General features: G+C 40.5%; 8 protein-coding genes and 1 non-coding gene across 13 annotated transcripts; 5 read left to right on the top strand and 4 right to left on the bottom strand.

Annotated features, from left to right (window-relative positions):
* The first annotated feature begins 3638 nt into the window (after nucleotides 1-3638).
* LOC125310552 (protein shisa-5-like) lies at nucleotides 3639-9169 on the top strand. Of its 2 annotated transcripts, none has more exons than XM_048268081.1 (4): nucleotides 3639-3968; nucleotides 6616-6764; nucleotides 7037-7264; nucleotides 7470-9169. In XM_048268081.1, the coding sequence occupies exons 2-4, from the start codon at nucleotides 6629-6631 to the stop codon at nucleotides 7535-7537; spliced, it is 432 nt and encodes a 143-aa protein (XP_048124038.1). In that variant the 5' UTR covers nucleotides 3639-3968; nucleotides 6616-6628; the 3' UTR covers nucleotides 7538-9169. The 2 variants fall into 2 exon arrangements, with proteins under 2 accessions (XP_048124038.1, XP_048124029.1); XM_048268072.1 differs by having other exon boundaries at nucleotides 3639-4107.
* Nucleotides 9170-14335: 5166 nt separating this feature from the next.
* On the top strand, nucleotides 14336-22769 carry aldh3a2b (aldehyde dehydrogenase 3 family, member A2b). The gene is made up of 11 exons (XM_048237926.1): nucleotides 14336-14497; nucleotides 15382-15549; nucleotides 16000-16231; nucleotides 17435-17520; nucleotides 18374-18582; nucleotides 18957-19074; nucleotides 19997-20138; nucleotides 20396-20562; nucleotides 20855-20954; nucleotides 21213-21451; nucleotides 21789-22769. The coding sequence occupies exons 2-11, from the start codon at nucleotides 15388-15390 to the stop codon at nucleotides 21801-21803; spliced, it is 1470 nt and encodes a 489-aa protein (XP_048093883.1). The 5' UTR covers nucleotides 14336-14497; nucleotides 15382-15387; the 3' UTR covers nucleotides 21804-22769.
* Nucleotides 22770-38375: 15606 nt separating this feature from the next.
* Nucleotides 38376-44196, top strand: ca4c (carbonic anhydrase IV c). Its single transcript, XM_048237564.1, has 7 exons — nucleotides 38376-38408; nucleotides 38652-38816; nucleotides 41567-41712; nucleotides 42306-42398; nucleotides 42483-42549; nucleotides 42960-43123; nucleotides 43448-44196. Exons 2-7 carry the CDS (start codon nucleotides 38672-38674, stop codon nucleotides 43664-43666), a joined length of 834 nt encoding a protein of 277 aa, XP_048093521.1. The 5' UTR covers nucleotides 38376-38408; nucleotides 38652-38671; the 3' UTR covers nucleotides 43667-44196.
* Nucleotides 44197-44226: 30 nt separating this feature from the next.
* Nucleotides 44227-50667, bottom strand: asl (argininosuccinate lyase). The gene is made up of 16 exons (XM_048235136.1): nucleotides 50354-50667; nucleotides 50020-50214; nucleotides 49137-49220; nucleotides 48508-48564; nucleotides 48276-48373; nucleotides 47901-47978; nucleotides 47328-47405; nucleotides 47003-47055; nucleotides 46791-46853; nucleotides 46558-46672; nucleotides 46229-46313; nucleotides 45734-45793; nucleotides 45368-45451; nucleotides 45128-45208; nucleotides 44927-45033; nucleotides 44227-44735 (listed from the first exon to the last, which is right to left on the bottom strand). Exons 1-16 carry the CDS (start codon nucleotides 50384-50386, stop codon nucleotides 44591-44593), a joined length of 1416 nt encoding a protein of 471 aa, XP_048091093.1. The 5' UTR covers nucleotides 50387-50667; the 3' UTR covers nucleotides 44227-44590.
* Nucleotides 50668-52485: 1818 nt separating this feature from the next.
* On the top strand, nucleotides 52486-58343 carry tpst1l (tyrosylprotein sulfotransferase 1, like). 3 transcript variants are annotated; one of them, XM_048238164.1, is made up of 6 exons: nucleotides 52486-52639; nucleotides 53986-54023; nucleotides 54311-55210; nucleotides 56682-56883; nucleotides 57230-57306; nucleotides 57851-58343. In XM_048238164.1, the coding sequence occupies exons 3-5, from the start codon at nucleotides 54363-54365 to the stop codon at nucleotides 57263-57265; spliced, it is 1086 nt and encodes a 361-aa protein (XP_048094121.1). In that variant the 5' UTR covers nucleotides 52486-52639; nucleotides 53986-54023; nucleotides 54311-54362; the 3' UTR covers nucleotides 57266-57306; nucleotides 57851-58343. The 3 variants fall into 3 exon arrangements, with proteins under 3 accessions (XP_048094121.1, XP_048094120.1, XP_048094122.1); XM_048238165.1 differs by lacking the exon at nucleotides 52486-52639 and adding an exon at nucleotides 52696-52794; XM_048238163.1 differs by having other exon boundaries at nucleotides 53986-55210.
* Nucleotides 58344-58936: 593 nt separating this feature from the next.
* Nucleotides 58937-59008, bottom strand: trnaw-cca. The gene has a single exon. It is a non-coding gene; the product is annotated as a tRNA-Trp (tRNA).
* Nucleotides 59009-65923: 6915 nt separating this feature from the next.
* On the top strand, nucleotides 65924-76133 carry zgc:152891 (uncharacterized protein LOC767741 homolog). 2 transcript variants are annotated; one of them, XM_048237089.1, is made up of 15 exons: nucleotides 65924-65964; nucleotides 66381-66563; nucleotides 66695-66899; nucleotides 67332-67413; nucleotides 69074-69163; nucleotides 70494-70609; nucleotides 70742-70914; nucleotides 71336-71479; nucleotides 71682-71885; nucleotides 72525-72611; nucleotides 72828-72997; nucleotides 73463-73584; nucleotides 74028-74128; nucleotides 75085-75255; nucleotides 75751-76133. In XM_048237089.1, exons 2-15 carry the CDS (start codon nucleotides 66420-66422, stop codon nucleotides 75928-75930), a joined length of 1989 nt encoding a protein of 662 aa, XP_048093046.1. In that variant the 5' UTR covers nucleotides 65924-65964; nucleotides 66381-66419; the 3' UTR covers nucleotides 75931-76133. The 2 variants fall into 2 exon arrangements, with proteins under 2 accessions (XP_048093046.1, XP_048093043.1); XM_048237086.1 differs by having other exon boundaries at nucleotides 65935-66563.
* Nucleotides 76134-77511: 1378 nt separating this feature from the next.
* LOC125290926 (trafficking protein particle complex subunit 14-like) lies at nucleotides 77512-86696 on the bottom strand. Its single transcript, XM_048237373.1, has 11 exons — nucleotides 86104-86696; nucleotides 85331-85426; nucleotides 85054-85183; nucleotides 82021-82107; nucleotides 81729-81849; nucleotides 81390-81534; nucleotides 81097-81179; nucleotides 80784-80935; nucleotides 80417-80553; nucleotides 78635-78828; nucleotides 77512-77836 (listed from the first exon to the last, which is right to left on the bottom strand). The coding sequence occupies exons 1-11, from the start codon at nucleotides 86581-86583 to the stop codon at nucleotides 77680-77682; spliced, it is 1782 nt and encodes a 593-aa protein (XP_048093330.1). The 5' UTR covers nucleotides 86584-86696; the 3' UTR covers nucleotides 77512-77679.
* A 13580-nt stretch (nucleotides 86697-100276) lies between these two features.
* On the bottom strand, nucleotides 100277-122593 carry st6gal1 (ST6 beta-galactosamide alpha-2,6-sialyltranferase 1). The gene is made up of 9 exons (XM_048237773.1): nucleotides 122172-122593; nucleotides 121882-121946; nucleotides 107386-107592; nucleotides 106703-107077; nucleotides 106107-106371; nucleotides 104273-104370; nucleotides 103650-103751; nucleotides 103135-103309; nucleotides 100277-101753 (listed from the first exon to the last, which is right to left on the bottom strand). Exons 2-9 carry the CDS (start codon nucleotides 121891-121893, stop codon nucleotides 101485-101487), a joined length of 1503 nt encoding a protein of 500 aa, XP_048093730.1. The 5' UTR covers nucleotides 121894-121946; nucleotides 122172-122593; the 3' UTR covers nucleotides 100277-101484.
* Between the last annotated feature and the right edge of the window lie 4907 nt (nucleotides 122594-127500).

The raw sequence follows: 127500 nt of genomic DNA, 5'->3' as shown, positions 1-127500 counted from the left end.
TGTCTTTGTATTATTTTCAGCACTTGAAATGACTTCACAGCCTGAAAAAATATATTATCTGTGAAGCAACGTTTGGGAATTATCATGAAAAGTATTCTTTATAGCCAGCCCAAACGTTATAGGTCAGGTGGAAGACCATTACAAGTTTGTACGGCATGCTCATTGATTTTCCACAAGGACCTAGATTTGGGGAAAGGTGCAGTGACATTAAGGTAACTTGTTTTAGTAAGCATTTGGTATCAATTATTATAGTATTCTTTACATACAATATTTTATTAATGTGCCAATAGTTGAGCTGTCCACATATTCTAATCAAAGAAGATTTTAAGGTTTAAATAAGGGAAGGTTGAGTTTTTCAGTCATTTTCATTGGATTAAAATGGTATGTGTGGTGTAGCTAGAAGGTACATGAAAATCTATGTGGAAGTAGCTCAGTGTAAGTGGCAATGTTGTACCATAGATAAATAAAGTCAAAATTCTTATTTTACCTCAGAGACACGAATGAAAATGCATAGGTATACAATGTAACCAAATAAGTGTATTTATCTATGAATTAAACATGGTACATCATTCACACTTTGTAAATGGAATTACTTTAAACTGAGTTATTCACATTTTGATTTTCATGTTCTTACTAGCTACCCCTCATACCATTTTAGTCCTATGAACATTACCGGAAAATGCAATCACACCTCGTTTCATCTTTAATACCTTATGTGCATTTATTGCGGAGACCTCAAATATTGGCTCAACATTAATAAAGTATTGCATTTGCAGACAAAATACTGATTGATGCCATGTGGGTACATGGCATAGTTTACAAGACCCTGAATCATCACCATATAAGTTGGGGCCTTATATAAAACTAATGGACATGCAGTACAAATGTCTTGTAATGGTCCAGACATACTGAGAACATGTCCATCTTCCATCATACTAAATTTGGGCAGGCTAGGAATATTACTTTTTAGGATATTAATGCCCAAACATGGCCTCCAAGATGAGGCATTTCTGAGAGTGTAAACATGATAACAAATCAAGAATAAAAAAAGTATGAAAACATTCGAATTTAACAAAAATATTTCATGGTCTCAGTTTTGGGACCTAAAAATGATGTAGACAAACTTTGACCAAATCTGAGATGGTGCAGCAACCATTTTCCTGGATTCTGATTTGACACGGAGTGACCCATCTGTCAGTTGTGTTTATCTCACGGACAATATGTAGGCTAATGCTTGAGATCCCTGCATTGATAGAACAGCTTGTGTCTCTGTGAACCTCACAGACAGAAGGAATGCATTCAGAGCACAAGAGTTCAATCATCAGATTTTCACTCATTACTCACAGCCAATTGTAAATGTGTGTGGATTAGTTATGACAATGAAGTGTGCCAGGAAAGAACAAACCCTGTTTTACCAGGTTTCTATCTTTGCATGTAAATGAAGTGTTTGAACTGATGTTATGAAGTATGAACTGATGTGTATGAAATGATGTTATAATATTCAATATCCCATCACTTTATGTGATGGGCTGCTGGCTAGTTACATAGGTGAAAATATTTTTTTCTACAACCCCAAAACAGAAAAAGAAAAGGGACATTGTGTAAAATAAAAACAGAATGTGCTAACAAGTCTCATAAGCCCCGTATTTAGCAGCAAAAAGGATATAAACAACATAACAAATGTTGAAAATAAAAATGTGGACTATTTCATGGAAAATATATGTTAATTTTGAATTTGATGCCAGCAACATTTCAAAAAAGGTTGGGACAGGAGCATGTTGACCACTGTGCTGCTTCATCTCTTCATTTAACAAAATTCGGGAAATGTTTAGGAACTGAGGAGACCAGTTTTAGAATGAAATGTTGTCCCATTACTCCTTCTTAGTCATGTTTTTTATTCCATTATGCACCTAATTTGACAAATCTGGACTGCAGATGAGCCATTTTAGCACCTGGACTCTTCATCTATGGAGAAATACTGTTTAAATATGTGCAGAATTCATTTTGGCATTGTTTTCCTGAAATATTCAAGGTCTTCCCTGGAAAAGACATTGCCTGGATGGCAGTATTTAGTTGCCATTTGTATACAAAACCTGTATACATACTTTAGAATGTATTGTGTTTTGCCAAATGTTCAAGATGCCCATGCTGTAGGCACTAATGCTCCTCCACATCGTCATAGATGTTGGGTTTTGAACTGAGCACTAAACCAAGTTGGTTAGGTTTGATACTTGGATAGGCCCTCTCGTGTTTATCCCAGATGAGTCCATGATGTCCACATTTTGAATGGTCTAACCACAGGACCTTTTTCCATGTTACCTCAGTCCATTTTAAACAAGCTTAGGCCCAGATAAGACGGTGGTATTTTCTGTATCATGTCTCAAAGCATTTTGAGCAGTCACTGTCCAACAAACTGTAAATAAAACTTAATATAGCCTATTTGGTTTAGAAATCATGTTTCAAATTTTAACTGTGGATGGCTCTCTTATAGAGAGTGTCTGAGTATAAATATCTTAGGCTCTCTTTTAAGTTCCATATTAACTGCCTCGCCTCCAAGCTCTGCCAAAAGTTGGGCTTTCTATACAGAAACAAGTCCAGCTTTCAGTAGGAAGCTTAGGAAGCTTAGGAAGAGAGTTGTTGAGGCTGTATTTTTATCAGTTTTAGACTATGGTGATCCACTCCATTCCACTATTAGATTCATCACCGGTGATAGCTATAATACACACCACTGCACTCTCTACAGTGAGGTTGGTTGGCCTTCTCTTTCTTTGAGGCGCAGTTACTGGCACTTGTTTGTGATCCACTCCATTCGCAGTTACTGGCACTTCCAGGCGCAGTTACTGGCACTTGTGGTGATCCACTCCATTCCACTATTAGATTCATCACCGGTGATAGCTATAATACACACCACTGCACTCTCTACAGTGAGGTTGGTTGGCCTTCTCTTTCTTTGAGGAACAGTTACTGGCACTTGTTTGTTTTTAAAGCAATTAGTGGTAAGCTACCGCCTCCCTGTTGCAATGGAATCTTGGTTCTTACCAAACCAGATCCAACAACTGGCTCACTCTTAGGGTCCCTGATGCACACACTGAGCTTGGCAAAGCTGCATTTGTTTTCGATGCCCCTAGTACCTGGAACACTCTGCAAGAAACACTAAAATTAGAGGTACTCCCCTCTGCAACTGTTTTTAAGCAATTGGTGTCAAATCCCTGCTCATCAAATTGTAACTGTTTTTAGTTATGTGTATATATGTGTGTATGTGTGTGTATATATATACATATATATGAAATGATATTTTTACATTTTAAATGTTTTTATCTGTTCTTTATTGTTTTTTAGTCGTCATTGTGAATGAGGGAAAGCTCAATGCCCTATAAATAAAGGTTTGAATGAATGAATGAAATCGTCTCCTTAATGGTCAGTGCAAGTGCTTCATTGGGCGCCAGATGAGATTTCCTGCTGTCAATATGCAGTTATTCATGCATATTTGTCCAATTTATTCCTATTTTTGACATGCTTAACAAAGTAACCACCTGTAGGCTTACGAAAACGCAGTGGATTTGCATCAGAATACCTTTGTGATGCGATGTTTCGCGTGAAGCCTCAGTTACCTGGCTACCTGTGATTTGTAGGCTAAGTGAGAATCCGTATACCGTCAGCATAGTTAAAACCCTGTGGCTAAAAATCGCGCACGCTAGGCTGGATCTACTGCCTAAGGACGTACAAGGTAAATCTATTCGACAAGATATTCGGTACGGTAGCTCTACAGCTGCAACTGGCATAACCAGCCCCTCCTCGCGCTGGTGTCGTGAAGTCACGCCGGTCACGCTGATGCCAATGGGGAAACTGCCTTGCCTACTGCTGGATCGAAGTCGGAGTACCTGACATTTTCCAGTGCCAACCGTATGCCATCTAGGAATATACAGCCTGGGTAGCCTATGCTTCGTTCAAGACCGATGTTTTGAAGAGTATGTACCAGTCATGGTTTAAAATATGAAGTGCTCTCATAAAATAGCTTTAGTGTAGCCTTTTCGAGGTGTTCGACAATGACGTCGTATCTGTTTGTGCTGGTGTTGTATGGTGGGACACTGTTACAGGTGACAGATGGTAAGTTGATAGGCGCTTTTTGGCTAATTAAGGTTATGTTTTATCTGAAAGCGAAGGTTGTTAAGGGGGACGAAATGGTCCATGCCCCATTTCATCACTGGTGTGTTTTATTTTGGCTGATTTTATAGGTATGTCTGAGATAGTTTAGGGACCACTGTATGGTTCATTGTTCATTGTAAATTTCAAATATCCCCACTCTTCCCCCCACATTTCGAAATGTGCTTAGATTATGACTGTCGACATTTAAATTAGACATTTCATTTTAATGAGCTGAAGAAAATGCTGTTGTAGAAGACAGTGTGGTGTTTCTTATTTAGCTTCTTTGACATTTCATCATGACAAGTATTTAATAGCATTCTTTGTTGTTTCTTTAGCTGTCAATTGTAAGAGGCACTATAATGCCTTTGGAAAGATGGAAGGGCCTAATGTATGTGACTTTGGACAGTCCTGCTGTGGCACCTTCCTTTCCTTCCCTGCTCCAGTTGGTGTCCAGTGGCATCATTCAATTTCAGTGAAGATGTCCAGGACGCCTGTCCCAAGTATGAGCCCAGGTTACACTAATGGGTGGGAATGAGAGGGGACGTGTTAGACTGCACTAGAGTGCCTCTTCATCAGAATACAACACTATAGGATGATGGTAGGGGAATGCATGGACTAGCCCATATGCAGTATGCATAGATATCGATGCAGTGCCATGTGCTAAGCCTAGGCCTACTGACTGTTGAATAATTGGTTCTTCATATAGATACATATAGCAGTTATAGTTTTAGTTTTATAAATATAGCAGTTATGTTCTTAGCTGTCACAGCTAAGCTGTATAGCTGGGAAAATGTGCTACTGAGCATGAACTCCAGTGCCACGCAGTCTGGCCAGAGGTCTTCAATTTGGTGTTATTAGTGTTTAAGACTAATTAGATAAAAGCACTCTGTATCTGTAGCTGAAATTGCCCTTTTCTCAGAGTATAGTTGCTTGTACACTGGTTATGCCCAATTCAATTCCTCATGATCACCTTAAGAAGTTAAGGAAACCACTGTAATGAAAGAGTGCTGAGAGTCTAAGAGGAAACAAAACTGAGGGCAGAAATGGAATTTCATGCTAGTGTCGACATTAGCATTTTTAGACCAACCTTTTGTCTCAGTCAAGTATTACACAGTTAGCAAAACCTTACACTGAAGGAGTAAAACATCAGCCTAGATCTACAGAACTGTGAGCACATTGTCAGCCGGAAAGTTTTTGCAAAACACTACACCCGGTGATTTTTATTTTTATTTGACATGTCTTCATTGCCATTTCAAGGCACTGCTTTCCAAATTACCACACCCATGGACCAAATGATCAATTGTGTAAAGACAAGTAACTACTTAGCTGTAATGTCAACAATCAATCTTAAGCACTGTAAAAGGCAACAGAGCCCCTGTTTTCAACAGAAATGGAAGGCAATTCCATTGAGAGGAAGAGGAGTGAGAAGGGAAGTCTGTAGAGAGATAGGGACAGGAAGAGATAGAGGTAGACCTGGAGGCGTATTTGAACAAAGATGGAGTTCAAATGCATCAGACGCGATTTGAGCAACATTTGTAGTAAAAAATAGGTTGAGTCATGGGACTAAATTTATACAGTCTATGAAAGGGGGCCTTTTTTCTTTTCTTTCTGTCTTTCACATTTTTTTTGTCTCCACAAATGTTTTCACCACACTTTCACTGCAGTATATTAGAATGTTCTGCTCTGATTCCCTGTGCCACAATGCAGCATTCGTAAATGGATATACTGTATCATGTATTAAGTGATTTCACAATGTGGAGGGAAAACGAAGTCCTCAATTAACAGGTCTGGTCTTGTTTGTTGTCTTTCGTCAAACGCAAGTTTCCATTACATCCTAAGATAATATGTCAGCAATATTTTGACTGAAGTGTTTCATTTGCAAAAGATCTGAGGTGTTGATGTGGTGTTTTGCTAACTGTGTATAGTGCTTTGACAAAACTGCCCTTTCTTTCAAAATGGTGCTATTGAAGAAAAACTGTAATAGAAAACCACAGCCATTTTTCACCATGCTTTTTTTTACCTTTAAACCAGCATCATACAGTCTAAGCAGTCTGCTCATTAATAATGTTAGAATAAGCTAGTCTACTCCCACTTGATTGTGTGCACCTCATCTGTAATTTCATTTATTCCTGATATGATTTTTCATATCAACATTATGTTGCCCAAGAAAGTCCAAGGCATATATCAGTAATGCTTCTGGGCTGAAATTCTTTGAGTCTCTTTGGGAGACCAGAGACACCAGAGATGACATAGAGCTTTTCAATGCCCAGTGTTTACTTGTGTTTCAGTTCAAGGCTTGAGTACCGTCTTTTCGGGAATCCTAGCAATGAACCATTTCAAACTCAGGGCCTCTTTAAGACCCATTCTTCTCTGGCTTGGTGTCTGTTCACTCGTGTGTGTTTAAGAGAGGAATGTCTATTGCCGAACCTAATATCAGGTTTTAACATGAAACATTTTTCTTTCCCCAAGTAATTATTCAGTTATGTGGGCTCCTGAGGTCATCCCGATGTTCCTGATTGTTACTGTCGTTGTCGTCGGCGTCATTTTCATCGGTCTCATTGTCTTCTGCTGTGTGTGCCCCTGCTGCTGCCTCTATCAGATGTGTCGGAAGCCCCGCCGTAAGTCCCACCTGGAAAGCAGAGCCACGTCTGATCTGGCTGGCACACAGACTACTTTACTAACACCTAAGGGCAAATTACAGTAACAACAGTTGCCTCACAGAAATCACACAAAAAAAAATGTGTGCCCTTGATTCAGTGCAGCATTTATATTCAACCCTGACTTTTTAGAAAGACTTTTTAGTTATTCACACACAATGGTTAACCAAAACACCATGGTTAAACCATAAAAAAAACAGCATCGCATTGACTAACTATCTCTTTTTGTACAGCGGTGGTGACTTCTAATACTCATACAACGGTGGTGGTCAACAACCCAGTCGCGCCCCAGGCACAGCGCCCTGCCCCTGTCCCTGCCCAGCAGTATCCAGGGTACCAACCCGTGCCTATGCAGCCCTGGTCTGGAGCTCCTGCTGGGTACGGGGGGCACCCTGTGCCATCTGCACCCATGCTGGAGCACCCCTACGGGCCTGGACCCCCACCCCCCTACCAGGAGAGTGGTAAGTGGAGACATAAGATCTGTTGAACAAGGGGTAGCAATTATGCTGCTTAAATGGTTTGTGCTGTTGTTGTTATTGCTGTTGTATAAGTATAAGTTTAAGTATGTATATATACTCTTTTAATACCGTGTAGGGAAATGTAAAATTTTGTTAGTCAGTAAGTTCCACTGTGCTGGTTGTCAGAGAGTTATGTCTGTCCCAACAGCTGTCACAGGAGGTCCTGTAAACCACAACCAGAAAGCTTTCACACCAGGTCCACCATCTTACTGCTAAATGCTCACCTTTCTGTCAAGACACTGACAGAAACTATTCATCAATACCTAGGGCTCTTATTACAAAAAAGTTCCAAGATGGTTACTCAGTTTTCAGTTACAGAAAGTACTTCAGTTACGGAATGGAGTGTATTTTCAAAGATAATGGTCATATTGGTCATATTGTTCAGAATCACTTCATGATTCAGTAATGGCTGTATGGAATTACAGATAAACTGGACACTGTTTGAAGCAATTATGTGATGTTTTGCTATATTTTAGCATTTAACAACCAGCAACGAGGAGGGAAGAGGAACACTTATGATGAGCACTAATTTTATTAATGTGAAAATGATTGTGGGTTTGGCTAATGTATCTAGCTCTCTCCTGAAATGATTTTAAAAAATGTCATGTGGAATGTAATTTCTCAGTAATGTGTTCAAAAATGTGTGGGTTGATCTGTGAAAAATGTGTATGTTTTTTAATCGTTGTATTGCTTTATGGTGTTCTGGGCTGTGAAGATTGTTGCTTATTATATTATTTGTTTGAATACCCTTTATATTCTGTGACTCTTTATCCTGTGTTGAAGAATTTGGTTCCAAAGCAGTATATCCTCCATTTTAATGAATTTTCAAAAATCCTTGTTTTTATTATTATTGTTTTTTGTTTTCCAGGTAATATATTTGGAACTATTGAGTTGTTTTTACTCAATCAAAATAACACAACAGCAATTTTATTGATATTACCTGAAATAAACGATTAAATAACATGACCTATATTAATATTCCTAAAAATGGAGATGTTGCATTTGGAACCAAACTCTTAATTTAATCACCCTTTAATTCTATGCATCTTTAAGTGCCAAAAGGAATGTGCTTTTGAACCCAGACTCTTGCAGGGATGTGGGTTACATGACGTTTGTGACGTTTGCTGTGAGCACCCTGAGGAATAAAAATATGTGTATCCAGGTCTCTCTCGCTGTTGCCAATAAAATCTGTGAAGAAAAAAATAGGCAGTCTTGTAGTTTTAATTGTCGTGTGAACCCATATTATTTGACAGTTTTGATTGTGTTTAAATATATAGTTTGTATATGTGAAATCTGGTAACTACACACCCATCGGCCACATATGTTTTGTTAAATAGAGCATTGAATCTTATTTCCATGTTACTTCTTACTACAATCTATAGTCACATTTTCAAAATATATAAACAGTAAGAACAACATTCATCTGGCGTTGCTTAAATTTTTTTCACAAAGATTAACCAATACCCAAAAGATTGTGGGTTTTCATTGTCATATACTTGCACACAGCATGTCAGAAACGAAAGCCTAGTTTGAAATCTTATATATAAATATAAAGCCCCTACTTCTGCAACAACAGCAGTTCAAAAGCTATGATAGACCTTTTAAGCACAGCTGAATGAGCTGATCATTGAAACATTGATAGGCCTATAGCTATACTCCAAGTTGTGTAAAATTGGTAGACCAAGCACAACCCTTGACCAGCCACAACGTATTCATATTTCAATTCTATACACAGTAAAAAAGAGGGTCTGTTTACTGCATTTGTATTTTGTTTACACATAAGCCATATATGTTTGAAATTGTGTTGACCAGCATTTCATGTTGCCAATAAAGCTTTTGTTGCAGCAATTCTGTCACTCTGTTCTGCTGTACATTCTATGAAGCAAGACTCTGTCACTCTTTTATAGAATGTTATCAAAAAGGCATTTTCAACCCTCAATCAAAAACTGATGAGTTATAACTGTAAAAGGAAAAATTTGTATTGTGGACAATTTACAGGTGCTTGTAAAACTGAAATGTGGAAAGCAGTGCAGGTTTGTAATCCCCTCGATTGTTACTACTTTGAACATTGTTGTGCTATGTGTTCTAGAAAACATGCAAGCACTTTTTTTTTTTTTTTTTTTTTTAATGTTTGATGTTGAGTCAGACATTTAGACCTACAGGTCATCCATCATCTCTTGGCTGAAAAGCTGAAAAGGATTCTCAATCCACCAGGGGGCAGCACATGTATTGAAACCATCGGAACCCTCACCCTATGAGTAATCTGCATTTTTCCCACTATTTGGGACATTTTTCTGTTGTTCTTAGTTTGAGATAAATGTTGCTGGAAGCCAGCCAGACTTCACAGTTCCACCTCTTTTGGAGGAGACAAATGTGATAAATGTCCACTTAGTCATCATAACTTTGCCTGCATAACATGAGGTTAGGTGCCTATGGCAGATTTCCAGGTCACCACACTTTTCAGCAAGGCTGTAATTATAATATATATATTTACATATTCAAAATAATATAACTGTAAATTATATGTTAAATGGTTAACCCTTTGCAGACTGTGCCAAACATTCCATTTTTTCATACTCGATGGCCTTATGGCACAAAAAGGCTTCTTGTATGATTATGCTACATGACCAAGATACAATATACCCACCACTCTAATCAGGAGAAATAGCCCTTTCAAATGGTATAAAATATAATTAATAAGTTTGAGGAGAACATACATAATTTTTAAAAAATATCTTTGAAATTCAACCCCAAAAAACACGAAAATATCAGTTTGTCAAGATTAATCTAATTTTTCTCCCAATTTCTATTGTAGATAGAGAAAAACATAGAGTGTATGGGAGATTCACAATTTTGTCCTCTACTCAGTGATAAAACAGAATCAATGTGTCACCTTTGTGTTCAAAAGTTATGATAAATTTATTAGACCTTTGCAGACGGCACGAAACATTCCGCTTTTTCATACTTGATGCCCTTTGTGAGACAAAAAGGCTTATTGTGTGGCCATGCTACATGACAGAGATAAGATATACCCACCATTGTAATCAGGAGAACTAGCCCTTTAAAATGGTACATATCATAGTTAATAAGTTTGAGGGTAACACACATTGTTTTAAACAAAACCTTCAAAATTCAACATCAAAAAACGTGAAAATATCAATTTGTCAAGATGAATCTTTCTTTTCACCTAATGTCTGTTGTAGATATAGTGTGCAAAGGATAGCCACTGTTGTGTTCTCCTCAGTGAAAAAAAAAAAAACAGAATCAATTTATCACCTTTTGGTTCAGAAGTTATGATTAATTTACTCATAACAGTAACAAGTAGAATTTTTAAAGAGTAGAATGTTTTCATTTCCCGGTTTGGCATCTGACCTAAAAATACAGATATAATGGTCATGTAAAAAAATATAACAAAGATCAACAAATCTTACATGGTGAACAAAACATCAATTCATACTAACATTCACACACATATATATAAACAATTAAAACGTTAGAAGAATACATTTAACAACCATACAGCATATAATTCGATACAATATATAATTATCCATATCATTTGCCCCACACATAAGGTGATACACTAACGCCACATTCACACCAGATCCGTGGTGTGTGCATTGTCACAGCTGTGGCATGGTTGTGTGTGTGTGTGTGTGAGTGTGTGTGTGCATGCATCAGTGTGTCCATCTAAGCCTAGCAGACGATGGGGTGTAAATGCTATTGGAATTGGTGTCTCTGTCTGTGTTGGAAGGATAGGCAAAGTGTATGCTTTCTACCTGACATGGGACTTGACCAAACTCAAAATAAAGAAATTGTCAGATAAGAAATATCGAAATTTAATTACAAATCTAACCAAACTATTATCACTATAGTCCCTCTCATTATTGTTATAAGCAACACTCTTATCACAACCAGAAATGTGCTTGCGCCCAGATGGACGCACACACACACACAAACATGCTTACCCAGCTCAGGATGATGGAAGATTATCTCCTCCTGTAGCACATAATTGTCTTCTTCTTCATCCAGAAGCTACCCATCCATGTCCCATGTCCATGCCATCGTGGTCCTTGGGGTCATATTGGCCATCAGCAGTCGGCTGCTTTCACCCCCTACTTCTCTCCCTCCATCTAAAATAACAAATCACAGGTCTGATAGTGAATAGGTTGTTTAGTTTTATTTTACATTACTTCCACATTATCTTAATCACCACCAACCATGACTCTTTTCACTAAAAGTATTATTGTCACTGGAGGACTCCAATATTGCTTGGAGAGGTAACATTAGTCTCAGAGCTCACTACAGTAAGTGTTATTGCCTTGGCTAAACCATACATAGCATACCAGCTTACAAGTAAAAATTGATTTATTAACATGAGTCAGGAGATATGACAGAAAACATCTAAACAGCATATGCATACACATACACACCGTGCATAGGCTACTGCAGTTCAAGTAAAGACAAAACACCCCCTTAGAAAATAATGTGTTGACGAGTAGGCTTTGGGTGTATGAGCTCCCCATCATAGTTAGCCACCCAAAAACCTCATAATCGTAGCAGCCAACCTTACAGCCTAAAAAGCTAAACAATACTAAAACACATTTATAACAAATCTTCAGTCATGTATTCATGAAAACAGCAGTCAATGAATAAAATCCTTACGTTACACCATCGGTGATCAACACAGTCTTCACGTCGGTAACGTAACATTAACGTTGTCATTCATGTCAGATGTTTCTATCTAAGTAAGCTAAGCAACTTGGCTACAAACAACTGTAAATTGTGCTATACACTTTACGAAGGAATGAAAGGTTTATTTGACAATAAAATACCGATTAGGTCTACTTGACATAAAGTTGGCAGTCATGAAGCACGGGAGTGAACTTTATCGCGACTACGCGTCAAGGACATGTTGCAGCCTCTCCTGATGCTAACGTTACCTAACTTAGCTAGTTTTCTATCAGATGACAAGCAAGCAACATCGTTCAAAATAGAACAAATCGTTAAAGTTTCAGTCTTAGTAGGTCTGTAATCTTGGTTGACATATAGTAGCCCCCCAAAAATGACTGAAAATGATGAGTTTACTAAAGATTACTGTGTGCTAAAATACCAGCTGTCATCAGCTGAAGTGAACACACACACGCATTATGTTACGGCCATGCATACAAGGTGTAATTACCAGCAAAAATAACTTTTAAAAAACGATTTTGAAGTAATAACATGGATAACAAGTAATAATAACATAAAAAGACTTGTTTTTACCTCAGATGATCCAGTAGTTTCTCCTTTAGACGACGTCAAGATCAACGATGCATAGTGCTTCCTGCTGTTTTTCCTCTAGTGGAGGAAGACGTCAACTCTTGATTTTTCCTTCACGTAGTAAAAGAAATTCGCGCCACAGCAAAGGGTTAAATAACTGATGGACAAAGAGTAACCTGATTAGAGAGAATTGCCAGGAAAACATTGATTTTCCTTGCACAAAGATCCTCTCTTCAGCCATCATTTACTGTATGTGAAAGTTGTAGAATACCAAGAAATTATGAAGTACCAATTGATAAAAAGCAGATGCCTTCTCTCTCCACCCAGGTGCCCTTCGACTCCTCATAGATATTAAAAAAGACTTCCCCACGAATATTAGAGGTTGTTTAATTGCCCAATCACTAATTATGAAGTGTTTTTGCTAAAAAGGTTTTAAAAAATTGTGCAGAACTATTTACAGCTGTGTTCTGAAAAGTGCTGCTAACCTGAATGGTGTGTGTGTGTGTGTGTGTGTGTGTGTGTGTGTGTGTGTGTGTGTGTGTGTGTGTGTGCATGGTAAAACATAATGGCTTTCCTTACCTAAAATGTTTAGTAAATAGAAATCTGTTTAGTAAATCCGTTTTTTTCTTTTGTTTACATACTTGCCTAAAATGTTACTTCATTTTGATGTGGAAAAGTAAACAATCAAGTAAACTATACTTGTCGTGTTTATTAAACACACAGTCTTCTTTCCTTGTAATGACCTAGTTAGGTGAAATAGGAATTCTAGAGAGTAAGCATTTGTGGTACAATTTGCAATTAGGCTATACTATTCCAGATTTGTTTGTCATTTCAAGACAATCGGTTTGCATGCTTTTTAAAAATAAGATTAACTAACGGGTTAGGTTAACTTACTGCACAGTGTTTGTTAAATGTTTCATGTTTACTTCAAAAGACAAAATCAACAAAAGACAAAAACTGAGTTAATACTAACTAACCATTTTAAGTAAGGATAGCTGTTAGGTTTTACAGTGTGTGTGTGTGTGTGTGTGTGTGTGTGTGTGAGTGCTTGTGTAGTCTGTGAATGGGAGACCTATCGCCAAAGGACTCATCCCCTTTCTAACTTCGGAGGGATCAACACCCAGGTGCTAATGACGTGTCATCACTGCTGCTCTCACCCCTGCCCCTCAGTAAGCAAACACCCCCAAGCCTGTGGCTCATCTGAGACGAGAGACCATTCCATTTCCTGTCAGTTGAGCAGATTCGTTTTATTGCAGCCAACTCGAGCTGAGCTCCCTCCTCTGTTCTCAGAGTTCAGAGAGGGACATGCATGCCAACAAGAAAGGGGCCAAAGTTGTCTCAGCTCAGATAAAGGTTTCCATCTTGTGAAATATATTACCTAAATAGTACAAGAAATGTAATCTGGGCCTATAGGTCTACTTTTTCCCATTATCCATAAGGGCTATTGAGTACTGATAGCCTACTAAACATATTAATGAACAACATAGGCCTTCTGAGTTTATTGATGTAGAAACCTCATTCACATAAATCAGTAAATAGCAAATAGCCTAAGTTATAGTCTACATCAAATCACAAATGAAACATTTCTTAACACACACAAATGCAGGTTTAATAGCCTAGGGAGTTACGAATCAATAAAAGATTAGAACGTGTTTGAAGCCTTTTACAATCGCAGATGCTTTTTTGACTGACGTGTACATTGACCAATTAAAAGGCGCCTCTCGAACAAACATGGCTGATCTGTTGAGTGAGTGGACAACGATACGAGCCCTGCCTTGTCTTGTTCTCTGACTTCACTGCGTAACGGAACTTCAAGGTTCCGTCTTGTTTTGCTGCTTACAGCAACAGCCTTAGCTCAAGCTTTTGGGCTCACGGGGCTTGTCTCGGGAAATCTGCTGTTTATAATATTATACGGTAAGCACAAATTGCATGGCTTATTCTTCATAGAACAGAAGCATATTTCAATGGTGAGCGTAACACTAATCTTCCATCAGTCAGTTGGAGGCTAAAAGCCTTTTGTTGGTTATTAAGCGAAAGGTCGTAGCCTACTTGTCCATAAAGTTACCGCTTAATATTTGTAATGTAGCCTAATGGTAGCCTAATGGTTTAGGCTACTGTAACTGTCGCGATTCGACGTTACGGCGGTCACATTGTCAACTTCTACATTCCACTTTAAATTGAACAGGTTGTCAAATTTTTCAAACGCACTGGTCATAGAAACCCATTGTTTACTTTGAAAATGAATAAGGTTAATTAGATTACCTACACGACATGTTGGCATAGCAAGCAGCTTTTCTGCTGGACCTAGGCCTACTTATTTGCACCATCACCATGACACTCACTCTCATAGAGCACCATGCATACAGAATTACAGGCTCAGTCCCTGCTCTGTCACTGCAAGCGCCTCATGCTTAATCCTTAACCACACTATGTGGATGTTTGATTTAGTTTTACTCTACTCTACTGAGACCTTGAATTTCCCCTTGGGGATCAATAAAGTATCTATCTATCTTTTGTTCCATTCTGCAGTTGTGGAGAGGCGTTTTAAAAACCTACCCCATGCCTAAATTAAAACTCCAAAGCCAGTGCTCTAACAACCACGTGAATAGTTTGTTTCAGTATTGCCTCAATGAAGGATGACAAAACCACTTAGTTCCGTAAAATCTTCCTCTTTTGTTTTAAGCTGTGGATAGCCTGGATTAAAGAGCAATGCATGCTCATTCAGTGGAATGCATGAGACAGTGAACATAACATGGTCTTGTTGTTGAATGGCTTATTTTATTCCATGATTGCTATAGACCAGAATGTCCAAACAACAGCTGGCAGTGGAGCGAGCCAGGAAGGCCTTCCGCACTGGCAGGTCAAAACCTCTGGAGTACCGCATTATGCAGCTAAAAAACCTCGCGAGGTTGTTTGAGGAGAGAAAGAAGGACATTGCTGAAGCTCTCAAGAAAGATCTCAAAAAGGTTATATGGCATTTTGGATTAAGTCAATATTGGGAGTATACACACACTCTCTCTCTCACACTCTCTCTCTCACACACACACACACACACACACGCGCGCACACTCACACTCATATTGGGAGTATACACACACTCTCTCTCTCTCACTCTCTATCACACACACACACACACACACACGCGCGCACACTCACACTCATATTGGGAGTATACACACACTCTCTCTCTCTCACTCTATCACACACACACACACACACACACACACACACACACATATTTGGAGTATACGCACACTCTCTCTCTCTCTCACACACACACACACACACTCACTCATTCACACAGTCTATTTCAGAAAAAGACTTCAAGATAGAAAAGAGAATAAAATGGGTGAAGAAAGAAACACTACTTAATAGTCTTAATTCTCATACGAGACTGTTGCTTGTCGCCCTGGCAGAGTGAACATGGCATCCCGCTGTACGAAACCCTGGGTCTGGAGGGGGAGATCAATTTGGCAGTCAAGAAACTGAAGGAATGGGCAGCCCCGCGTCCCGTCAACAAGAACCTGCTCACAATTTCGGATGAGGTGTATATCCACCCCGAGCCCCTGGGGGTCGTACTCATCATTGGGGCATGGAACTATCCGTGGGCAGTCACCATACAGCCTCTTATAGGAGCCATCGCAGCAGGTACACACACACACACGCGCACGCACACACACACACACACACACTGTGCAACCACACAAACACACTCTGACAAGAAAATCCGCGTGAATATCTTTGTCTCCTCCTTGATATAACATGTTAATACACATTTACTATACTGTAACACCAGGATGATGATAGTGGCATTACAGGAAAATGACATTTGCTTACAATTTGCTTGTCAATTTACAAAGCAGATTGCGGTGCATTTCACAGTGATCAGATACATCCATTATCAAGGAGTGAATTGGCTGGTTTGACATGAAGATTAATGCTAGATTCCAAGGTCCTGCCAGTCCATTCTACTCCATTCTATTCTGTCCTTTATCAGCAAAGTTTACGTAATATCCCTCTGTGTTCTATATGAGGTCAAAGTTCACTCCACCTCTTCGGTGCTATGTAGTGCCACCCTTTTGATTCAACACAGCAGTGCACTTCAGTCACCATCGGTCACACACCATGTGTGTAACGCTTCTTAACAAATAGGCCAAAGAGCAAGCCTTAACCTGTGTACAGACTTAGTAGATTGGGCTTTTGAGCAACAGTGTATTCAGGGTTAAAGAATCAGCAATGCAGATATACTGTCCTGCTGTGGTACCCCGCATAATGACCATCAAAAAGCTGTCTTTGAATTACTTAACCCTGTGAGAAAGCCCCTCTAAACTCCCATGTCTTCAGGGAGTAGTTAGCTCTGATGTTAGCATTTCTAAAAGCAGAACAAGAGGCTTACATTCTTCATTGTTTACTGAGTGAAAGCAGTGAGTCAGACTGCATTCAGGCAGCAGATAGCAAACTGAATTAGGCTGCTAGGTTGTAGCCTCCAGTTGTTGAAGAGTTTAAACAATGTGTGCTTGAGCTCTCACTATTAACTGTGCTTGTCAAACATTTAAGTACTAGAGTATGGAGATGTTTCAACAATCAGCATAGCTGTTAGCATTTATCCAACCCTTTGGAAAGCACTGGATATATTTAAAAAGCTATAGTTAGATCTTTGAGTAATATGTTAATTACCGGTATTGTTGCCTAGCAGCCATCTAAAACATATTAAATGCTGTGGGGAGCTACCACTTACCTCATGTTTAGGCTACTTAGACCAACTGCCTTTTGTATACACTAAACATCGTAGCCTGCTATTTGATAGATGCTGAATCATCATGAATACTTGTTTTTTGTTGTGCTTTTCAGGTAATGCTGCTGTGATAAAGCCCTCAGAAGTCAGTGCCCACACGGCTAAACTCATGGAAGATCTATTACCTGTTTATATAGATAAGGTAATACACATATGTACACATACATTCATCAATACTGTATGTAAACCAACCTGGTCTCATTCGCTGACCTAACCAGGAGCAAACTGGTCAGCGGGGTGCTAAAGAGAGACGTTTAGACATTGTTTACCACAGTTAGGTCTGGTCAAACTAGATCATAACCTACATTCGCTAATGAAACCAGGTTGATGTAAACATATGTTACCATAAATCTTACAAGCATAGTTTTAGCTATTCCCATGGTCATGGAATTTATGGAATATCATGGAATTTTGTTGTAGCAGTTTACAAGTAAATTTTAAATGTACCTGGAAAAATATAGTAACACAAATATATTTCCACACAAATTGTGTATATCTAGCTATAAGTATATATATTTAGTATATATAGTATATATACTCTTTTGATCCCGTAAGGGCAATTTGGTCTCTGCATTTATCCCAATCCGTGAATTAGTGAAACATGCACAGCACACAGTGTACACACATTGAGGTGAAGCACACACTAATCCCGGCGCAGTGAGCTGCCTGCATCAACAGCGGCACTCGGGGAGCAGTGAGGGGTTAGGTGCCTTGCTCAAGGGCACTTCAGCCGTGCCTACTGGTCGGGGTTCGAACCGGCAACCCTCCGGTTACAGGTCCGAAGTGCTAACCAGTAGGCCACGGCTGTTAGCTATTAGCTTTACTCCTTGCTTGAGTAGCTCAACTTTGTTTATTCAATGCCCATTTATTCATCTCCCGCTCTAAAAAATTCTGGACATTCTGGACTCTACTCTGCGTTGAGTGGAAGATGACAATGCTAGACTGGATCTGGTCCGTTTATCCTCATCGTTGTCATCTATGTGGTTGTTTTGCAGGAGCTGTATCCCGTGGTGACCGGAGGTGTCCCAGAGACTCAGGAGCTGCTGAAGCAGCGCTTTGACCACGTCTTCTACACCGGCAACTGCGCTGTGGGGAAGATTGTGATGGAGGCCGCCTCTAAGCACCTCACCCCCGTCACCCTCGAGCTCGGCGGGAAGAGCCCCTGCTACATCGACAAAAACTGCGACCTTACCATCGCCTGCCGGTGAGAGAGAGAGAGAGAGAGAGAGAGAGAGAGCTATAAATGCTGCCTGAAGGGGCCAAATTGACTTAGTGGGGGCACTAATTCTGCTGTTTGATCTGCTGTATTTCTCTTCCTCCTCTACTGGGTAGTCTATTTTTTTGTGCAATAATAGTGAAACGAGTTATATTTAATAACTATTATTATTATTATTAGTAGTAGTACTAGTAGAAGTAGAAGTAGTAGTATTGTTGTTGATGTTATTGTTGTTATTATTATGTTGTTATTACTGTGTTATCTGTAGGGACAGCTGTACCTGTAGTGTAGTAGTGGAAATATTTTAGGAAAGGGCAGTATTAGCTACCGTATGTCTGAACTGCATTATCTTTGTGATGTAGCCGTATTGCGTGGGGAAAGTACACCAACTGTGGGCAGACGTGCATCGCTCCCGACTACGTCCTGTGTGACCCCAGCATCCAGGACAAGGTCATAGAGGAGATCAAGAAGAGTGTGAAGGTAAGGTCTGTCACATAGCAACCAGGCTACACGAGTCCGCTATCCAAGGGCTAGTTCGATAATTCAACTAGTAAAAATAGTTTTAGAAGACTGGTCTAATTAAGGCACAGCTATCACGTCTGGTGTAGCCAGTGCCACTGATTATAGTGGAAGTTAATCGTTGCAGCAGATTCTCCACAAATGCTTATTTGGCTGGGGTTGCCTGCCTGTAAGTTATGAGATGTTTATAGGGATCTCATTTAGAAGCTTTTGATATTTATCAGCCATGCCACGGACAGTCTTGCCCTGTTGACAGTCTGCATGACAGTTGACAATCATCCCTTGGATTCAATGCATGTTGTGTGTGTGCGTTGCGTTACCTGTTGATTTTCATTTCAGTGCCCATTTTAAGTACAGCTCACACATTTTTTTGGGGAAATCACTGAAAGTCAGGATATTCCGCACATGCAACGCAAGCAGTATGTCCCAGGGTTTACTACTACATATTTAAAGCAACACCAAAGAACTTTCCCTCTGTGCGGTTACTTTGTTTATCCAGCACCGAAATAGCGATGTTCACAGAGAAGGTAGAATATTTTGCATGACTTATAAAGTCACGATGTATTGCGACATCAGATGCAAGTCAAATTTGTAGTTTCTTATGTCTCATTCCATCCGAACTACAGATCCGCTGATGAACCACTGAAATGATTTTGCAAATTGCCGTTCATTATTTTGAACCACTGAAACGATTTTGGAAACATTATTTTAAGGTACAAAAAACTCTTTGGTGTTGCTTTAAGATTGTTTAATGAGACATACATTGTTATGAGTTTCATTCTCATGTCTGTGTGTGCGTGATGCATGTGTGTGGTTGTGTTTTGGGGCTGGGATTTTTATGTGCAGGTCAGATTCAACAGCATCAACCTTTTTCCCTTTTCAGGAGTTCTATACAGAAAACCCCAAGACTTGTCCAGACTATGGCCGCATCATCAACCAGCGGCATTTCAAGCGAGTGCTGGCGATGACAGAGGACAGCACAGTAGCTCTGGGAGGAGACAATGATGAGTCTGAATGCTACATAGGTCTGCTTTAAGATAAATACACTTTAAATTACACTGCATTTCGTTGTCTTTGTACTTGTACTTTGCACAATGACTATAAAGTTGAATCTAATCTAATTGCAGATGTTGTATAAAGGCTGCTTCCACTCTTCCTTTGCATAAAAACATTGAACAGTGATAAATAAAAGTTAATACCTGCACTTTGAGTTGCAACAAATGAAAATGTCTAAATGACTTAAAGACAGACTGTTTCATGCTCTTCACTTGCTGTCTTTCAGCCCCCACCGTTCTGAAGGACGTGAAGCCAGAATCCAAGGTCATGCAGGAGGAGATCTTTGGACCCTTGCTGCCCATCCTGACGGTGGGAAGTGTGGACGAGGCCATCGACTTCATCAATGACCGGGAGAAGCCCCTTGCTCTCTATGTGTTCACCCAGGACAAGAAGGTGTGTGGCCTTAATGGCCGCAGATGCAATGCATGTTCCTATATATCTGTGATGAGTTTGTGTGTGTGTGTGTGTGTGTTGTATGTGCATGTTTTCTTGTAGGTTTTTTAGATCTGTGTGGTTTTGTCTTTGTCTTTAACTGAATGTTTTAAATTTAAGACATTTCTTGTTTCTGAATAATTTATTGTACACCAAGGTTGACGTGTATTTACATGACAATATTTAGAATGATTAGAAGTTAGAGTGATTGTGTGATTATAAAAATAAGTAAATGTATTTTCTTTTTCCCTAGCTGATCAAACGCATGGTAGACGAGACCTCCAGTGGTGGTTTCCTTGCCAATGACTGTCTCGTTCACTTCTCTGTCAATGATTTGCCATTTGGTGGTGTGGGTGAGTCTCATATTCACTTGATATGGTGTTAACTTAATAGATTAATTGTGTTTACCATCAGAATTAGTAACAGTTACAGTAACAGTTACAGTATATTCAGTAGCCTTTCAAGGCAAGCATACACGGAAAATTTGAAAACAGTTGTGGAATATCAACTGTTATAATGTGAGATCTTGTGTAAACAGAAAAAAACAGGAAGCACATCTGAACCTTTGAGCCGGATTCTGTAAGAAAGGTGTGCTCTGTCGCCCCCTGCAGGTAACAGTGGGATCGGCGCCTACCATGGCAAGCACAGCTTTGACCAGCTGAGTCACTTGAGGGGTTGTCTCATCAAGCAGCTGAAAATGGAGGGGATGAACAATATGCGCTACCCACCCCACACAGAAGACAAGCTGGGCTGGGCACGCTTCTTCATCCTCAGGCACGAAGCCGTGGTCAAGACCTTTAAGTTTGCCGCGCTGGCTGTGCTGGTGGTCGTCGCTGCCTTCGTGATCCAGGTAAGGACTGAAAAACAGGAGAATAGGACAATTTTTTTATAGGGAATTAAACATACTTCTACAAAGTATTTTTACATTTTTCAACCCTAAAGAGAATAACATGACATTTTTCCTAACTTTTTTCCAACTAGCATTGTTTAAGCATGTACTCTGCAGTATGTGCTAAGACTACATTTTGATACTCCCTGGTTAATGCCTGGTATCATTCTGTAAGATTGATTGATTGACATTCTGAAAAGAAATTGTAGATTTAAAATATGCCTATACATTCACCATGGATTGATAGGTGAACTGGTGCATGGCCATTTTTGTTCTGACCAGCATTTTGTATTTACAGAGATTCTTAGACTGATTCAGCAACCAAGAACACGATCAAGAGTGACTGATATCTTCTTCATCTACCAAGTAAACACTGCTTCTAGTGGCCATCCATCATACTAAACTATGATAACTGCACTGGCCTTAATCTTTGAAGTGACTGAAAGAGGTGGTCATATTAACCATATATGCAAAGCTGCTTGTAGAGTATTACTTTGTAATGATTACACATTAATCATTACAGTTATATAATTGATTTTATATGATTTTAAATTGGATTCAAAGCACTTTAATTTGTGTTATTTTAAGTCAGCAAGTCATTCAGCCTTTTAAAAATGCCTTTGTGTTCTGTTAGAGTAGACTTCTCTAAATGAAGGAAACTTAAATGTTGCAATATTGTCACTGATGTACCATCTTTCTTTATTTTAATATCGCCTCCACTCAATACTTGGCCTTATGTTTGGTCTGTTGCATTCCTAATAATGGGTTACAATGAATCCCATTAAACCTAAATATGGGCAGACAGTATGCTAAAGCAGCTATTCAGTGCATTGAAGTACCTCATAAGGGATTTAAGAAGGTTTTTGCTCAGATCTGTTCACACAGAGGAAGTATTTTAAACAGTAATTGGCGAAGTAGTGTCCAAGGAAGACAGATGGTAGAATGTGAAGGATTAGAGATGAGTGCTGAAGTTATAGTTCTGTTTTTGTATTTACTATGGTCCAATATTGCACCTGCGTTTAGCCATGACCAATTGAGTTATACATGACCAATTCATATTCACATTGAAGTAAATGTGAGTATGTAGGTAATGTACTTTTCTATTCAATGTTTCTACTTTTTGGCATTTTTTATGAGAATATTGTGAAATATTAATTAAGCCTTTACATATCAACTCTCAGTGTAAACAGATCTACACATGGAAATGTCATGATGAGATTGTATCTATTACAAAATATTTGTTTGTTTATTTGCAAATGAATAAATAATATTTGCGAGAGGTAACTTTTCTGTCTTTTTTTTTCTGGCACTAAAAAGTCAACTAAAGCTAAAAACTAAATGTTAACAGGTAATTTATTCCTACATGTTCATGCTGTAGCATTTGGTTTGCTCACTGACTCCAAACCCCCCACCTCCCCTCACGCCACCCATCTTCTTAGGGGGCGCATGGGGGTGTACGCAAGGATCCTGTTTGACTGCTGCCTGTGCAGTAGATTCCTGCACAATCCCTGCAAAGCACTCTATGACCCTGGCAAGAGATCTCGACAAACACACTTTTCACTTGCTTCTCTTTATTAAGCACATTTGGAACATGAACTTGTGAATTAAGTGTTTTCAGTAGACTGTTTGGCTAATAGTTGCACTAAAATACCAATATAATCTGGGTGGTTGTAATGTAATACCAATATAATTTGGGAAATGTACAGTATGATTTCTACCATAGGTCAGTTACACTGATAACCTAAACAAAAGATTTAAGTTAGCATAATTTAGATTTTTGGAGTGAGTCATTCTGAGGAATTTACGTTTATGTCAATGGCATTTGGCAGACACTTTTGTCTCAAAGCAATTTATGAACACTACATTGGCTGAATAATTAACAGTTTCAAATAAAGTTGAAGATTAAGCATAATAATAATAGCACTAATAACAATATCAATAATAATATCAAATATCAAAAATGTAAAAATACAAACCACACTGTAAGAGAATGAATTGATTGCAAGGTGAACCGATAAGTCTTTAAAATATTTCTTGAAATGATCACAAGAATGTGAAAGTGGAACATTATAGGTAACTCATTCCACCAATGAAGAAATCCCTGAGGAAAAGTCTTGACTTTGACGTCTTAACGGCAATGGATGGTCGACACCGCAGACGCTCATCAGAGGACCGCAGGGTGAGAGGGGACGTAGAGCTGGATCATGGAATTCAAAGAGCAAGGTGCAGAGTGTCCTGGAGTGAGGGATCTGAATTTAATTCTGACTGCAATAGGAGGCCAATGAGGAGTTATAGGTGACTTCTTTGGCTGATTAAAGCTGCAGTAGGCAAGATTTTTTTGATCATATTCATTGAAACTGACACTATACTGATTAACAACATAAATCAGCCGGCACTTCTAGTTCCACCTAGAGCAGGGGTGTCAAACTCAAATTCACAGGGGGCCAAAATTAAGAACTGGGAGTATGTCGCGGGCCAAGCTCAACATTTATTGAATAACCGATGTTTTTATTGAATTAAAACTGTATACACACAAGAAAAAATAGAATGCAGGCATTTCTGAATATAGCCTAATAGAAAAAATATATTGAATATCTGAATAGAAAAAATATATTGGCCTATTTTTTTTAGAGGTGAACTATAAAAATTGTAAATAACATTTAACAATTATCAAAATTGTAATTGTAACTATTAACAGTTAACAAACTCTCCCTCTGAGAATGGCCGTGCGCGATATCCTGTGCAACAGTAAAACTCGCTTTTACAGCAGCATTACTTTGTGACTTGGCTTGTCTGCCTTGAAAGCAGACTTGCTTTCAATTCTCCCACTTTCTGTAGCTTAAGCTTCGCATCCAGATCTTTGTATTTGTCTTCATGTTTAGTTTCGTAGTGCCGTTTTATGTTGTACTCTTTAGTGACAGCTACGGTGAATCCACATACCAAGCAAACGGATTTGTCCTTGAACTAGATGTACCGCATAGCGGTACAAAATATGACCGCCGCTCAGTCCTGTACATCCGTTCCGCGAAAATAAATCACACTTCAATTTGTCTCCATATTTTACTCCATCCCCACTCTTGAAACTTTTGTGTATGCTTGTTTGGCATGCCTGAGGTGTGTGTGTCTTGCTGCACAGAAAGTAGCCTACTGGTGCTGAAAAGGTGAATAGATTGTAGAATAGCCAAAGAAGATGTAGCATTGTTATAAAACCTTTAAAATCTCTAAACAATCACAAGTAGGGCAGTTCATCACAGTTCATCCATTGCAACTGGATTGATAAAGGTCACTTACACCTGTAGGCATAATGTTATTTATTTATTTATTTATTTATTTTTTATGTATTTATAAACAAAAACATCTCTGTCAGTTCCATGCCGTTTTCAACAGCTATCAAAAACAAAGGTCATTTTGGATGGATGGATTTTTTGTGAATGTTTCTTCTTCTACATAAGATTTTAGTCATCTTTAGTTCATGTAATACTTTATTGTCAATGAACAAATTAAGTAACAGTAGTCTGAAACGTTATTGTTAATGCACAAATTAAGTAACAGTAGCCTAGTCTGAAACGAAAATACTGTTTTACATCTAACCAGTGGTGCAAATAACTGACATGTCCAAATGGGCCTTGATGAAATCGTCCGCTAGACTGTTCATACACATTTAACGGGCCAAAGTTGAAGAGCTTTTGTCCGTTATTGTTCGGTAAAATATAGGCTGATTCATGTTCCCTTGCATTGTGTAACTGAGGTCCATGGCTAGTCTGGCTTTCATCAGACCAAGCTCAGTCTTTTAAGAAATCAAAAAAATAAATAGCGGGCAGATCAGGCTGGGTTCACCCAGCCTAGTCCATAGGCACCGATATTGTTTAATTTTTCGATTGAGATATACACGCTCTGGCTATTCTAAATGCAAAATGCATCAGGGAGTTATGACAAAAGCGGTCACTAACAAACTAGATCCCTAATAGAAAGCTGTTAGCTTCCCTAAGCTACAGGTAGGATTATAAGGTAGGCCTATTTACAGCATAAATTGTCAATATGCTATGCTGGCGACACAAAATAAAATCTCCTTTGGAAACCAATGGTTTACGCCTCAGTATCAAGCGGACTTAAACTGTCATATCGTGGCGAAAAGTTGTAATAACATTCACGCAGCTCCATGAGTCAAGGAAAGCGCGAATGAAGTAGCCACTTCTAAATGGGACCCACTACACAGTAGCTTAAGGTGTGTTGCTAAAGCAGCCATAATGAAATGAAGGTGTCATTGTTTGGATACTTCACACACACGTGCTTTTTAATTTCACAGACTACAACTACCAAGCTGGAATCAAAGCACATCGATTCCCCTCTCTCTCACACCCTGCACGCACTTAAAACAAAATAAACAGGCGTCTCAGTCTCAGGCATGTATAGGCAAAACTGTATCAGACCGGTGTAACGTTGGTAAATCTTCCATTGCACAGAATGATTTTTGTAGCACGTGCAATAAATGACAGTCGAAAGATACAAACAGTGCTGCTATCAATTTGCTTGGTATAACCGCATTTATAGTTTTCTACAAATGCAATCAATCAAATGCCTCCATCACTCAAACAAAGCTAACGGTAACATTACCTAGGTCCTTATTGATATTACAAGATTAACGTGCCTTGCAGTAAAAACCAAGCATGTCCGATAAACATCCTCAGATTTATTTTACGGCTTCAAGAAGAAATGGGAATTACACTTCATGTGAACATCGTCCTATCCTTATTAGATGTTCGCTGCGGTAAATTACAGTCCTTGTAGGAAGCGTCCATTGTTTTTCCAACCCACTTTTAACTTCCAACAAAATTACGTCTCACTGCAACGATGCGCCATCTAGTGGACAAACGACTACTTATCGCCAATACTGAAAATGCAGCCATGATGATGATGATGAATATTTATTTTGGCTTTCTTTTTTAATCCTACTGAATTTGTAATTATGTATCGGCCGTTCTAATACCGATAGTATGTGGGTGCCTGTGTGTGTGCATGTGTATATGTGTGCACCGCCATTCCTGAGCCAATGAGTGTACAGTCACTAAATGTACACATAACCTAATTTTTTTAGACCCCCCCCATGGATGAAATTCTACGAAACTTGGCATACCCCAGACCCCCAGAGAATGCCAGGTCAATCATACACATACAATTTGGTGCAGTTCTGAACATCTTAACTGAAGATAGGGGCGATTAAAGCAGAATAATATTGCATTTTCATTTTTTACCGGGGGGTGGGGGTGCAAATCACAATTGAGTGATTATGAGCCAGGTTGATGTGGACCATAAAAGATTCTTCATCCTCAGTGCCACGGTTCAGGTAGTTATTTAGGAAAAACTGCGGTGGTCCCCGGGGACGAAATTTAATTTTTCCGTAAAAGTCTAGTGGGGCTACATACCCACCAAATTTCATGTACCCCGGTGGTTCGGTGTCCCGGGTATCAATGACCAAAAATTCAGGGAGTAGATGACGGGAAAAATTCTTGAATTGTGTGCATGTGTGCGTGTACAAATTTATGTTTATGTGTGTGGGTGTGTGTGTGTGTGTGGATGTGCGTGCTTGTGTGTTTGCCTGCGTATGTGTGTTTGTGCATGTGCATGCATGCGTACATATGTCTACTGTGTGAGTATGTGTCATACGTCTGATTACTGTAAATGTATGTGTGTGTGTGTGTATCTGTTTATGTGTGCACATGGAATGGGTTAACATGACCCCTGGAGGCAAACATACGGAAAAAATTGGTCATCCTAGGCCCTACAGTTCTCAAGATATTCACAGAGAACTGTGTCTGCCCTACCCTCCTTTTGGGGGGTCCAGTCCAGCGGGGGCTACAGATCAAAACGAGGAATGACGGTTCCATGCTATCCATGTGGGGTACATGCCCACCAAGTTTTGTGTACCCCGGTCTTTCAGTGTCCCGGGAATCCTTGTTGGTGTATGTCACTAAATGTACACATAAATTATTTTATTGTAAGGGCCCCCATGAACGAAAGTACACAAAACTTGGCATGCATTCGAGGGTGTCATGATGATCCTACACTTTTAATATCGTGCAGTTTTGACCTTGTCAGCCAGAGATATTGTGATGAAAACACCTAATTTTTTGCTTTTTTAATTTTTTTTTAACTAGGTGGCGCTATACATGAAATAAGTGGTAATGGGATGGGTTGACATGCCCCTTAAGACCAACATACATAAAAAAAGGTGGACCTCCTAGGCCCTACGGTTCTCGAGATATTCACAGAAAACTGTCTCCGCCACCTACAGGCCAGTTGGTGTATAGTAACATAAATTAATTTATTGTGTGCCCCCCCCATGAACGGAATTCCACACAACTTGGCGTGCATACAGAGGGTGTCATAATGATCCTACACTTACAATTTCGTGCAGTTTTGACTATGTTAGGTCACAGATACCTTCAATTACAACACCTCATTTTTACTTTTTTGTGTTTAACTAGGTGGCGCTATACATGACATGAGTGGTTATGGAATAGGTTGACATGGCCCCTTGAGATCAACATACAAAAAAAAAATGGTCCTCCTAAACCCTACGGTTTTCAAGATATTCACAGAAAACTGTGTCTGCCCTACCCTCCTTTCGGGGGTCCAGTCCAGCAGGGGGCTACAGATCAAAACGAAAAACGATGGTTCCATGCTGGGGGTTACATGCCCACCAAGTTTCGTGTACCCCGGTCTTTCAGTGTCCCGGGAATCATTGACGGAAATTTGGGCATGTGAAAAAGAAAAAAAAAAAAAAAAAATCTGACTAAACCTATATGACCGCTTCGCTGCGCGGCGGTCATAATAATATGAACATATAATCGTTTTCCCACCTATCTTGAAAGCTCCGATTATCAATCTTTCGTTGATAGTTTGTCTGGTTGCAAGGATACGTGTTTTGTTTATGAACAGAAAAGGCGGCATTAACGATGCAACGCATTTTGGGATTTGAAGTGTTATCGGTGTATGATACACTATATGTACAGTATGTAGCAACTTGATGGGCTGCGTTGCCCTGGGCTGCGCTCATGCGCTGAATAGAATAGCGTGCTAGGCCAGCTCTAACGTGGATGCGCCTTTCTTTTACTGTCTATGGGATGCGCTGAAGAGAATACTGTCGGGCCAGCTCAGATATGGATGCGCTGTATAAACTACGTGGCGGGCCACTTCTAATACAGATTGAATAATGACCTCGCGGGCCACAAATGCCCCGCGGGCCTGAGTTTGACATCCCTGACCTAGAGCCTGTTATTTGTTTTGCAAAAATCCACAGCTCCCGGTTCTTCTGGTCCAATCAGAGCAGGGCTGCGTGAGATCTGACTGTCAATCACAGTCTGGTGCAGTCTGGTGCGCACTGACGAGCACAAACTCGATGAGAGGGTACTCGGTAGTAGGGGAGGGGCATGACAGTTGTAAACATTCAACATTTTGGCTAAGTCCTCTCAATCTGTCAGACTTGCCAACAGAGCTTTTAAAAAAGCTTGAATTTCCCCTTGGGGATCAATAAACTATCTTGAATTTCCCCTTGGGGATCAATAAAGTATCTATCTATCTATCTAAAAACCAGATCTGCTGCTGCATTCTGAATCATGAGTAATGGTCTCACAAGCAGGTAGACCACAATGCATTGCAATTGTCCAGTTTCAAAAGATTCAGGCCACAAGACCTGCACAGGTCTGCACATTGTGTGGCATATTCTGTCAGGTAAGGTCTGTTCTTTTTAATTTACTACTATGATACTTTCCTAAAAGATTTGAAATAATAGTCAAATATAGTTGTCAGAGTGTACATTTAACAGTATTGACTGCATTTTTTTAGTTTTTCTATAGTTTTTTTTTATATTACCTTGTCTACTCTCTTATATGTCCATATTTATTTTATGCTGGTCTCTAGCCCTTATTCTTGCACTGTTGCACTGTTGGACTTTTTGCACCATCACCATGACACTCACTCTCACAGAGCACCTTATCTTACTATGCACAGGGAATCACAGGCTCAGTCCCTGCCTCAGTCATTGCAAGCGCCTCATTTTTAAGAAATCTTTTATACCATCATCTATTATTTTGCTAAATCAATATAATCTAGTTTTATGATTAACTGATTAGTTTATATTATTTACTGCTTTTTATTGACATCAACCTCTTTTGCACATTTCCATGTCTCCATATGTTGTACCTGCTGTGTAGACTTGCTTGTGTGTGCTATGTTGTAGCCTACCTGCTTTTGAAGTCTTGTTTGTGCTTTGTGTGTGTTTGCATTATGTTGTTGTACCTGCTGTGTAGTCTTTGTTTGTGTATGCTTTATGTTGTACCTGTTGTGTAGACTTGTGTGTGTTACATGTTTGTGGGGCCAAAGACGAATTTCCACAGTAGTGGACAATAACGACTTCTCTTCTATGCTTAATCACCCCTAAGCACACTATGTGGATACTGTTTTAGACTTGATTTGGTGTTATTTAGTATAATTTGTATTTTAGTATATTCTTTAACTTCTACTGTCCTTATTGCTTAGATGGGTTTTTTATATTATATACTTTTATGATTTTTTCTGCTGTTAGTGCATGTTGTGTGTGATGTCTGTATACTGAGACCTTGAATTTCCCCTTGGGGATCAATAAAGTATCTATCTATCTATCTACCTACAACCCCAAAACAGAAAAAGTTGGGACATTGTGTAAAATGTTATTAAAAACAGAATGTAATAATCTGCAAATCTCTTAAACTCATATTTAGTTGCAAAAAGGACACAGACAATATATAAAACGTTGAAAATGAGAAATTTGACTATTTCATGGAAAATATATGTTAATTTTGAATTTGATGCCAGCAACATGTTTCAAAAAAAGTTGGGACGGGGGGTAACAAAATGCTGAAAAAGTTGTGTAATGATAAAGAAAAACAAAAGGAGGAATGTTTCACAACTAATTAGGGTAACTATGGCAACACGATTGGGTATGAAAAAGAGCATCCAAGAGAGGCAGGGTCTCTTAGAAGTAAAGATGTAGGGGTATTTATCACTCTGTGTAAACCTGTGTGCACAAATGATGAAACAATGTCATTTTAATGCTTCTTAACATGAAATTGTGACGTATTTAGGGAGTTCATCATCTAGAGGACATAATATTATTAAAACATTCAGAGAATCCAGAGAAATCTTTGCAAACAAGGGAAATAGCTGAAAAACAAATTGGATGGCCGTGGTCTTTTGGACCTCAGATGGCACTGCATCAACACCAGACCTGTTTCAGACCTGTCATTGTATTAGCTCAAGACAATCTTTGATAACCATTGTCTATGTGCCCAGTTTGATACTTAATTCCAAAACTACAGCCAAAATTGTAACAGCTAAAATTGTATTGAGACATGATACAGAAAATACCACCCTCTTACTGTATCTGGGCCTGAGCTTGTTTAAAATGCACTGAGGTAACGTGGGAAAAGGTCCTGTGGTTAGACCAATCAAAGTTTGCCTTTCGTTTTGGAAATCATGGACTCATCTGGGCTAAAGAGGAGGGGGCCTATCCAAGTATCCAACCTATCCAACTTGTTTTAGTGCTCAGTTCGAAACCCAACATCTATGACGGTGTGGAGGAGCATTAGTGCCAACAGCATGGGCATCTTGCACATTTGGCAAAGCACAATCAATTCTGAATGATGTATACAGGTTTTGATCAACATATACTGCCATCTAGGCAATGTCTTTTCCAGAGATGACCTTGAATATTTTTAAGGAAAACAATGCCAAAATGAATTCTGCACATACTTAAATAGTATGTCTCCATAGAGGAAAAGTCCAGGTGCTAAGATGGCATGTCTGCAGTCCAGATTTGTCAAATTAGGTGCATAATGGAATGAAAAACATGACTAAGAATGTCCCATACTGTTGAGCAACTGAAATCCTATATCGGGGAGTAATGGGACAACATTTCATACTTCATAACTGTAGCAAATGGTCTTCTCAGTTCCTAAACATTTACAAAATTGTGTTAATTGAAGAGGTAAAGCAGCACAGTGGTAAACATGCTCCCGTCCCAACTTTTTTGGAACATGTTGCTGGCATCAAATTCAATATGAACATATACTTTCCATGAAATAGTCATTTTTCATTTTCAACATTTGATATGTTGTCTATGTCCGTTTTGCTGCTAAATATGGGCTTACAAGACTTCTATATTATGACATTCTGTTTTTATTTACATTTTACACAACGTCCCAACTTTTTCTGTTTTGGGGTTGTATTAGAATACTGATGCAATGTTGGACATGGGGTGTCTTTCTGGAGAATTTTGACATGTGCAGGTGGGTAGATGCAGTTGGTGAATGCTGGTAAATGGAACATGATCAGGGTAACCATTATGGAGAGGTCCATAGAAGAAAACTTAAGAGACCTACTTATGTAATATTGCTGTGCTCTCAATGTGAAACCAAAATCTTGGTCAAGTAGCAGTGATTAGTACACCTCTAGATGCCACACAGCTGAACATTATTGCCCAACTGTGTTGTACATCTAAGTCATCCCTACTGAACGCAGTTATGTAGGTCTACTGCTATCCACTACTGTCCATTGTTCAGTTGTGAGAGGTAACCCCAAATCAGGAAAAGTTGGGACGTTGTGTATAGTGCAAATAAAACCAGAATGTGATGATCTGCAAATCACGTAAACTCATATATCGCTATAAAAAGAACACAGCTAGCATATAAAATGTTGAAAATTACATAATTGACTATTTCATGGAAAATATATGTTACTTTTGAATTTGATAAAAAGGTCAAAAAGATCACCGCTCATCTGTTGAGGTCAGGCCCGTCGCTAGAAGGCAAGCAAACCAAGCAATTGCTTGGGGCCCTGAGCTGGCCAGGGGCCCCAAGACAACGACTGGTTAAGAACTAGATGTACCGCAGAGCGGTACAAAATATGACCGTCGCCCAGTCCAGCACATTTTTTCCACAAAAAGAAATCACGCTGAAAGGCCTATATGATTCTAACTGTCTCACTAAATTGCATTATCCACACTCAATTCTCACTGGTATCTGCTAGACAACAAGTACCAAAACATGATTAGTTCATAGATTTCACATGTAAAATTCATTTTATACAACCCCACCTCCATCTTGCCTGTTCATAATTCTGAGAAATTCTTGATTGTTTGTGTTATGTTTATGTTATGTGTGTGGGTGTGTGTGTGTGTGTGTGTGTGTGTGTGTGTGTGTGTGTGTGTGTGTGTGTGTGTGTGCGTGTGCCTGTGTATGTGCCTGTGCATGCAAGCGTACATATGTCTACTGTGTGAGTATGTGTCATACGTATGATTACTGTGAATGTATGTGTGAGTGTGTGTGTGTATCTGTTTGTGCACATGTGTGCACATTAAATGGGTTAACATGACCCCTGGAGGCAAACATACGGAAAACAATGGTCATCCTAGGCCCTACAGTTCTCAAGATATTCACAGAGAACTGTGTCTGTCCTACCCTCCTTTTGGGTGGTCCAGTCCAGCGGGGGGGCTACAGATCAAAACGAAAAATGACGGTTCCATGCTATCCATGTGGGGGTACATGCCCACCAAGTTTTGTGTACCCGGTCTTTCAGTGTCCCGGAATCCTTGTTGGTGTATCGTCACTAAATGTACACATAAATTATTTTATTGTAAGGCCCCCCATGAACGAAAGTACACGAAACTTGGCATGCATTCGGAGGGTGTCATAATGATCCTACACTTTTAATTTCGTGCAGTTTTGACCTTGTCAGCCAGAGATATTGTGATGAAAACACCTAATTTTTTTTGCTTTTTAATTTTTTAACTAGGTGGCGCTATACATGAAATAAGTGGTAATGGGATGGGTTGACATGCCCCTTAAGACCAACATACAAAAAAAAAGGTGGACCTCCTAGGCCCCTACGGTTCTCGAGATATTCACAGAAAACTGTCTCCGGCCACCTACAGGCCAGTTGGTGTATAGTAACATAAATTAATTTATTGTGTGCCCCCCATGAACGGAATTCCACAAAACTTGGCGTGCATACAGAGGGTGTCATAATGATCCTACACTTCCAATTTCGTGCAGTTTTGACTATGTTAGGTCACAGATACCTTCAATTACAACACCTCATTTTTACTTTTTTGTGTTTAACTAGGTGGCTTATACATGAAATGAGTGGTTTATGGAATGGGTTGACATGGCCCCTTGAGATCAACATACAAAAAAATGGTCCTCCTAAACCCTACGGTTTTCGAGATATTCACAGAAAACTGTGTCTGCCCTACCCTCCTTTTTTGGTCCAGTCCAGCGAGGGGCTACAGATCAAAACGAAAAGCGATGGTTCCATGCTATCCATGTGGGGTTACATGCCCACCAAGTTTCCTGTACCCCGGTCTTTCAGTGTCCCGGAATCATTGACGGAAATTTGGGCATGCGAAAAAAAAAAGAAAAAGAAAAAATCTGACTAAACCTGCGCCATAATAATAAAATGCAACGACAAACTGTGAGTGCCCCTTTGATAGTCAATGCAGTGAAGTACAACGACACTGTTACCGGCAATACCGGGATCCCCCTCAAGGGGGCCCCTCTCAGTAGTCGCTGACAGCAGCCAGCCAGCCAGGTTTGTGATCTCTGCTGCCGCGAAAATATAAAACAGGCAGTCATAATGAAGCGGAGTTATGCGTGTGGAAGCCAGAAAAGAAAGAAGAGAAAGGAAGAGGATGACAAGAAAAAACAAGATAGTGGTAAGTGATAAATTACACTGGATAAAATAGCTCTACTTGTAATGGTGTAATGTCGCAGCAGGAAGGCTAGCCTAGCAAAAAATGTTTATGTTAACTACCTGCCTGAGGCCCATGCTGCTTGTAACAAACTAGAACAGTTAGCGCAACTTTTTTTTCCGAACGGACAGAATATATATGGTTACATACAGTATGTTTATTAACGGGGATAAGGAAGACGCAGATCTGTTCCAATATCACTGTTTATCGTATTTGTAGAGTAAAGTTTTGATGAAAGTGGCATAGCTTCTCTGCTATACTAACTATTCGACCGTGATGATCTATTTACCAAATGGGGGTTAGGAAAACCACACGATAAATTCCGTGCATCAAAGCAGACTGGACGCCAGCTCTTTACTGTCTTTAAAGCACCAGGTGCATCTGTCTAATTCTCAAAGAGCAGAATGCTTAAATGCTATGTTAAGCTACAAGTAGGCCTAGGTTAATGTATAACATTAGCTTGGGATGTTTTTACAATAAGCATTGGTACTTGTGAAAGCAGCTGCATCCCTTCTAAATATCAAAATATGGAAATGCTAACATCTTTTCTTTCTCCCTCAAGGTGCTTTGCTTAAATTTCTCAGCCCTCAGGCTCTTCCTAAGGATACCTCCACTGATGAAGGTAGAGTGAATATCTCTCACTGAGCTGTTAATGACCTTTTCCAATATAACAGTGAAATGGTCAAACGTACTTCACAGGTAATTTCAGATTTATTTTTTTTCAATTATCTTCCCAGGTACACCATCAACTTCATCCTCCATTCATGATGAAGAAGCTGACACTGGATTTTATGGTATGGTGGTGTTTTTGCAAATGTTCAAAACTAAGTAGCTGGAACCAATAAAAGCTACTAGCTAAGTAACTCAATAAAAAGTAAAGAAAAATCCGCACACTCAAGTCTTTGCAAACAAGGTTTTTTACTCTATGCGCAAGCTTTCGGTTAGATGACCTTCTTCAGGCAGAGTAAAAACACATTAAGTGAAACAGTGCATGAGGTTACATATAATCATTGATTCATGACACCTGTGTCAGTTTCAGTGCATTCTAGGAATTGTAGTCTTTTACAAAGTCATGACATCCAAAAAAGCATCATGGGAAATGCAGTCCATAGATAGACTATGAAGCTTATCTAAAAACAGGAAACAAGAAACAAATCAATGCAATGTACACATCAGGCTTCAGCCGTCATAAAAACAAAGCATAAAAAACATTTCATTGTTTATAGGAATACACTCTGATATCAATCCTCATTTAGGCCCAAAGGTTGTAATGTCTCCAAAGTATGGATCCAAAAAACCTCTCGTTGGCAGAGCTTTCTGTCAACATCACCCCTCTATGTAAAAATACTTGCTCTATACCTTAGAATCTAAGGGAGGAGAGAGGATGTGAACAATCATTAAAATTGCAAGCGACTGGATAATTTTCATCTCTCCTTCTAATTGAACTTTTGTGTTCACTTATTTTTTGTTTAAGTGGACGGGTAGTTTTACCAATGTACATTTTATCGCATGGACATTTTAACAAATAAATTACATTTTTTGTATTACATGTAATAACTCCCTTGATTTTAAATGTCTTTCCAGTTAGAGGATGTTTAAATGAATTTGTTTTCTTTGAGTTATGACATTGGGCACAATTCCCGCAGGGATAGTTCCCAGGTTTGACTGGGGCTAGCAGTGCCTGTTTAGGGGGAGGCAAAATAGAGGCTTTAACAAGTTTGTTGCGTAGGTTAAGGCCTCTTTAATGAACAAAAAGATGTGGATCCTGAAAGGTTTTGGACAGGGCTGGATCTGTGGCTAAAATGTGCCAATGTTTTTGAATGGTTTTTTTAATGATGTGAGCCTGAGGAGTATAGGTAGTGATAGAAGAAACTGAGAAGTGCCTTTCCTTTTTAATACTTTTTTTCAAAAGGTCAGCTCTAGACTTAGAGAGTGCAACATCATACGCTTCATCAACACACTGAGCTGTATAGCCTCTTTCTAGGAAGCACTGTTTCATTTCTACTGCTTTCTCTTTAAAATCTTCATCAGAGTTTCTTTTTTATACAGTGTAGTAGTAAGGCTACCATTACTTAGCTCAATCCACATGTCTAGAAAAAAAACTCAGTCACCAAAGATTTTATAGCAACACTATGCAAACATTTGTGACCACTCAATTTAATTTCCATGGTCATTGAGGACAAATTAACAGCTGTTTGAGTAGCTAGCATTAGCTAGGTTATTGTAGATGGAAATTCTATACTGCAGCTTTATGCATCTTGGAGTTCATCATCCAACCTTGTGTGGTGAATGTGTCAGTTAGCTACCTAGAAGATCCAACAGTCAGAATCTGTCTCTATATTTTTTCACCACAACTACACTTCTCTCCCTCCCTTCTTCTTCCCCCCCCCCTCTCTACCTCTCAGGTGCACTCCTCTCATCCTGAGCAGTTTGTGTAGTGCTGTGCCACAGTCATGAGGACCTCTCTCCACTTCTCCACTGTTCTGTCCCTTCTTTCATGCTGCACAGGTAAGGAAAGAGGTCTGGGAAATGTGCTTTGCTAAACTTAGTTTGCTTGTTAGTAGCCTACAAGTTTAATTACTTTCATATTTGTTCATATTTTCAGTAAACATAGCTAATAGCTAATACTGAATACTTTACAGCATGCTACTGAAAAATAGGGACCTATATTACGTTCTATATTACGTCTTTGGACCTAATTATGTCTTTGTATGTATAAGGGCAGCCGTGACCCACTGGTTAGCACTCTGGACTTGTAACCGGAGGGTTGCCGGTTCGAGCCCCGACCAGTGGGCCGCGGCTGAAGTGCCCTTGAGCAAGGCACCTAACCCCTCACTGCTCCCCGGCAGGCAGCTCACTCGCCCGGGATTAGTGTGTGCTTCACCTCACTGTGTGTTCACTGTGTGCTGTTCGTGTTTCACTAATTCACCGATTGGGTTAAATGCAGAGACCAAATTTCCCTCACGGGATCAAAAAAGTATATATACTTATACTTATATGTTTCTTTGCTTGAACTATCGATTATTATTAGTATAGGCATGGATCGAAAAAACAACTTGTTGGACAAAAATATATACACATACATAAGCAGCTAGCAACATATAATGTGAAAATTGTTGCTGAGGTTATGGTATATTTTGTCCTTTTCCTCTTGTCAGTGGTATTCAGTGTTGAATAAACAGTCAAGCTGTTAATGGTCTATTAATGTTTCTTAGATCATTAAGCTGAGAGTTTAGACTCTACAACAGGCCTTTGTTAAAACTCACCTTTACCTGAAAGGCTTAATAGGTCTCTTTGTCAAAAAAGGGTGTCAAGGTTGTCATCAAATGAATTGACGCTCTGTTTATTTACGAATCAGGTGTCCAAAATGACCCTTATTGTCTCTTACAGTATAGTCATTGTGTAGGGCTACGAACCAGTGTGCTTACACTACATGCACTCGAGATTGAACAACAGCTTGAGCAAAAAACAAAAAATAAAAAAAAACAACCACTTTTATTAATTTAGCTGGTTCTTTCATCCAAAGTGACGACTTACAAATGGGTTTGACATTCAAGCTACAAAGAAAAGAAGAGTGGAAGTCAAAAACAAACAAATAGATCAATAAACAAACCTCCTCATACAGCTGGGGAAGACACCAACTTATGAATGGAGGGGCCTGGTGATGGTAATAGGGGGCCTATGACTGGGAGGGTGTGGTGTTCCTATACTGTGTTGCTACGTCAGTGACACCTCATTGTAAGGTCAAGTGGAAATGTTGCCGACGGCAAGATTATCAGGCCGTGTCTCAAAAGGCCTGAAGAATAAATAAATGTGCCAGTTAATGACCACACAAGTGTTATTTTGCTAAAAGGGACTCCTGTGACCCATGACAGTCACACGGCTTGCATGTTTGTGTGTGTGTGTATGTGTGTGTGTGTGTTAAGTGGGCTGTGTTTCCTGTTGTGTTCAATTCCGGCTTCCACCGTTGTGCCCTTGTTCCCCAGGTCTCGTATAATCCCTTGTATTTGACATATGTAAGTCACTTTGGTCAAAAAGGTGTCTGCTAAATGTAATGTAATGTAATGTAATGGTGCTCACCATACAACTTCGCCAGCTACCACAGCCAGTACTCATGTGATGACACATGCGAGGGTAAGTGTCAAATGCATCAGTAGGTCAGTGGCATGGTGAAGTAAATGTATAGCAAGATTTGTGTATTTAAGTTTGGCTTCCATAACGTATCAACTTGAAGAGAATAATGAAAGTGGTCCCTGTCTCCTGTTTATCTGTGGTCTATTATGCTATTACCAGTAGATGTTTTCTTTTTATGTTTATTTTAATGCCAACCCCCATCTGATCTGATGTTGTTGTTGCCATTGTCTTTGTCGTTGTCAGAGCCGGAAAAGTGGTTCCAAATGTTCCCTGAATGTGGAGGGCAGAGACAGTCTCCCATTAACATAGTCACTAGCACAGTTCAGTATGACCCAGCCCTGGGCCCATTCGCTTTCGATGGGCATGATCACATCAGCAACATCACAGTGGATCACCTCGGACACTCAGGTGATTTCAAGTGTTTTCTCTATATCTGTTCTTCAGATGTGGGCCTAATGAATGTACATTCAAGATTCATGATTCCTATACTGTTATATCTCATTATGGACCCTTTCAAGAGAGTTCCATTATCAGCATCATAGTTGGCCCCACAAGACTTCCTTTTTAACATTCCATATGTTATCTTAATGCAGAGGAAGTAGATTGGGGCCCAAATAGAACGTTCAAGCATTGTTTTTGTTTTTATTGTTGAAAGGGTCTATACGTGTACGTCAAGAAAGTTCCATTATCAGCATCATAGTTGGCCTTACAAGGCTTCCGTTTTAACATTCCATAGATTGGGAACCAAATAGAACGTTCAAGCATTGTTTTTGTTTTATTGTTGAAAGGGTCTATAATAGTCAAGTCAAGTCAGTTTTATTTGTATAGTGCATTTAACATGCACAGAGTGCCACCCAAAGCGCTCCACATATAGGCTAAGACATTGTCATTGACACATACAAAATCATAGACTAACAAAGACAATAGCCCGGACGGATGGTCGTCGCCAGCGTACCAGTGACACCAAGACATAGAACTACATTTAAGAAATAACAAACGCAAAAGATGCCGGACGGAGCGGCGTAGTCGCCAGCGTACCCGTGACACCAAGACATACAAGACAAACAACAAACAAATTAATAAATAAAATAAATACAAATTAAAAATAAAATTAGTCCAATTTCCAACCCGCTGAAAATGTCCAAGGGCAATGATGACTCGCGTGAAACTGCGCTTTAGCTGTGTCTCCACAACCGATGCATGCAACGCCAACAAAGTTCTTTACACTCACTGGCAGTCTGGAAGCATAACAGTCCGAAGTCACTGGAATAATAGTCCAGTCATTTTAAGCCAAAATAGGGGTCAAGGTTGAACAAATTGCAACACAAGCAAACTTAACTGATTTTGAATCCTCAATATGTCCTGAGTAAGGGGAAAAAAGCCCCGAAGAATCCCGATAGGGGAAAGTTTAGAAAAAGACCCAAATATACCCTATTCATGTGCCTACAGTATTTTTCTCACGTGAATAGGGGAAAAAAATTAACCTTCACATATCACCATGAAAATTACTGAGTTGATTACTTACATCAAGACAAACAAAAAATGTATTATACGTTTTTTGAAATTGTTTGTTAACATGGGCAAACAGGGCATAATGTAATTACGTATAGTTAATTTGTATAAATACCACAACGGAGCTAATAGTCCAGGCAAAGGTCTGACCCAAAACTAATTGCAACAGAATTTATTTTCACATTTTTATATTTCAATTGGTGATCTTTACACCATAGTAAAAGACCATGAAAATCCAGTTGGTGGAAATATGTTAAAATGAGGGTTGTTTTATGCATTATTCTTCAGCAAATACTGACAAAACTGTAATTAGAATGCTGTAGAATACACATTCTAAAGAATATCTGACCCCATCTAACTTAACATGGAATTTTAGAATCTTGCATTGTTGAGGAACATTCTTTTATTTTCAAAGAGTGAATTCCTTTGGCTTATTTCAGACTGGTTTGTTGCAAAATTGGTGTCTATTTTTACATTGTGGCCCTTTGAATCAATGGAAATGGTTGTTAAATATTTAAATAGAGCCAAGTGGGTTTTTGCATGTAAGTGTTCCACAATGTGTAATCTGTACAAACACATAGTTAGGCATTATTCAGCCTAGGAAAGTGGTTTTGGTGTTTACGTAATCTGATTTAGAGGTCACTGAAACATCACACTAAAGTATCAATCCATCATTTTGCAAGTCTTATAGTAATTGACCTCTTGCCCAGGGGTTGACTGATATACTGTCTGTCCAATCAGAGGGGCCTGTATGATGCCCCTTTACTTTGCACAATTTTTGTCTAAAACAATAATCGGACAGCATAGTATGTTTATGTTAGTGAATGCAGGCAAAGTTGAAGATGGACATGATCATGTCCTAATTCGACAGAAGGGTGCAGATGGGATAACTGCAGTTAGCCTCCAAAAAAGTGACTCTATTGTTGTGACATCTGGCAAAAATGCTATACTAATAAATATAGTTTAAGATTAATAATTAACAATGCATGCCTATGCATGGGTCATGGTTTTACCAAAGTCATAGAACATTCAAAACTATACATATTCTAAAAGTGCACTGTACATGTACAATGAAATATAGCATCAATCAATACATTATGTCCCATCCTCCTCCCCTCGATACCATGCATTTCCCATCTTCCTCTATGCACATACTCCTCTATTCTGTATAGGCTTAATCAAGTGAACAGCAGATACATTTTGGCCTGCACTATTAAGGGAAACAAATTAAACACCCTAAACTATATATTTTCTGAAAGCATATACCCTCCGGAGGAGATATAACACAATTTAAGACATTTCCCATCTTCCTCTATGCCATGCACAATCCATTGCCCTCTATTCTGTAGAGGCGAATCTAGTGGAAAGTGGATACATTTTGGCTTTATCAACCGTCTCTGTTTCCGTTTTAACATTCCATAGATTGGGAACCAAATAGAACGTTCAAGCATTGTTTTTGTTTTTATTGTTGAAAGGGTCTATAAGACAGTAAAGTCAAAGTCAGCACTTTGGTCAGTGTAAGCTGTGTATAAACGTGCTATAAAAATACATTTTACTACTTACTTTCCAATATCCTTAAATAAAATAAATAGTGTAGTGTGATGATGATTTAGTGTGCTGAAATAACAATATCATTGTTATTTCAGCTCATTTTGCTCTGCCACAATCTATGAGGATCCACGGAGGGGGCCTGCCCAGTGTGTACAAGGCACTGCAGTTTCACCTGCACTGGGGCGTGAATGCTGGGCCTGGCTCGGAGCACACGGTGGATGGAGAGCGCTACCCCATGGAGGTTAGCTCAGCTCGCATTCGTCTCAATGCAGAGAACAGCTGGAACAATGCTGCAGTTGATGCCCTGATAAAGAGTAGAAGTTGAAACGTGTAGGCATATAGCCAGTATTTAATTAAGGCTTTATATTGTTCATACAGTATTGGGCAGCCGTGGCCTACTGGTTAGCACTTCGGACTTGTAACCGGAGGGTTGCCGGTTCGAACCCCGACCAGTAGACCACGGCTGAAGTGCCCTTGAGCAAGGCACCTAACCCCTCACTGCTCCCCGAGTGCCGCTGTTGTTGCAGGCAGCTCACTGAGCCGGGATTAGTGTGTGCTTCACCTCACTGTGTGTGCAGTGTGTTTCACTAATTCACCGATTGGGTTAAATGCAGAGACCAAATTTCCCTCACGGGATCAAAAGAGTATATATACTTATACTTATACTTATACAGTAGTGCCTCAATTCTTTGATTCTTTTTTTAATACTGCAGTTGTTTGGATTATCTTTAGGTAATGGAAAAGTACTGTATGCACACCATGCTCCATCGTCGGTAATAAATTGTCCTCTGTGTACATGTGTGTATGTATCTCTCTGTGTTTTCATCCCTGAAGCTCCACATTGTCTACATCAAAGAAGAGTACCAGTCTCTGGAAGAGGCTGAAAGTGACAGCGCTGGAATAGCCGTGCTTGGCTTCTTCTTTGAGGTGCTGCTCTCTTGATTCTACATGCCCCTGCTTTGACTATAGCTTCCGTTAAAATCATGACCAACTTCCTCGTGTCCTCTCTAGGCATCACAGGAGGACAACACTCACTTTGATACGGTGCTAGAAGCTCTGAGGAGAGTACGCTTCATTGGTGAGCTTGGGTGACTTAGGAAAACTGTCAGACAGTTAGGCCCTTATTTAAATAAGAGCAAAGTATAAAGTCTAACTAGAGCTTGCTTAATAATAATATGCAAAATCTTTTTGCAAATTTAATACCATGAGAAAGATCCTAAGCGACAGTGGGTCAGCTAAAAGCTGTCTCACGCCACACAAATCAATTTGATTGAGAAATTTGCTTACACACTGACTGCTCTTTGCCCAGCATTTAAATGAGGGCATTTTTAAGACAGAGCAGGGCTTAAACAGTCCAGACATTCATGAAGTTCTCAACAAATGTTTCTGATATCAGATTCTTTGATCATTTGTTCTTGAACTATTTATTTAAGGTAAGAAGTTAATGTGTGCTCTAGATTAATTTCTCCTGTGCTCTGGTGGCTACAGGAAACACCAGCTCAGTGGCAGCCTTCAAATTGAGTGACATCATTCCTCCGGCCCATGAGCTTTCGGCCTACTACCGCTACTCTGGGTCCATGACCACCCCTGCCTGCAACGAGGCCGTTATCTGGACCATATTCCACAAGACACTGCCAGCCAGTCACAGACAAGTAAGACACCATGATCCCATCAAGGCACACACTACAGCAGTCAGTATGGAATCTTTTGTTCCAAATTGAGAATATTTTTTTTTTAGAAATACTGTATACTGTATATACTTTGTATGTTAAAATGGTTATTATAGTTATTCTGTTAATTCTACTTCTAGAATTAAAGTCTAATAATAAGTTTGTTTATTTTGTTTATATGACTACTGTAAACTCATTTTAGTGTTGATACGTGTGTATTGATGTCATTGGAAGTCTGTTAAGAACCATAAACAAAAACATTTAGCAAGTATTGTCAGTGTAAATCTCCTCTCCTCTCCTCCTCAGCTGGTAGAAGTGGCTGGGGAGGTATGGTACTGGACTGGGAAGCCCATGACCAACATCTTCAGGCCTGCTCAGCAGCTCAACGGCAGAGTGGTGTCCAGGTCCTCACCCTTGCCAGATGAGCTTTCAGCTCTGACCGACTCTGCTGTCCCATTTCTCTCAGGGTCTGCCTTCTGTCTGTGCTCTGTCCTTGTATCCGTTAGCTTGTATTGTGCGCTCTAAGCGAACATGAAATACGCACATGCTCTCTATCTTTCCTGCCGTTTCCGTTCCAGAGCAGATGCATTATCTGCTAATGACCAGATGGTCCATGTCTGCTTCTGTGTGGTATTTGGTTGTTCCGTCTCCTTATTAGGGTTATCTGAATGAGATGGGAATGATTTATTTATTTATTTTCTGGGATACTGGTTGCCCCTTTTCCTAGCGGTAATGAGTTGCGGAAATTGTGTGTGATGCCATCAGAGCAAAGGAAAAAGGCGGACTTAGAGGCCGGATCACCAGTTATAAAGGCACAATCACAGTTGATGTAATTGTAGGCTCTCTTGAGGTTGAATTTCATATATTCTCAATAAATAGATAGGAATCTCATAGAATTCATATATAGGCACAATGTCTAGATATGGTGCATTAGCAAATGTGGTAAAACTGATAGAACATTGTTGTAATTGACAATTACTATTTTTGTAACTGACAAAATAAACAATGCTCCATCAATATTCGACAGGCACTGATATTACTAACATCGGCATGCTGTAAAGAGCACTAATAAAGCAAGACATTAGTGTAATGCAAGACTTCAGTGTTTTATTTGCAGCATAAACTTGTCAATCTAAATGTTTTTGATAATAAAAGCACAGGTGCAAAGAATCAACAAATCCAGTAAAACCATAACTTAACAATCAGAACCCTGAAACTTGGGACGCAAAAGTTTACATTGCACTTTCAACAACTTTCCTTTAAGACTAGAGTGCATTAAATCATGTAACAGTATTATTATTATTATTTTTATGTACTCTTCACATAGCAACCAGAAATCACCTCAGCACAAAGCCAACTTATTATCATTAGGTGTGTGTTTGGGTTTATAAAGGCACATTATCTAAGTGGTGTGAGTGTTGTGTGTTCATCATAACAAGGCAGGGTGCGTTACTGCTTGTATTTTTCCAGCCAGGTTTTCATATGGTCTATCTGTGCCAACACGCTGCTCTTGGCAGTGCCACCTATGGCACTGTACTGCTCCACACTGCTGCTGTAGTCCCACACAGAGGACACATCACTGTCAAAGAGCGGGCTAGAGAGAGAGAGAGAGAGAGAAAGAACGAGAAAGAGAGAAGAAAAGGAGAAGGGAAACCAGAGCAATGTCAGCAGGTCTGGAACAATGAGACTAGTGTGTGTGTGTGTGTGTGTGTGTGTGTGTGTGTGTGTGTGTGTGTGTGTGTGTGTGTGTGTGTGTGTGTGTGTGTGTGTATTAAGTCTGCTGACCTGGCGGTGTTCAGGTCTTCCAGAGTAAGTTTATTAAGTGGGACTTTTTTGGACTCAGCGAGAGCTACAGCCTTCCCAGAGCATCCATGAGCCTGTCTGAAAGGCACCTGAGGCAAACAAGAAACATCAGGTCAATCATTAACAAGGAGGAAGGAAGGAAGGACCAGGAATAAGAAAACAAACTGAGAGAAAGAAGCCCACCCCTTTTCTGACCAGGTAGTAGGCTAGGTCAGTGGCAAGCATGTCTGGACTTAGAGCAGCGTTCATTTCACTGCTATTCACCTGTGAAGAACAATTAAGAACAAATAAATATGTCAGAGCCAGTGCCACCTGTGAAGGCATCATAATGAGCTGGTGCCCACAGCGAGGGACAAAGGAATCGGGATGAAACAGACTGTATATATAGAGTCTATGGGATGAAAGGTCAGCCTGACCCCTTACCGTCAGTGTGGCCATTACACCTGTGGCTATCTGGAGAACAGCTTCAACTGTGTCATACACATCAAACATGGCTTCCTTATCCTCCTGTAGGATGTAAAGGAAATGAAGCACTATTATAATACTACATGTGAATTATGCCTTTCAGGGCCATTTAGAGGCATATGTATACTGGTATACATATTCCATATGAGCTGCAATTACATAGGAGTTATTCTAGCAACTAACACTCAACAGACAAACCCAGTGACTAAGACATGAATGACGGCGAATTAATTTCCATTCTTAAATCCTCACAAATCTGTCTCATAACAACCACACCGGTCTCAATCTCCATACATTCCTACAGGATATGCTGACATTCCTCACCTGTAAGTCTTTATTGTAGGTGCTGGGCAGGCCCTTCAATGTCATAAGGAAACCTGCACACTGAGGCAAAAAGTGTTTGGTAAGTCAAAGGTTGTGGTAAATCGGAGATCCACATTTCCTGATAAGTCACATGGACACCATTTGGCAAATATGGCACATGTTTTGATTCTCAAACTAACAACCAGTCACTGGCACTAGATACTACATTGTCCACTTATTATGAATGATGAAAACACTGAAGCTTCTCTGTATTTGTGTGAGTGTCTTGGTTGGGGATGGTCTCAAACAACAAACAATATTTGGAGGTCTGCGTTCCTCTTAAGCAAGATTTTCCTGAGAAACGGAACCCAGAGCAGCTGTGCAAGCATAGTGCTTCTGTATTTCTTCCACAGATGGTGGAAAGAAATCACAAACATCCCTTCTCTCAAGAAGCTTTATGTGCAACACTTTCACGTTTCCACATTGTCCTACAAACTAGGGTTCATAGTTCCTTACTCTTCCGAAGACGCGTCCAGCCTTGCTGCGAATAAGCTCCAGGCTGTCGGCATTCTTCTTCTGGGGCATCAGGCTGCTACCGGTGCTGCTCAGGCCACAAACACACAAGCACAGAGCTCTAACTGCTACACTACCCAAAGCACACACTGGACACACGACACAGGGAGCGCACGCCAGAGCACGGGACAGTCAACAAGCAGCTTTTTGGACATTGGAATCATCATCAAAAACTTTGTGATCTGGTCTTAGTTGTAGGTGTGTATGTGTGTGTGTGTGTGTGTGTGTATGTATGGATGTATGTGTGTGTCTGTTTATTGTTCATGTGTTACCTGTAAGCATCGGACAGTGCAACGAAGGAGAACTCTTTGGTGCTGTAGATAATAAGGTCTTCTGCCATCTTACTGAGGTGGGTGAGATTTAAAGATGCCCAGAAGAGGAACTCAGCTGTACGTACACACACACACACACACACACACACACACATATGGCCATATGCAGTGTAGAAAACAATGATATCAAATTGTCTTATCCTCTGTGTATAAGAAAGTGGTAAAATACATACCAACAAAATCTCTTTCTGCTGTAGCATCCATGCTGTTGATACTGACTGAATCAAAGGCCAGTTCTATACAGAAAAAGACAGAGACCGTTACAGTATATATCTCCAGAGAGTACATATCTATTTTTTTTGTCACAGAGAAAAATCCAGGTCTTATAGTCTGTAGACTGTAAAATGGGCTGCACTACAAGTGTGAGGATACTATAATTGAGAACCTTTACAAAGGAGTTTGCGATCAATGTTGAATGGATTCCCTGCTATGGCGCCACTGTAAACAGAAAGAGGTCAAAAGAAAGAGGTCACTAAAGCTAAGAAAAGAAAATATATTGTAGTTAAAAATCTACATGTACTTGACCAGAATGCTCAGCAGGCATTTCAATTTCTATGTGGTCTAAGAGTGGTTTCAGGGCACTTGGAATTGAAACGGTCATCGATACAGAACTGTGAAAGACTAGGATGACAAGAAACATGATCTTTTTTTTATATAAGTGAATTTGGAGTGTCAACTAAGTGCCAACCCAAAGATAAAGAAAGGGGTACCTTCCAAGAGGCAGTACATTAACTCGCCGGCGCATTTCATCGAGTTTCTCCACATCTCTACTCAAGGCCACTACATGGCTGAAATGAAATGCACAGACGGAAAGAGAAAGGGGGAGACAGCAATTATAATCAGACTTGACAAGACAAAGTACTCTACAAACTACATGGCAAATCGAATATGTACCTGGCGTCATTAATATATAAAAGGTGCAGCCCTTGATTACAATCCATTACAATTTTTTTCAGTTTTCCTCATTCTGAAAGTCTCCACCAGTGTGTACAAAACAATGGTTCTAGCTCAGTCCGGGCTCTTTAAATGGGGCCAAACCATGCCACTTGGACCAACCCATGGCACTATACACCAGCCTATGAACAATGCTGCTCCAGTGGCATGGACCGCAAAGGTGTATGTGATTGGCGGTGGAATTAAAATATCTTTCCTCTATCTTAACCTTTCGATAAAGTCAAGGACTGTACGTCAAGTTTACACAGAACTAATCAATCAGTTTACTATTGTCTAATTGGGGTCCTTGTTCTGTAATAGGTCTCTTGGAAAACAGAAACTCACTTTACCTCATAATCCAGTGGCTCCATCTGATTGGTTGAGCCCTCTGCATGTGTGTGTACCCAGGGAAAACAATGTCTATCTCCCTACACATGGGCAAAAGGGTGGATGCATGCAGCACACAAATTACAGAGCAGATATTGATGTGCATCCTGCAGGTGTTTCTATTATGTAAAGTAGAGGACTCTATTATGTGCATCTGTGTGCGTTACTATTTCTGACCTGGTATGCATGTGTGTGTGTGTGTGTGTGTGTGTGTGTGTGTAGAAAATGGCATGTACTTATGTACGAGTGTCTGTGACTGTGTCTGTGTCTGTGTCTGTGTCTGTGTGTGTGTGTGTGTGTGTGTGTGTGTGTGGCCGTGGTAAGAAAAATATATTTACCTGGAGGCCCTGTCCACCATGGCAGTAATTAGCTGTAAGGCATGACCCTTCACAATACCTATGGCATCCCGTAACCATAGTCTCATGTCCGTTACAACCTGTTAAGATAACCAAAAAAAAACAAACAATGCAGGTGTTCTCCACTCTTATTCCACTAAACCCCCACTGACTGACATTATTATGAGATACTACCACCTTCAAACTAAATATTCAGCAAACTGTTGAAATTCACCTGATCATTTCTACTTCTCCCAGTGTGCAGCTTGCCTGCTGCTTCTCCAATCAGCTCCTACACAAAGCCAAAAAGCTCATGAACAAACCTGACTGCAACAAGGGGTTGCATTGGGAGCTTCTCACGTTAGGGGGAAAAAACTCAAGATCTTATTTTTTTCCTTCCAGTAATAGAAACACTGGATTACTGGAGTTTAAATCTTCACCAAGGTAACATTGAATTTCTCCTTGTTTGTGGTGTAAATGTAATCAAAGTAATAATGGCAAATATTAAGACTAGGGAACAAAGAAAACTGACAGGGAGCAAAATAGGACTACAGTAAGTGTTTCCCAGAGAATTGAATTCCATTTGTGGAGGTTGGTTTGCAGAATTAACTTGAATGCAACAGTTTTTAACAAATTAGCACAGCGTGGTTATGATGCTAACCTGATTTAAGCATAATTTAGTACAACCTGGAAAATCATTCTGTGGTGGTCAATGTTGATATTGTGGTGGGCCGCCACAAATAAGTCAATGTATGGGAAACACTGACAGTACACTACACTGTACACCATCAATGTTCTCTATGAACATGTTAAGGCACAGCAGAGCAGAAGTTAGTATATACGGACAGTATGAATGTGACTTGCCTTAAGCCGTCGTTCATTAGCTGTGTGGATGTCTTCATCTCCTGATTTAATTTGAAAGGAACCCCGAGACCACTCTGCATGAACCTGCATGGTTTGAGTAGGCACAGGACAGTAGGAAATATGTTTTTTATGCCATCCGTCATCTTTCTTTAATATCAAGAATTTCAATAATGTAGGCCTATGTTCTTAGCCAGCACTCAAATCTGATTGAAATTCAATGTTCAAAATACAGGCATTGTTTGGTGAATGCAACTAACAAATGCTCAATGGGCAGTCACATGGTTATGCAACCATTGTCCTGTGGACAACAGAGAAAGGGCCATTACTTTCTGTCATCCATTTTTGGTGGACTTCAGCAGGACAGGTCACATATTTTGATAGGCTACTGTCAAATTATGTCACTGTAACTCTGCCGAAATTTACTGATATTATACATTGCCATTTACATCAGCAAACACTTTACTGACATTATTCCCATTGTCTGAATATCCTTTTTGGCACCTCAAACTGATATACAAACTTAAGGAGGCAGTTTGTGACCTCCAGGGCATTTTTTCTGCAGAGTTATAGTCACATAATTACTTCCTGTAGAGTAATATACCCACACCCGGTCAATGTTCCGTGTTCAAATGATTTACAACGTTTATTAGGAGAATTACACACATAACAGAATTGCCTCGTCTCTGTGTCAGTACAGCTCAGTACATTCATAGACTCCAATAAAACCCCGCCCACTAGAGTCACAAAATTCGACAGATCACAGAATTTGGAGCAACAGGTGTCACCACCAAGTCGACACTAACATCATGTGTATCAAAGTAGCCGAAACAAAAGCTGCACTGGTTTTAACACATCAAAGGAACTCAAATAGATAGAAACTCACTTGATCCAGACCAGAGACAATCTGGCTCATCTCATCTTCTGTCACCAGGTTAGCCTTCTGCAGCGCCAAAACATATGCTTTGCTGCCCCTGATGTCTGCGTCCCACATTCTTTGGTCATATGCAATTGAGGCGTTGAATTTTTCCATGATGGCATCCGTACCACCAGCGAATCTCCCTCCCCACAACTTAGATCCCTGCAGAGAAAAATCAACTGTAAGCTGTCTCTACACATAGTGTCTCTTTGACAATGGGTTATTGGTTACCTACACCGTGTCGTACACAGATAAACAGGCTACTCAGAGTCAAACATAATTACTTTTATTCAGACTTTACCTCCGAACTGTCACAGGCGCATGTTGAACTCATGATCAGACAAGCAAAGCTGAACTCTGACAACAGGTGGTGGTGGTGTTCACTGCTTTCAAAAATTAGGTAGTCTGCTAGCTAGCTTGCGTCTCGCGTTATTCTAATCTAGGGTAGGCTACCGTTATTCTGCAACTTGCATGTAGGTTATACGTTCATTAAAACATTAGATGTGTAATCCTGAGGAACACTTATTGTCGTCACGTCACTATCTCAGCTGTCCACTGAAGCCAAACAGTGCCTGCTCGCTGTTTGTGTACATGTGTGCATTCAATGAGGACGCATTCAGTTCATTTAGCCCCTCCCATTGTTAAAAATTGACTCTGGTATGGTATCAAAGGAGGGTCAAAATAGATTTCAGATCGAAAACTGCTTTCTTTAATCGCAGAGCAACGTGGAAGTGTGTGTGTGTGTGTGTGAGAGAGAGTGTGTGTGGGGGGGTTACAAGACATTCTCATAGTCTATCTGTGCAGTTTTGGTTGTCTGTTCAAATCTCGTGATTAAATAATTTAAAATCCCTATTATACATTTCGAATAAGGAACCGGCTACATAGCCTATTCATGGGTTTCATCAGGCCACATGTGTAGGCTATAAAACCAAGAACCTAAGTTATGAATGCTGACTGCATGATGCTTTATTAAATACACCTGTGGAAAGGGACCTGATGAAACCCATGAATATGTTTCTAGACAAAATACAGGCCAATATGGTGCCAGCAATTATATGAATAGACTGTGGTCAAAGAGTAGCCATAGAGGTAATTCTATACTCTTTGCTGTGGTGTGGTAGGCTGATACAGACTACACAATAAAAAAAAGCTTAAATACACTAGATGGCGATCTTAGCCTGACACCTGTGTGTGTCTATTTAGTCCTGTTGGTAAGACATCTAAGGGAATCTAGATATCATGGAAAAATACACAAATCATCAAGGAAACAGAAAATTCAGATATTGTCTCACTAAACAAACAGCTCTGCATTTCTAGCTTTACCTTTTAGTTCCTCTTCCTCATCAGTCCTTATTTTGCATTGCTATCAGAACTCTTCATATAACACTATCACATGTAATATGCATGTTAGTCTTGTCAGGGAATGGTTACTTATCAATGTCAATCTGTCAAATACTCAAAGGAGGAATACCTGAGGCTATGTGTAGGCCTATGCAAATGGACTGTGTTGGCGTTTGCTTTTATATGGACAACAGTGTCTGAATACTGGTCAGCAATCATACCACAAAACAACAGCTGTGAATAACACCAAATGATCATCTATAATTTCACTAGCCTACAATAAAGCATTTTCTCTGTTGTGTCAGAGGCAATGGAATTACATCATGCTGGTTATGCTTCTGTAAATGGCATATGCTCCTTCCTGTGGATAGGCTATTTTTCTCCAAGGGTTCCCACTGTACACTTGACTGTTAGCTCACTGGAAAAGAAAAAAAACATTGTAATCTGTCCCAGCGCGCACCACCACAAGCCACCTCAAGAATCTGTTCCACACCATCACAATGACCTAGCATAGACTTGTTTCAGTCTGTCTGTTTTTTTTTTATTATGGTTATTATTGGTTCTACTCTAAAGCGCACTAGACTTCAGCTTTGATCACTTCTGAAATCACATTTCGAGAGGATTACTGAAGGCTAGACGCCTACCTACTGAAACTTTGTTATTATTATTTGTATAGGCTACTGCCATCTGATTGCCTATATCATCTCATAGGAGGCTTTAAACATGTATTAGTATGTGTGTGTATGTGTATGTGTAACATATACCACTGTTTGGGAACTAAAGAGATACAATAATATAATTAATGCCATGTTTAGAGTGTGGTTCTTTTCAGTGTAGAGGACTTTGAAACACTTTGAAATAGGGACATGATAAAGTTGAGGGGGGGCTTGAATGCAACCCTAATGAAAGAATCAACACCATCTGGGAATGGCTTTATATAGAGATATCTAGAAATCTTTTATTTCATGAAAAAAGGGAACAGTATACCTTTAAAATAGGCACCACGAGACCTTCGACCAATCAGATACATCGAAACAAGTGACTGTCGACTTTGGCCATTTACTCGTCCAATGACATTCGAGCTTCGTTTCTTTTTCTATCCGGAATTTACAATAAGTTTTTATCATTGATCTGTATGATCATGCCATGTTGCGACATCTACATTGCCTAAGTAGCCGAATATAGCCGTTCACTGACCGGAAAGCTGATTAGGCCTACATAACTTTAATAAAGGAATAAGATCTGGGTAAGTTATTTCCTAACTTACATAACCTCGGAAGCAAATTGCCACAATTGAACCTAACGTTACAGATATGATGCTACAATGTCGCCTTTGCCAGCACCTTGCTAGACGGTCGATTTTGATTTCACGTTAACTTTAAAAACATCAAGAAAATCAATGCAAGTATCCATTGTGTTGCACGAAAAAAAAATGCACTGTTTCAAATGCATTAGGTGCGATTCGGACAGCTACCACTAAAATGCCACAGCTAACTGGCTAGCTAGACAGTTAAGCTTTAACTTCAACGGTTTGTTGATGTGTTTTTTGCTTTAAGATGCAGTGTGTTATCACTTTCTGCACTAGGCTATTTGATTAATCCCACTACAAGTTATTGTAACCTACTGTACCGTATGGCAATGCAGCTAGCAAAACCCTCATGTCTAACTACGTCCATGTCAGTTTTTAGCAAACGTTTGAGAAATCAGTCATTGGCTTGCGGGATGAGTTCATCTTCAGCCTATCTTGACTGCTTTAAATCTGATATAATTACATTGTTTAAAGATCTGCCCTTTGGCCAAAATTTTATGGTCACGATGTAATTTTGCTAAAGTGTGTAGAAATTTGATTGCGTATCGTTGGTAGGCTACTGGTAGCCTAATTTGTCATGCCATAGTCTAGTCAAAACCCTCTCGCCGAAGCGGTACGACGGTACGATGATAGAATTTCCCTTAGACGTAGCTGCTATTTTCATTTGATGACTGGATAATTGTTGGATGACAGCAAAATGTAGGCCCTAACCTGAGATGCATAATGCCCCTCAAGATGACATATTGGAAAAGCTCTTGTAGACTGAACATACACATTGCTTCTATGACATTCAAATACTGTAGGCCTATGCTTATAGCCTATTGCATATAGGCTATAGCGTCTAAGTTCTGTCATGACTTTTAAGAGTGAGAATTTTTCTAGTAGGCCTATTTGGCCCAGGCATGGTAACGGTCAGATCGAGTTCCTAGTGGGGAGAAGGAAGCATGCTCTTCTATTCACCCTGACATGTTGCACACACGTCTCTTAATTTGAATTCACTGTGGTTTCCTTTCAATGGACTCAAAGTGCTGCTGTGTATGAGTGTGCAAGGTTGTTTATCCCACCAGGGAACAAATTAGGGGGGGAATTCAGTGGGGACATTTGTGGATGTTTGTGCATGTGTGCGTGTGAAGAAATATTTCCAACTGTCACGTAAGTCATTCAGCCTACACTCAGTCATTTTTAGGTAAAGATGTGCTATTGGTTGGTGACACAGCAAACTTATCTGTTTGAGGGTTTTTAATGTTTTTCTTCTATTCTATTTCTTTTATTTATATTTGCAGGCAACATGGAGCTGAAACGGCAAATCTTGGTCACCACAGTAAGAGAAGGTTTCTCACTCAGCCCTCCCTATAGATACCCTGTCTGAATCCAGAGGAGAGGTCTTTTACCTCTTAGTGCTCATATTTGGAACCCCCCCACCCCCTGTCATCCTACATACCTATACCTTGCATTCCTTTCCTGACCTTGAACCTCTTACCTCCAGCATTCCTGTTCAATTGTCTTCCACTCTCATGGTGTTCTTCTGACTTGTTCCTTCTCTTCTCTTGACGTCTTCTCTTTTCTCTCTACTTCCTCTCCACATTTCATCTCTGTCTCAATCCATAGTGTAATTTCCCCCCAAAACATCTGCATCCTTGCCTCTGTCCAACACAACGGCATGATGAGGAAACCACAAAACATTCTGCTGCTGGCCTGTGTGGTCATCAGCTCCGTGACAATATTCTACCTTGGCCTGAGCACCATGGAATGTCCGAGCCGCGGGCGTTGGCATGGTAGTCAGGCCAGACGCTACGCCTGGGCCTCCCAGAACCCAGGACAGAACCAGAGCGGCGCGGCGGCGATCCCGCTAGAGTACGACGAGAACACGCCCCTCATCTTTGTGGGCGGCGTCCCGCGGAGCGGCACCACGCTGATGCGCGCCATGCTGGACGCTCACCCACTGGTGCGCTGTGGCGAGGAGACGCGCGTCATCCCGCGCCTGCTGGCAATGCACTCAACCTGGAGCCGCTCGGCGCGCGAGCGCATGCGCCTGGAAGAGGCAGGGGTCACCGACGAGGTGCTGGATGCCGCCGTCCGCGCCTTCCTGCTGGAAGTGATTGTGGGCCACGGTGAGCCAGCGCCGCGCCTCTGCAACAAGGACCCCTTCACACTCAAGTCGCTGGCCTACCTGAGCCGCCTGTTCCCGCGCGCCAAGTTCGTGCTGATGCTGCGCGACGGCCGCGCCACTGTGCACTCCATGATCTCGCGCCGCGTCACCATCACTGGGTTCGACCTCAGCAGCTACCGCGACTGCCTGGTCAAGTGGAGCCGGGCGGCGGAGAGCATGTACGAGCAATGCCGCGAGGCCGGCCGCGAGAGGTGCATGCTGCTGCGCTATGAGCAGCTAGTCCTGGAGCCGCAGCTGGCCATGCAGAAACTGCTGCGCTTCCTGGACCTGCCCTGGGACACAGCCGTGCTCCACCATGAGGAGCTCATCGGGAAGGCCGGCGGGGTGTCTCTGTCCAAGTAAGTCCAGCTGAGATGACATGGGCAGTGGGCTACAGTATGGTTCCTCTTCACATATTGTGAAAAAATTGCTTTAAGATGCAGTGTAATTGGGTTGCTACGATTCTTTGATTTTGATTTTTGGTATAATCAATTTGTATTTTTTTTTAAAAGGGAAATACCTCAGCTTCCTAAACTTGAATATTTTCTTCAAATCTTGGGCTTTGGGAAAAACTGAAACATTTGGGAAACATTTTTTTCACCATTTTATCAATCAAACAATGAATCATTCAATCGAGAAAATAATCAACAGATTAATCGACCATGAAAATAATCATTTGTTGCAGCCCTAGGGTGTAATGTTGGTTAATGTTGCATGTCTTTCCATTGTTATTTCTGTCATCTTGTGTGTCATTTCATGACCCTTCATGACCCTCAGATCTTATCTTTGGAGTCAGTTTGCTGCTCAATTCGGTAAAGATAAAGGTCCTAACAACTCCGAACTCTGTCAGTAAACATCTGAATGCAACTGGTCAAACTAGGAAGAACGATGCATTGATTGACTATGTTACTAGGAAGAACGATGCATTGATTGACTATGTTCTGGATATTCAGCACAACATCTTGATCTAGACAGTGCTGCACATGTAATCCTCTCAATGCCAAACTGATAAAAGAGCAGCTCAGCATCCAAGATCATTTTGCCAGCTAATAAAACGGACTAGTGTATTTGAAAAAGCCTTCACAGCTATTGTGTCTGTTGTTTTAAATCTTACATTTAAAAAGGATTTCCCTCTCTCCCCTTCTATTTCTTTCACCAAACGCTTACTTGGTAGAATTCTGTTATACTGTATGTATTATAACAGTGGGGTGTAAAAAATGTAATGTCTCATAGAAATATTTCCATTACGTAAGTCAGGGTATGGTTACAGTCCAGCAGCACAGCACAGCACAGACTTCATGCATTTTTTTTTTTTTTTAGGTATTTTTAGGCTAGGAAGCCAGTTTTCTGAAAGTCTGGTTTGATATGTTACCTGTACTACAGTTTATTGTTCAATGTATTATTTTTGTTGTGCAGTTGCTGTGCATTAAAAATGGCTGATTACGTTAATTCCATTGATTGAGCATTTAAAGCATTTAAGCTTTTTAAAAAGTTTATAACCGTGCACTCATTGGCTGATTGGTCAGTGAAATATTCTGCATTAAAATTATTGTCCTAAGATGGAAGGTTACTTACTACAGGAAAAAGCTAGTTGAAGGATCTGTCGGTATATTTGATTCATGCATTGACGTATCATGCAGCAGTCTACAACAATGCTTAACCTTTAGTTATGTTAGTCATCACATCATGCTTTCAGCAGAATAATGTCTTTTAGGCCTTTTTTTAATGTAGCAGGCTTTTGGAGGCCGAGTCTTGCTTTTCACTACTACAGCAGTGTGCTGTGTTCCCACCATCTGGCTTTCTTAATAAGGCCACTTGGCTATCTTTCAGAACAGAGCGGTCCACCGACCAAGTGATGAATCCGGTCAACACAGAGGCCTTGGTGAAGTGGGTTGGCAAGATCCCAGCTGACGTGGTGAAGGACATGGCAGACATCGCGCCCATGCTGAGCCGGCTTGGCTACGACCCTCAAGCCAACCCCCCCGACTACACGAAACTGCAGGAGCCTTCACATGGGAACAGCAGCCTGCTGGTGAGGGAAAACAGTGTGGCGTCTCAGCTCCAAAGAGTTCTGAATGTATGCTTCAAAGTGAACACTAGTCAACACAGAGTTAATCAAAGATGTTATTATGTCAGCTGTCATGAAATAGAGTAGATTAGGTGTGTGTGTGTGTGTGTGTACCTATGTTATAAAAACTCTGGGCTTGTGTCCTGGAAGGAGATTACTTGCTGTGTCCCTAGAAAGGGATTTAGTCATGTTCTTAATCACAAATTGCAACTGAAATCTTAATTCAAGTGATGGCTTGGGTTTATCTACATCTTGGTCATTAACCTAGAATTTTACGTAAAGATGGTTGTTTCTGTTCTACTCTTTTTAGTTACACCGAATTGTAGAAAGTCCTGATCCCAGTTAGGACAGATGCACAGCTGATTATCATGATGATAACCAGTATTGGTATGTATATGCCCTTAATTTGCCATTTTCCACCACAGTTTTAATTAACAGTGTTTTATATAAAAAATATTTAAAAAAAATTGAAGGTACATACTGTATAGTTCTCTGAGTTATTTTTAGGAGTGCACAATATTATCAGTATGGCATCGGTATCGGCAGATAACAGCTGAAGAATTACATTATCAGCATCGTCAGATGTGGAATATAACACTACATTCGGCACAATTTATGAGGGTTTCAGAGGAAGCAGTATTACAATCTGTTCAAATAGGATGAGACCTATTTTTTTTTTTTAATGAGTGAATCCCTACATTTCTTAGAGTATACATTTATGTTTGATTGAAAGGAAATGCCTGTATGCCTGTATCTGCAACAACTAGACCAACAGTAGGTTAATTCTAAAACAGGACACACCCTTAAAGGCAATAAAAAATGAGTTTGAAAATATCAGCATATCGAATATCGGCTCAAATCCAATATTGTGCATCCCTTGTTTCCAGTTGAAATATTAGTCTGTAACAATGCTGTTATTTGTCTTTTTTAGACCCATGTCATGCAGTTCTGTCCAGGGACCTCTATGAGGGATGGCGTTTGGTTTTGTTCATGGGATGATTTTGTCTGACAGAATAACACCTGTTTATATCCATCCGTTGAAGACACAATTTTCATCATTGCCAGTAATCATAAATTACATGTAAGGCCCGGTAAGGAGTTGCGGTCATAAGCACAGGTTATAAAATTAACTTGGTGAATGTCAAGTTGCAAGATGTGCCATATTTCAGTGAACATTTTTGTGCCATTATGTCTTCGATTTAACTTTTGTGATCAAGCACATCTATATCCAGTATTAATGCAAATACCAAGAGTATTTTTGTGACATCATGTCAGACTTCATTGTATGTTGATCATTGTATTTTGTGGAGCAAACAAATGATGTGTGGGCTCAGAGATTATTTATTAAAGAGAGATTTATTTTTCAAATGTGTTATGTGTTTTACACACTAAAGACTACTCAAGAATAAACATGCACAATTCAATCAAATGGTACTTTTCCTTTTCAACCAACCGTAGTCAGTGTGTCTGTCAACCACACCCTCTCAGAAGTGAGAACAATCAGCATGGGTGCTCCATAGTGGTGTGTCAGCTCACCAGTTCTTTTCACACTGTACACAAATAAATGCTCAATAGTCACCCTGGGAACTATGTTTTTAAAGTTTCAGATGACACAGCAATCCATAGCCTACTGCACAAAGAAACATAAGCCTATTTCTCAGAAATAGAAAACTGTGTGCAGTGGTGCAACGCAAACCATCTTAAACGTCATTAAGGAGATTGTCCGGACCCTAGGTCTGTAGTCCATAGTCCTGTGGTTATACGTGACATACAGTACACATTAGGTCTGCTCATACAACCTAGGAATTCACCTGCATAATACTTTTAGTTGGAATGTCCATGTTGATATCCATCAAACTTTTAAATGAAGCTGCCTGAGGTTGTAGGCATTGCAATGACTCCATGGTGTTTCTGTTTATGGGGTGTGTGCAATATTGGGGCAATAGAGTATGACATATCATAAAATTGCAAAATAAACGTAAAACAACACTGCAATATGTAAAAAAATATTTCCATGTGACCCCGACGTGATTTGAACACGCAACCTTCTGATCTGGAGTCAGACGCGCTACCGTTGCGCCACGAGGTCTAGTATCACGATATGTATATTTGGAATAAACAAGATAAACGCAAAATAAAGTTTTGTATGTTTCGAAATAATATTATTCCATTTGCAACTGTGTTGCAGCGGTAGAAACGCTCCACTTACATTATATCCGAATCTGTACATTCATCTATAACGAGGCATAGGCTACTATCGAAGTTGGCGCATGCAGGCTAATGTTAAACGATAGGCTACTGTAACCATTATTGGCTTATGCTACGTCCATGTCAGGCGATACGATAGGCTACTGTAACAATTTTTTGATAGCTCTCCAAATAAAAGGTAGCTTAGGGACTATATAACCCATAGATAAGCTATGTCTACGCTATATCAGAACAAAAAACTAGCAACATTTGCTCCAATGCATTTTCAATCATGCAGGATAGGCCAGTGGTTTAGTCTACGTAGGTCTACACAGTAGCCGAAGCTATACCCACTTAAAATATCCAAGGATGTATCAACATATTTGTGATAGAATTTTGACATGACATATTGAGATGTGACAGTTTTGAAGGCTGGATAAGGGAAAAAAACACTCGTCCAATCAGGAAGCACTCTCACTAGAGGGTGATGGCATAGTTTGGAAAGAAAATAAACCGTTTTGTATGCCACCAGTCTACCATTAATGTGGAGCGTAGGCTAGACCAGTGGTTTTCAAAGTGGGGGCCACGAGGCGCCAGGGGGGCCGCAAGTTGAAAAAAAAAAAAAAAAAATCCTTTAAAAAAATAAAGACATAAAAACATTAATAGACCCCTTCAAGAGAGTTCCATTATCAGCATCATAGTTGGCCCCACAAGGCTTCCGTTTTAACATTCCATATGTTATCATAATGCAGAGGAAGTAGATTGGGAACCAAATAGAACGTTGTTGAAAGGGTCTATACTTATTTTTTACAGTCTATGGTCTATACCTATTATTATGAGTGCTATGAAATACCATTATAATAATTATGACTGCCGCTATCATTGCTTGCATATTATATATCCCCACAAGAATGGCACGGAACCATTGATTTTCATTTTGATGCGTAGGGCCTAGGATGACCAAAGTTTTTTTGTATGTTGGTCTCATAGGGCCATCTCAATTAGGGGTTTGCACGGACGTCACGTTCTGGCCAGTAACCATGGTAACCCAGCATGCCATATTGGCGGTACTCAGTGAATGAAGTGCAATGGAGTATTATGCACTTTGGATATCTTATGTGATTGTAGCTGTGTCTAAACAACAGAAAAGCTCATCAAAATGTGCATGGCAAAAAATGCATGGCAAGTTTCGTTGAATTCCGTTTTGCACACACACACACACACAAAAACACAGACCCACACACCCCCACCCACACACCCCCACCCACACACGCACACACACATAAACACACACACATAAATGCACACACGCATACACACATAAACACACACACATTCAGGCACACGCACGCACACATACAGATGCTCACACACACTCACACGCACGCCTGCACACACACAGGCATGCACACACACAGGCATACATACACACGCGCACACACACACACACACACACGCATGCACACCAGGATTGGGTAGTAAATAGTCAAAAATACTTTTTTCAAGGAGGCATGGAATCACTTTGTAAATCAGCTTTTTTACCCCAAACATTTAGGCTATTAAAACTGAAATAAGCCTACATATGGAATATCATACACCAGAAATTCCAAAACGGTTCAATAGTTCTAAACAGGCAAACTTATGCAGGGATGGATTACTGAACAGGCCTAACGGGCCCAGGGGCCCAAGTGTTCAGGGATCCCTGAAGCACAAGCCTCTGCGTGAAGTCACTCCAGCCCTGATATCAGAATAGGGCCCATCAGTCAAATAGGTTATATTATTCACGCTGATATCTAAATGGGGCCCCTCAGTCAAATAACACAGGTCATGCTATGTGTGATGATAATGCTTTGTACCATATTTTCCGGACTATAAGTCGCTCCGGAGTATCAGTCAAAACATGCGTCATGAAGAGAAAAAAAACATATATAAGTCGCATTAAGTAATATAAGTTTAATTATGCATGATTTAGCCTACATTTTTATTAAATTCGTAGACTGGAATGCCTCACGGCAACAATTGTGTCTAAATGTAGTAAGGCTTCAGCCTCTGGTAGGGGACAGCAAGCGACTGGTAGCTTGAGAGTGAGGTGTTGAGACCCATTAGGACAACGACTTTTCATTGGCAACAGTATTAAAGCAACCAACAATATAAAATGTTGAGAAGAGCTCTTTTATTTCATTGAGTTAAAGGGACACCAGGCAACGTTTTTGTGTTAATTAATCATCTTCCTAAGTCGGTATATGGTTAAATGACTCATTACGGGGCGAATGAAGGCTCTCTCGCCCGCCCCTACTGCCTGTAGGAAGAATATCCCACTTGCAAGTTCGGTGTATCCTACCCGCCGACCGAAGCAGGATCAGTTTACAGCACAGAGGCAGGCTAACGAAACGCTAGAGATTGTTGCAAACGTGTGTATAATGGCAGAGCCGGCGAAGAAGCAGAAACCCTTGACGGAAGACGCAAAGAAAAGGAAAAGAGCTTCAGACCAAGCGAGGGGGAGTTTCGTAGAGAAAAAATCATCATGCTTGCCTGGTGTCCCTTTAAATAGAAACAATGTAGGCAATTATTACCCTGTGAACAATAGGTTACAGTAGGTTATTTGGGGGGCGGCAAGCGACTGGTAGCTTGAGAGTGACGTGTTGGACACAGTGAGACCCAGTGTAGGACAACGACTTTTCCTTGGCAACAGTATTAACCAACAATATAAAATATTACTGTAAGAAGAGCAATGTAGGCAATTATTACCACGGCTTGTAGGGTATTTGGGGGCCAGCCTTTATTTGTCCGAATCTGAGGCCCGGCTATAAATAGAATCCAGGACTTAATTTGAGGATTTACGGCACACGTGTTTTAGGCATAGTGCAAGCCCTAATCTCTGACTGAAAGTGTGAAGAACTTGTTCATTTACATAACAATAAGTAATACATTTTCCCGGTGGTGAAACGCCCGAACCCCCTCTAACTTTTGGGCTTAAGTACGAAAAAATGTCAGACCTGTCGCAAGTTCATCAAGCTCCCGATCTCATTCCACAAGCCTAGAGCGCGCTCTTGCAGCTGTAGATGGTAATGTTTAGGGTTCATGTCAATTTATACTGACTAACATTTAAAAACATGTTAAACTATATATATTTTGATATATAAGTCGCACCTGACTATAAGTTGCAGGACCAGCCAAACTATGAAAAAATGTGTGACTTATAGTCCGGAAAATACGGTAATTGGCATCTTTTTTCACAGCAAGGTGCCTTAAATGTGTCGATAGTTTGTAAGTCTCAATCTGTCATTTGTTTGCACAAACCTTGCCAGAAGTCATAATTGAAGGGGTTATTGCCTTTTAGCACAACCAACCGCGACCCAGCTAGAGAATAAAATGAATGCCTATTTTTTCCACTTCATGTGAGTGGTTCTGTGCAGAAATACATGACCAGTTGATAGTCATAATTGGTGTTTAAAAGGGGAATGTAAAGGCTACATGTGTGTTAAAGTGAGGATAAATGAGGACACCCCCTAATGTCTGCTTATAGGCCTATTCCAGTTGTGTAACTGTAGCTAGCCAGTAAATATCTGTGCAGTATGTGTGTTGCGTAAACTTCCTTCTCAACGCCTTAAGAGTTGTGCTAGCTGCCAGCAGTCTGGGCTTTTAGCTCGATTGTTAGCATGCTCGACTCCCGAATCCAAGGTGTTGCTGTCTGCAGGGCGAGTGCAGGCCTGAGCGTGCAAATCAACACAAGGCATTGGTGACGTGACCCGGATCAGGAGTGAGGTTTAGACATAAACATGCAATTTGTGTTTAAAAGGGGAAGTAGGGGCTACATGTGTACCCGGTCGGACAAACATCTTTTTACTGGGGCACGTGGCCCAATAGCTGTGAAGTGCAGTCACCTGACATCACCATCAAATTAAAGGATATTTCAGAACTATTAAGGTGGACAGCTCCCCTTAAGAGCATCTTGAGAACGGTGCATGCGCGTTCACGCAACGAGCCTGTTCGGGAAACAGTCGGAAAAACCAAACGGACGATCTTACCGTAAGATGATACCTACCACTACCTACCGCTATCGGTACCTCTAGTTCTGCCGCATATCTGAACATTATATTTTCTGTGATAATCTTTCTAATTGGCTGGTATTCAAACACCTTCATTATCACGTAAACTGTCAGTGTAGTCCTGGTAAAGTCCATGACGAGTTCTCCTGCTATTTAGCTGGCTAGCTAAAATGGAGACCATTTTGAAAGTAGAGCCAAAAGGAGAGATATTTTTCAAGTGGCCTACATTGGGGCAAATGGACATAACTGGTGTTGTTGTGTGGGAGTGTGTTTAGCCAAAGTCCTTTTAGGCAAGTCCCTCCACTCGGCGGCCATATGGCAACGCTTTTTGGGCACTCATCAGGCACCCATCTTGGCAGAAATGAGCGTGCGCAAGGCTTCACGACACCAATCTACTGCAATCTTGCTCCAGCGGCAAGATCACAACACATGATTGGCATGATGTCTTCACAACACACCACCTTATTGGCTCAATGTATTCACAACACAGCACATGATTGGCTCAATGTATTCACCTGTCAACGTTTTGCCGCGGAAGGGGTGTGATATGCGTAGACAACTGCCATATTGGCGTTACAAACTAAGCCCATGCATTTCTATGAAGGATTTTTTGAGTGCTGTGTCTCCTTATTAGAAAGTCTCTGGTTTAGCTCTCATCAAGCATAAAGCCCCGATTGCAATTCTCACACACTGTAGGCCTGTAGGCCTTCATCGCAAAGTGCTTGCGGCTAGAGGATGAGCTTTATTTATTTTTAGTATTTTCGATAGGTTTAATAGGACATCATGCAAAAGGGGGGCCTTGGTCGGAACCTACTGTAGTGGTATTTGGGGGGCCTTGACATGGAAAAGTTTGGGATCCCCTGGGCTAGGCTATAACTAAGCAAAGAAAGGGAAATGAACATCTTACCAAAAAAAAGACTGCCTGTAGTCATGCATCTACAAACATGTTTGCACAAAACATAACTTTTGTCAGAAACCACATATGCTAGCCTACATGTTTTCTCTGTTGTCAACATAAGTTAAATAACCTATGGTGATATCCATTTTCGGTATAGCCTATACATTTTTTTTAGTCAAACAGTGAAATTTGGTAGGCCTGCATGGGATAATGTTGACATGAGTCAGACAGAAGATGGGCCAGTCTTTAGTATTTCTGTCCGTCTCAAACTATGTTAAGATGGTGTGTTTAGCTAACCTGGCCATGCCTACCTAGATCTCCTTTCAGGGAGATACTAGTCCGGAACACCGACCATAGTTTACTAATGATTCCATTGGTTGGCAGATTAGCTGCCCAATCAGCGATGAGAGGAGATGATAGTTTAAAAATCATAGGTGGCTTTAGTAAACAAAGTAGCAATGCCTGCAAACATCAAAAATTGCAGTCATAAGAATGTGTAAATGTATTTAGGCCTACAGCAAAGGTAGGTAGGCCCACAAACATTGTTTCCTGACTGCCAATGCTATCTACTCCTTCATCAGTACACTGACTCTGTTGATTAAGTGGACAGTATTTGAGAGCAACAGCTTTTCTCTGCCTACGAGACACGCCATAAACAGTCAACAGATCAACTATGCTGATCTTCATGTTACCTGTAGGCCTGTTATCTCACGCTTTAATACTGTATCAGAGATGCACTCAAAATCTGAAATTGTCAAGTGGTACAAAGTGGAGACAAGTCTCTGACATCGTCAATGTTGCAATGATTGCAGGGAGCAATGGTTCTCAAGAAGCCGCATTGAAAGGAAAGAAATTTGAAGAAATGTTGGCTAATAGTTGGGAAATTATGATATATGAGAGGGGCATTGTGTGTGTGAGCAACCTACAAGTTCTACAAGTCTTGCACTGGATCATCTTCCTGAATCTCAATATTATGTTCAGACGAAGTCTGGACAAAAAAAGTCATCACCAGTCAGAACCTACATTCACTGTTTTGCACTTTTATGATGTCATCATATCATCAAAAGTAGGCTATTGGTTTTACCATAAATATTTGGCAGTAAACTACAAAAATACACACCTACAAAGTAAAGTATTTTGATACAAAATACGAATGTTGCCCACCCAAAATTTCTACCAGCCCACCCAAATGTAGTAGGCTGAACCGGCCCTGGTGAGCCAGATCCGCTCTGCTCAGCAATAAGATTCTTTTGGCTCCCATTAATCTTCATTTGGTGTCATATTTGGCTTATACAGTATAATACAGCCGTGTTATCATGTGACAAGCAACTGTCTGTGACATGCAACTTCCCACTCACCCCTTTTAACCTCATGGTCCTTGTCTGTCATCACACCTGATGTGTTGGTGCATTGCATGCACATCAGCACAACAGTCACTTTATGGAATGTCCAACTAATTAAAACAAATCAGTTGCAAAACATTTTGCGGCAGTTGAACAAACACAATTGTGCCCTAATGCAAGAGTGACAATGTTTGGTCCAAATGGCCTTGGTTTGAGACTTTGCCTATCATTAAAATTAGGGTCATGCTGTTATCAAACTAGTTATATTCAACAGTTAAAGTTATTTTCAATGTCTCTCTAAAATCAAATCTGACATTATTTTTGTGTTCAGCTCGACTATAGGCTACACAATGTACTGAATGTATATAAACATAATACATATTTATTTATTAATATATTTATTTTAAAAAGCAAAGCAATTGAATAAAATGTAAACTGATGGCAGAGCTTCCATATTAGGACATCCTATTGTGATGATCATCTACATCTACCCAGAAGCACAGGAAATGCACACATAACTGCTAAGGCTTCTCTCTGTGCAAAGCAACCCAACGTCATCGACAGCCAGGTATGAAACTTGACATATTAAATGGCCAAATGTAGACTACATCCTCTGTGGTTGTCTTCTCATTAATAGGCAAACAGTACATCATATATCAAGTAGCCTAGGTAGCCTATTTCAATGTGACAAACTGTTACTCTTATGTTGGGTTAAGATGACGTCTGTGAACTTGCCCTCTAATTATTTCCAATTCAAATGCCTCACGTAGTGTCTTGTTTGTTGTTGGGAAGATAGTGTATGCAAATACATTGAAATTTAACGCTAGCTGTGCAAAACAACTTGAATGCTGTAACATTTCTTTTCCTGCATGGGTTAGGCTGCAGAGAACGGTTGGAACACGTCTTCCTGTATGATCGTACTGTTCACCATAGCTCAAGTTCGCCTAAAAGTTTTAGTGTTTTTAATTAAATTATTGGATTAAGCCTACCCAATTCTCAGTGTTGTGACTACGCTGGATTCCGATGGAGGGTTATCACGTTACCATAAGAACAGCAGCTCCAGCACTTGCCGGCTCCTACAGCATACTACACGTTTCCTTGATCAGCATCCAAGGCAGGATAGTATCGGCTGTGTTAGATGCAGAAAGCCATTTATTACCTGGTTCGGTAAGGATAGCAATCATACTGATCACTGTTTGCTAAAACTTTGAGAGCTACATATTTCTTTTTTAAACGTGTTCACATAGAGAATGCATCCCCTTTCGCAGCTTAACTGTCCACATATTTGTTTTTGAAAGGCTTGTACAATATTAATGGGAGGAAGTGATGATGTGGAACAGGTGGCTCTGGTCCGCTTACGTTTGGAGGCCCGGCCTGGATTTCCTGAACTGGACTGGCATTGCCAGACTGTTGAAGTGAATCATGGTCCTCAAGTTCAAGTCTTCCCCTGCCATAGGTGGCTGCGGGCTGCTGATGGTGATGTAGAACTGCGCTGTGAAGATGGTAAACACTGAACTATGGACATCTGATGTCTTGTCTGTGATCTGTCATTTGCATCTTGAATGTGTGTGTGTGTGTGTGTGTGTGTGTGTGTGTGTGTGTGCGGTGTGTGTGTGTTTGTGTGTGTTTGTTTTAAGAATGTCTTCAAGGTTGTACAGTAGAAAGACTTTCAAACCCTTGCATTTTAACGTTCAAACACGTACATACTGAATCAGCGGCAGCGCACATGACAACCTGTTTTAGATAAGAGTTCCGAAAAACAGCCAAGTTGAGAAAGAGTTTCCATTCCCTGCAGTTTCCCCAGAAAGTTTAAAAAATGTTTAATACAATACACCCAATCTCACAAAAATGAAACATCGCTTGCAGTAACAGTCAGTCAAAGAAGGCCTTTCTTGTGTGCTTTTCACTGTAAACCTCCTCATCTTCTCTTTTCAGCATGCCTGTTGAACATGGAAGCACTGCAGGTCCTAATTGGGCACAGGGCACAAGAATTGAGCAGAAGACAACAGCACATTAGGTATGATTCACAGTAGCCTACTGGTAAAGCCGAGCAATCACAAAGTCTGTCAGAAATCAACAACTTCCAATCAACCAACCAGTCAATCTATTTAGGGCCCGAGCACCGACGGACCGAGAGGTGCGAAGCCCTATTGTTTTTGAAAGGATTATTATTATTATCATTATTATTATTATTATTATTATTATTATTATTTGTTCACCTTTTTGCTATTTTTGAGGTGTTTAGCATGGATGAAAAGTCTTGGAATTTGGCACACACATCTGGTATCACAATGGCTACACAGGCATAAAGGCTTGGCCCCGGGCGTGGCCCAGGGACTCAGTAGCGCCCCCTTAGGTGATTGATCCAGTGGTTGGCACATACTTTCAGCTAGACACACCAAATTTGGTAGGTGTGTGTATCTCCCCAAGATGAACAACTTTCGTATGGACAATGCATTAGCCACGCCCAACAGGAAGTGAGGTATTTGGGATTTTGTGCGGACTAAAATGTGATGAATTGTGATGCCAAAAGAGGTGCTTCCCATCGGTGAAAACGCATGAAATTTGGCACACACGTCAAGAGGTACTGTAAATACACAGGGGGAAAGCATTGGCACCGGGCGTTGCCCAGGAACTCCGTAGCGCCCCCTTATGTCACTGTGACTTGTGGTTGGCATATAGTCTAAGATACACACACCAAATTTGGTGGGTGTGTGTAACTCCCAAAAACAAACAACTTTTGTATTAACATGCCATTAGCCACACCCACAGGAAGTGAGGTAATTGAGATTTTGTGCATTGTGGACATGATTAATTTTAACATACTCCTCATAGACGGTTGATCCGATTCATGTCAAAGTTGGTATACATGACGCCGAGATGTTCCTGATTATAAATTGTGAAGCTTTTTTTTTATATGTTGTAATTTGATGAAATGGCGAAATTATTCATTTTAATACCCTTCCACATAATAACCCTTCCACAATGCCTTGCATTGTGCCCCCACCTGGCCAAGCAAGTACATGTGGCAGAAAATCAAATACAAAAACAAATAGCACACACATCAAATATGTACATTTCACAAACTCACCACATCGGTGCTTTGTTGGATTCCGACATGTCACGGGTTGCGGCCCGCAGGTGCTCGGGCCCGCCATTGCCGCTTGCGGCTATATTTTTATTTATTTTTTTACTTTCATGTAAAATTGCAATACAAAGTGCTGAAAAATCAACATCAATACAACACAGAAAATGACAGAAATGTGAGCAGTAAGGCACAGCAGCGATGATCATGAATGCAGTAAGCCTTTCACATAGAGAAAATAATGAAATGGATAAAAACTTCTTTGTGTTTCTCAAAATGTAAATGGTCAGGTTTGAGAAGTTGCAAGAGATTGTGTGACAATAGAATGCAGGTTGAAAAGAAAAACAATTACGAATCAGCTTCCATGTATTTTTTCTGGTGGTGTTAGTTCCGCTTTGTTTCGCTTCACAAAAAAAAAACTATTCACAAAACGCAAAAATGGGCATTGATGATTCTCCTGGTATTGAACAACGTAGTGGCTCTGAACAGCAATGTGGTGTTCTTGAATAGTGTTTTTCTTCTTAAAAGCCTGCTTAGCATGATGCACTTCAGCTTGGTGTGTTTATGTCACCGTGTCTGGACTCTGTTCTAGGTGGCAAACCTTTGCTGAAGGAGTACCCCACTGTGTGGACATGCAGTCTTTGCAACCCTTGGGACCAAACCTGAGTTACACACGTCAGAGGTGGGTGCATTGGTGAAACAGCATGACTGTGCACTTATGGTTATATGCATGGTGCCTCACTTGCGTGGTGCAAAAAAAATGCATCATTTTTGCATGGTGCTTACACCATGAATCTTTGTGGTACACTGCATTACATTAGCCTGGGTCTCATAATGGGCACCTTGAACTTCTGTAATGCAGATTTTGAAAGCTATTATTACTTAATTATAAAAACATAACTGCATTATAGCATTGTAACAATGCTGACTTAGGGTTTTTCCATGCTTGGTTATGTTTGGTTTATCTATTCTGTGAAGGTGATAAAATGTTTCACTTCCTCTGTGAAACTAGCCTGGCGGGCCATCCTGAGCAAATTAATTTGCCGCCGCTAGGGTGCGTCTAGATTTCTAGGCTACTGTGAAACAGCTTAGCATGTTTGTGTGATGAGTAGTTGTGTCAGTGCTGAGATACTTGTGGATAAAGACAGAGATTGGCTGCTGTCACCCTTGTAACTACATGCATGACTGTGTCTCAGTTTGCCAGCTAGAATTCAGCTGCACAGTGATGATCATCAGGAAGCTTCTCCAACACACATCCCCAACATACTTACAGCACACTGCCCCAAATACACAGCACATTGTCTCATGAGGAAGCTTCCCCAACACACATATTGCACACTGCCCTCTCCCCACATACACAGCACACTATCCCATCTCCCCTGTCATCCCCCCAACACACACACCAAGACCCCTGGCAGTTGGGTTAGCCCCTTGAGCCGTGGGATCTGCCCAAGGTTTCTTCCTTGGTAAGGGAGTTTTTCCTTGCCCCTGTTGCTCTTGGGTGCTCCTTGTTGGTGCCCCCCACCCAATCCCAATCCTCCACCACCTTTTTTATGCAGCCCTTGCCACTTAATCTACTAAACCCCTCTTCTACTGCACTCTTTACCCCCCCCCCTCCCCATTAATGCACAAATAGGCTGACACCAGACATAATTTCACTGCATTTCTTACTTCCAGTAACTATATGCATGTGACAATAAACTTCCTTGTATCCTTGTATCCTTGTATCCTTGTATGATGTCTGGTCATTGTCCAATTGACTGTCACCACACAGTATTAATCAATAGTGACATCTGTTGATGTCTGATAGACAATGCATAGAGGTACTTTCACTGTATAACATAGATGCTGTGAGAAAAAGCTTAAGTTTGAGTCTAAATGAGAGTTGTCTTTGTAGGCAGTTGCATAATGCAATATTAATCATCAGTATTGATTTTTGATAATTATTGATTGTTGATAATCACGATTATTGTCTGTCTTTCTCCTTCTCTCTTTCTGCCTCCCTTCCTCAGCCCAGGCACTAATTTGCACTATCTAATGGGGTTTGCGGAGAGGAAGGAACCATGGAGAAGCTTTAAGGAGATAGAATGTCTTTTCTTGCACAATGGTAGTGGGAATCCCGTTGCAAGTAAGTATATTTCAGGATTACATGTTAATGCCCATGTTGAAAGCATCTCTCATATTTACCCTCTTAAGCTCTCTGCTGGGTTTGGGCTTGTCTGCCTGTCTGTCTATCTGTCTCCCCTTCTGTCTGTTCCAGTGTATGTTTGGTCCCACTGGAGAGAAGATGCCTTCTTTGGATATCAGTGTCTGAATGGCTGCAATCCCCTTCTGGTTCGGCAGATCCGCAGCATCCCCGCCAACTTGTCAGTCACCCCAGAGTTAGTCCAGCCTTTCCTCCCTGAGGGATCCTCCCTGGAACTAGAGCTGGAGGTATGTGTATCCATCCACACTTAAGTGTAGTTTGCTTTAGTTTCAGTTTTAGTTTCTTAACTCACTGGCAATGAGTTGTCATCTAGTGTGCATTGGGCAGCCGTGGCCTACTGGTTAGCGCTTCGGACTTGTAACCGGAGGGTTGCCTGGTTCGAATCCCGACTAGTAGGCACGGCTGAAGTGCTCTTGAGCAAGGCACCTAACCCCTCACTGCTCCCTGAGCGCTGCTGTTGTTGCAGGCAGCTCACTGCGCCGGGATTAGTGTGTGCTTCACTTCACTGTGTGCTGAGTGTGTTTCACTAATTCACGGATTGGGATAAATGCAGAGACCAAATTTCCCCTCACGGGATGAAAAGAGTATATATACTTATCCTTTTTCACATTTTCTCTTGGTCTTTGTGTATCGTATTCATGGCTACAGACAGGGAAGGTGTTTCTGTTGGATTATGAGGTGTTGGAAGGTGTGCCACCAAACATCATCAATGGGAAACAACAGCACTTGACCGCTCCTCTGTGCCTTCTGCACGCGGGCCCAGATGGAACTCTAAAACCCATAGCCATCCAGGTCTGTTTAGTACTTATGCTGTGCACCCAGGTGTTTTTATTATACTGCATTTCATCTTGTATATTTCCATTCATAATACTTTTCATTTGTATTTATCCTCAGTTCCCTAGACTGAGAGTGTTCCTTTCAGTGATAACTACTATCACTAACATGTGGCTCACAACAGTTGTCAGTTACTCACTACTCATTGTCACCCCCATAGCTCCAACAGAAACCCGCCACAGAAAATCCAGTGTTCCTGCCATCTGACCCTCAGCCTGATTGGCTGCTGGCCAAAATGTGGACTCGCTGTGCAGACTTCCAGTGTCACCAGCTCATCTCCCATTTCCTGCACACTCATCTACTGGGAGAGGTGTGCTGTATCGCCACACTAAGGCAGCTACCGGAAGTGCATCCTATTCACAGGGTAGGCCTATGCCAGAGGAGAAGCTGCTCTTCAACATTATCCTCACATGACCTGAAATGGGTGGCCACAAACCATGAAAAACTAATCTTTATACGAAGAGGGAGAGTAGAACTGCTAGATTTGTATTTTACTCTCCATTTCAAAGTCAAATCTTCCCAGAGAACAGAAGTGGGCTTTTAGTCTTCCGTAGAGCTGATGCAGATTGGTACATCAAGTCATGGAATATCAGGGAATTTTGTTGTAGCAGTCTAAACTTGTCAAAATATATTAATACAAATATATTTGGTTATGTTTTGGTTATTAGGTTTACTGCTTGCATGAGTAGTTGTGGTTAGCCTAACTTTGTTTATTCAATGCCTATTTAGTCATCCTCCGCTCTAAAAAAGTCAAAGCGCTACGTGGCTGCTCTGAAATCTTTGGTCGGTATTTTGTAGGACCATTCATTATATAGTAGGTTATGGAAATTATTTTTTTTTTGTCATTATCATCTAATAATACTATTGATTGATGTAGTATTAATTGCTACCTAAGGTCTCCTCCTCATTGTAGCTTGAATGTTATTCCTCATTTTAGTGAATCGCTTTGGATAAATTAATGAATAAATGTAAATGTAAACCTTTACTTTGGTCCCCTTCCCAGCTTCTGATGCCACACATTAGGAGTTCTCTCCAAATCAATATCCAAGCCCGAGCCTCTCTACTGGCCCCTAACGGGGTGTTTGATCGGGTATGTGCACTGCCTCTTCTTTCATATGTGCACATGTATTTACGTGTTTGTGCATTAAAAACAACGAATGCACAAGAATACTTGCAATATTTACGACTATGTATGTTGAAATTCATGCACTGCACATGTAGATTTTGGCATCTGATGCACACGTATGCTTTGTGTTGCTGCCTTTGCATATGAGTGGGCTGACACTGGTTCCTGTCCGGGCCCTAGGCCATAGGCTGTGGTCTGAAGGCAATTCCTGTTCTGCTGGCGCACGCCATGGCCAGGCTACGTTACGACACGTTGTGTGTTCCAGAGGACCTGAAGGCAAGGGGACTGGACTCACTTCCCAACTGCTACTATGCCCAAGATGCTCTGAAAGTGTGGAACGCTCTAAATAGGTGAGAATGGCTCTTCATCGCGAATGTGCCCTTATTTCCGGCACCCATTTACGTCCTTGAAGTGAAAGGTTTAGTATTGTATCCTTTCCAGCTTTTGATTCCACATCAGTAGATCACTTCAAATTAATATTCAGTCACAGCTGAGCAACACCTATATAACCAAGCCAACCTAGCCACATAGTCTAGCCATCTAATATTCTCTGTATACAGTTCTCTGTATACATGTATCTTTGGATCAACGGCATAAGCACTCTAGGTATAATATGGTATGACCAATGGTGTGACCATCAACGGTTGTCCTACAGGATTGTCTGTTACACCAAGTCTAATGTTTCTTCACCATTATCTTAGAACATGATCCATTAATACCTACGAAAGGGGCTCTGATTTGCATGATTTGCATTTCACATTTCTGAGTATTTGTACTGGTGTGAAATTACTGGCACTTATTTGCATGCTACCTAGGTTTGTCACAAAGTGGGTAGATGTGTATTACCATAGCAACACAGAGGTCCAAGAGGATAGCGAGCTGCAGAGCTGGATCAAGGAAATTTTCACAAAGGGCTTTCTGGGGAAAGCAGAATCTGGTAAGGAAACATATGTTTCATCATATGTTTGATGAAAGCCATTATTTGCTTCATACATGCATTGCATGTTGTCACAAAACCGGCAATTTAATCACATTTTCATGTCTTATGTGTCCAATAACATTATTATTCTGTGATACAGTGTGTTTGCCTTCTTTATTGCTTGACTTCTATACATGAGATGTTTTGAGCAATGTTGCTGGGCAACTGCATGACCTGTTTGATGCATCCTGATTAGATTATCATAACAATTTGCTTCCTGATGTTTGAAGTTCCTCAGAAAAATAAAACTATTGCCCAATATCAAAGGGAATATGCCAGAACCACCACACTCTTAAAACGAATGTGTTGAAAACAACACAACTTGCGTTGTGTAGCATGTTATTATGGGGATAGAACAGCCTCCTGTTTGATATTCAGACTACTCTGTGTTTCTTCTGCAGGAATGCCACAGTCATTCGAGAGCAAGGAGGAGCTGAGCAAGTTCATCACCATGGTGATATTCAGCAGCTCTGCCTTGCACGCTGCAGTCAACTTCTCTCAAGTACGCAGATCGCTTTAAATGACGGCATGTCTCTGTTTGAAGACTTGGTTTGATTTAGCAAGCAGCTGCGAACTTCATGGTCTAGCCCCAGTGGCATTTGAAAGACAGTTGTTTGCTTAGTTGGAGCAATGTTTTACCGCTATATTTTAGGTCTAAAATATGTTGACGTGAAAGGAGATAATTCTGTGTGAGGGAATGTGGAGATTCAGACTGCTTCCTCACAACTTTTCCATTAGAGCTAACAAAACTTAAAGGAACCGTATGTAAGAAATGTATTTCAATTAATCATAAAATGGCCCTGATATGTCACTAGACATTAAGAAATCATGTTCATTTCAAATACTTATATCACTGACAACAGTAGTCCGGCCAGGATACTGTCATTTAAAAAGTGAAGTAGCAGCCCTCAACTGATGTTGATGTTGTGTTTTGTCATGTCATGTTGTGTTTTGGCCTGATGCTCGACCCTCCACTTATCTACTAATCAGGAAGTCAGTGGTGTTTCAGCATCCAGGTTGGCAACCTCGAGTCAGGGGGGAGGGGGAGGGGATACACCGCTCTACAGTAATTTGAAAGTGATTGCAGTACCAGTTTTGGCCACAATCTTACATATGGTTCCTTTAACTTAGAAACTCTTGACCCTGGTTCTTATATTGCATTGAATAACTACAAACTAGATATTGAATAACTACAAACGAGATATTATCATTTTGAGCCTGGACCTCTCTACTGGCCCCTAACGGGGTGTTTGATCAGGTATGTGCACTGCCTCTTCTTTCATATGTGCACATGTATTTACGTGTTTGTGCATTAAAAACAAAGAATTGCATTAAATAACTACAAACTAGATATTGAATAACTAAATTATCATTTTGAACACGGTCACTCTCAGTTTGTTAGATAAAACCCAGGACAGTATAATATCTGTTTCTGTTTTTTCCAAAAACACTGAACAGCTGGACTTCAACCTGTGGATGCCAAACTGTCCGGCCTCAATGTCCAGGCCGCCCCCTCAGTCGAAAGGCCTGGTGAGGGAGGATGACCTAATGACCTTCCTGCCCGAAGTCAACGCCACCTGTAGCGTGCTCACCACCCTCACCCTGCTCTCCCAGCCAGCAGCCAACTTTGTAAGGAGCACTTAAACTAGAACGAGCCCTGCTCTTTTTTTGTATCATTTAGATAAAAAAAAGTATGTTACATTAGATTTTGGCTTTCTTACCATTAGATTTCACTGGCAAATGCAGTTATATAACTGTGACATGTGAGCAGGTTGTGTACAAGGAAGGAAAATGACTACATTACTATACCTAAAACAACATGTTTGTGAAAAGCCTGCCTTAAACAGCAGTGAACATTTTAATTTTGTGCTTATCATGACACTTTCATGGTGCTCCTGTTGAGAATTGCTGTTCCCCTCTTCTGCTAGCAGTGGTCCTTTTTCACTCTGTGATCTGTACATAATTTCCTTTTGTGATACGACCCCAGGGCAAGGTTGTATCGTTGCCCGCAGTCTACTTCTGTGCTAGTGATAGCTCATTTCCCTGTGACTAATTGCATTTGGTTATGTCTGGGTCATGTTACTGTTGTAGGTTTGACATCAAGTGTCTCTTCTGTTTCCCCAGGTGCCTTTGTGTCAGTACCGCGAGCCTTACTTCAGCAATGGCGCCCACTACAGGCTGGTTGAGGAGGTGCAGAGTGATCTGAGGGCAATAGCAGAGGAGATCTCAGAAAGAAACAGCAAGATGGAACTTCCCTACCCTTATCTCTCCCCTCTTCTAATTGAGAACAGCGTAGCGATCTAAAGCTAGATTAGAAAGGGAGATGCTATTTCTGCACACGTAGCTTAGCAATAGAAGGCCTTCAAACTCATTCACTCACATTCATTCTGTTGCTTATTTCAATTAATCCTGATATCTTCCACATTATTTTCTCTGCTAATGTCCTTCACAGTAGGTCTACTGGCAGTACACTTTATTACTTGATCTTGTGTAGCTATTTTTGGGGAGGTGGGGGGGGGGGGTATGCTTTTATTCATACAGGACTGTGAAGAGTGACAGGAAGTGAGTGGGAGACTTGTGCTACAGCAACCCCTCTGTAGCACTTTTTTTTTTTTTTATTAATTGAAATATTAAAGCAATGCTCCCATAACTATGTTAGTCTACAGTCTTTTTTATACCATGGATTGATGAGTCTGTAAAAATAAAACCCTGCAACTTGTCACAGACATCAGCTTCATAAATCCCACTTCTCCTGCATAATGCCAATACATCCCACTGCACAAGAGAAGAACAACTGCAGATGCAGTGTTATTTATTAGAAAGGAGATTAGCTGAAAGCAGTGCAGGTAGTACAGTTGACAATGTTTAAAAGTGTATTTGCAAATGTTGTCTCATACATACAGGCATTAGTAGAAAGGTAATACAGTCATACAAGTAACTTATTTACAAAGACACATGCATACAGAAATTTAACACTTGCACATTAATCTTAACGTTCACAGGAAAAAAAAGTGCACTGGTATAATAATATACCCTTACCCCTGCCTTATTTTAGAAAACAGTGCGTGTCATTGTTCTCTCCTTTGACCGTAAACAGCAGAACAAGAAAAGGGGTTGTTTCTATTAAGTGAAGAAAGCCAGCACTGTCTCCTCAAAGAGGCCACCACAGAGCGATCACATGAGTGTCTCTGTTGAGTGGTGTCGTCTCCCACTACACCCAGCACACCCCCCAGGTAGATTCTACATTTAAACTGCAAGACTGATTTTTGTACACAAATAAAAAGGCTTCATAAAACAAAACAAATGCATTGTGAAATAAGTTAAAAGGAATTCCCTAAAGGAATGTAAAAGTCACCTCAACAGAAGTTGTGAGTCTCTATTCAACTTCACTTCATTGGTAGACTTCCGAGGGCCTTGACATTTAAAACGAGACATTGAGAACTTTGAGAGAAAAAGCACTGGTAGTTTATTTACAAGGTGATTTATACAGACAGTACCTTCATGAAGTTTACCATTCACCGCCATCTTGAACGATCTACTGGAAGCAACTAGAATCCATGCATTTCCACTGAATTATTTTTGGAATCTGATCCCTTATCATACCTCTTCATTCGTACTCCTTGTCGCTCGACTTATCGTGACTAAATTTAAGATGGCGGCGAACGGTAAACTTCATGAAGGTACTGTCTGTATAAATCGTCTTGTAAATAAACTACCAGTGCTTTTTCACAAATTCTCAATATCCCGTTTTAAATGTCAAGGCCCTCGGAAGTCTACCAATGAAGTATGGAGCTACTTTGAGCCTCGTAAATGGTGTAAAACAGTGATTTATTTGCATGGCTAGGCCAATGCCCGAGGCACCCCAATCGAAAAACTGTTGGTAGCATCGGCTAACAAGCGGCAGATATCTGAGTGCAGGGGACAAGCCGAGATGAGCTATGAGACATACGTTCACACTCGGTATCATGTTTCAACACACTTCATCACACTGGAATTCTCCTTTAACGTTTCGCCCTGTCTCAGTCCGTGCTGCTCGCTCTCTGTGCGTTCCCCTCAGCTACGAGGCTCCAGGACGAGCACTTTGCACTCTCTCTTGGCGATCTTGTCCAGCGAGAGGACGGCCTTCTCCTGAGGGGGCAGGTACAGTGGCCTGCCCACTGGCGAGCCCACAGGGGGGGTGATGGCACGCCGCTCCATGGCACTGCCAGCTCTGAGAGACCACACATAGAGACACATATAAATCATAACCTCACTGAACAACAGGCCAATAACATAACCATGTAGATGCCACTGTAGCTCATCATAAATGACAAGCCCTTAGCGAAGATAATTTGTGGGGTGTTTTAAGGAGAGGGCACAGACTAATGGAAAACCAGTATGCTGCAGTGCACTTTGAATAGCAATATCTACAATAAATAAATGGCGCATGGGTTTTGATTCCTGGCATAAGGAGTTTATTTTCAAGTTTCTATGGGCTACTCCAGTAGTTATAGCAGAGAGGGTTAAAGCGGAGCTAGTAATCAAGGATCTTTGGTTATAGACCCTTTCAACAATAAAAACAAAAACAATGCTTGAACATTCTATTTGGGCCCCAATCTACTTCCTCTGCATTAAGATAACATATGGAATGTTAAAAAGGAAGTCTTGTGGGCCAACTATGATGCTGATAATGGAACTCTCTTGAAAGGGTCCATAGCCGTACTGACTGCCCGGGTGAGGTGACCCTGTGGGGGCAGCCATGGCCTACTGGTTAGGGCTTCGGCCGGTTCGGACCCCGACCAGTAGGAATGGCTGAAGTGCCCTTGAGCAAGGCACCTAACCCCTCATTGCTCCGCGAGTGCCGCTGTAGCAGGCAGCTCACTGCGTCGGAATTAGTGTGTGCTTCACTTCATTCTGTGCTGACTGTGTTTCACTAATTGACGGATTGGGATAAATGCAGAGACCAAAGTTCCCTCACGGGATCAAAAGAGTATATATACAGTATACTTATACGTGTGGTGAACTGTACCTCATGATGTGGGAGCGCGAGGGCTGCTGATGGGAGAAGGACTGGGAGCGGCCCAGGCTGGTCTGGTGCCGGTCCAGCAGGTCTCTGACGGCTGGGCTGGAGGGGCTGTTCTTGCGGGAAAGGGGTCGCGCGTCCACCGGAGGATTGGACACTGGCGCCGTGAACTGCAGCTTCAGTTTCATGTGCTGACTCAGCTGGAATGGCAGAGGGTATTTCAGTGTGACCATGAAGAAGCTCAGGGTAAACATAATAATGCCTTTTGTATACCGGTACACTATTGAAGATTTGCTTTTTTAAGATTTTCAAAGAGAAACTGTAACAAATATTGACCTCCACTCTCACTTCACTCAGCTTTCCTGGTGATATAACTCACTGTCTTTTTACACCCTATCAAAACTGACCCAAAAAACAAACCATCCTGCATGGCAGACACAGAAAGAGAAATTCAAATTTTAAATTTGAATGGGCCTTTAAAATTCAATCAAGGACATTTAAAGCACCCAGGGCCATAATTTGAAGGTGGTATAATAGTATTTCATGGAGCCTGGAAGTGAACTTGTGCTGGCAACAGGAGAACTCTGAAGCACAACACACCAATGACTCAAGAACATAATGACAATTCTCTCTCTTTAACATAAAGCATCAATGAAGTGAACATACAGTGCCTGTAAAAAGTATTCACCCCCCTTGGATATTTCAACTTTTACTGCTTTTATAAATGGGATCTTGATTAATTTATTTTGTCAAGTCAGCATTTAGTAGATGTACATTTGGCCGCAATTAAAGCATGGAACCTGGTGGATATGTTAGGTAAGGTTACACATCTTGATTCTGCAATTTTACTCAAGCTCTGTCGGTTGGAAAGGGACCGGGTGTGAACAGAACTTTCACCTTGTTGTCTTTAAACTATTTCTGTGTAGTTTTCGCTGTCTGCTTTGGCTTATTGTCTTGCTGGAAGGTAAATCTTCCTCCAAGTTGTAGTTCTCTTGCAGACTGAATCAGATTGTCCTCCAGGATTTCCATGTATTTTGCTAAATTAATTTTACTTTTACTTTTACAAGTCTATGCGGGCCTGCTGTCGAAAAGTATCCCCACAGCCTGATGCTACCACCACCATGCTTCAAATTAGGGATGGTGCAGTGTTTGGTGTCCTCCAAAAATAGAATCTAGTCTGATGGCCAAAAAGCTCAATTTTGGTCTCATCAGACCAACAAACATCTTTCTTGAGCTTCCTTGACCTTGGAGTCTCCCAAATGTCTTTGGGCGAACTCTAGTTGAGATTTAATAAGAGCTTTGCCACTCACCCATAGACCGTTGACTGGTAAAGAACTCGGGCAATAGTTGTTGTATGCATCGTTTCTCCAATCTCTGCTAAAGCTTTTAACTTCATTAGAGTTGTCATAGGTGCCTTGGTGGCCTGCCCCACCATTATTCTTCTTGAACGGTCACTCAGTTTGTGGTGATGGCCTGCTCTAGGCAGATTTGCATGTTTGCTATATTCCTTACATTCCTCAATGATGGATTTCACCATTTTTAATTAACATTACTCTGTAGAAATGTTCTTTCACTTTGACATTAAATTTGTACATTTTTGTAAATTATTGTAAAAAAGGCCAAATTAAATGGACAAATATTCCATTTATTAAAGCAATAAAAAGGAAAATATCCAAGGGGGGAATACTTTTTATAGGCACTGTAACAGAGTCCTGCCTTAGGACAGTCTTCCCTGGGCAGTAGTGGGCTTATTTATTTGCATGCAAAGTAAAAGTATCCTGGGTGTACCTCATAGAGTCCAGCTCTCAGAATCTGGAAGGCCACAGTGAAGGAGAGGGTGCTGCCTTTGCGACAGTGGCCGAGGTTACTGAGAGGTGACTGACAGACTACAGGGCCAGTTGCCGTTTCTTCACTTTGGCCACGCCCTGGAGAAGAGTGTCACAGAGAAGAAGGGAATCGATGGAGATTAGTTGTGCAGAAGTGATATACCTTATTAGCAGAAAAATGAGATGAAGTACATAATGGTGACAAGAACTATACATTACATTCTGTAATTTGTTGCTTAATAAAATATTTCTCTGATATTTATTTGTCAATGTGTTATTTCGTCAACTATCTGTCACAAAACTTGACTGTATTCACACAGTTATCTTACCTTCTGGGGTCCACACCAGTCTCACAGCCAGGAAATCCTGTAGGTTGTTGAATAAGGTGTAGCGGACCCGAAAAAGGTCCTGTGTGTTGACTTTACTGGGGCAACTGGCTGTCATCACGAAGCGTGGTCGATCCAACCTAATACTGGGTAGCCTGATGGAACAGAGGATTTCAGAAGAAAAGAGAGGCCAACGTATGTATTGTGGGTAAAAAATACCCTTTTTCCTTTATAAATAAAATTAGTCTAAATAAATTTTAGAATATATTATAATTTTTTTGGACCAGAAAGATCACAAAATGTAACACTAACCTACCTGTAATGTGTATAGATACAGTTGGTGAAAGGCATTTTAGCAGTAGACCACTGGAGCACTGCTACTAAGGGTACCTCAAGACCCTGCCAAAAGGGACATAATCTTAATGATCTGATGATGATGATAATTATGACAACAATTATGGTGATGATGAAGATGATGTGTTAGTGGCATTTTGTGTTGCCTTGCATCACTGGCACTGTGTGTGTGCTGCCTCATCTCACCATTTTAATGACGGACTAGTTGTTCATGACCACTGGTCTCCATGTTAACTATGTAGCTCACCCCCTCACCTCAGAGTCATCTTGGGACATGTCACTCATCTGCAGCTGAAACAGGAAGTCATGTTCCTCCAAGGAGCTGAGCATGCTGGGTAGCTGGCAGGCAAAACTTTCCATTCGACAAAACGATGCCATGGCAACTTCTCCTGATTGGTGGCTGGTAGTAGAAAAGGGAAGGTTCTATCTTGACTCAGTGTCCATAAATGTTAAAAAAATGACTTTTTAATATGAGACAGCTCATGAAATAAGATGCCAGACTGTTTTGCATATAGATACATATGTACTGTCAGTGAAAGCACACCATCAAACACATACACATACACACAAACAAGCATGTACACGGGCGCCTACCAGACATTGTCAACCAGCAAGACAGACCCATCTGGCATCATGGGTAGATACGATGCATTGAAGTTTGGCAGAATCCTCAGGTCATGGATGCTAATGTCCTCCTGGGAACACTCATTTAACACTGACCGACAGAAAGAATGGAGAGAATACAAGTGTAAACCACAAACAACAATAACAACAACAATTTCAAAATGACAGAGCATTATCAGAACCACTCCTGTAATTCTTGTCTTCAGCAGCAAGAGAGCTTAAAGTTTGGATATGGGCATCTCCCAAGGCTTGCGCTTCCTACCTTTCAGCACTGTGAGATGTTTCCCAGCAACGGTCATCTGCTTGCATCTCACAGTCGGGGGCGGTAGCACCGTCAAAGTCGTGCTCACTGGGGAAAAAATAAATACGTCTCAACTCACTGAATGGATAGGAGAGTAAGATAACGAGTGGTTTGAAGGGCTTATTTTATCTGAAGGGTCTTTGTGAGTGTTGTCAATCTTTAGAGATGGGCCGAGTGAGGTTGAGTTGATTAGAGAGAACTATGACCATGCATTTGATTAGGAACACTGAAGGAGCATTTGAAGACCTCTTGGGACTACTGATGACGTGACCTCCATTTAATCTTCAAGAGTTGCAGTAGATGGGATTTAATTTAATTTCCCTAATCCCTAATTTCCCAAAACACATGTCATCAGAAAGTGATACATTGTTTGTAGCAAGTGCCAGTGCTGGCTCAGTAAATCCCGCATTCAGGCATCCAATGGAGGTTAATGATATTGCAGCCAAAAGGGTGGGATGGGAGAACTGAGCACTGCTGATGTCTATGGGCCTGAAAGTTACTGTTGTTTACAGTCATGGTTCATAAATGATCAGACAAGTGCTCTCTTTGAGCAAGCACTTTCACTAAAGTCAAGTCAACTGTCAGACTCTGAAGACTTATTTGATCACTTTAATGCAAAAATGGCAAACATTATGGATGACATTGCTCTATTACAATTCAAGAAAGTTAAGGACAAACAGAAAGCACCATGGAGGCAAAATCCAGCAGTTAAACTTCTAAAAAGAGAGTGTAGGAAGACTGAAAGAAAATGGCGTAAATACAAACTTCAGATCCACTATGAAATCCATAAAAAGATGCTCCGCACATATAACTCTGAAATATGCAAAGCAAGACAGTCTTTCTTTTCTAACATTATCAATAGAAGTTCAAATAACACTTCGTATTCTATTTTCAACTGTTGATAAGTTAACAAATCCCCCCCTCACAATTAAGCCTGAACTTCTCTCAACTAATAAATGCAATGAGTTTTCATCTTTTTTTTAAAGGTAAAATTGACAAAATCAGACTCAACATATCTGCTCAATTACAAATTCAACAACCTGAACTTCCAGCAACAAACAGAGGGAAACTAAACTTGATGTCAGAGTTCAGCTTGATGAACTACTGAAAACACTTGAAAAAAACGTACAGAATCTCAGCTCTTCCACATGTGTCTTAGACACTCTGCCTACCAATTTCTTCAAAACTGTTTTTCACCTCATAGCGGCGGATGTCCTTCAAATTGTAAATGTATCACTGCTGTCTGGCACCTTTCCTAAGTCACAACAGCTGTTGTAAAGCCACTTCTCAAGAAGAATAACCTGGATGCCTCCATGCTAAACAATTACAGGCCCATATCCAATCTACCTTTTATTGGCAAAATTATTGAAAAAGTAGTCTTTAATCAATTAACCACCTTCCTAACATCAAATGGGTATTTTGATTACTTTCAGTCTGGTTTTCGGGCAAATCACAGCACTGAAACAGCTCTCATTAAAGTTTCCAATGACATACGCCTCAACACAGATTCAGGTAAAACATCAGTCCTAGTGCTACTGGACCTTAGTGCAGCATTTGACACTGTTGATCACAATATTTTACTACACAGACTAGAACACTGGGTTGGATTTACAGGCATAGTTATCAGCTGGCTAAAATCATATCTACAAGAAAGGAGCTTCTTTGTTGCCATCGGAAACTGTACCTCAACACCAACGTCCTTGGCCTGTGGTGTTCCCCAGGGGTCAATCTTGGGGCCACTATTATTCAACCTCTATATGCTCCCACTTGGACAAATCATTCAAAATAATTTGATTTCATATCATAGCTATGCAGATGACACACAAATTTACTTAGCTCTATCACCAAACGACTATGGTCCTCTTGAATCTATGTGTCAGTGTATAGAACAAATCAACACCTGGATGTCTCAAAATTTTCTTCAGCTGAACAAAGAAAAAACTGAAGTAATTATATTTGGTAAAAATGAGGAAAGACTTAGGGTTGCCACTCTCCTTGACACAAAAGGGTTGAAGGCAAAGGATACTGTTAAAAATCTTGGTGTATTAATTGACAGTGATCTAAATTTCAACAGCCACATGAAAGCGATAACTAAATCAGCTTTTTACCACCTCAAAAAATATTGCCAAACTCAGAGGGCTGATGTCAAAACATGACTTAGAAAAACTCATTCATGCATTTATCTCCAGCAGGGTTGATTACTGCAATGGACTGTTCACAGGCCTTCCTAAAAAGACTATTAAACAGCTTCAGGTGATACAAAAAATGCAGCAGCTAGGACTCTAACAAAAACTAAAAGAACTGACCACATTACTCCAATTCTTAAGTCCTTGCACTGGCTTCCAGTAAGTCACAGAATTTACTTTAAAGCACTATTGCTTGTTTATAAATCAGTAAATGGAGCAGGACCTAAATACTTGTCAGACATGCTTCAGCAGTACACCTGTTCTCGTCCTCTCAGGTCCCAGGTGAAAAACCTGCTAGTAAAACCTACAGTTAGAACTAAACATGGTGAAGCAGCTTTTAGCTGCTATGCGCGCTCAGCTGTGGAACCAACTTTCGGATGACATTAAAAAAGGCCCCAACTGTAGCCAGTTTTAAATCTAGACTTAAGACCAAACTGTTCTCAGATGCTTTCTGCTAACTGTGCCGAAGTTACAAATTCTGAATCTGCCTTGATAATTATTCTACTTTGTCTTTTATTACTTTTTTACTACTTTTGCCTTTGTTTTTTGCTTACTAATTATTCTTTATTTTTAAAATGACTTTACCTTGTGTTTTATGTTTTTCTTTTTATTATGATCTTTACCTTTTAACTATTCTTTGACTATATTGCCCTTCTATGCTTTTATTTGTTATTATTGTTTGGTTTTGTTTATGTAAAGCACATTGAATGACCTCTGTGTATGAAATGTGCTATATAAATAAACTTGACTTGACTTGGTTCTGAAATATTCAGACACATAGGCATGTTTTGTAAACAGAGGGACACACCTTGAGCTTTAAAGGTGTTGAGATCCTGTCGGAAGGTGAGCGTCGGCGCTTGCTGCTGCAGGATTGTGAGGTAACCATTCTCCTGCACCTCTGCTTTATCAGCCTCCTGCTTCCACACAGTCACCATCACCTAACGTGCACACAGACAGCGCAAAACGGTAGCAGTTACTGCTGTTACATTAGGACATTCATGATGGAATAATAGAGACACACAACTACATGTTTAAACAATAATTGAACACATATATTGTGTGGCACCCAACCACTGAACTCTGACCTTGACCTTGTGTGTGTTGACAGGGAGTTTATCAAGGGACACAGTCAAGGGAAAGATGACCTCATCACTCAGGACCACTGGCTCGTCCAAGGGCGACTGGAAGAAACAAACAGTATGATGTAAATCAATCAATGAATGTCAGAAAAGTGCATGATGGGTAAAAGTGAGTCCAAGAAGTCAAAGAGTACCAGAGAGGGTCAGCAGATCAGAAGGTATAAGGGTGAAAAAGGGAATCGGAGAGATGTAGCGAGGAAAACAGGGAGAAAAAACGATAGAGTGAGTGAGTGGACAGAGGAAGACACCAAAATAAAGAGAGAAGGGAACAAGACCATTATTTCTGCTCTATTTGCCTTCGTGCTCATGCAGAGACATATTACATAAACCTTGAGCACATCATTTTTTGTGAGTCCCAGAAGGAGGGCTTCTCTATTGTATTTCTTTAGCAGTTAAGAGCCCATTGTTATAGGTGACATAAATACAGCACATGGCTGTGAAGCATAAGTTTGTTATGGTGTGGAAAGCAAAATGGAAAAAGGGAGAGCAATCTCTCACAGTCTACATGCAATCTCTCACAGTATGCATTCAAAATGCTATACTAAATGATATCTCATGAGATAGTCTTGGTAGATTGAGGAATATTTTCACTGTCAGTGTTAATTAACACAAGATCACTTCCCAACGTGTCAAAATAATCAAATTAATCATTTACTTCACGCTTAAAGAAATCATATTGCTCCCTTACGCCTGTATGGATTTTCAGACGAGTTTCATACCTTCAGAGGGGCCCTGCGGATTTCACGGACACCGCTGCCGTTGTTATGAATAAGCAGAGGCTTGCATTCTCTAAAGCCACCACCTCCAGCATCTCTCCTGACTGACGATCTTCCATCATTTTCTTCCCCCTCCTCAGGACCTTCATTCCCGCTACTGTGATCATGGTCGAGGTAGGCGTGAGAGCGATGTCTTTCCCCTGGACTCACACTCGCCACTGCGCAAAGCGAACCTGCCAGTTCTCTCCATGCACGACCGTTTGGACTCTCGACACCGAATTCAAATGCGCTGCCGGTTCTTGTCAATGTGTCCCTCTCCGCATCGCTGCACCGCAGAACCAGCAAGAAGCGCACAGTCTCTCCCAGGTAGAGATGACTTCGTCTTGGGAGTGTTCGGTACCGTCCAGGGTCTGACAAGTCTGATATCGGAACCGCAGGAAAATACATGAAATATTCGCATTGTGACTCCATCATATGCACCATCGTGGTTGTGGCAGTGGTCCATCGATAAACCAAACACACACATTTAGGCTATGGCATGGATGTTGGGGGGCGGGGGCGGTCGTCTGAAGGAACCGAAGAGGCATAAGCAATGGAACGTCGAAACCAAATATGCCATGAAGGTGTAAATAGGGCAAAGGAGCGATGTGGTCAGAGACCTGAACACAACTGGCCTACAGTGTTAGGGCGAAGCTTTCCCTTAACCACCAAGTTAACATGTAAACCCTGACAAGTAGCCGAAATATTTGAAACTGATTATATTAGCCTACCTTATGAACTCAATTTAATAAATGTCTGTTATCTAACTTGGATAAGCAATTCGACTATTTAGCCTATCGTTAGAGTAGGCGAATTCAGACTTCATAAAAATTAATCCATCCATCCTAAACTAGCCCAGGCTATAAAAAATGTGTGATTTTCACTCCAAGCTCCCAAGTTTTATAAGGACAAATACAGGCCAAATATAGGCCTAAATGATACAAAATTCTTAACTGATAGGCTACAGCTATTGATCAATCCTATGGTTTTTAGTATGAAGATAATACAAAAAAAGTGAATTGTGATTGTGAATTATGTTTAATCTCACGTGCTTAGAATGAAATCATATCAAAATTGTCTATTTAATTAACGTATTTCAAGTTTTTATCACAAATGACTGTAGGAGCACAAACCCAGGTAGCCTAATGGTCCGTTCATGCACATGGAAAAACACATTTTCCCCAGTGAAAACGCCATCCTGGACGTCAACTCATAAGGGTATAACTGGTGGGAAACTGTCCAACAGCAGAAGACTCATTCGATTTGATGTAGTGCTGCTGCAGATCTGACTTGAGGCGATGCATGCTGGTTAGAAATGTTGTCCGACTTCCTCCTGCAGGACAGCAAATTACCATGATGTCACATGACCTTAAGATCTTGCAGGAGCAAGGTGCCTTCAGTCAGTTTTGGTCTATTCATGCACATGGGAAAAAACATTTTTCCCAGTGAAATCCCATTGTGGGCTTGTCCTCATGTTGTAGATCATTTGAAGTCCATGTGGACTTGCATGTCCAACAATTTCAATGTGAATTTGGGAATGTGCAGGTTTTGTTACTTGAAAGCTTTAATCCTTCTTTCTAGAGTGCCTTACACCATACCTGCAAATACAGTTGTTTATTGAGTAGTGAGCGTATGTTTTAACCTTTGTTGTGGCATCCATGTTTTTCCACACATCCCAACGGCTAAACACATGAATGCTAACAGTGAGAAAAACAGTGAGAAAAACAACAACAGAAAAACATCAGGGGCGGTCCCTAATATTTCCAGGTCACCTGAACGCACCAATACATTAAATATCGACAACACTGTGATCGTCAACTCACTGGAACAGCTACAGGCTGAGACTGACACTTTTGCTGATTGGTGCTGACAGAACTGCCTCGATCTCAACACCTCAAAAAAGCAGGGCCGGTTCTCCCTATACGCACTACGCAATTTGCGTAGGGCCCCGCAAGTAAATGAAGGCCCCTTCCCCCGTCTCCTCTTGAGTCAAGCTAGTTACAGACAGGTAGGCCTATACAGTTACAGCAACAATGTTTCATAGGCTACATTAAGAAGATGAACATGAAACCGAATTACCATTCAGGGCTTGAAAACGGAAGAAACTTCATGAGAATGAACAGCGGGAACAGCTGTTCCATGGTTTGATGTCTACACGCATCTCTCCAGCACATGTTGCTGGCCTAGCCTAGGCCAACCAAACAGGGAAGTGAATCCCTGGCCCTGATCTGTCTGCGGCTTGCTTGCCAGCCTTTCCCAGTCACGGTACTTAGCAAAGTTGTGAAAAATAATCGCATTGTTCCATTTTTGAATGTGGGCGACTGGCTAATTTTTTTTTTTTTTTTCAAATGAATAACCTAATCTTTAAATGCGCTCATGAAAACGTGCAGCTTGGGATGAAACTAGCAGTTTTTCAGCAGAAATATGCGAGAACCCTGTTTCCCATTTTAAAAGAAGTAAATGGGTTACAAACAATATTTCAGTCAAGCTTTACTTGGTATATATATACTGTATATAACAAAATGGTAAATGGTTACATTTTGGCCCTAAGAGTTCAGGTTGGAGGGCCCCTTAGCAGGATTTTCCCTAGGGCCCCATGGGGTTCTGAACCGGCACCGGACAAAAGAGCTGTCATTAGGCTGAATTGAAATAAATTACTATGATGTTGTTTTAACTAGATGTACTGCAAAGCGGTACAAAATATGACCGCCACTCAGTCTTGCACATTCTCTCTGCAAAAATAAATCATGCTTGTCAATTTGTCTCCATCTCTTACTCCAGTCCCTGTTTATGTGTGTGTGTGTGTGTGAGTGTGTGTGTGTGTGTGCACGTGTGTTTAGCTGATATGGCCCCCATGAATGGAATTCCACGAAACTTGCATTCAGAGGGGTGTCATAATGATCCTACACTTCAATTTCATGTCGTTTTGAACCTGTCAGCCAAACATGCGATTACAATGCGTTGTTTTTTCACCTTTTTTTATTTTTTTTTTATGTAGGTGGCATAAAAATGAATATGGGATGTGTTGACATGGCCCCTGGAGACCAACATACCAAAATAATTTGGTCATCCTAGGCCTTACAGTTCTCAAGATATTCACACAAAACTGTGTCCGGCTATCTACAGGCTGATTGGTGTACGTACACTAAATGTACACATACAGTATATTCATTTATTGCATGGCCCCCCATGAATGGAATTCCACAAAACTGGGCATGCATTCAGAGGGTGTAATAATCCTACACTTCAAATTTCGTGCATTTTTGAACAGCATTTTCAACCATATGCAATCCATTGATTCGATTCGTCTTCTCTGGTCATCCACTAGGGCTAGGCTAAGCATGGCGTTGCATAGGCTACAAACACATCAAATCTGAGCCTAATATCATCCTCCAGCTGGCTCGCTTCTTGAAGGTCTTCTTGAAGGCCTAGCAATCATAGATATATATACATGCTAGCAATCTTGTTTACCTGCACTGATGGTTCGTCAACGTTCTAAAAAAGCGTTCTTTTGCTATTCTATTTGCTAAACAATAAGCAAATCGAATTTGAAAAAGGAAAAGGAAAAAGTGAAATAGAGTGTTCAATTAGCTTATTATTTCTCTTATTAAACTGAATTTTCAAGATTATGAAATTCCATCATTCATTCACAAATTCATTAATGTACTTTGCAATTGAATTTCTTATTGACTGTTTTATGTTGGTTTTGTAAATTCCTTTTTAAATTAGAAGCATTTATTGATGGATTAATACATCATTTAAGTTGTTGTCATAATTTGACTTTTTTGTCCAGGTATTACCGTTTACAATGGCAAATTAATTAAATATTTTATTACTCTTTCAGTGACACCTGCGGTCCTCCATGCATCAGAGGCAACACTAATAATATAAATAAAAAAGTAAAATAAAGTAAAATAAAGCTATACAACTCTTCGATTGTGCCCAATTCTATGATACATTTTCACTGTATAAATCTTGTAGTGCAGCCTATACTTCTTACATTCAGCATTTTTATTTTGACGTCTACCACACTTGAACAGTGTAAAGGTTTAAGCAAAAACCTCTTAAGATAACAACCTTTAGGTGGTTATCATTTAGAGTCCTGAGTGCTGGCCCCTATTCTCTCCTCTTGCAGAATAGTTGTCTGAATGTGCAGACATAAAGAAGCGGGTTCACACAACTATTGAGAAATGTAAAGCTATATGCAATATGTTTGCTTAATGATGAAAAGCTATGAGGTTGTGCAGAGACCAATGGGTTAGCTGATTTCAGGGCAATGGCTAGTATCTTTACAAGATTAATCACATGAACAGGTAACCAGAAGATCACAAAAGTCACCACAATGGCGGTCACCAGTTTGGTCAGTCTGTGGTTGCTGAAGAAGGCTGTCTGGTTGACCTTCTTATGGAGCCAGTAGTAGGAGCTCACTATGATGGAAAAAGGAAGAACAAACAGCCAGATTCAGCATCAGATGTAGGGTGAAGTTGTCCTTTTTAAAGTGCCAAAGGATAACCACCACGACTACAATGTTCCCAGGAATACCAATCAGAAAACTCAAGCTCAGCAACACAGTGCTAACTTGGTTCCCTACTGAAATGCTGGTGATGTTTGAAATTGAGTCGTTTAGAACCTGCATGTTGCCTCAGTGTGAGGTGTGCATCTAATAATAATCTCTTATTATCTGTGATAACAATCAGCGCTGTCGTTTCGTCTGTGAACAGAAAGTGATAGCAAACGTCCTCAAGGTGTTAAATAAGGCTTTATTTAGATTGTGGCTTCCTGTGATGGTAAGACCTGCACTTGACAGACATTCAAGCAGTTTTTTAAACCACATCATTGAAAATAATCACAACTAGCCATTGAGCATCTCCTAAACCTTGTCTTTATTGTTGTATGATAATTGGTTTTATCCACATTTATTATCATGGAATATTACATCATATATAAAAATACTGGAAATGCTGAAAGAGTTTAAATATGCTGCATGTTTGACCACCTAAACGGGAAATGAGCTATGAGAGTTGTGGTTCACTTTAGAGCTGCATGACACACAGCATGCACCACCAGTTTTACAACCCTCTGAACCTTCTGATCTCATTGTTTCTGTCCCTCACCGTTTCCTGGTTACCGTTTCGAACGTTGCATCAGGACATATCCCAACCAGAAAGCCTGGATGACGAGAGAAGTCAAGAGACTCCTGAGAAAACGTAACATTGCCTTCAGGTCAGGGGATAAAGAACAGTACAGCTATGCTAGAACTGACCTGAAGAGGGGTATCATAGAGGCAAAGGAGGCGTATAAGAGGAGGGTGGAGGACCAGAGGCAGAGTGTGGCAGGGAATACAACAACTAACCAACTACAAAGGCAGCACAGTCAACAGTACCACCAACACTGACGCCTCGCTGGCTGAGGAGCTGAAACACTTCTTTGCCAGGTTTGAGGCTGACAGACCTGCAACAGACCTGCTGTCTCCACAAGCTATCACCAGTCACACTCTTACTCTGCAGGAACACGAAGTGAGATGTAGACCGTCAAGCCATAAAAAGGCAACTGGACCTTATGAAGTGCCAGGCAGAGTCCTTAAATTCTTCACCAGAATCTTCAACAGCTCCCTGTCACAAGCCACCGTTCCATCTTGTCTGAAATCAGCCACCATCATCCCCGTGCCAAAAAAGCCAGTTTCAGAGAACTTTAACAGTAACAGACCAGTTGCATTGACACCAGTTGTCATGAAATGCCTGGAGAAACTGGTACTACGGTACATAAAATCTAGCCTCCCAGCCTCTTTCGACTCCCATCAGTTTGCATACCGGTCAAATCGGTCCATGGAGGATGCTATCGCCATAACGATGCACACAGCGCTAAAACACCCCAACACACGTGAGGATGCTCTTTGTGGATTTGAGCACTACATTCAACACCATAATCCTCATCAACAAGCTGCTCCACCTGGGCCTCTCCACCCCCATCTGCACTTGGCTAAGTGATTTCCTCACCAACCGCTCACAGGCTGTCCGACTGGGCCCCCACCTCTCCTCCACCGTCACACAGGGGCACCACAAGGGTGTGTTCTCAGCCCTCTGCTATATATTCCCCCGACGACTGTTCCCCAGCTCATCCAACCAACACCATCATCCAATTCGCAGATGACCACAGTCGTCGGTCATATAGTAGAGGGTGATGAGACACACTACAGGCTGAGATCGAGAGGTTGACAGCATGATATCATAACAACAAGCTCAACACATCAAAGACCAAAGAGCTAAACCTGGACTTGATCCTAGCAGATGGACCCACCACCACTCATCATAGGAGGGGCTAGTGTCGAGAGGGTCTGCACACCTTCAAATTCCTGGGGGTCCACATCGCCAACGACCTGTCCTGGACTGTTTACATCACCACCATCATCAAAAGGGCACAGCAGCCTCTCTACTTCCTATGAAACAACCTGAGGGGGGCGCTGCTGGTGGCCTTTTATCACTCTGCCTTAGAGAGCATACTGACGTACTGCATCACAGTGTGGTATGCAAGCTGCACTGTGGCACAGAAAAAATCCCTGCAGAGGGTCATCCGCTCTGCAGAAAAAAAACATTGGCTGCTCTCTGCCCACACTGGACAGCATTGCCTCATCCCGCTACCTCACCAGAGCAAAAAACATAATCAAGGACTCCTCCCACCAAGGCCACAAACACGTTCAGTTACTCCCATTAGGAAGGCATTACAGGTCTGTCAGAACATGCACATCCAGATTTAGAGACAGCTTTTTCCCCACAGCCATCACAACTATCACCCTCTTTTCGTGGGGCCCAGTGTGGTGGGTGGGCGACGGGGATCAAAATGAAAAACAATGGCTCCGTGTCATCCTTGTGGGGATACATTTGACCTTTGACCTCCCAGAGCAAAAGTCTGTTGAGTCTCTGGCAGGGAGGCAGGAAGAAACGAGGGAGCATAAGGAGGTGAAGAAGAGGAAAGTGACTGAGGCGAGGCATACAAGCAAGACCCAGCCGGCCAAGAATCTGCCAGAGTTGGCCAAACTGCGCCCACTGTCCTGTCCCGAGCAGGCCCTCCTGCAGGCCCTCCTGCTCAGCGATGATGACTGGTGGGAGTATAGCTTAAAGGGACACCAGGCAATGTTTTCGTGTTAATTACTCATCTTCGTAAGTCGGTATATGGTCAAATGACTCGTTACAGGGCGGATGAAGACTCTCTCGCCCGCCCCTACTGCCTCTAGGAAGAATATCCCGCTTGCAAGATCAGTGTATCCTACCCGCCGACCGAAGCAGGCAGGCTAACGAAACGCTAGAGATTGTTGCAAACGTGTGTATAATGGCAGAGCCGGCGAAGAAGCAGCGAAAACCCTTGACAGAAGACGCAAAGAAAAGGAAAAGAGCTTCAGACCAAGCGAGGGGGAGTTTCGTAGAGAAAAAGCATCAGGCTTGCCTGGTGTCCCTTTAAATAGTCTAGGCTAATATATTAACAAATGAAAGGCTTTTTGCCAAGATAGGCTAAGATAATATGCTATCCAGACAAATCATAGGCTTTTAGCTATCAGCTTTTAGCTGATATATTGATGTTAAAAGAACAGTGTGCCTTGTGAAGTGAAGATAAGATTAGCTGGAGATCTGGCTCAGCACCATGCTGAGGTGCTGCTGCCCAGGCTACATGACGTTTGTCTGGCCGTAAATCAAGAGGTGAGAGGCTCTCTGCTGGAAAACATGCTGGAGCACATGTTGTAACTTTTGTTCTGTTTCAAACTAGACATTACAATAATTATTGATATAACTTAATGATGCTGCCAAAGAAAACATGTTAACTTTCTTAGTATTCTATACAGCTGTGGCCCACTGGTTAGCACTCTGGACTTGTAACCGGAGGGTTGCCGGTTCGAGCCCCGACCAGTGGGCTGCGGCTGAGCAAGCCCTTGAGCAAGGCACCTAACCCCTCACTGCTCCCCGAGCGCCGCCGTTGAAGCAGGCAGCTCACTGCGCCGGGATTAGTGTGTGCTTCACCTCACTGTGTGTACACTGTGTGCTGTTTGTGTTTCACTAATTCACCGATTGGGTTAAATGCAGAGACCAAATTTCCCTCACGGGATCAGAAAAGTATATATACTTATACTTATATATGTGAAATCAAAGTGGTACAGGCTGTCATTCTAACTCCCTCCTCCCAACTAGGTGAAGAACCTGCCCTCAGTGGTGTCCCGTGCTGCCATGGTGACACTGGCCCACCTGTTCGCTCACCTGGGGCAGAACATGGATGAGGAGGCCGAGGGTGCAGCCCGGACACTGCTGCCGAAGGCTGGAGAGTCCAGCAGAGTCCACCCCCATCTGCAGCATGAGCGCTCTCATCAACGGAGGACTCAGGTTAGAGGCAGGAAGAACAAGAGAGAGCAAGTTTTTTTTTCCAGGGCTCTACTGGTTTATTGCTTTTTTAATGCTTCTCCACATTCTCTGGCTCTCTTGATGTTTGTATCACCTGTTTTTTTTTTCTCTCACCTGGTTTCTTACCTAGTCTGCCTGCTGTTTCTTTCTTTGTCTTCCCTGGATCTCTGGCTTATCCATTCTCCTGGTGTGACTCATTGGTTCTCTGCTTCTTCTTAGTCACAAACATACAGCCGTGAGGAAGAGCACTGCACGGCACCTGGAGAAAGTGACGGAGGTCATAGGGGCAGCTCCTCTCCTGCCTGGCAAAAAGGACCTGCTTCATCTATGCTGCCAGGTGCCTGGCCCTCGTCAGCGCACTGGAAGTCAGGCTGGGAGCACTATTTCTCGTTTATTTATTATTTACTTATTGGCTTTGGATAAAAGCGTCAGTTAAATTAATAAAAGATAAAGGAAAGTTGATCTCATGTCATACAGCAATACTGAATGGAATCTGTCAGCGCATAAAATAGTACAGCTAAAATATAGTGAAGAATTTGTGATTTAATATTCAGTTTTCAGTAGTGTCCACAAAAGTATAGCCTGGCTGACACCCGACTGATTCTCAAATCTCCATTGAAACATCTTTCCTGTAAATACAGGAAAGCGGTTAAATACAGTTGTTCACTTAATTCCAAAAAAAATCTGCTGAGCAAATTCAAAAGCGCTCACAGATTTGTTAGGGTTCACCCAGGCTACATAACTTACATTACATAGTTATTACAGTGCATGAAAATGCACTGTACTGTTCTTCCTAGGCAACAACTTATTATTATTATTATTCCGCTTACCACTTTTTCCCTACGCTATTTCTCTTGAACAGTTTAACTTAGAAACTTCATTCAAACTTTGTAACGTAGGTATTCAAACGGACGAAGCTGCTATGTCTTTTCAACTTTGAAACTTTTATACTTTTAACTATTAAACTTTTTTAAAATCCCCATTGACTTAACATTGCCGATTGTGACATCATAATACGGCCGTTAAGCAATTAGAATCCTATGGCAGGTGTTCAGGCCACCTGGATCATCTGCCAGTCTCAGGCTTTAAGCATACAAACTGGCCCTATTAAGACTACACATCCTGTTCAACTGCTTCCTCTACCAAAAACTGTTTCAAAATAAAAGTCCTCACTACAACATTTCACAGTTAAACAATTTAACCCTTTAAACTACTGAACTTTTTAACTGTTCAGCCATTGTAACTGTTACTTGTCATCAACTATGACTCCTACCCACTGTAGCTAGTTAGCATAGTTAGCATGTTAGCATTGCTAGCATTGTTAGCATTTTTAGCAAAACTGCTAAAAATGATTAGCTAAGTTAGCTAAGTAACATGGTTAGCATAGTTAGCATGTTAGCATTGTTAGCATGCTAGTTAGCATTGTTAGCATGCTAGTTAGCATAGTTATCATAACTACTAAAAATGATTAGCTAGGTTAGCTAAATCACATGGTTAGCATAGTTAGCATGTTAGTTAGCATAGTTAGCATAACTACTAAAATGATTAGCTAGGTTAGCTAAGTCACATGGTTAGTATAGTTAGCATGTTAGCATGCTAGTTAGCATAACTACTAAAAATGATTAGCTAGGTTAGCTAAATCACATGGTTAGCATAGTTAGCATTGTTAGCATGCTAGTTAGCATAGTTAGCATAACTACTAAAATGATTAGCTATGTTAGCTAAGTCACATGGTTAGTATAGTTAGTATGTTAGCATGCTAGTTAGCATGGTTAACATAGTTAGCATGTTAGCATTGCTAACATAGTTAGCATGTTTAGCAAAACTGCTAGAAAATTTTAGCTAAGTTAGCTAAGTAGCATGGTTAGCATAGTTAGCATTGCTAGCACTGCTATAAAACATTAGCTAAGTAGCATGGTTAGCATAGTTAAAAATCTTAGCATAACTGCTAGCAAACATTAGAGCCATTCCAACTTTCAGTTATCGTCAAATATCTATTTATACACAGCCATTAAACTATTTGAATATCAACATTCATTAAACTGCTAGAAAACATTAGCTAAGTAGCATGGTTAGCATGTTAGCATTGCTAGCACTGCTATAAAACATTAGCTAAGTAGCATGGTTAGCATAGTTAAAAATCTTAGTATAACTGCTAGCAAACTATAGAGCCATTCCAACTTTCACAAATTATCACAAATATCTACCTATACACATTCATTAAACTTCCAGTCTGTCAACAACTTTTAAACTATTTACCTTCAACTTTTAAACGGTCTACTTTTAAACTATCTATTAAACTAGCTGTCTATCAACAACTTTTAAACTATCTACTGGCTATCAACAACTTTTAAACTATCTACATTCAGCTTTTAAACAGTCTACTTTTAAACTATCAACTTTTATTAAGCTATGCAGCCACCATGTCTATCCTAGCATCACCGTAGTAACCATCTCTGTATTATCTATTTTAACTATGATACATGATATTTTACATCACAACTTTAGCATTTTCATGCACTGGTAATTCCTTGGAATTGCATTTCTAGTTTCACTATGTGATCTTTTAGGAGGGCAGGGACATTGACAAACATGTCATTGTCCCAATTATAGTGTACCATCAAAATTATTTTAAAGCCATTATAAAAAGCAGTAAAAATCAGTGAAAAAATCAGTGAATCGGTGGGTGTTGACTGTTGATGTATATTGTGTCTGTAGTGGCCTCCCATCCCGACCTCATCAAGATGGTGGACAGGTTCGCCCCTCTGAGTGATCAATTCGCCACCAAGGTATTTATTAACAAATGCAAAGGTAAAAAAAGAAAAGAAAAGGTGGATTGGACACCTTTGGAAACACTTTTAATTTACATTTATTTATCAGTGTGATAAATGTACCAAATTCAATAATGTTTCATCCAAGAATATACAGGTTATCTTGGTAATATGCTGGGTTTTTTTTCTCTTCCTGCAGACCTTTGCGTTGAAGTAGACATCAGAGCTAAAAAGAGACCGCATCCAATGGGTCACAGACACACACACAACACAACCATGTGTGATAAAACACACACACACACACACACACACACACACACACACACACACAAAATAACAAAACACAACCAGAGCATTGCTGTAGAGAAACGCTAATACAGAACTATGTTCATAGTGCTTAAGTTAAAGGGATACAAGACAAACCTGATGCTTTTTCTCTACGAAGCTCCCCCTAGCGTCTGTATGTGTGGATACGTGTGCGAGCCCTCGCTCGGTCTGAAGCTCTTTTCCTTTTCTTTGCATCTTCCGTCAAGGGTTTTCGCTGCTTCTTTGCCGGCTCTGCCATTATACACATGTTTGCAACAATCGCTAGCGTTTCGTTAGCCTGCCTCTGTGCTGGGGATGCAGGATGTAAACTGATCCTGCTTCTCGCGATGTCTGAGACTGAAGGTCGGCGGGTAGGATACACCGAACTTGCAAGTGGGATATTCTTCCTACAGGCAGTAGGAGCGGGCGAGAGAGCCTTCATTCGCCCTGTAATGAGTCATTTAACCATATTCCGACTTAACGAAGATTATTAATTAACACGAAAACGTTGCCCTTTCACACATAAAATAAAATATTTTTTTCAATGAAAATAGCATGTGTTTGTCGGTACTGGCTCAACTTTATAAACTTTGTAACAATAAACACTAATAAACATTTATTTTGATCACCTCGGATCAAAATCTAGTATGTTAACTTAATTTTGGTAAAGATCTGACTGTTGGGATTTACAGTGTCCTGTGATAGTCTTTCATTGATAAAGTTATCACACAGGTGTCCATGTGTCCTATAAATGATTTAGGCACACCATGACATGGCACCTGAGGTAATCACTGATTTCATATTGGTAGGCAGACCTACAATAGGTGCTATGTGCTGTTCATTGGTGTAATTGATCTTTCTTTCATAAAGCTGCTCGATGATACATTTGATTTACAGAGACAGACCGATAACTTAGTGTTCCTGTAAATTTCTTTAATTTCAGGGTGTTTTCTGATTGGTAGTTTTAAGTACATGAAGCAGCTGTAACACATCCCAGGAGTTAAATACATGGCATACTAATAAGAAGCAATACATTTCAAAACCTTTACAGTGGCGAACGAACAATCAGACAACATTTTAGCGGCAGTAGGACACCGCCATTTTATTTAGCTAGCTGGCAGAGTACAAGAGCTGGAGAGCGATGTTCATCTTTTGTGCAGAATAAACAGGAATGGAATATGCTGGACAATGTATAACACACTGAACACTTCAGCCTTAGCCTTGTCTAACCCATTGGTTTACTTTTGACATTGAAAGCTGGGTTGTTCTTCCACTGAACAAAGTAAACTGACTTAAAGTATGAAACTCACAACAGTAACTTTGTTTGGAGTTCTAAATTGAATGTGACATATCAGAGTCATATCACAGTAATCTGCATGTACTTAAACTTGACCTCTGTTGCATAGCGTTCTCAGTATGAAGAAGAGAGAGCACACTGTCTACAGTGGTGTATGGCATGCTCAGCGGTCGCCTACAACACATATATAATACATATAACTGTACATGGTGCATGCTACGTAAGAGTTAGTGTTAAGAGACAAGTGCAGTAATTTACAAAATCCCAAGTATGGGAATATGATGAATTCTGTATAATCACAATGATGCTACTTAAGGCCTTGTACATAGACATCTATAGCATACAAATGTCCATGTACTTTTCATTATTATAATAGCCTTCAAGATCAAATTTGGATTCTGATTAAGTATTTTATTGCAATCAATGGCGCTTTCAGAGGCTTGATATTTCTGTTTTCATTTCACTGTCATTGGAAACTATTCTGAGTCACATCTTTCAAATCTGCTGTGTGTCTGGGTGCCTAATGTTGCTGAAAATGCCAATATTTCTGGCAATGGCTTACAGACTTTCTATTATCCCAACATAGTGTTTGAACGTGTCTCAAAGCACAAAACTGACCTAAATGAGTGCCCTATCTCTTTTAGTAATGCTAGACAAGCAGAATTTTATAACTCTGAGAAACTTTAAAAATCAGCAGGCTGGGCTCTTTTCATTATGGCTGCAGAATCAAAACATTTCTAAACATTCACACAGTGTTCAGAAAGGTTTTTCTGACACCTGCTGCAGTCTCTGCAATGCTCCTAGAAGTGCTATAGGCATTCAGCTAATTGCTAATCGCTAACTTTATCCTTCTGTCCTCTCTACTATTACTATCTGTACAGACTCTTAGCTTGACAGTTCGCTGGTATTGACAATGGCTACAAACTCAAAAAATAGTCAAATTTTGACTTATCATTCTACATTCCTTATTAAGAAAAAAAAAAGTTTCTTGATATATAAATAACTAGGTGATGGTCAATGCAATAAGAGGAAGAGAAAAAAGAGATTATCAAGAGGGCAGAGGTTGAAGACTGAAGCATTTGAACAAAGGTTGAAGTATTTTCACAGCATTAAATGTGCAAACTCTTTCAAATGATCTCTATGTGGACATAAGAATGTACCAAATATTGCATTTATCTGTAGAAAACATTCAGATACTACATCAAATAATATCTGTTTATAGTATAAGTATATATACTTTTTTGAGGGAAATTTGGTCTCTGCATTTAACCCAATCGGTGAATTAGTGAAACACAAACAGCACACAGTGAACACACAGTGAGGTGAAGCACACACTAATCCCGGCGCAGTGAGCTGCCTGCTTCAACGGTGGCGCCCGGGGAGCAGTGAGGGGTTAGGTGCCTTGCTCAAGGGCGCTTCAGCTGCGGCCCACTGGTCGGGGCTCGAACCGGCAACCCTCCGGTTACAAGTCCAGAGTGCTAACCAGTGGGCCACGGCTGCCCTGTTTTATTCCCCCCTTAGCTCTACCAATGTCTATCATAGTAGGCAACCACAAAATAAGTAAATCGGCATAAAAAAAGTACCATGCTGGCCCCTGTTCCACCTAAAGCATTGTTGAGTAACTACCATAGTAACTGTGTCTCTCCACCATGTCACTATGGTAGTTGATCAACAATGCAAAAACGCCTTGCTGGAAAATGCTCCAGTAGGTCTCACTGGCATTTATTTGGCATACATAGGTCACACAGTGCAGTAAGAGTGGTAGCAGCTGCAGGAAACAGAAAGTTTAAACAGACGGCAGTTTCTGCCACATACTTTATAGCTCCACTGAGCATATAGAAGGTGACATGAACTGGATTCACATCACTGATGTGAGAGTATTTACATGCCTATTGCACAGAAATTAAGTGCCTATACTATGAAAGTGCACATTCAAAAATGTGTATGCTCAGAGCATAAGCAAAATGAAAACAAAATGTATTGTATCCTTCGTTCAGAGTGTAAAGTTGCAATATGACATGCTGTCTGTAAACTGTAAACACAAACATGCTTATTTTGGATTTAGAGGGGTAAAGGTGTATGTTCATTGTTGCTTATTGTTACTGTAATAGTTTTTAGATATGGCAGTGTCAACTCCCACTGCTCTCTATATATGTTGAGCAATAATGGTATACTCATAGCTAGAGCATTATCCATTCGTCGGTGGATGTGAGATTCACAGATGCTATACATGTGACTTGTTAGGGTCTGGACAGTTGGCCAGAGAAATGCCACACTTCACCAAACATAACGCTGGTTTGCACTGCCAGGGGACCTATAAAGCTATCTCACAAGGTCTCTGACCATGTGTGGAGTAAATCGTTTCAGTAGGAGATCAACACACTAGACTAGGAGACCTCCTAGTGGTTTACACATGCTGTTGCATATTCATATTACATGGTCGTGTTATCAGGCAGTGTTGTTCACTCTGTTGTGTCTTCAATGAAGTGATTTGCTAAACTAAGTGTCAAAGCAAATTTTTTGGCGTTGTGGTCAGTGTTGATGGTGGGTCTTTTTTTTGGAGTTTCTTCATTCCTTAATTCTTTTTTCAGTGCATGGCAGCCGGGAGGCCACGGGTACAGTTCAAAGTGCTGAAACCTGGCAGAGTGACCCGTCCGTGGGTGTAGATGTCCCGGTCAAGCCCCTGGTTCATCCTCTTGACCAGGTTCTTCTCGTAGAGCAAGGGGTGGTAGGCCCCAAGCGTGCACGCCGCGTCGACGAAGCGCTGGTAGTAGTGACACAGCTCGGTCTTACGGCGAGACGGCAGGAACTCATAGACGTGCACCACCTCACACAATGACATCATCAGAACTGTGCCTGGGAGAGAAGAGAAAAAAAGGTTATGATATTTTTTAAATTATTTTTATTTTTAATTAATTCATTTTTTATTTTTTATTTTTTTATTTATCCACCACATTAATTCATAGGTTATGACATCATAATATCAATTTAAAAACGTAAAGGAATTTCATTGCTTTTGTTGCAATGATATAAGTTTGTGTTAAAACAATATACGTTTAAATTAACATTAATGAATACTCAGGTCCGGCAGAAGGCATGGGCAATTGGGGCAAATGCCAAGGGCGCCAAACTACCAGGGGCAACAGGAGCTATAGGCTACAACATTGAAAACACGTTGATTGTCAAATAATGACATAGACGGTTTATACGGGAGCAGCAATAATTCATTTTCAGTGATATCGGCTAAATAACAGTCATGAGACGTTCAAAGCCTAGTGCTGCAGAATACTAGCCTAGAAATCTAGACGCGCCCCTAGCAAATTACATTTGCTGCCAGGGCTAGTCTAGCAACTCTCCGTTGGCTTGTGAGCTCCAGAAATCGAAACTTAATCAGGCCTTTGAAATCGTGTATAGAGTCGTTTGGTGGGCTTAACATAATGATTGATGGCAGAGTTGCAACAGTTTGGCTTGAATTCCCTGCTACTTGAAAACAAATATCCTATTAAGTCCCTATTGGCGTGCAGAGGGAATTTGAAAGACAACTGATTATCCCGCCCCTCGGACTGAGCACTGCGAACGGTGAGTGCCCAGACCCTACATTTTAATGTGGGTCTGGCTCGCCAGGCTAGCAGAATACAGAAAAGTGCACAGGTTGAAAAACTTTTCTCCCGCATATGATGAGTGTGCTGATCTTCAGCCTGAATCGGCAGGTTGCTAGCAGTGGAACGTAGCAAAGGGGGCGACAATGTAATAAGGTAAAAATTGCATCTCACCATGTCACCGAATCAATAAGCTCGTTTCCCCGCAATAAGACGGTCCTATCACGGGGTGATATGAGACAGCGACACTCAAAGTGCGTTCCTAATATCACGTTTAAATGCACACCTAACAGACGGCATCATATTCAATAGGTAATCCGATTTCTGTATAGTATAATAATATAGCCTGTAATAATAGTATGTAATATGTTATTTTTTCCATGCGGTCCAGTAGGCTATCGCTGGAAAGTAGCAACATTGAGCTCCTGCACACATTGAGACCAGCCACGATCTCAACTCTGCAGCCAGGGGCATCTGCGAAGGTAGAACACAGTCGAAAGTGGCACACAGTCTGTGAGCATGGGGGCGACATATTTCTATTTCGCCCAGGGTGCAGAATTGCCTTCCGCCGGCCCTGTGAACACCGGTGTGATAAAGAAAATGATATTATGTAGTGTAGAGCAGTAGGTGGTGGGTACCTAATAGGCCAGAGGAGGGGGGGTTCTTCTGGATGGGTTCTGCCATGTTCTCCTGGATCTGATTCCACAGCTGCCACTCCACCCGTGGGTGCAGGATGTAGAAAGGCTGTTGAGGGTGCAGGCGACGGTACCGCTGATATTGCAGGAAGATGGGATAATCTGTCTTGTTGTACCACTGCAGAGGCAGACATAACAAGTTTGCAGAAGTTATTATTTTATTATTATCTACATTTACAACATATGAAGAATTTGGTTCAAAAACGCTCTATCCTCCATTTTAATGAATTTTCATAAATATTTGTTTGATTAGTTTTCCAGGTATAATCAGGGGAACTGCAAGTAGGTTATAGTTATTTCATTTATCAACTACAATTTTACTGATACTACCTGAAAACACATAATTAAATAACCTGACTTATTAATTTCATCAATATAGATATTGTGTTTAGGATTGGAATTTATAAGAAACACAAACACGGTGTGAGAACAAGCCCAAGAGAGGGCTGCCTGCTCACTTCGCTCAGGTCTGAGGAGTAAGGGGCAGGGTCCCAGCCCACTAAGATGCCAGTGCTGTACAGGGAACTGGACAGAAACCGATGGTCTTCCGGCGCCATCACCTACACATCGCCAGCCAAAACCAAAACACACAGCAGAGATAACTCTCTTCATGACCAATTACACACATATGCTCTCGCAATGTTTCCATATCTCAAAATGCCTGGCAGTTAACAAAACACTTATAAAAACTGAAAAAGCTATTTATTTGGATTTCCTTATTCTCTATAAGTAGCTGGTGCAACAATAGGTGATTCCTCCACTATGCAATTCATTGTGTAATGTGTGCATTCTGCCTACACTATTGCACAGACAATGTAATACAGTGTGTCTGCATAAAAATCTTATTAGAGAGGCACCAGATGTTCTGGGGCTCTAAGGCAATATTCCTGCTTTTCTCATTGACCTCATACGAGCCTTTGACCTGTTTCTCTCCTATGTAAGGGATTTGCTTCCAAAAATAACAGACAGTATTAAGCCAGAAACATCCAGGCAATTACTGCACATTCTTGTCTTATCACTGTGTGTATGAAATGGCAGTAACAAATGGGAGCTGTTCAGAAGGAGAAGAGATGTTACTAACCTGGGAGTTAATGAGGCGAATTGTTGTTTTGGAGCCCACATCTTTCTCAAAGCCAGTTGTGGGGGCAGCATTGAACCGCACTACAGCGTCATGGGCATCTGTTTAAAAAATATTAATAATAAATAAATAAATAAACATATTAAATAAATGTTAATGTTAAATATTTTTTTATTTAAAAGTGAGTGGTAAAATCTTACACATTGCTGATATTAAGTGTGGCATCAAAAAGTAGCAGCTGAAGAGACTAGGCCTATTTGTGTAACATTTGTAACCATACCTAGTCAGTAATTAGTAAGTATTTTTTTGTTTTTTCAGAACAGGTTGCAATTATTTGTATGTGTAATGACATCCATATAGAGCACAGACAGTGCAGTCAAGGCTACAGGGGGGAAAAAAGGCAATTTTACAACTCTTAAGTGAGGGAGAGTATTGGAGCACATCCTTCAAACGCTCACACATCGTTTCAGGTAACATCAAGAACCCTTCACAAGCAGACACCTCTGCTGTGGTAGCTCCTATATGTGTATCACGGGAATGAGTGTGTGGGTGAGCAAGGTCATAGGACAAGGAAAGACAACAGATGAAACACTCAAACATACACAAAACATGATAGTCCTGCACAGCATTAAGGGTAAGGCTTGGACCTCTTAACCAAGAATGAGGTAAGCCACCTCCAGTTGTTTCCAATAATATCCCAAACAGGGTGCAGTGTGTTATACTGTAGGTAACAGAGCACAACTTGTACATGCAGTGTACACTTGCACACCGATATTGACTTGCATACAGATTGTTTGTGGTTTTTGGGACTGGCACCTCTTGCTCTACTGATTAGCGGCGGGTGGGCTGATGGTATTTATCCAAGGGTAATAGTTGATAACGGAGTGCCAGATTGTTGGAGAACAGCATGACAATGGAAATACTTTGAGAATAGTGTTGTGGGCCTTTGGGAGCAGAACTGATTAGCCAGCTATGATTGGCACCAGGGGAGAAGGCAGTTTTTAACTCTTGGCAAATCTTCACCAATGTCCCAGGAATAAAACCTCAATTCTCTGTTTCTCCTTGAATACAGAAGTCAGTGGAGGCACATTTTTAACAAGGACAAGGTTTTGTGAAATACAAAGAAAAATCAACAAATATAACAGTTAAGCCATTACTTACAGGTCTGGCTTCTAGCAATGGTTAACACACTAGCCTACTTATTTGCAACCTTTTCTAAGGTGAGCTTAGTAGTGAGCCTTTTCTAAGGTGAGCTCAGTAGTGAGCCTTTTCTAAGGTGAGCTCAGAGTGAGCCTAGTAGTGAGCCTTTTATAAGGTGAGCTCAGTAGTGAGCCTTTTCTAAGGTGAGCCTAGTTTCTTTTTTGGGGAGCAGGTTGCTCTGGTGGTGCTATTTTGTGCACCATCAAACAGATACTGTAATAAATGGAGAATGGAGTTTATTTTGCACTTTATACTGCAGTACTATCAAATCACTAAGAAATGTAAAAATAAACCGCCCTAAGGCTGTAAATACATGTGGGCAGCCGTGGCCCACTGGTTAGCACTCTGGACTTGCAACCGGAGGGGTTGCCGGTTCGAGCCCCGACCAGTGGGCCACGGCTGAAGTGCCCTTGAGCAAGGCACCTAACCCCTCACTGCTCCCCGAGCGCCGCCGTTGAAGCAGGCAGCTCACTGTGCCGGGATTAGTGTGTGCTTCACCTCACTGTGTGTTCACTGTGTGCTGTTTGTGTTTCACTAATTCACCGATTGGGTTAAATGCAGAGACCAAATTTCCCTCACGGGATCAAAAAAGTATATATACTATACATACATGGATCAGCTCCTACCTATCTCATACCTATCTCTTTGCCTAATCCAGAATTCTTCATGGATCCTGCCGACGACACCACAGCGCAGGTCTTGAATGCCCCGATGTCCATGTTCAGGGGCCGGGGAGGCAGCAGGGTGGCCCAGGGGAAGTGGGCAAAGGGCTCCATCTCTTGGGTCAGGGTGGTGATGGAGACACTGTCCTTCATCTGGCAGAGCAGCTCGGGGCCGGAGCGCTTGGGGTGGCGAGCCCCAGCTCCCACGTCAGCGAACTGCACCCCATACTTGTTCATCGCCTGGGTTTGGTGATGGAGACACAGGTTAACTCTTTATGTTCATTAAATAGAAATGAATAAAAAACAAAATAATAATAAAAAATTGTACAGTGCAAAAAGTTTAAAGTGAGGTAGTGATTGGACGGTAAGCATGTTATCAAACTTTTATCAGTGCCAACAGGGCTGCTGGAGATTTTTGCATTTTTTTTAGCTAACTAGCTAGGTTTTTCAGGTAGCTAGCTAGTTTTACTCCATCTCCATCTAACATCATTATGATATAACACAACGAGTGTGAAATGTATTAATTATATGCAAATCAAACAATACAACTCTACTGTGAAGCCCTCCTCACCTGATAGTTCTGCACCACCTTCCTCAGCCTCTTCCCCAGCATGGTGCTCGACATCTCATCATCCCACACTTCTCCCAGGGTGCCGTTTGGCCCAAAGAACTCAGTGTCCGACCCGGCGCCGCTCAGCTCACCCTTGCGCCGGCCTCCGAAGAAGGTCTCAATGGCGCGGGTGAAAGGCCGTGGCAGCCAGGAGAAGAAGCCACCGTGGGGCTTGCGATCCTTGGGCCTCGGGCGAACGTCCCGGTGGTGGTCCGTCTCCAAGGAGTGGTTGACGGAGGAGAGTACGGGAATGGGTCGGCGCGGGTCACCAGGGACAACCCCGGGGAGCTTTTGTGGGTCAACGTAGATGGGCTTTGACCCGCCACTTCGCAACACCTTCAAATAATTCATTATGTTGATATGCATATAAATATGCAAAAGTATCAATATGTATGCATTGCACAGTTTGTATATCTGGAGAAAACTGTACCATCAATATGTACAATATATACACTGCCTTTCATTGGCTCTGTACCTGTACTCTGCTAAATGACAATAAAGTTGAATCTAATCTAAACTAATATAATATAAATATCAATATGAATATCAGTATGAATATGTATATACAGTATGTAATGTGCATGTAATATGGTAGCTATACTTGATCACCATACTGAAAGACCTGGGACTTTCCTTTACAATACCTTGACAAGAGAGTGTGCTCTTGGCTGAGCGCGGGTCCTGGCCCGTTCCCCAAAGATGGCATCCGTAACGGGCACACTGTTTTCAGCACAGAGCGTGTAGAGCACGGCCATGCTCATGCAGAAGAGTGCCATGCACAGCGCCCCTCTGCGGGCACGGCGCCGCAGCCGCCATAACTGGCTCACGCGGTCCATCCCCGCTCCAGTGATCTGTGAAAGGGAAAAGGGGGAGATAGGAAAGAGGCAAGAATACATCAAAATGTATTTTTAAAATAAAATATCAAATACCTTAATTTTAAGTGTATCAAAATAAACTACTATATACAGTAGCCACGCCAAAGTAAAACACTGTATTTAAGGAGCATGAAATCACTTTGCAAACCTTCCATATCTGCCTATTTACCGGCAATCTATTCCTTCATCAGTACACTGACTCTGTTGATTAAGTGGACAGTGTTTAAGAGCAACAGGTTTTCTTTGCCTAGATTAACTGTGCTAACCTGCCTGTTAGCCTACATCTCATAGCCTAAATACTGTATCAGATGTGCAATCAAAAAGTCAAGTCTTGTCAAGCGGTACAAAGAAGTGACAAGTCTGACATTGTCAATGCTTGTCCAAATTGCTTGATATTGCACTGTATAACGCTGTTCATCACGAGGGAACATGACCCTTTAAGTTGTTTTTTAACTAACTGGCGATTGGATTGAGGTTGGTGTGAGAGGGAGAGAGAGAGATGCCATCATACATCCAAAAGTAGGCTATTGGTTTTGCCAAAAATATTTGGCAGTATTTTTTGATACAAAATACAAAGCCATTTTCTTGTACAAATTACAAAATACTATATATATATGTATCATAAATACAGCCCATCCCTGCATATGAGGAAGTTATTATGAAAAAGTGGATACATGGAAAAATAACAGAGAAAATCATCAAAATATGTTTCTGAGAACGAGGAATAAATACGAACCAAGACGAGAGACAGACAGAAGCATGTGCACACAGGAATCAACATTTCCCCTGGCAGAGCTCAGGATTAGGGGCGGATTGACGGGCTTAATTCACACACAGCTGCTAAAACAGCAAAGTGAAGTGAGATGGAGAGGGGAGGAGAATGCAAATATTGAGAGACGAGAGATTTGACAGATATCTGGGGCGGAATCCTATCCATCTTTTACGGGGGCCGGGAGACAAAAAAAACACCATAGAGTGTTTTTGCGGTTTGCATCGTGACCACAGATGACTGACAACATAGCCTACAGGAGAGTGCTCATCCTCTACTGAGCCATGACAGGACCTAGGAGAGCAGTACCGTGCTAAGCCTGGGAGAGCTTGCACATGTTAATGAAGTCAGGGAATTAAAGATCCAGAGTTTTTTTTTCCTGCCCTAAGCAGGCCAGGGATGATTTTCTTTGAACTTTGACAAATGTACTGCGTGCAGGATTTAGACTTCCATTACTGGCATAGATCTGCACAGGAGGGACGTAAACCCCAGCACTTGTTAGGACTCGTCGTATGGAACTCCACTGTTCTGTATAAAGCAAATCTTTCAGCCGACGTCATTTGTGGTTTTTAGTAAACTAAGTGACACAGCATTAGTTATTGCTTGTGACATTATGAGGCATCTGTAAGTGGAAGTGACTCAGCTGTTCAAAACAGCAATCATTTAGGCATGCACTCTGCTATCTAATGAAGGGGGAAACAGTCTTCTGAATGATTTCTGGGAAATCTTCCAAATGATGTCTGTTTTGTCTTTCTTCCACAAGTTGACCCTTAATTTGTATCCCAATGTGAGGATGCCGGATAAGATCACAAAGCCAACTCAAAGAAAGATCTTGTTATATATCATTACAATGACATGGAATGACAGGATAACTACACATGCATGCATGCACTAAACTGTTTAGCCACTGCAATCATGACTCACTTTTCAATAGTGGGGAGTTTGATGAAAAATCAGCAACTGTTTTTTTTTATTTATTTTTTTATCACTGCTGCTAGTAGGAGATGTTTTACAGAATGCCTTTGGGATGTTTTCAATAGTGACAGGAGAGGGAGAGCACATAATGTTACACACATAATAATTTCCCACAAATCATGCAATTAGTTCAGTGAGATCGAATGGCATTTCTTTTCTTGCAGGTGAGCATATAGATGCTACTGTTTTGAATGAAGGAGTTGGTGAAAGCTACAGTGGTTTGGCTAGTTCGTTCCCTGTTCAGCTATCTTAAAAGCCTACTCTAAACCCAAAAGGAATTGTTTATCCTACCTGCTAAAAATGTCAGAATCAGATGACTCAGAGAATCACAGACATCACAGAAGAGAAACTTGTGTTCACCTTCACCACTAGCAAGCTCCACTATGTCTCTCTCTCTTTCTCTTTCTCTGTCTTTCTCTCTTTCTCTTTCTCTCTCTCTGTTCCCACAAGACAGCTGCAGCTCATTCAAAACACAGCTGCAAGAGTCCTCACATGACACTAAAGGCTGAACACATCCCCCTAAATACTCCATGCTGGCAATGTCTCTTTGGCAGGTTCAGAGCCATTGCAGAGACAACGTATAGTCTAGCAATCTAGGAAAAAAATAACCCAACCCAAAACTAATTGCAACAGAAATTATTTTTGTTGTATTCAGTTCATGAAACCTTCCCATGTCACATACCAAAAGTCTATGAAAATCCAAGTGGTCAACATTGTCAAAATTATTTGGGAATTATTTGTGCATAGGTCAATGGCCGGTATTGGCAGTTTTACTGAAACAGTGTACACTGAAAACTTAATTTAGTGTCTCTCCCTTTCAAAAGTTTTGACAGAAGTAGATTTCATGTTTGTGGGTTGATGAGTGTGGACTAACTGCTCAATTGCGTCTGAGAAACTGCTAACCACGTTAGCTAAAATGACATCTCGACATGACGAGCTAATAATCGCAGCTAATTGGACATTTCACGCAATTTGACAGACACTTTAAGCTGAATACAGGCAAGCTGCCCGGCTGGCTCATCCAAACCACACACTGCATGCGTGAAACAAACACTATCATGGAACTTGGACATCACAATAAATGAGGATACCCATAAATAAATCTGATACAAAGTTTAATTGACAGAAATTAATTTTGTGTGTATCATCTAGAAACTACAACAGTAGTTTTCTTAGTCTTTCTTAGCAGCCCATCGGTGGTTCTCAAAGTTGCTGTAACCTACTGGTTGTGCTTTGGGGTTAGTAGCGCGCCTGCAGGTGTACGGCCGGTGTACGGAAAATGGCTTCATATTTTGTATCAAAATACTTTATACTGTGGGTGTGTATTTTTGTAGTTTAAAAATATTGGCAAATATCTTTGGTAAAACCAGAGCCGGACAGTAACGGAGTACATTTACTTGAGTACCGTACTTGAGTACAGTTTTGAGGGATCTGTACTTTACTCGAGTATCATTTTTGGGGAGTACTCATGACTTTACTCAAGTACACTTGAGAGGCAAATATTGTACTCTTTACTCCACTACATTTCTATCCATAACCGTGAGTACCCGTTACTACTTTTAAAAAAATAAAAGGAAAAAAGAAAAATCTCGGAAACCCTCAATTTGTTGTTTCCCTCTCAAACGTGATTGGATTGTGCAGGCGCCACTGATTTTCCGCCAAAGTCAACTCTATGGTCAGATTTAGATAAGAGACAAAGCCATGGACGAAACAATGGATGAAGACGCAGCAGGTCCATCCCGGGAATTGTGCCAACACTGTAAAAAATACAACTTGCCTTTAGTACTGCCAAATAACTTTTCTGACTAAACAGAACTCAAATAATCAAATAGTGTAGTAAAACTCATTATAACAAGTTTTCACAACTAATTTGGGAATTTCACCTAACAAACTTAAGAAACTGAGTTGACTCAACTTGTATAATTAAGTATCTATAAGAGAGAAGTTTCCCAAAGTTCACTGAACTTCTTAGTCAAGTTGGCGCAAGCGCATTGTTTCCTAACGTATCAAGGCGACCTGTGGGCTGCAGCTTGAATTTGTCAGGAGGACAGAAGCCAGTCACCTTCCCTACCTGTATGCAGCGTGGAGCAAATGACAACAGCATTGTCAAAGGTAAGTAAGGCATTTAGTTTTATCCAATATCCAATTGTTATGATAGTCAGTCTTTCTCGGTGTCGTGTTGCTTTAGCTAAGCTGATCTGACTGCCCCCATTCCGTTAGCAGTTATCACTAGCTAACGTTAGTGATGTCTAGTTATGACTGTGAATGGTAGAAGCTTGCAATGTTCTGGGAAGACATAACCGGTAATGCTGAACAAGGATGTTCCTAAAACATTCACTTTCAGGAACAATTTTGTGTAAAATGGATGTCAGCAAGGAACGTTCTTGGAAATAGTGTGGTGTTGTTGAAATAGTGGCTATTAGGCTAAGCTAGCCTGCTAGATAATCTTAGTAGCTTAATTCCACAACTAGTGATAGCCGTAGCTGCTACAGCTCAATTATCAGTATAATTGTCTGGTTAGCTATTTCCTTGTTTTGCTGAAAACATGTATGTTCCTAAAATATTCACCTTTATAGAAAGACCTTTGAATTGGATGCCAGCGAGGATAGCTAGCTTACTGTGGAGTAAGCTAAACCCCTGATTAAACCTCACTCCCGCCCAAAGTTTTTAGCAATGTCTTGCAACTGTTGCTACTCGATCTGCAGAGGCGCTGCATATAGGTTGACAAAAATTAAATGGAAATGTAATTTTTAATGCAACATATGTCAATAGAATGCAGGCACATAAAACAATGGCAACCCCACATTCGCCGATCGCGCTCCCTTAAAAATGCTTGATCAGAGCCAACAAATGGACAAGTTATAGCTTCATCACTACGTAAATGTCCTCCAAGATGTTTAAAAAAGTCCACTGCACTACAAACCTATATAAAAAATAACAATTTTCTACTCTTGTTTGTTGTTGCAGACTCTTCTGTTACAATGCAATGTAAGGAGTGTCCATTTTCTCACCCGGATGTAGAGACCCTCCTGACCCATTACAGGCTTCATCACGGTCACCAGGGAAAAAGCTGGCTCTGCCTCCACCCCAAGTGCATGTGCATCTTTAAGACTTCAGGTAAGCTTACATTAAAATTTAATTTGGCAAGGTACCATGCAAAAGACAAATCACCTCAGGTCGAAACTACATTCAGTTGTCAATAGTGTACATTCCAATGTGATTGTAGTGCAGTGGACTTTTTTAAACATCTTGGAGGACATTTACGTCGTGGTGAAGCTAGATTGGGAATTGTTTAGAGGAGCAGTCTTAACGTCTTAATATGGACTATGCTGACCTACAGACACTCACCGGCAGCAGAGCCATAGAGATAAATAAACGGCTCTGACGGCAGTATCTTTGCATTGCACCATGGGATGTCATTTTCAAATAATGCCGGTCAACATTGCATTTTATTATTATTGTTGTTATGTGTTGTCTGTTTTTTTATATGAACATAAAAAATGCGTTGGTCTCGAGGACTCTGAAATTACGAGTCCTTCTCCTCCCGCTGTGGTCCGAGACCGAGTCAAGACCGAGTCTTTGAAGGAACGAGTCCGAGACGAGACCGAGAAAGCAGAAATTGGTCTCTAGACCGGACTCGAGTCCGAGACCGGACTTGAGTACTACATCACTAAGCTATAACTTGTCCATTTGTAGGCTGCGACCATAGCATTTGCAATGTACAAAACTTTGCGACACACAAAAGTAGGAAGCACAAACACTACACATTTAGGGAACTCGAAAATGCAGTAGGTGCACCAGTTAATGATGAACTCAACGTGTTTTAAAATGTATGCAAATGATCGCATATTTTATTAGATACTGCCTAATTTGCATATGTAAACACTAAATTACAGAAAACTTGTAATACATTATTTTCTCATATTAATGTAAGTAATCTACTGGGAAAGTTTCATAGTGATATCTGCTAGTTAAAAATGTTACCCTATTCACCTGTAGTGTCTCGCCTTAAGTAAAAAAAAAAGAATTAAGAAGACATCTGAGCTGCACCAGCATTCCTCTCCTTCTCTTTACATTTTCTGTCCTGGCCTGGTTGCACCAGATGATCGCTAAAAGGCACACATGCGGAGAACCATTGTCTTTTAATTTATTTTTTTGCAAATTTAGTGATGTAGTTCTGTGCTTTTCCACCAAGGATGCAGATGCTGAGGAGGACTAGAGGCATGAAAATGGGAATCTTGACCGTCATTGAAGACGACCTCGCCATGAAAGCACCAGACACTGTCACCAATATCACCATCGTCCTGGAAGAGACTGTTGTTCTACAGGACATCAAGGATCTTCCATCTGCACTGGCCTACCTATGCGGACTCCTGCATGACATGGGGTGCCAATACTTATGACCCCTGTATTTTAAGGAAGAACATTTATTTATTTATGATACATTATTCATTCACAAAGAAAATTGGTGTCCTTAAATGGTGGATATTCCCTCATTTTTTAACTTAAGGCATTAAGATCAATTTCTAAAAGATGATTTAATATTCCTCTTTTTAGTCAGCGTTAGCAGAGGTGCCAATAATTCTGGAGGGTACTGTAGGTCAGGGGTGTTCAAACTGGCTAAAAATAAAAACATTGTTTGATCTATTTGGATTTGAGTTGTTATTTAGACTTGTTTTTTCTTGTTAGAGTCAATGTATTAGTTGGAATTGATATATATTTTCAAGTTGGGAGTATTTGTTGATTCAACTTGATTATCTAAGTTATTTACTGTCAAGTAAAACTTACTCAAAAAAGCTAGTGAAATGTGTTGACTTGTTTTTTTAAGTTGGAAGAACTTTTGATTCAACTTGAATTTTTGAGTTGCCAACCTAATGTAAGTCCACCTTACTTACAATACTAAGTTGGCATTACTAGATATTTCAAGTTAAAAGCACTTGATTCAACTTGACTTTTTAGTTGCTAACCTTAAAAGCACTTGATTCAACTTGTAAGTCCAACCTTACTAACAATACTAAGTTTGCATTACTAGATATTTCAAGTTGGGAGCATTTGTTGATTTAACTTGATTATTTGAGTTCTTCACTGTCAAGTTGAAATTACTCAAAAAAGCTAGTGAAATGTGTTGACTTGTTTTTTTAAGTAAACGCAGAGAGTTTTTTTTTACAGTGAACCCGTGGCCACACTTATTTCAAGTTAATGATAGTTTTCGCTTCAAGTGTTTCAATTACAAAATAGTGTTTTGTATTTGAAATACATATTTTAAATAAATGTATTAGAAATACTGCCCATTCCTGGCAACATGGAAAATTGATGAAAATGACCTGATTTTACTTTCAATTCCTTTTACATTCTCCAAGGTATTAACATTAACATTTTTCCTAACTCCATGTAGGACGTTTCTGTACATAAATGTAAGCACTGTGGCAGTAATGCAATATTTACTCGTGTACTCTTGATACTCAAGTACTTTTAAAAACAAGTACTTCAGTACTTTTACTTAAGTAGACATCTGACTGTTGTACTTTTACTTGTACTTGAGTAAAATTTAGCAAAGCATATCCGTACTTTTACTCAAGTAATGAGTAAAAGCTGTGTACTCTGAAGCTGTGTACTCTGTCCGCCTCTGGGTAAAATACTTTTGGTGATGTGAAACCGTTATGTGGTTCCCTGCAATATTGCTCAAAAAATTGCCTTATGTATCATCCATATCTATGCCCATTGGCATCAATATAACCCCATAAAAAAAAAATGATCCTATCATGATCCTACCTGATCAACAGCTTTACACAGTGCAACATCATTCTGGGCATGCAATGACAGAGACTTCATTGATGTCAGAGACTTCATTCTTTGTGTTATATGTCAGTGTACCACAAGTTTGAAGCCATTATTTTAAGATAATAGAACTGTTACTGTGCACTTGCCAATGTTGTACCAGTGTTATTAGCTCTATTGCCATCCTACATCACTGCAGACTCACCAAACTCACTGTACTGTTGACTCACTACCTAAGTGGACGTGAATGACAACCTACCATTTGCTTCATTACAATATGTGGATGTTACAGGCTCAATCTGCTAATAATTATTTATTATTTAAGTCACTTCACACTCACCAGCTCTGCTTGTGCTGACTTATTTACTGTAGGATACCACTCTGCTATTGGTTATAATGTAATAAAGTGTGCGATAGACTCACTCCGCTAATGACTTATTCTACTAGAGGTGAATGCGTATACACTTTGCTAAAGGTTCTCGATGAACTATGTGGTCACAGTCACAATGAGGGCTATGGTATATGTGAAGTGCCAAGTGAACATGACTGAAAGATATCAGTATGGTCATGTATATAACCTCAGTTCTATACGGACATTAACTAACACATTGTAGCCCTGTTACTCTGCACAACAAGGCCGTAGCCATATACTCAACAATAGGTATTACATAGCCCTGTTCTTTTAATTTTTTTGTGTTATTCTATCTAATGGCATTGATTGAGATGAATAAATTACAACCATAACTATGATGATATGAACACATACCTATTACCTTATTATAGGAAAATAAGCCCAAATTTTGGGGCTGAAGAATGTTATTGAAAACCGTCTCCATAATTCCAAATGGAGACACTGAGTTGACCGAGTTGATTTAATGTAGCTAGAACAGGTAAAACTTGAGGCTGGCTTGCCAGAGAATAGTTCATTATTCTGGATTACAGCAGAGTTCTGGTAGTTCTGCTCCAAGCACAGAAATTTTGTAAAGTGAAGCCAAGACAATGAACTCAGATCTAGAACACTCATGGCTAGATATATAGAGACAGAATATACATTCCTATCTGGGGTCAGATGTAGCCTTCCGGGGTAGATTTAATTAAGCTGTCTCTTCTGGGGTGAGCAATTAGTTAGGTACACCACTTGATGTTCTGTCTGCTTACAATAAACATCCTGTTCTTAGCCATTTCTGTGGCTGAAACAAAAAGACAGTAACAATAAAACCACCAATAATCAACAGGGTTGTACCATCCAATGGAATTATGACCTTGTTTTGAACATTTAGCAAAATATTATTTGTCTCCACAATTACAGTTCCAGCGTAAAATGACTATATAGACCTTAATTCCATGGGCGGATTATGAACTTTCGGGCCCCTGGGCCAAGATATATTAAGGGCCCCCTGCTTATTGTCATATATGTGGGAGGGGGGGTTTGGGGGTCCTCCCCCAGAATTTTTTTTTTATTTGTTTGATGTGATTTCCTGTATTCTGGTGCATTTTGGGGATGGACAATACTAAATTCAATCAGATTCATAGCCTACATCCTGATGTGTTGATATTGAGGCAGTGATTCCATGCAAAGACTTGGGCTTCAGGGCCCCCTGGGCCCCTGGGCCTGGGCCCGGTAGGCCCGTGCAGTAATCCATCCCTGCTTCTAATTCTATAGCCTCAAAGACTGGACATTACCAATATCAGTGAATCCGCCTATAAGATTTTGTGTTGTTTTTTCTCCGAAACACCCAAGGCCACCTATAAATATAATAAGTTTAGACTTCATCTTCTGCTGCTATTAACTGTGGTGTCCCTCAAGGATCAATTTTAGGTCCTCTTTTATTCTCTCTCTACATGTTGCCTCTCGGTTCTTTCCTGCAAAAGCATAATATTCAATATCACTGCTATGTAGATGACACACAGTTGTATTTATCACTCACATCTGATTGCACTGTTTAGCTGCCTTGATGAAATTAAATCCTGGATGGCCAGTAATTTTCTTCAACTAAACGATAGTAAAACCGAAGTAATTTGTATTTGGCTCCCACTGCTCTGTCACCAGCCTAAGTAATGCACTTGGTCCCCTGTCTGCCAACCTGCACAGTGTGGTCAGAAATCTAGATGTTTTATTGGACAGCTCACTTAACAAACAAACCAGTAGTGTGGTTAAAAGCCGTTTTTATCAGCTCAGAACCATAGATAACTTAAAGTACTTTTTTTTTATCTCACAATGACCTTGAAATTCTTATCCATGCTTTTATCACCTCAAGGCTACAACTATTGTAACTTCTTATATACTGGCATGACCGAATCTAACATTGCCAGATTGCAAATGGTACAAAAACAGCTGCTAGACTCTTAACAGACACTAAGAAGAGAGAGCACGTCATCTGGCTAAATTGCACTGGCTACCTGTAAAGCACAGAATAGATTTTCAAAATTTTACTCTTTGTTTTTAAAGCCTTAAATGGACTCCTTCTTATATCTCAGACATGCTATCCCCTCGTTCTGCACCTAGATCACTTAGGTCTTCTTTTAAACAGCTTCACACAGTTCCTCATTCAAGACTTAAAACAAGAAGCGACCGGACCTTCTCTGTTGTTGCCCCACAATTGCTAGTTTTAAATCCAATTTAAAGACCGACCTCTTCTCTCTCGCTTTTACTTCCTCCTGAGACTTCCTCTCTCTCATGCACTTTCCTTGTTCTTTTATGTTATTTTATTATCATTATTACTTTTATGTTTTTCATTTGCATGTTTTACTGATTTTATTCTGTTATTTTATTATCATTATTACTTTTATGTTTTTCATTTGCATGTTTTACTGTTTTTATTCTGTTCTATTGTTAAATGCTGCTTATTTATTTATCGCACTTCATCTCTTTTTTTTGTTTAAATTCATCTTTTATGCCTTGTTACTTCAACTTATTTTATTTTTATTCTTTTAAAGAAGTATTTTTTCTTATCCTATTATATTTCTGGGCTCCTCTTCTACCTATGTGTGTACAATTAATTACCTCTCTGCCTTACCTGTGAAGCACTTTGGGTCAACACCTGTTAAATGTGGTATACAAATAAAGTGACAGGGCTATCCATTGGTACCAAGTATATCGATCCTTCTGGGTTATAAAAACAGACGAAGTGACTGAAAAATAATAACGTCATGTAGAACAACCAACACTTGGCACATTGCCAGATTCAAGACAGTCTGCCCTACACACACATGAAAGGCATGTTGAGCTGCCAGCTTGCAGTGGTGAGATACATGTCAAAATATAAGAATTGTTGGTTACACTTTACTTGAAGGTATCTACATAAGAGTGACATGACACAGTCATGAACGTGCCATAAACATTATAAACAAGTCATAAACGGTTATGACTCAATGCTTCTGTGACTCGTTTCTGTCAAGTGTCATTCGTTTTTTGTCATGACAAGTTAGGGTTAGGGTTAGTGTCATTCTGTTTTTGTCATGACAAGTTATGACAGTGTCATGTCACTCTTATGTAGATACCTTCAAGTAAAGTGTTACCATAGCTTTTTGTTTTTTTTATTATTTAAATCAATGCAAGTATTAATACATGAAATTGTGGCAGATCTGGGTAGCCTTGCCCCTTGTTTTTCCTTGCCCCTGTTGCTCTTGGGTGCTCCTTGTTGGTGCCCCCCCCCCAATCCCAATCTTCCCCACCTTTCTTATGCAGCCCTTGCCCCCCCCCCATAAATGCACAAATAGGCTGACACCAGACATAATTTCACTGCATTTCTTACTTCCAGTAACTATATGCATGTGACAATAAACTTCCTTGTATCCTTGTATCCCCATAAAAAAAATTGGCCTTATTTCATCGCTTGTGTCATTAATGTACATTCAAATGCGTTAAACTAGTTGTCATAACTAGTTGTCATAGTTTGGTCAATTTTCATATGCACAATGCTGTAAAAGTCTTTGTTTTCTTTACATTGTCACAATGTCTGTCGACACAATAATGTGTTGCTTAGTTTTGAAATTGAAAATAGGGCTGCATTGTGCATTGTTCATTAGAAAATACTTCAAGAGTAAACTGTCCTATTGACAACAAGACAAAAGAGTTCGACTATCTTGACATAAACAATGGCGTCAAAGAATGGCGTCATGCCTTTTTGATTGCACTGACCATTTTGTTGATATAAATATTTGCTTTTGAGGCATAAAGTAAGCATTTTGAGCAAGATACGTACTTTTGCAGGTTATTTTGACATGACACAAGTCTAATAATTCTTGTCCATCTAGCAGCCAATCAGTAGGATCCTCTGTAAATGCGTCTGACACTAACCAACAGAGGCTTCTGTACTTCTGCATTATTAAATGAGAATGGCCATAAAATACATCTATATTACTATCAGAACAACCACAAGCCACATTTTACCACTGGTCCTTTCCCCATCAGGGCTACATGCAATCACCTCTATGGGAACTGCTACAAATGACAGCCAACAATATCAATGTGCTTCTTACTCTCTAGTGTCACATATGTTTCACTCATTGGATTTGCCGCTGGATGAAATTGAATTTTTCATTTCTATGAATTGATTCGGCCTGACGCACGTATGCATGCTTACTGTGCTAATACCGGAGCCTTTGCCCTGGGATGGCTGGCTTACTCTGGGATGAATCCATTCATGCACTCTCTACTGTAGCTGACATTCTCTGCTTGAATGGCCTAATTAGTGTAGCCACTGTGATGGGGGGATAATGGACACAGCCCCGGGCTGCTGTGGGCCACTGGTGCATCACCGCACTGAGTCAGTTTGGCTCGGCACGGTTCTCCTATCCGGGCCATATACTGTAGTTCCATGTTACATGTAAAACTACATTATGTTCTCTAGTTAAAGAACATAGCTTTACTTAGATCAAATGACTCATGGATCAAATAGTGAGTATAAGGCTATAAATGACTGCAACAGACATTTGAGCACACATACAATAGCAGGAATATCTATAGTGCAGATGTGCACACAGGCCCACAAATGACTAAACTATTGCAAAATGAAACATTTTTATCATGATAAAATAAGCATAATGTCTTGTAAAATCTTGTCTTGTAAAATATTTATATTATAAAGCAGCAAATGGTCTCATAGAAACGTTCAAACAAAACATTGCTGCTTCAAATTCAGAGCTCTTCTGCTTATTTGAAAAGTCCCCCAGGGATGACCCACAAGGCTCTGCAAAGCTCTGCCGCTGTAGAGAGATTAACCAGGACAACAGATGTGACTGAGACCAAGAGACCACATGTCACTGTAAGGGTTCTCAGCTCAGGTAAGGCACAGAGCCATGGAGACAGATATGGCAGATGGGAGATACCCAACAGGTGGACAGCCATTCAAAACATGTACACACACAGCCATTCAAAACATGTACACACACACCAATATGCACTTGAATGATCTGAGGGGAATGTGTGTGCTTTTGCAGTTACCCTTTGAAATATAAATGCAAATATTGATATGGCATACATAACCCGTTCATCTGCTGAAATTACATAGACTTTATTCTTTGTTAGTTATTTAGTTAGTTATTATATGCCTTTTCTGACAGCAGGCCAGGCAATAAAACAAACAAATGTTGTTGTTTTTTTATTCTGACAATATATTTCATTTTAAAAACAAAATAATTCCGTGTAAATATTCAGAAAATACACGGAAAAAATACACGGAAAATATTTCCACGGAAGTATTTTGTTTTGACCCTTCTTCTTCTATTTCTGTACTCGTGTCTAGGTCAGACCCAAACAATATTGACAGTTCAATTTTGATCCCAGTTTTGATTCCCTAGTTTATCAATATGCATAAAACAGATGCTTTTAGATAGGCCTACTGCACACTGATTCTAATCAATGCTACCAAGCATTATGGCTAATAATATTATGATTTTCAGATGCAGTTAAGTGTTTATAAAATGCATTTCATGTCCACCAGACATCATTACTGTTCTTGTAGCTGGACATGAGGTGGTCTTTCTGCTTTCATGTAGGCCTACAGTATGTGACACACTGACTGAAGCAGGAGAAATCAATAGGACTGGATCAAAACCTTTGTTTAACATCGCATACTGTTGCAATGATGCATTATTAAGAACATGCAATGACTACATACCTAAGGCATACTCTGCTTGTTCATAGGCTAAAGCAGGTTTGACTTATGCTAAGTTACAGGATAGGTTTCAAAATGAATTAATGAATTGCTATGTATCACAGCTGCGATGCTACAGTCAGACAGCTGTTTTTTTCTATCTCTGTTCATCAGTTTGAAGGAGCAGGACAGCTGGCTTAAACGTCTTTAAAACGCCACTAATAATGAAATGATTTGACCACAAACTTGTCCAAAAATTATAGAGTTTGGGGTGGACTGTCTGGAAAGGCTGATCATGGGCATTTTAACAGAACCATTCAGCGATAACTTTCATTCAGTATGTGGGAAAAACAGATGTTACAACAGATGTGCAAACATTAAACCTTTCTTGCCAATGTCTTTAGCTGACAGACATCATATACAATTGCACAGTATTTTTTTCAATTGACTCACAAACATCCTAAAGCGGTAATATAGCCTAAGTAAATATAATAATGACTCTGATTTCTTATAGCTGTTTGTTGAGTTTCCAAATAATGCCCTTTAGGCTAAATTTAAAAGCTGTCTAAGCTGGCAAGGGTTAATTGATATGCTGTTTTAAACGTCATTATAGATTTGTGTGTCATGAAGTAAATTATCACTTACCTTATACCCCATGATCACGTTGCGTGCGCTCTTTCTACTCCATTTTAACCACGATATAGGCAATGCTGTAAGAAGTACAGTGTAATCATATGAAAGACTGCATGCGGGACACAGGACAATACACAGGACAACACACCGATTTTTTATAAAGAGGATGACAGATTTTAACATAGAGTTTTACATAGCCTACCGTGCCCCTACCAACAGCTATATTCGGCTATTAGACATAGAAAGATAGATAGCAGAAAAGCACATATTATCCTAAGGGGAAACAAATATGCGTCTCTTACCTGATGAGGTCGAGGCTTTTTTTTTTAATTCTGTTTATAATATCAGAAGCCAGCCGCCATATTTATTTATTCTTCTCGCATCGTGATTTGCCCGACAAGCAGAGTCATTGACAATTGCAGTTGATTCATATCCGTCGCATTCATCTTCGAGAGACGTCGGCAAATGAACAGAGACTGCGTCAAAAAGCAATGTTATCTGCATCTACAAACAGCTGGGGCTCAGCTGTAACAGATGCAACGTAGCCGTATCCTTGTTGGTGAAGACGAATTCGTGTTTTCCCCGACACTTGACAAAACACAGCCTAATCGTATGTGTGTGCGAATGTATTCATTAATAGTGGCTGTGCAAGAGCATTCTCCAGCTCGATTAAATTTAAGACAACGCTAGGCTTGTGTTCAGTGGGGCGAAAGGGCGCCCCCTGTGCGCACATTATAGAATACAAATAAATCCTTTGGGCCGCATAGTCTCACAAACGATGAAACCTTGTTTAGATTCAACTTTATTGTCATTGTGCAGAGTGCAAGTAGCCTATACGAAATGCAGTTTGCGTCTAACCAGAAGTGCAAAAAAGCAGAAAAGTCCAATATGATATACACAGCAAAGGCAGGTGGTGCATTAACAGTATACAATATATAGTGCAATGCTGGTCCGCGGAGCCGTGGAGTGAAATTAGGCCCGGTGCTTCGTGTGATAATTTGCTGCGCAATTGATCAAGGAACCGCGGACCGACAGAAAAAGAAAACAAACGTTTCTGCATTCAGGAGGAATACTTGCTAATTCAATGTCATTAGACATAGAGCCGTACAATTAAGTAGTGGTATGAGCGTTCATTCAATGCATGTGTAGGCTACGCGCGACAGAATCCGAAACTACCCGATAACGTTGGTAGCAAAGCTCCGCTTCAACCTGTCGGAAGGCTGTTTATTTATTTAACGGCATTTAATAGAACTACGTGGATTCTTGCAATTTCCATATAAACAGAGCAGATACTGTATAATACACTGTCTAGCATTGAGTAGGCCTCTGAGAATAGTCAAATTTGAATATAACGTGGCCAAAAGATATTGTAGCCTTATTAGTCTTCCTATTAAAGATCTCCAGAGATTTACGCTTATCTGCTCCGCCGTTTACCATTGAAGGTTCTAAAATTCTATGTTGAATTCAATGAACCCAGATATTCTTTATTTGCCTACAAGTGTATGATGCATTGCTTACATGAGGGAAACATTCCAAAACAATAGCACCCATAGTTGCTGTTGTTTTTGTTTCCTGAATCCTTACATTCAGGCATTCAAATTAAATTTCTTTAAAAAACATGTACATTTTTTCTCCATTTGCATACCAGTGTATGATGCATTGCTTACATGAGGGAGTGTGGAACCGGTGATGCGTTGGGCAGTTTTCACCACCCTCTGAAGTGCTTTACGGTCAGTGGCAGAGCAGTTGCCATTCCATACTGTGACACAGTTGGTGAGGATGCTCTCAATGGTGCAGTAGTAGAAGTTCATCAGGATCTGTACAATCATTTATTACTATCTAAAAGCATAATTAACCCTCTATTTCATGATGTTGCCATATGGCAACAATTGATTTATCTTAGTGTTTCTAATTGGCAGTAACACAAAACCTATATTTTATTTATATTTGAAGAAGGGGACTTTAATTTTGGTATAAAAAACATTATTGTTAGATCACATGATGTGGATATATTGTTAGTACTATACTCCTATTTCTGCAGAGAGCTACCTCCGTGTCCACTACCACCTGTCCGCTTCCTGTGGGTGGTCAAATTTCAGAATTTAGGCATATTTTCTTTGAGAAAAAAATTACTTGAAAAAAAAAAAAAAACACTATCTGGCCTAAACATGAACAATGTATCATTAAAACAAGTTGAATGTGTTTTTGTAAATTGGTCAAATATAATTGTTGCCATATGGCAAAAGCTTGCAAATATGAAACTATTTATGTCCATTCAAATGAATAATATCATAGAATTACAATAGGATTGCATATTGCTAGGATAATCTAGGAATATTTACTTGATAGTATAGTATAGTGACTGGACTGGATGTATTTTGTGTTATTGTTCACACAGTCAACTAGACATGCTGTTTTCATAATTTTTGTTTGGGATTTTGGGAAAGATAAAAGCACATTGTTGGCTTTTCCACCAAAGAAGTGTCAAGATTAGCTATAATGCAGCAATGAGGGGAAAAACATTGTGTGTAGCGGATAGCGGCTGCAGTCACCCATCATGTCTCTTTGGCTACAGCTTAAGCACCTCAAAGACTCAAAGCTCAGGGGCAAATGGGGTGACCCTTCTCTCCTCTCACTATGGACCCTTTCAACAATAAAAACAAAAACAATGCTTGAACGTTCCATTTGGGCCCCAAACTACTTCCTCTGCATCAAGATAACATATGGAATGTTAAAACGGAAGTCTTGTGGGGCCAACTATGATGCTGATAATGGAACTCTCTTGAAAGGGTCCATAAATGGTGAAAGAAGTGGGCTGGCTTGCTGTGGAGCCATCCAAGGCATGTCCAGTGTGTGCCTGTAGTATGAATCGCACCGGAAACCCAGGTTAGGTTGACCCTTGTGTGTGGGACCCCAGATATAGAGGAGGCATGGCTTTTACTGGGCAGGGGAAGTCTGTCAGGGGGATATGTAAAGGATGCCTATGTCTGTGTGTACGGCATGTATTTGCACACTTTTTGAAGGGGAGAGCTCTGACTGTGCAGTCTCACTACAGTTGAATATGTCCTCCGACTGCATTATTTTTAAAGTATAAGTGATAATTCATGCAATAAGTCATAAATTGTCCATATTTCACTAACTTTCACATATGTGCTTTGGTATCAAGACTAACAGAACACATATCTGACAGATCGAGTTGAGCAAAGCACCTAAAACGTTTAAAAAAGTTTACATTGCAGCAATGGCTGTCCACTGCCCACATGCCCACTGCTCAACACTGTGTGTTTTACTGTGTGTGTGCACTGCTCTCTCTCTCTGTGTGTGTGTGTGTGTGTGTGTGTGTGTGTGTGTGTGTGTGTGTGGCTCTTTACACAATTGAGCAACTTTCCTATTATTCAATCAAAAGGTCTGCCACAAGTTAGGCTATGTGACATGCCACTTCTGGTCACAATAGGGAAACTACGGGCAATGGTATATATAGCTATAACAAACATATGTCACAACATACAGTGTCACTCTGGCAAATGTAAAATGGCATAATACATGTTACCCTATACAGGCACTTGTGACATTCCACCGATGACTTTTGGTCAAGGACATGTTATCCCCAATATGCAGCTAGCTGGATGAGCTGGCTGGCTGGCAGCTATGACATAAATGTAAGAAAATGTAGTCACAAACTAAAGTTGACAATTTCTAGGCCTACACAACTAGCCCATCATGTAGGATCTGTTAATGTTCAATGTGCAAGGACGTGGTTGAAACACTAACAACAACACAACAACACACAAGGTTGTTAACAGTTGTAAAACAGGTTTTGTTCTTCCCAAGTACTCTGTGGCTTGAAGGATGAAACAAATAAAAAATAACTGAACACAGAAGCTGTCCTGTCAGTGGCTTTCATCTCTGTCTTGAGCATGCTCTAGTAACTTCTATTGTTACTGAGGAGATGACAGACAGGCAAAACTAGCAGAACTATATCATGCCTGAAAAACACACACTTAATTACAGGGCTAGGTGTTGGCATGTATGATAAAAACCAACACAAAATCTGATAAGCAGGTTTATTCACTGATAACCCACGGTGATGTCCATGTCCCATGTCAGCAAATGTTTTAATGCGAGCAATATGTGGTTTATGGGGTAATGCCCTGCATGTCTTTAAGATTAATGTCAACGTCTACAGTCATTTTGCACTGGAAGTGTAATTGTGGAAACAGATAATATTGCATGACTGCATGAGGACTAAACAAACATATTTGGTGAAAGCAAGTCAATCTGCATAACACTGCACTGTGTACAGGGCCCATACGAGAGTAGTCAATATTTCTGGATTTGCCGCTCAGATCAGAAATAGCTGGTTGTGCATTCCTGAACAAAAAACTTTTTTTAGCTGATAACATTCATTCAAATGACGCAACAACCTGTCTGTTTGCTCAAGGACCAAACAATTGAAGGATCATTACTACCAAACATGCAAATGTGTAGCCTGTGAGAGGCTGGGACATTGGAAACAATTTATGTTAGTGCACTGCGTTGAAACGGATGATGTGTGTACATGACATATATCGCACACATGAGCGCACCCAGGCCTGGGCCCTTAAAATCGTCAGACTTTCATAAAACGGGGATTCGGGCATTTGTCCGCTGAGAAAGTGTTTCAAGTTCTTGCTTGAACACACCATCTTAACGTAGCCTAGTTTGAGACAGACTGAAATACTAAACCCTGGCCTAACCCTCTTCTGACTCACATCAACATTAGGCCTATCCCATGCATTAAAGGTGCCATGTGTAAGAATTGAGGTAAAAATATCCAAAAAATGAGCTACATGCATCAAAAGAATGAGAAGAAATAAGGGCGATGATGTAATTTAAAAAATGAAAAACCTGAATTAGCATGCTAAATTGCTAGCCAGTGTCATAATACCAGTTTCGGCCATGGGATGCGGTATGCGGGCCACATAACCGCCAGCCAAACTGCAATACACGTTTCTTGGTTGTTACTCTAGGGTAGACCAACTCACTTTCTGGAGGTCTACTGCCCCCATCTTTTATGGAATGTGGAGTATAAATTGATTTTTTGGCGGACATTACACATAACACCTTTAAGCCCACATTTCACTGCTGGACTCAATGAAAAAATACCAAACATGCATACTTCAGTCACTAATCAATGTCATTAGATATAATAACAAGAAAATGGGAAGAACGGGGCTATGCAATACCATCACTATTTTAAAAAGAAAACATAGGCTATATAAACGCATAGATATCACTCCATCGGTTGAAGATCCAGTGTTGACTCTATGGCTAGACCTTGCTTTTAGTCATGATAAGTCCTACTTGTAGCCTAGTTGAACCTGAAGCAAAAAAAACCCCAAATAAAACAAACATATATATACCACAAAATACAATAGCAATGCAAAATACATGACAATGGCACAAATGTAATATGCAATACCAGTTGTGACTTTAGCCTAATAGCCTACACTTTTACATCACTAACATTTTACATATTATAATGCCCACTCCCAATTGAAACAAAGCAAAACAGCTGTGGAATAAAATGGTTGCAATACATTTGTTATGACTATAAGAAACAATATCTTTTACTTGATATCATTTCAACTT

Source organism: Alosa alosa, chromosome 2, assembly GCF_017589495.1.
Source record: "Alosa alosa isolate M-15738 ecotype Scorff River chromosome 2, AALO_Geno_1.1, whole genome shotgun sequence".
Taxonomy (NCBI): domain Eukaryota; kingdom Metazoa; phylum Chordata; class Actinopteri; order Clupeiformes; family Clupeidae; genus Alosa; species Alosa alosa.
The sequence above is the reverse complement of the archived record's forward strand: the minus strand, read 5'-3'. Positions and strand labels throughout refer to the sequence as shown.

Excerpts from the sequence above, each read along its gene's own strand:
- tpst1l (XM_048238164.1), top strand. The coding sequence starts at position 54,363 with ATGATGAGGAAACCACAAAACATTCTGCTGCTGGCCTGTGTGGTCATC. Across the intron at positions 55,211-56,681 it reads GGCGGGGTGTCTCTGTCCAA|AACAGAGCGGTCCACCGACC; the intron begins GTAAGTCCAGCT and ends GCTATCTTTCAG. Across the intron at positions 56,884-57,229 it reads ATGGGAACAGCAGCCTGCTG|TTACACCGAATTGTAGAAAG; the intron begins GTGAGGGAAAAC and ends TACTCTTTTTAG.
- LOC125290926 (XM_048237373.1), bottom strand. The coding sequence starts at position 86,583 with ATGGTGCATATGATGGAGTCACAATGCGAATATTTCATGTATTTTCCT. Across the intron at positions 85,184-85,330 it reads TCAACACACACAAGGTCAAG|GTGATGGTGACTGTGTGGAA; the intron begins GTCAGAGTTCAG and ends TGTGCACGTTAG. Across the intron at positions 81,535-81,728 it reads TTGCTGGTTGACAATGTCTG|CCACCAATCAGGAGAAGTTG; the intron begins GTAGGCGCCCGT and ends TTCTACTACCAG.
- LOC125310552 (XM_048268081.1), top strand. The coding sequence starts at position 6,629 with ATGTGGGCTCCTGAGGTCATCCCGATGTTCCTGATTGTTACTGTCGTT. Across the intron at positions 6,765-7,036 it reads GATGTGTCGGAAGCCCCGCC|CGGTGGTGACTTCTAATACT; the intron begins GTAAGTCCCACC and ends CTTTTTGTACAG. Across the intron at positions 7,265-7,469 it reads ACCCCCCTACCAGGAGAGTG|CTGTCACAGGAGGTCCTGTA; the intron begins GTAAGTGGAGAC and ends CTGTCCCAACAG.
- asl (XM_048235136.1), bottom strand. The coding sequence starts at position 50,386 with ATGAGTTCAACATGCGCCTGTGACAGTTCGGAG. Across the intron at positions 47,406-47,900 it reads TGGAGCCACTGGATTATGAG|CCATGTAGTGGCCTTGAGTA; the intron begins GTAAAGTGAGTT and ends ATTTCATTTCAG. Across the intron at positions 46,673-46,790 it reads AGCAGAAAGAGATTTTGTTG|CTGAGTTCCTCTTCTGGGCA; the intron begins GTATGTATTTTA and ends GTGTACGTACAG.
- ca4c (XM_048237564.1), top strand. The coding sequence starts at position 38,672 with ATGTTCCCTGAATGTGGAGGGCAGAGACAGTCTCCCATTAACATAGTC. Across the intron at positions 41,713-42,305 it reads GAGAGCGCTACCCCATGGAG|CTCCACATTGTCTACATCAA; the intron begins GTTAGCTCAGCT and ends TCATCCCTGAAG. Across the intron at positions 42,399-42,482 it reads TGCTTGGCTTCTTCTTTGAG|GCATCACAGGAGGACAACAC; the intron begins GTGCTGCTCTCT and ends TGTCCTCTCTAG.
- st6gal1 (XM_048237773.1), bottom strand. Across the intron at positions 104,371-106,106 it reads TGGATTAGGCAAAGAGATAG|ATGCCCATGACGCTGTAGTG; the intron begins GTATGAGATAGG and ends TTTTTTAAACAG. Across the intron at positions 103,310-103,649 it reads ACTCCTCAGACCTGAGCGAA|TGGTACAACAAGACAGATTA; the intron begins GTGAGCAGGCAG and ends CTGCCTCTGCAG.
- zgc:152891 (XM_048237089.1), top strand. The coding sequence starts at position 66,420 with ATGGAGGGTTATCACGTTACCATAAGAACAGCAGCTCCAGCACTTGCC. Across the intron at positions 69,164-70,493 it reads CTGAGTTACACACGTCAGAG|CCCAGGCACTAATTTGCACT; the intron begins GTGGGTGCATTG and ends TCCCTTCCTCAG. Across the intron at positions 72,998-73,462 it reads GTGTGGAACGCTCTAAATAG|GTTTGTCACAAAGTGGGTAG; the intron begins GTGAGAATGGCT and ends CATGCTACCTAG.
- aldh3a2b (XM_048237926.1), top strand. The coding sequence starts at position 15,388 with ATGTCCAAACAACAGCTGGCAGTGGAGCGAGCCAGGAAGGCCTTCCGC. Across the intron at positions 15,550-15,999 it reads TCAAGAAAGATCTCAAAAAG|AGTGAACATGGCATCCCGCT; the intron begins GTTATATGGCAT and ends TCGCCCTGGCAG. Across the intron at positions 19,075-19,996 it reads AGATCAAGAAGAGTGTGAAG|GAGTTCTATACAGAAAACCC; the intron begins GTAAGGTCTGTC and ends TTCCCTTTTCAG.